The sequence below is a fragment of the Diadema setosum genome, chromosome 20, assembly GCF_964275005.1.
Source record: "Diadema setosum chromosome 20, eeDiaSeto1, whole genome shotgun sequence".
NCBI lineage: Eukaryota > Metazoa > Echinodermata > Echinoidea > Diadematoida > Diadematidae > Diadema > Diadema setosum.
The window spans coordinates 1837599-1981777 of NC_092704.1; the positions used below are offsets into that span (position 1 = coordinate 1837599).

General features: G+C 38.0%; 2 protein-coding genes across 2 annotated transcripts; both read right to left on the reverse strand.

Moving 5' to 3' along the window:
- Nucleotides 1–11770: 11770 nt before the first annotated feature.
- LOC140243823 (uncharacterized) lies at nucleotides 11771–91119 on the reverse strand. The gene is made up of 27 exons (XM_072323491.1): nucleotides 91085–91119; nucleotides 90565–90711; nucleotides 89893–90141; nucleotides 87517–87564; nucleotides 86079–86135; nucleotides 85392–85490; nucleotides 84346–84501; nucleotides 78244–78384; nucleotides 77531–77762; nucleotides 65232–65356; nucleotides 51066–51194; nucleotides 40979–41158; nucleotides 39145–39351; nucleotides 37239–37331; nucleotides 35876–35977; nucleotides 31352–35230; nucleotides 30714–30901; nucleotides 28304–28503; nucleotides 27163–27293; nucleotides 26146–26364; nucleotides 25275–25379; nucleotides 24351–24438; nucleotides 23728–23792; nucleotides 23036–23083; nucleotides 22226–22315; nucleotides 17226–17281; nucleotides 11771–13170 (listed from the first exon to the last, which is right to left on the reverse strand). Exons 3-27 carry the CDS (start codon nucleotides 90088–90090, stop codon nucleotides 12870–12872), a joined length of 7137 nt encoding a protein of 2378 aa, XP_072179592.1. The 5' UTR covers nucleotides 90091–90141; nucleotides 90565–90711; nucleotides 91085–91119; the 3' UTR covers nucleotides 11771–12869.
- A 23135-nt stretch (nucleotides 91120–114254) lies between these two features.
- Nucleotides 114255–116048, reverse strand: LOC140243990 (uncharacterized). The gene has a single exon (XM_072323649.1). The coding sequence runs from the start codon at nucleotides 116046–116048 to the stop codon at nucleotides 114255–114257; it is 1794 nt and encodes a 597-aa protein (XP_072179750.1).
- Between the last annotated feature and the right edge of the window lie 28131 nt (nucleotides 116049–144179).

The following is a 144179-nucleotide window of genomic DNA, read 5'->3' on the forward strand; positions in this document are numbered from 1 at the left end:
TATATATATATATATATATATATATATATATATATATATATATATATGATTTATATTTCAATAAGCAATTAAAATGAAATAATTAAATGTGTTCAACTGAACTGCTATCGACGGTGATTTTTGTGGAGTAACGTCGGGCCGACTCGGTCAAGTCAATTAAATTCAGTAGTTTGTTTATTTCCATCATCAAAAAGAAAAAGAAAACATGATTCAAAACGGTACAAGTTGTCGATTTATCTTTCATTCATCTAATAAGGACAGTTTTTTTTTTTCAAATACAATATGAAGTATATGCACGAATGATGTCATATAAAAGAAACAACGTACACTTTGTCATGGTAAAAAAAAAAAAGTAAGTAATCATAACGACGGAAAAAAGTGTTCCACTAAAAAGCCAAACGTTGAAGACGTGGAACACTGGCAACAAAACAACGACAGCACCAATTCGCTATACCAATAAAATACAATAATTATTTGTATTAAATTCATCTATATACCATTGTATATTTTGCTCATTGATATTTGACGCTGATACTGTGACTGTAATCAATACTTACTATGATTTTAGAATGCAAACATATGAAATATATAACATGACAAACTTATGGCACAGACACTATTTGGCCGTGCATGCCAGGAAAATGTGACCTGGTAAGTCAACCTGGTATAAGTCGACAAAGATGGCGAGGTAGACGACAAAAAAAAAAATCTTTCCCGGATGCGTTTTTTTTTTTAAGACGGCACAGATTGGGGCATGGCGCGTGTTAAACCTATGGGAAAAACGTTGGGTTATGGTTTTTGGTTATGGTTATGGTTGGGGTTAGGGTTAGGGTTAGGGTTAGGGTTTGATGGTTAGGGTTAGGATTAGGATTAGGGTTAGGTTTAGGGATAGGGTCCCCGATAGATTTTTAGTTTCCCCAATCTGTGCCGTCTAAAAAAACACGCTTCCTGGATGGATACTACACAACATCACGTGTTGATTCTTTTGTACAGGTTGAAATTCGCAGGTTGAAATTCGCATGTATAAGTCGAAGTTTTCTTTTTCGTTTTTTTTTTCTTCGTTTTCTGTTTGTTTCTTTGGATTTGACTGGTTAGAAGTTGACTGTATTTATACACTACATTCGAACCTATAACTTGCTTAAAGGGAAAATCCAGTCCGTAAATTAAAAAAAAGAGTAAAATCTTATGAGTTCAAAGGTAAAAATTTGACTGAAATCAAATGAGAAATAAGGAAGTTATGAAATTCTGAATCTTTGCTAATTTCTGCAGAACAGTTCTTGTACAGTGTTGATATGCACATGAGTGAGCTGACCATGTCATAACCTCACAATTTTCCATTGATTTTGTACAAGAATGCATATGATGAAAATTTAATGTTTCTATCAGTAAGTCTGAAAAACGATAATAAATGAATAATGATAACTTCAGAATAGTGATCAGTTTGATATACCAGCATTAATTGCGCTTTAATGACAAACTGGAAATTTCAAAATTTTATAAACAAACTATTATATGGCGACTTGTGAGGGAATGACATGCTCACCATGCCGTTTGCATAATCATTCATATTGACCGTTCAAGAACTGTTTCCTGATAAATTAGCAAAACTTCAAAATGTCATTACTTCCTTATTTTTCACCCGATTTCGATCAAAATTTTATTGTAGATCTCGTAATATTTTACTCTTTCTGATCAGACTAACTTATATTTGGACTGGATTTCCCCTTTAAAGGGTTCGTATAGTTTTGGTTGAGACCTAATTTCAGGTTCCTAACATTTTTTTTTTTTTTTGGTGAGATAATGAGAAACAACTCATGAAATATGAAAGAGCGTGTAATTCCATGAGGAATTCAACGTTTATTTGATGAAAATTGGTTTTGAAATGGCCGAGACATCTAAAACAGAGTGATTCTAATAAAGTGTGGGACCCACATTTTATTACGATCGCTTTGTTTTACTTTGTTTTTGGATGTTTCAATCATTCCAAACCCAATTTTCATCAAATAAACTTTGAATTTTTCTTAAAATGATACGCTCTGTACTATTTCATAAGTGTTTTCTTAAGGTATCTCGCAAAAAAAGTTAAAAGCCCAATTCTCATCTCCACCAATACTGTTCAATCCCTTTAAGGCCTATAGAGGCCATCATGAATTATTTTATCAGCCGCTTTCTCGTATTAATCTTCCCTTATGCGGCCAATATAGTAAGCCAGATCCGTTGTATAGCTTTTATACGTTTACATAAGGCAGGGTCAAACATTTTCATAGAGTGCATGGAGATTCAAGAGAGTTAACTATGGGTTTAAACCACTGACGCCATCATTATGAGCAATATTTCTTTTCTCAATAATCTTGATCTGTGTATTTATGTATCAATCCTTATATTCTTTTTATTGATCCATCTCGTTTCGATATCTATAGGCCTACCCATTGACGTGTATGTACCTAAATCTATCCATCTTTGCTGCATCTATATATCTGTTGCGTATATGTCTTACAAGATAATGATTAACAACGCATCGACTAACAACTAACAGAATTGGTTCACTTTATGCTTATATTTATTCAACAATATTATCTACTCTCTTTATCGCGATCCACCAATTCACGCATCTACCTTTCTCTGTCTGTAGGCATAGTATACATCGGTCTACTTATCTCCTTCTATATACATACCCATCTAAATTTATGTATCATATATCTCTTTTTATCAACCTCTAGTTAAGAGTACCTATATACTAGGGCCTACATGTTTTACAAGAGATGCCATGGTTCATCCATCGTAAAGACCAGTTTCGTACACCTCCACTGTGCATCAGTCACGTCAACAACTTACATGCACCACCCTGATCTGATGTATTTCTGTATACAACTCGTGCAGCTCTGAACTGCAAAAAGGAAGCCATACTCCCCGTTCTGCGCCCCAAGCGTATTTGTATGGTAGGCCTATTACCTACCTTTCGAAATGCTTGATGGAACTCGCAATTGGTATCTTCCTCTGTTGGTGTATGACAGTTTGTGTGAAACTGCAGAATGAGGCACAACAGCTGCAGTATCGTTGTCAGAGTTAGTATATATGGGATCGACTTTTGTATGTAGACAGTAGAAGCAGGGAGGTAGGAGCAGGGAGGTGACCTCCCTGGTAGAAGTTACAGTGAATAATGCGCCCGGATATGCGTGTACATCTCCTCAGTACAGTATATATAATACAGGCTGTGTGTCTCTTCGATCCCGCTTTCACTTCACGCGTTGTCTGTACGCACACACACACAATCATACCCACACACGCATACTCTACTTCTCTGTATTTCCGTGCCATGAAGCGTATAGAAATCATTAACGTAAGAATACAGGGTTTCAAGGTCGAATCCTGCTATATCTGCTAGCAGTGTACAGATCAGTGATGGACAGAAATCATGCTGAATATTCTGTATCACCGGTGATGCAAGATCTTCGCGAGAATTGAAAACAGTGAAGTTATTATGAATACGAGGGAATCAATCGAAGACAGTCCAAATTGTATAGACTACACGCTGCTGTTATGACGGGTTTATCTTGATAGAAATGATATGCGGCATTCTTTACTGTCAGCATTCGTCTCACAGTACATGTAATACTTTTATATCTGCTTTCAAAAGGAACGAGATATCTCACAGGTATACTGTGGGACACGTTTTGTTCTGATAGAAAATGCTTAGCGTTAAGATCCTATGCATATATTTTCCCATCTACGAAACTATATAACAAGAGCGCTATGATACCACTACCACATCAAAATAAAAACACAAATCAGTTTAAAGGACAAGTTCACCTTCATAGACATGTGGGTTGAGTGAATGCAGCAATATTAGTAGAACACATCAGTGAGAGTTTGAGCAAAATCGGACAATCCGTTAAAAAGGTATGAATTTTTGAAGTTTCTGCTCAGTCACGGCTGGATGAAAATACTACTATATAGCTTGTGATGTCACATGAGTACAACGATATAAAGAAAGAATAAAGAAAATTCAACATATTTCCATTTTTCTTGCATAACAAAAGAACACTCGACTTCTCTCTTTCAGAAGGCAGGGGAATGATATTACCCTTAACATACCTCAGTAGCAAGTCGAAGAAATGTGCGCTTTATTCAAAAAGTAAAGTTTTGTGAAATTCTCTTTTTATTTCCCTTATATAGTTGTACGCATGTGACATCATACACTCTAGTAGTCTTCTCTTCCAGCAGTGACTGCGCAGATACGTAAAATATTCGTAACTTTTGAACGGATTGTCCAATTTTCCTCAAACTTTCACTGATGTGTTCTACTAATATTGCTGCATTTTCTCAATCCTTATGTATATGAAGGTGGACTTGTCCTTTCATACTTATGTTCCTTACAAGTAAGAATCATCAGCTCATCGTCGCCCGTGGACCTAGTCTTATGTAGAAAGGTTGGGCTTCAGACGACTTTATACTGTGGTTGAATAAAACGCGCGCAGACACACACACAAATGGTCAGTTACACACAGATAATAATTATGATATTATACCAACTGCGAATTCTATCAAGCATTGAAAGGTAGATATCATAGGGCGTGGAAAGGGACACGGCTTATATTCAAGCTGTGACGTAATCATTCAAATAACTTTATTCACAGACGTTTATAGCTACTGCACATCTTGCTATTTGCTCATGTAGGCCTACCTGTCCGTGTATGTTTGAAATGCCTAAGAAGAGAAATCGTATCAAACATTCCCCAACAACAAAAAATGGATTCTGATTGTTTTTTTTGATAGAAGTCATGTTTCATTGTATTTTAATAGCGTGTGATCTCACTGACTTACACAAAACTTTTAATCACAAAAGATGTAAACTTCTGTCAACACGTACAATGACGTCACATTACTCCGAACGTAAAATATATGTCATTATCAACTTTTACCAAGAAATGTCATCAAGGTGCGTCACAACTTTACGTCATTCTCTCTTTGTCTCTCTCTCTCTCTCTCTCTCTCTCTCTCTCTCTCTCATGACAACTTACGTCACAGAGTCTCCCAATTTCTCTTCCGCCTTTGCACACACACACACACACACACACACAAGCACACACACTCCCTTTTCAGTCAACTTTTCATTTTCTTCTTTAGAATCGCTCTGGGTCTTTTTTTTTTTTTTTTTTTTTTCAGGCGTCGATAGACGGACACATTGTTTGTGCTTATAATAGGACCGTAAGATGCATTGATCGGCTGGGTCCAGTGGCGGACTCAGCCCCCAAAGTGAAACCAGATACAGGACTGGCGAGAGTGGGGTAAATCTCCATCGATCTTCAATCGGACTAACGGTCTTCGTCATATCACATCATGATATCAAACTTACGTTTTGAAAAAGTTACGCAATAAAATAAATCAGCCACGATAACGACAATACTTGCACATTGGTAATGTTTTTCATGTTGTATATGATATTGATATTTGATATGTAATATTATCCTTTTCAAGGATTTGTTTTTCCCCCTAAATTTACGACAGAATCACATCATACTAGTATGGTCTATAAATACATTTAATAAGTGTTAAAAGAGCTGTTCGTTTAAGTAGGGCTAGTCATAAATCATAGATATACATGACGATACCTACATTAAAAAATATATTTCATTATAGTGAAAATACAACAGTCCATGTTAACCAGTTTTGTCGAAGTATATATTTTTCCTTTTTTCATCGCTTATCTCTATAGTTGTTAGTTGTAGTTGTGCGTGAATATGAGTGTGTGTGGGGTGTGTGTGTGTATGAGGATTGTATGAGCGTGAATTGTTAGTAGGGTTGATTTATAATCGAGTCATCTATGTTGGAGAGAGATTATTTGCAGTATAAATTGACAAATGGATTAGTTTGTGTTTTGAATTGCATTTGTACGGTGTTTGTTCATGTTACACCCAGAATGGGTTGATTTATTAATGATTTGAATGAAATCAATAAATATCAAGGAAAAAAAAATGTCCGTCGTAGGAATCAGGGTTCCTCTGTAATGTAATAATTATGTGTTTGTGTGTGTGTGTGTGTGTGGGGGGGGGGGGGGGTATGTATCTGTCTTGGTATTTTTTTTTTTTGTGTGTGTTTCTGAAGACGCGAGTAATTACTCTTCATGGATTTGAAGAGCCGTCCATAGTGACGAGCTACAAGGCTTCGAACTTTTCCTTTGAATGAATGAATCGTGATTGGGAGGAATGGAAGATATATAAAATCAGAATGATGGAAACAATACATACAAACCTCTATATAGGGCCTACAATATACAATATATATACCCTCAAACAATATCATACTATTAAACCTCTAACCAGCTTTGAGAACAACATTGACTCGTGACACTATACCGTATGTCCCCCCCCCCCCCCAAAAAAAAAAAAAAAAAAAGAATAATTACAACGGGACCCTCCGCAATGATAACTTGAAAAATGGTTAATCAATCCAAATAAAATTTCAGGGTATGAAACTATAACTTATTACCCACGTCTTGCAGAAAACCCCATCCGATTTGCTTCAGTGGTCAAAGAGAAATGATTATTTTTCTAGAGCATGTTAGGAATCCCTTCCCTCTAAGTTATGTCCATTGTGTTCACACATTAATATGTAGTTTCAAGCATAAGATGTCAAGAGCATCCAATCGCGAAACTTGGAAGAATCACATCCACGACATGCTTCACAACAATTCACATTTGTCTGTGACCACTTAACCAAATGGAATGGGGTTTTCGCAAAAAATAGGTAAGATGTAATATTCTTAGACCCTGAAATAGCATTCAGACATTTTAATCATATTGGAAGTTATCAATGCAAAAATCCGATTGTAATTTTTTGGGAGGACAATTGCTCGCCCTCCTGAAAATTGTATAGCTGGAAAGGTGATCCGCTGTGTGTTCTTTTTACTGCCCTGCTCCAACGGACATGAAAACACACACCTCTCCACATACACTATGCAGTTGCACTCTTGATTCTATCCATCTCTCTTACACACACACAAACACATATAATCATAATAAACACAAAAATATTGATCTCTCTAGTTACACACACACACACCAAGACAAATTAATGCATGTCGAAATTTAATGTTCCGTGACGCAAAGAACAAACAACCCAACACATCTCATGCAGGCCAATACAGTATAGATGACTTTGAGTCTTTTGAAATCGAATCTCTTCAACTTGTCAATGAACTTTTACATTGTATGTCGAAGTTTTGTGACTTTTCAGTGTCGTGTTTCTTCTTCTTCTTCTTCTCTCTCTTGTCTATTTTCCTTTCTTTGTTTTCCTTCCTTCGATGTGCATGGAGACATTAATCATTTGTGTGTGTGTGTGTGTGTGTGTGTGTGATATGCGCTATACAAATGGGTTTGTATTTACTTCATACATCCATCCCTTGGTTAGAAACCGAGATATTCATGGTCCATGAGGGGTTGAAAAACCTCTAGACTTTTGCAAAGTTTACAAAGTTGCAAAACTTTGCTCTTTTGTAACTGGTCCATGCGATTCCTTAGTGAGTGATATTTTCGATTTCCCATATCACACTCATTCCATGGATATTTTGGAATGTTTTGGCAATGAAAATGCTTGTGTCAAAAACATTTTTCTTGCTATAATGCCCCAACACATTTCCATCAAGTATACTCTCACATACAGTACAAGACCAACTTTATCAATGACAGCACTCATACATTTGTCCGTTTTGTTACTGTTTTATTAAGTTGTTATACATTACGAAAATGTTCAATCAATTTTATCAGTACATGTAACATACACATGGCTCTATTGTCCACCTACATGTATGTAAATTGCAAATGTCAATGTAAAAGTCAAATAGCGTCAAGTCTCTTCACAAGGACAGAAATGTAAAATATTTGTTAACCTTACACCCCATCATACATTGACATCATAACACGTACCACTCACCTCATATACTGTATCTCACCATATTCACAAGATTCCAAACCACCTTTAATCTTGACACATCTGAGTCTGACATAAGCTTGTCTACATTCCCACCACGAAGTGAAAAACTCAATGAATGGAATTTCCGGCAGACCTCGAATTGATGAAGCGGCAGAGTGACATTTTTTCATTGAAGTCGCAATATAAGTCTTTACTCCCATCACCTTTTATGCAACTCACTCATGCACTACAGTATAGTGAGCGCAACAACTTCATGCAGGCAAATTCTATGGAATGTACATAGTAGCTTAGTAAATGTACATAAATGTAATACATTTTATATATTATCATTTCTTCACAAGCACAAAAGGTCAATGTAAGTACATACATGTGGTAACCTCATTTGTTTTGAAGATGATTACAGTGTCCTTCATCTGTTAGCTACATGAACAGTTTTCAAAGTAGAATCTCCACGAAATGTACCACACACACCTGTCACAAGGTTAAACAGCATGTAATAAAAACATGTCTTACTTCTTTCTCTTCTGATTTTGGAATTTTGACGGAGGAGTCTTGTCAGATTTGCGATGTGCTTCTTAATGTTGCATCTACTACTGTACTTGACACTCAGGCTTGACATACTCTAAAAGATGACTAGGTGCAATCCAAACACTTCCATCTACCTGCAACCTTTTTAGTTTTTTCAACTAATATATTACCTAACTCCCTCTGTAAGCTTTTTGCTTTGTTTTGTTTTGCTTTTGTTTCCCTTTATAACTACTGTTTTTAAAAATTCATCATTATATTTCCCATAACATAACTGGAAATACTATCTGTTGACATTTGACCTTTAACCTCTTGAGTGAGACTAGTAAGTGTAATGCATGGAAGCTCTCAATTTAATGTGATCTATAAACTTTTTTTTCCTTTCTTTCATGAACAGGAAAGAATTTTCCCAGGAGTTTTACAAATTGGCAAAAATTGGCTGGGAAATCAAATGCTATAAAAATGCTACTTTAGTGCTTTCATTTGAGCGATATGTATATGATATAAATGAAAAATTTTCACTCATAATCTTCCATACAATAGCTTTGGAAATACAGGCAATATTACAGTACAGCTTAAATCACTGATTCTAAAGAAACTTGTGATATAAAATTTCATAAATTCTACAATAAACTACACAGGAAAAAAAATTGCACCAATCATGATAAAATATAAATCTGAAGTATGCACAAAGTCCCCATAAGAAAAAGTGTGTGTAAATCATACTCTAGTATGTAGAAATCATCTTTCTAAAATACTAATAAAACACTAATACCACTGACTACTCTGATCAAACACAAATCAACATTTTCAAGATGATGATGTAGAGATATATACATATTTCACAACATTCAGGCACGATCAGCTAAAAAATACAACAAAATCACTACAAGCAGTTATTATTATTATTGTTAGAATGAAGACTGAATACACCCACCGCTTCAAAAAAAAAAAAAAAAAAGACATTTCTTGCAGATTCGAGATCAGCATCCTAGAGATCACTGCTGAATACAAGGTTTCTATAGAATTCTTACAGTTCTAGACTTCATTTCAACCATTACAAATATTTGATCAGGAAAAAATCATACATGACCAGAAAAAAAAAAAGAAGTCATACTGAAGACAGGATTCACTTAAAAACTTTGATAACATGCACTCCTAAAGATAGCATAGAAGATCTGTGTCCCTAGTTGGAATGAATCAATGTAAGAAAGAGATAATACATCAACTCTCACTTATCAGTCATGAAATGGTGTGCAGTCACTTAGAATACATACTATTCAAAGATCACCTCCTACCTCTGAACAGAGGAGAAAAATGTTAGGGGAAAAAATAAGAAGCCATAGATGATATTTTGCTGTACAGTGTAGCACACTTCTGCCAAATTACCCTTCTCTAAAATCAAATATGAAGCACCAACATGTTGTTGACTGCACATCAGTTATAAGGAAGCTATCATATATGCCAGAATCTAACAGCTCCAAAATATCCTCTTCTGCATGTCATTGCAACAAACCAAAAGTATGAGGATTGTTACCACACAACAGTCATAGACTTCCATTGATTTTCATGAACTTTGAGAATGTAAAACAGGCGACACATAGTGTTTTCTTCAGCCAAACAAGAGCAATCAAGATTGTATGTGCCCTTCTACCAATGTACAAGTTTTGTTTGCTGTTGTTGGTTTGAACTGGTTTGAGACATGCTCAGCTCAGTAGCCATAGATACTCATGCATATCAACCCCACCCCCCCCCCCAAAAAAAAAAGAAAAAAAAAAAAAAACAGACACACACAAAAAAATGGCTACAAGTGTATTGCAATTCCCTGTACAGCCCATACATGAGATAGTTTGACTGAGAATCCCACAAATCACTGCTTGAGAGATGAGCACGGAACCCATTCAACGAATATTCTAGTCATAGGATCTACTAATGCAGCATATCAGTTTAATTGTCAACCAACTAAAGTATGATGTTTGCGCATGAGCAGTGAATGACCACTGGTATCGTGGTGCTAGAATTACTGTTGTGCAAACAAGCAACAAAAAAAGAATGACCATTTGAGGAAGATGCCTTGAAGCCGACAACCCACCATGGATTTTCCTTGACAAGACATCATTTTCAATGGTTCTTCCTTTAGTACTAAACTGATATTGACCAGAAAAAGATTAAGGAAACGAACGAAGGAAACGAATAACGAACGAACGAAGGAAACGAATACTAAACAAATACTAACTAGGCATCTGATCTTAGAAGTCTGTAATTCCCAATCCAGTACATAAAAAAAAAAAAAAAAAAGTTTTGGAAAGGGAAGTTAGGGAGAAAATAAATCACATCTATTAAAACCATCTTGAAAAAGCAATATTACCAGTTGTTTTAAGTGATTGGGGAGACTGAATACATATATAAGCTACCGCAGGATCACAAACCACTTACTGAAATGTTAGTTATTGACAAATTGTGCAGCCATCAGTTTTGAGCGATCAGATTTGAGCCACTGATCATTACAGTGACAGTGGCAAATGTCATCACTGTGGAGTTGGCAGATAAAACCATGAGTGTAGTAACTAGGTCTGTAAATTTCACCTCCCACTGAGTGAATTCCAAACCCTCTTTGCAAAAAAAAAAAAAATATATATATATATATATATATGATGGACTATAAGAATTTAAATCAAGGTTTGCTAATGAATTCATCTCAGAGAAAAGTTGCTTGGTTTAATTTTTTTTTTTTTTTTTAACAGGAATTCAAACAAGCCATGTACAGACAAGTCCCTGGAATGTACATTTACAAAACAGAAATATTCCAATATACAAATCTGTTAAATTAAAATATCAGTCTTGGTTACTGATTGTAATAGAGCAAAGTCTCTGTGCTTTAAAAAAAAAAGTTACTGTCAGATTAGAACGCTTCCACCAGTTCACAAAACAGCGATATATCTTAAATTTACGACATGATATTTACATCAGTACCTGAATTCTGGTTACATTTATTGTCTTGGAATTTCTTCTTTTTTTTCAAACACCTTTGGCACTTTACTCAATGACAAATTAACAACCTAAATGAATGTATAAACCACTGCATAAATGAGTCTTTGCAATATGAGAGACACGTACAAAACACTGACCAAGACAGGAAACAAAGGAGAGACCTTGGCCCCATTTCATAAAAACTTGATACGATAGGAACTCTTGCTGGAATGGCAATTGTCATGGTAATGACAAGAATCCAGCTTCCCGATTGATTGTTGCTATGGGAAGTTGCCATTCCAGCAAGAGTTGCTATCATATCAACTTTTATGAAATGGGGCCGAGCTGATGGGATTATGTAAGGCTCCACATAAGTGGTGGAAAAGTGGCCTGGTGGCCCGGTGGCCCAATGATGCCAAAAATTGATGTCACCAAATTCACAAAATGGTTGTCTTTTAGTGGCCAAATTGGGCAACTACGATTCAAGATGGGTATTTATATCTGCTTTTATTTCAGACCACTGCGTTTCTTTTTCGAGCGACAAAAATTTCTTATTCAAAGATTTTAGCGGCCCTAATAAGCCACCAGTGAAAAAAGTTTTGTGTCGAGCCCTGGGTTATAAATTGGAAAGTGAATGGCCTGCTCTGTAGATCATACCTCTCAATTTCATAACTTATCATCACTTTACTAATAGTAATTCATTACAGGTTATATATTTCAGGCCCCCCCTTCCCCTGCTGAACTAAATACACATTATAGTGTTTGCCCATCATTCATGACGGCATAAAACGTTTACAGTGCTTGACAAACAACATGGAATTATCTTGTCAGAATAAACCAAACTTTAACAGATTTAATTTCAACATAAAAGGAAACTGGTGCTGTCTTCACATTTCACTTAGACGAATTCACAAACTGCCATGAAAAGGACATGATGTAAAAGGATGGATATGAGCATTATTTGAATACATGAACTGCTTCCACCTTTTCAGCAGATTACTGATAAATCCAGGTAATACTATCAGGAGTGTGAGCCAAATATACAAAACAAAATGCATATGAAAATGGACTCTTGTTTGACAAGTTCTCCTCCAACCAGACTATAATGACTGATAGAAATGAACTGATAAATATCTGCAGCAATATTAACATTACACATACAAGCATCAAACTTTTGATATGCAAGTTTGCCTTTGTATCTGGATGGACGCTAATAAAGTAGAGAGACGGAAAGGCATCACACTTTGGACCAAACATTACCAAACATCAAAGGACATTGCCTCTAGGGCATAAAGATACCAACAAAACAAGGGTACAGAGCAAATGCATACAGTCTTCTACACTAGCCAGGGTAATGCATAATATGGAAGGAGAAGGCAATCCAGAGGTTGTTGAGATGGGGCCTTGGGGCAGGGCGGCGCATCAGCGAGTTTTCTCTTCTCCTACAGAAAGTTGTCCGAGTGGAGCCTGAACTCCTCCTCTTCGAAGTTGGAGTTGTCGCTCAGCTGCGAGTAGCGCCGCATCTCTTCGATCAGCATGATGTGCTCGCGGCAGCTGTAGTATGACATCAGGTCGCCGGCGGGGAAGCCCGCGCTGTTCCGCCACACCCCGCCATTTCGCCGTGACGACCGCTTCCGCCTGAGGACCACTGCTCCGTCGTTTCCCTTGCACCCCGCCTCTTCCCCGTCCTCTCCTTCCGGTCCCTCAGGGAAGTCCCCATCATCAGTGGGTACCCAGGCGCCCCTAGGAGGCCAAACAAGAATTCAGTTGAGTAAGCAATGCTCAGCAAAGCAAGACATTCAAGCTATGTAGCCGTTATGTAGCCGAGACTCTTCATTTCATAGTATCAGCATCATATATCAATGAGTAAATGTACAATAATATAAGAATTTAATATGAATATATTCTATTGGTATAACAAATTGGTGCTGTTGTTTTGTTTTGTTTTGATCCAGTGTTCTACGTCTTACAAGCTTGCCTTTTTAGTGGAACACTGTTTTCCATCTTATGATTATTTACTATTTTTGTTGCCATGACAAAGTGCATTGTTTCTTTTTCTACGACATCATTCGTGCATATACTTTATATCCTATTTGAAAAAAAAAAAAAATGCCCTTATCAGACGAATGAAAGACAAATCGAAAACTTGTACCACTTTGGATCATGTTCCCTTTTTCTTTTTTTGATGATGGAAATAAATAAACTTTTGAATTGAATTGAATTTTCAAACCTTATGTCTTTACCGGATTTAACATCTAATCTGGTATCACTTTAACATTTCACACAGATGAATGAGAGCACACCTCTAACTGTCCCTAAATTTCCCCTTAACCCGATGAAGACTACTTCAGTGTACACTCGGGCAGACGTCTCTGGGAAATGCTTTTTACAGCAGAATCAGCTCATCCTTATCAGATAATGTTAGAGAGAATCGTATTACATGAAAAGAAAAAAAAAAAAGATTCAAACAGTGCCCAACCAATTATGTTGGCCACTACAGAAACATGAAGGTTTTTCAAAGAAATGAATGGGCATTCTATTTTTTGCTTTGATTGCAATTGAGGCTGATACATTTAAAAACATGGTGAGTGGTCCTGCACACTTTTGCTTTCCTGTTATGAGTTGTTCGTCTGTGTATTACAGATTTTTAAAACTAACTTTGAGCAGAAAATAAATGAATTTACGTTCACTGTGACAACAAAAGTGCATCCTAATTATAGCATATTAGAGTACTAACTAAAGCATGTCATTAAAATCTAGGAATGATATGATGAAAATTTTCCGAAATGATGACATTTTCAATGAGGGCAAACAAATATGTCTATACAATGCAGCAGACCACTTATAACATGTATACTTTGGTTTAACCTCGAATATATCCTTTCGATTTGAGAGTGGGATATTCTACTTGCCATCAGAGGCAGAATCAAACTCACAAAATTCTATGACTTGAGCTAACATTTGAATACAAACAAGTAGTCATCACATTCATTGCACAGACTACTGTGAAACAAGAGAAGTTTAAGAGGTTTACACGGCATACACACGAACTTGAAATCCGAGAAAATTACATTCTCAGCAAGAAATGACAAAATGCAATATTCAAGCTCAACTCCATCAATCACAAGGCAACTGAATAAATGAATTTTAAAGATTGCTTGCGTGCAAAGATGCAAAAATGAAAGCTTTGGAAATTGGAAATTCTCAGAAGTATAAGGATATATTATACAGATACACTGTATGTAGAGTTTTCTGGAAGGCATACAGAAGAGTTATTTTACTAGTCAGGCAAAATGCATTATCACCAATACAAACAAACAGTGTCAACAGAAACAAACACATCAATACAGAATTGAAAACTAACCATGCCCAAACTGTTTCAAGAATTCTGATGGCAGGTATGAGGTTTACTGCATTCAGTCGGCATGGCAACCACAGCAGGAACAGATGGGAGAGAAAGAGAAGAGGGGAAGAAATCAGATGGGGGAAGGAAATGAGGAATTGAATGAATGGTGAATGAAATAAAAGTTGACCAAATAATGCACAATAAAGCAAAATCAAATAATATGTCTCAAATAAAAACATCAATACATGACTGTAAATACAGAAACAGGAACAACAGAAATATAAAGTTTCATATTTAAATACAACCTTACTACCCAGTAGATGCTTCATGAATTTAAACATTTGCAAACAACAAAAACAACACTTCTAAAATGAAGAGTTTGATTGCAAAACAGGCTAGGTGACACTAAGAAAAAAAAAAGTTCGCTGACCATCACCTTGAGCAAAATGAAACCTTTCCAATAATACCTCACTTATCGCACAGCAATAAATATTCTTGAAGTTGCGATAAAAATTTCATATTCTCTTATTATTTTCTTTGATTTTTAGCATGTTTAATTGCAATTATCTCAAATTGACTAGAAAGGAGTTAACTTGTTTTGCGATGAAACTCTTCAAATGGTGATATAGATTTGATTCCATTTCCAATGATAAGCTGAGAGCTATCATGTGACCAGTCCTATTATTTAAGTTAAGAGCAAATCACTTTTCACCGGATGTTATACTTGTGATCAGTACAAATAACTGCTGATGTACATTGCCAGTTAGTATAAATTGCTTGTTTTAGTGAGCAGTTCAGTAAGTTTGGAGTTGGTGCTGGTGCTGGCATGGATATCTTACAAAAATGGTTGCTGTGGAGTTTAAATTGTGTCACCATTTTATAAAACAAATAATGCACATTACTCAGTCAGGCATTGGTGAAATCATCCACCCTCCAGAGCTTTTGAACATTTTAAAACACACTCAGATTTGAGTTTGCCTTGAGTGTGTCAGATCATTGCAAAATTATAAGTAGATGGATGATTGGTACTATGGGCCTACTCAACAATGTGCATGATTTGTACAATAACCTGTAAAAAGTAACTTCACAGCCCAGCTACCCACTCGAAAACCTAAACAAAAATTGATGGCTATGCAATCTCTTAATAACACTGAAGTAGTGTCATTGATTCTATCTATACTTCATCTGTGGAAAACAGGTTCTTCTAATAATCAAAATGCCTAATGATCTGTATGAGTATTTTTCCCCATTTAAAAGTAAGCACTGCTTAGAATGTGAGCATCTTGGCAAATTCCATCCCAGCATCCCAGATACAAGGAAGAACTTTTACTGGAAATTCTACAGATTTAAAAGTTAGAAATTGTGGCTGCATGTGCAAGGATGATAATGGACTAAAAAAGTATAGAAAAAAAAATATGTGTAGAAATGGTTTGGAGTAAATCAAGCAGATTTTGTCAAGAAGACAAACATTCCACAGATGTACAGAGGAAGAATGATAAAATAAGTACCGCTATCAAATGACTGGCAAGTGATAACTGGTAAGTGAATGATTTGTGTTGAGATATTCATGCAGGATGAGATTCATGACACATTCTTCTTTGTACACATGCAGATTTTAACCCCTCCTTCACGTCTCTTTCCCTTGTCCCTAGCTTTACAGGTTATCAACAGTCCACAGGCAAAAGACCAAAGACTAGAAAATATAATGTAATTACCCCTTGGGTCTTGGATTTAAGATTAGCAAGTCTCTGCTCACCAGGGCTTGTAATTATTTGGTAATGTCAAATGTGTGTAATCTGAGCAACTAGTGACACTGACAGTGTTGAATGTTTAAAAATGTGCGACCTTGAGAATGTGTGACACCGGCAATGTTTGGCCTTGGAATGCGTGACATTGATGTGTGATTTTGAGACTGCACAATAACTGACTGTGACCTTGAGAGGGGGAAACAACTTCCCTCCCGGTGTGTGACCTTGAGGTTGTCGACTGCATCGCATGTGACCTTGAGAATGTAAAATTGAGACTGTATGACCTTGAGTTTGTGACTGTGGGCTTTTTTGTGACTTAGACACTGTGACATTGAGAATGTGTGACCCTGAGACTGTGACAATCAGCACATACGTACGACCTTGTGACAGCGTATTTGTGTGTGACCATGACATCATAACAATGAGAATGTGTGACCTTGAGCATAAGTGACCCTGATCATGTGCGGGACTACGATACTGAGAATATGTGAATTTTAGCCTGCAACAGAGAATAATTCGGCCTTGAGACTGTGACTTTTGAGAATGTATGACCTTGTGATATCAGAGTGGTTGATTAGAGATGACTTTACAACTCTCAATGTGGCCGGCTAGCACAGAGCTGGCCCATTCTGCATCAGTGCTCTCATGCAGGTGACTGTGTAGCATTCACAGCTTGCAAAGGCATGCAGCAAGCCAAGACTTACAGGTCGTAATTATTGGACAGCCGCTGGCTGACTGTACTACACATGTGATCGGGGATCTGGTGGTTTGCAGCATAGGTGATGACAAGGATACATATGTCAGGACGGATGCTGATTTCAATTCATCCAGGTTAAACAGATTGAAGAGGTTATCAGGCTAATCAAATGTTGGTGACTGATACATCATATGATACACATAAATACTTCACATGCTGATTAAGTTGTAAATTCAAAATTAGGCCCCTCTCAGATTATTTCATGAAATTTTCCACAAACACTGGAGAGAATGAGTTAAGATCAGAAGCATGAGATTCACAAAATGACTGCCCAAAACTCCCATCATGATGCTTGAAACAAGAAAGACACCTCCCTAGTGGGCTGGGAAACAATCACACTCCCACCCACAATAATGGCACACAAAACCACTGTGTCCAACAAAAGAAAACAATGTCTCAACTAGAAAAGCACTCTGAGAGCGCAGACCTCCGCCAAGCATGCAGCTCATTTCCACCACTGATCTTGTTCTTCCATAGAGATATCAGTGATTTCCACCCATATGTATTTATAGGATTGTGTGCTGATTTTCCAATATAGAAGCCTTTGTTACGTCATAAACCCTCAGCTGCACGGCGCGCCTCGCCCTAGCAGAAACTAGAGCACGCACTTCAGTGCGCGCATGCAAACCTAAAATACACGCAGCCTGAACTCCCAAGTTCATTGACCCTATCTGTGAAAATATCAAAAATCCTTTATAAATTCCAATAAAAGTGTCAGATCACTACCAAAATGTAATCATTTGTTACTTGTATCATTCCTAACCTTTCCTGCAAGTTTCATCCAAATCCGTTAACTACTTTTTGAGTTATTTTGCACACAGACAAACTAACTAACTAACTAACAAACACACAAACACACAAACCAACGGTAACAAAAACATAACCTCCTCCTCGGCGAAGGTAATAAGAGGCTTAATATTTGAAATATGATGCTGATGCTTTACATTGACAGAGAGGAAATAAAAGCCATAGGTAATATGTATTTGTGTGACAACTTGTACTAGCACAATTTCATGGCATGGCAAATATACACAGACCCACAAGACCCAGTAACACAATGATATCGAAGAAATGCTAAAAAATTGTCAAGATTTGACTTCAGATAGATGGTACACAAGACAAGGATTATCAACCTGAGAAGGAGTAAAACCAAGCATCACACACACCAAGGGAATGTAGAATCAAATGTCCGCACTAAATGGATTACGTCATACACATATCAGTGACAACAATAGTAAACTCGTACTGCCAGGCCATACATGTCCTTGAAACAGACCCGTATTATTACTTTACGATACCTCATGCATGTTTACACCCAAGGTTTCGTGACACTGGTGAATGCACATATATACCAGCACAGATCATTTTATTACGACAAAGGGATATCCTTTTACTGAACGCTACTAAAGTGGAACAGAATCTGGTTGATGCCCGATATACGTAGTTTATAAACTGGTGCCCTTACATTCCACTTGCTTTAAAAAAAGAAAAGGAATGTATCACCATGGCTTCTTCACACCACTTTATATGCTTCATGCTGGGGCCCGTCTCATAAAACTTGTCATCAGTGACAAGTTGTCATAGATGTGACAAGCTACAGAAATCCTTGCATCTGATTGGCTGAGAGCAAATTTGTCATAGAAATGTAGCAGTTGTCACTGACGACAAGTTTTATGAAACGGGCCACTGGTAAACTAGTCCCTACGATATGGCATACAAGTTCTTAAGCTTTTCCTGCTTTACTATCCCAATCCTCATTTCCTCTTTTTCTTTCTTCTTTTTTTTTTTTTATTAGAAGCTACAGTAGCTGTAAATCAAAGATTCATGAACTGCCTTTAAGTTTTTACAAAACTAGAGAAAATTTCCATGAAATTATGAGTCAGATTGAAGAGGAATTATCATGCTTGAGTACATTTGGTCTATTCATTGTGTGAGACTTTCAAAAGGTGACAGAATTGTGACAAGTGTCAATCTAATCACTGCTTTCAATGAAATCCTACATTCTGCCTATGAGTTTATATGATGCATAGAACATATTTCTTCATGCAAATTTGAAATGGCAAATATTTGGCTGAGAATGAGCATAACTAACTGAATGATGCAAGTTTGGCACAACCTTTGTGAACAATGCTATAATACCTCATTTGTTTGCTCAGATTGCTGACAAATTCAAATGACAAGAAAACAAAAAAATCAGTGAGCAGAAATTAGTATTGCATGGAAAAAGTCAGTTCACATCAAAACAAATGCACACATCACTGCAGAAAAACATAAATGAACAAATAATTGATGAAAACTGGGAACTGTTCTCTAAATGATACAGGATGAGTCGATAACATTGCACAAGTGAGGAAGGGAAGTGTGTACTTATATCATTGCAAGGCATGTCATGTGTACACCAATATTTCTTGTGATCATTTCGCAACATGCATGCACACATTCACACCGACAGAATGTCAAAATTTTGAAGATGACTTTAAACGCTACAAATCCTTTCCAATGTCAAACTGGCCTACAACTAACCACTGAATTCATGATCACTTTGAAATAACTGCACCCTGCACTATGCCAAAGATGTTTCTGAATTGTGTATTAGTCTGTCAGCTGTTTCTTTGCAACAAGCAACTATTAACAGCAATGTATGCATGCCTGACAGAGTATATCCCACTGTATATAAGGCAGCAATAGAATGTTTTATTTGTGCCCCTACAGAAGAAATCCTTCTATATTGCATAATTTCCTGCAATGGAAAATATCTGAAGTACTGAATGCTGTATTGTATTGTAATGTTGCAATTGTATGTGTTCAATTTGAAGTGTTCAGTTATCTATTGAGTTTGGTTTGCCAGGCAAATCAGTACACTGAAACTACAGGGGGAAAATGTACATGCACACATTTAAAAACCACAGTGATTATGAACTGGACTTGGGGAATCATGAATTGATAAAAATGAGTTAGATTTCCATGAGTGTAGAAAAGAGAGCAAACGACATCCAAAGCTGTCTGGTTATAGAAACACCAATGTAAACATCAATCATTGATGTGTAATACTGGAGTGAGAGAAGCTCTGGAAGCTGAGGGTGCCCCAAATGATTTCAATGATAAATTTGCACAGAAAACCCAAGGAAAACTGGTAAATATCTGAACGTTATGATGAAGATGGAGAGATATGTATGCTGTCCAGTGGCAAAAGATCACTTACAGTGGATTCTATTTCTCATCAACCTATATGGATATGGAATCCACATCGACTACTAGCCTAGAGCCAGGTGGCTTACGGGGCGCTGGCGAAAACTGAGAGAGCAAAATAAAAGGTCGGGGAAAGATGATGGTGAGTTGGAGCAGCAGGATTAGGTCTACTTTCCGAGATTTTAGTGAGATAACCTGCTTGAGTTTATTCTGGTTATCTTTATTTTTCAGCATCTCATGTGTTGGATGTGGTAAAATGTCACAGCAACGTGGCATCACATGAATTAAACATGATGGACATGCTTGATTGGTGCATATATTACCATTTTGGCTCCAAATGGAGGAAGTACGTAGCAAAACAATATGTGATTAGCATGATGATAATTACAAATGTGAATGCAGTTTTACAAAGCTGTGTTTGTAAGCTTGAGCCCTTGTGTTAACACAATTAAATGCATCTTTGCTGGTGACATAATCCTGGCTAAATGGGTACAGTAGGTAGAGTAGTAGTGTAACGGCTTTTGATACAGAAACACAATACTCAGATTTTCAACACCACAAACACAGGTAGCTTTCACTTGTAAAAATGTTATCTTTGTACATGCACCAATACAAAGTTTCAAGCCCATCTATGATATAAGCATCATGAGTAAATGAAATATACAATGAAAACAGCTTCATGAACAAATTGGGCAAAGCCTTAAATGTTTAAATCAGATATTCAGACATATCATGACCATTTTCTTTCTGATCTAATTGGTCATAAGACTTGAATGTATGGCACATCACAACACTTTGATACAGCTCACGTGTCACTGACAAATCCACCATGACAATGGACTAAGGGTGTTATAGACATGGTTGTGCAGAACATTAACTGGGTAGCTGGTTGGAAGTACAAGCAGTATGCCACTCAGCAGAGCAAACAAAATAAAGGCTTGTGAAAAAGGGCAGGAAGACCACAACTTACATTATGAATTAAAAAAACAAAAATTATTTACTACTCTACATGACCTGCGACAGGGAGATGTTAGAAAAATGCACACTATTGCAAACAGTGGTGTATATATTTTTACATTTTGTTAGTGTTGTTTTTATTATTTTTGGGGGGTGAAGGTGCGAAATAAGTATACTGTACATTTTACAAGTCATTTCTTGTGGGTTCTTTAATGACAAAGCTATCACCTATTTGTGTCCACTGACATGTACAGCGTATCTTATAGCCAGATGTGAAATGATAAAAAATATGTACATGCAAAACAATTACTTTCTTTTCCTAATGAAGATTTGGAAGCTTGTGGGTCAAAAGCCATGAAATATACACCATAAAGGAAGAATTAAATGTTCAGTGATCCAATTCAAAAGCACATCTGGGTGGCTGGCTACAAGTTTAAATTAAAAAAAAAGAAGTTTAAAACCTATGTCTTTAGTTCGTCTAAAAAAAAACACTAAAAAAGAAACATAAAACAAAAAAATATACTACGCAAAACTAAGACCCGGATTCACTCTGATTTGTTATGTTTTGTTTTTATTTATTTATTTTGTATTTTTTGCTTTGCTTTGCTGCATTTTCTCTTTGTTTGAATTAGACTTTTGTGTGTTTGCTTGGGGTGGGGGTTAGGGGTAGGAGTAGGGGTGGGGTGGTAGAGGGACACATAGATCTTGTTGACATTTCCAATCATGACAGGTTGCCTCAGACATATCCTTCTTGTGTCAGGGGAGGTCATGAGGTCAGAGGTCAAAGGTCAGTGTACTTACCATTCCCTGCTTCTGCTCTTCTTTGGCTATAATGTTGTCTGTCTGCTCCCTGGAAAACTTGAGCACTGCTGCTATTACTTTAGCCATCGTCTGGAATGGATATAAAAGGAATATCAGTCTGCATTATATCTGGACTTTTAATTTTAACTTTCCCTAATCTCTGACTTACAGATGAGTAAACTGGGAGCATGATATAATGTGAAATGTTCAAGTTTCATCCTGTTAACCGAAAGCAAAACTTAAAGGGGAAGGCTAGTAACTGATCAATGGGAATCAGTGGAAATGCTGGGAGATGATTGTTCTAATCCTTATGGGATTCATTCAAGAGTTCATTGTATATCTATTGTTGTGTGAAAATGATTTGCTTCAGAACGGTCTCATATTCAAGTAATGTGCAGATTAATGCTCCGTCACTGACCAGGGACGCTATTACCTGGAAGCATTAAACTGCACATTACTTGAATATGAGACCATTCTGAAGCAAATCATTTTCACATAACAATAGATATACAATGAACACTTGAATGAATCTCATAAGGATTGGAACAATCATCTCCCAGCATTTCCACTGATTCCCACTGATCAGTTACTAGCCTTCCCCTTTAAATTGGCCATCGCCTTGAGGGGAAAAAGAAAACACTGTGTCTGAATTTTTTAAAGACTTTCAAAATCATAAAATGTTCTTCCTATCTCTTGATGAAATAAAAAATTCTTCAAAATCTAAAAATATGATTAAATGGGGGAAAAATACAATTGATTGGGAAAAACCCCAAAGGTTATTGATCTCTGCCTCTCTGGATGACAGCTTACCTTTGTTTCCCTGCCCATCATGTATTCATACAAGACTTTCTTCAGGTACTGTGGATGTAAAAGCAAACGTGGAGGTGTTAAACTTAACGCTGAGATAACATCACATCATCTGTATTGTAATTAATTTATGAGATGAATAATAGAAAATAAATAAATAAATCTATCATACAACGTATCACAATATTTTTCTCCCATCTACTCATAAAGGGTAAATGCTTGGATGCACTTTAATGTCATATTTTTTTAGCACACAGTCTTGGTTAACTCGTTGAGGATGGTTTGATTTTGCTACAATACGCATTTCCCATAGACACCTGCCCAAGTATACTTGGAACTTGTCCTCAACTGCTTAAAATATAAAATTGACTCATGTCTTTTTTTCCCAGAATGATTATGAATATCACCATACATTTCGTTTTATTACTTGAACTATCACGTCACAACAATTTCAGTTACTTTCTTCACTTTTTTCAATTGATACTGTCTTAAATCAACTCCCTTGCATTTACTTGCCATCATATACAGTATATTTTCTGTATACTAAAATGTACATTGCCAGTACTAAGACAAAAGTATGTGAAACTAATTGAATAACACTTACTGGTGATTTTTTTCTTAATTCAATCAAAGTTTTATTCTCTAAAATGTTGATTTTGGACTGAATTCTTGCAGAAGATGACTGGAAGCCTCACCTCTATTTCTGTAGGTTCGGCAAGAATCGGTCCCTGCTTCCCAAGGCTGTTTGCTCCTCCCGCTGCTACGAAAAGATGAAAACAAAAACGAGACAGAAATAACAAAAACACTGTAACAGAAAAAGTTACAACAATATTACAAAAATGATAATGACAATCACATACAGTATTCTATCACAACCCCAATTCTTCTTCCACTGTAATCATCAATCATATCAATAATTTTCATTGTGGAAACAACCTGAGTGTGTGTGTGTGTGTTTGTTTGTTTGTTTTTAGTGCAAATAGCAGTAACAACAGTTATAATGACAATAATAGATACTATTACTACTCAATTCCCCTCCTACTGTAATGACTATTAGCATTGTGATCATTTTTATCATGATCTCTACATGGTAATATCAATGATACTCAACTGGCTATTGATCTGCAGCTGTGTTCTTCTAAGCGGCAGTGAACTAATTTCACTGGCTCATCTGGGGAATCTCCTCAAAAGAAACCACATCTTCCTCTTGCTTCTAAAGTCATACAATTATACGCCCCTACCCCCAAACAACAGACACTGATTATGATCCTGACCTCATGACACCGTGCAAAAGGTCAAAGGTCAAAGTGTGTGTTACCTCCTCTTAAGGCAGTCAGCTCCACCTCCGTCCTCTTCTCCTTCAGCTTCATCTCAGCTAGGAGCCCTCTCAGCTGCTGCAACTCAGCCTGGTGTGGGTAGACAGACAAACAGGCAGACAAATAGTTAAACAGACACTCTACATCCAGAACTTTACACAGTGCCTTTGTTTTCACAAAATGTGGGAGTTGATCAATACATGCCAAAATTAACAACTAATGAAAATATTGCCTCCTGTGACACATATCCATAAAATCGCTATTTTCTCTTGAAAAGGGAAAACACTTATATCACATTCTGGCAATGTGGTTCTCCAGAGTGAATTCAACCACTCGCAAAATTGTCTGACAAACCTCAATGCACAAAATATTATATTCCTGAAATAAATGATAGATATATATATATATATATATATATATATAGAGAGAGAGAGAGAGAGAGAGAGAGAGAGATAGATAGATAGATAGATAGAAAGATAGATAGATAGACAGATAGATAGATAGATACATATATACATAGATAGATAGATAGATAGACAGACTGAGAAAGAGAAAAAAAAAACAATCCCTGATGAAATCATATGCTAGGAATTACTCCTTTGCAAAATGTAGGATCTCCAAAAAGGACTTCATCATCAATGCTTATAAGTATTATACTTTCAAACCACAATTTTACTACGGATGAGAACATCTCATAACAAGTCAAAGAATAGTGCCCATCCCTGAATAGCTTGATCTATTCAATTTCCAACTCCTTGATGACTGCCTAAAACTTGCCATTAACAGCTGGTCAAATGACATCATCAGAAGCCATAAATGTGTATGACTACAATGTATTCATGAATCCACCAGCAAAACAGAAATGAAAATCTTCTCTGCGCCTGTGTTATAAGAAAAAATAGTCTTTTTTCACCAACATGACTTACCTGTAATGCCACATTCTGCATCTCCAGATCATGACTGGAGACACCCTCACCCTCACTGTTTGGAACAACAGGGTCTAGGTAGTGTAGACTAGTCGGGAAACTCGCCTGGAGATGACAGACAGAGGGCGCACACACAGAATATTAGCATAATCAGAAGTGGTATTCATACCAAAGAGATTACAAACTAGTAGGTACTAGAGTGCTAACTCACAATACAGCCTGTACAATTTTACAGAGTCTGCCCTCTATAGTTTATCAGTATGTAAACTCTTTCATTCAGACAGACTTCTCATGATACCGTAGACTGATGTGCATTTAGCCAATAAGGTGAGGTGCTCAACAATATCTTATTGTGTGGAAGAATGCCACGCAGTTTCTCAGTCACAAAACTTTTGACTAACTTATTGTTTTAAATTAACACATTATTGCATATCTACAGATTTTTACATTTTAATCAAAGAATGGAAAAGCAGTCAATAAATAGGAAACATACAAAATAAGAATGAATGCAGAGACATTGATAGAAAACACTGTCTCTATGGACAATAGAATATTTGCACAAATGTAAACATTCAGGCTTAGATGACATTGATCAAAGACACCTTTAGACCATGAACTACTACCTGAGACCATCAACCACATCAAAAGACCATGAACCACACCCACAGTCGAAGAACCACACCCTACAACCATTAACCACAACCCAAATACTGTGAACCACACCCCATGACCATGAACCACAACCCAAGCCCAAGAATCACACCCTACAACCATGAACCACACCCACAGGCTGTGAACCACACCCCAAGATCATGAGCCACACCCCAAGACTGTGAACCCCAAGACCCCAAGAACCATGACCCACACCCACCTGCTGCATAAGTTTGATCTCCTCCTGATGTTTGGCCTTCAGGTCCTCCATGGCCCTTTGGAGGCGGGCCTCAAGGTCGGACAGCTCGTTCTGGTGCTGGCTCTCCTGGTGCTCCAGCCGGAACTCGATCTCGTTGATCTCGGCTTGGTGCTCGACGTTGGCTGCCGACAGCTGCTTCTCAAAGTCTGTCCTCATTCCATCAATCTTGTCTGATTTCTCCTGGTGGACAAAGGGAGAAGGTGAAGCTCCACAGCACTTTTGAGTATGATTCTTTTATATCTTTTTTACATTGAATCACTTACATACTGGTAAAAGAGATACCAAAGGGAACAGTACACTGTGCAATGCTATTCTCATGGTCGAACATCCAGGTATTTAGTGATGGCTTGAGTGAAAACACACTGAAGACTGACATACTTTTTATGCTAAAGTATACTACTTTACTGGTAACTGCCATTTGGCTTTAGAAGTAAAATCACATTCAGTTCCCTGTCTTGATTCTTGAAGGTCTTGTTCATGCAGTCAGGTTATTACAAGAGTCTAATGACTTCATGTAGATACTACCTCCAAGCCTAAGTGGCAAGATCTATGCAGGATGGCTGAGATGTCTGAGTAAGAGTTAATGATCGACATTAAGGGACTTACACTCAATTTGTGCATACAAGAGTCGGCATATCTACATCTAAAGATATCAAAAAACCAAACAGCCAGTCTGTATGCACTTTGTATACACCATACCAGGAGCTTGTTGCAAAAACAAAAAAATCAAAAAAATAAATAAATAAATGAAATAAAAAAAAAACCTTAGAAAACCCAGGTTGATTTTTAACAGAGTTTTTCACATGTGTCAGTGGCGGAATCAAACTAACATGAGTTTTCAGTTTTTACAAGGGTTTTTTTTTTGCATCAGGCCCCAGGAATACATCTTGCCCTTCAGAATACTAATCATTTGACTCTTGCCTCCCTCTATCTCAAATCATATTTATAATGTTTTCAAAGTAGAGTGCATTGGCTTACCTTGAGTTGCGCCTCATACTTCTCACTAATCGTCTCCAGCTCCTTTGATTGTTCATCTAATTGGATCTGAAGCTCGTGGGTGATCTGTTTGTGTTCTCTCTCCATTCTGTCCTCCACTGACTGTCCTTTGACTGAGTACAAGACAACAACAAGAACAACATCAACAGCTTGGACACATCAACATCAACATTTCATCAACAGTTCTAGGAAAGAGCCATTTCCATGTGTCACTGTCAAGAGGAAGGAGTGAGGTGGTACGGGCATGTGGTGAGGAAGGATGCTGATCATATTCTGAGGAAAGTGCTAGAATTTAACCCGTTGAGGTCCGACTGATTTTGCTATAACAAGCATTTCCCATAGACACCTGCTCGGGTATTCTCGGGACTCGTCTTCAACGGGTTAAAGTGAATGAGCCACGAAAGGGAGGATGAACTAAGAAAATGATGAAGAGACAGGTGAAGGAGGAGCTTGGGAAGGTTGACCTGAGGAAGAGGGATGCTACAAATCAGGTGTTTTGCCTGATCTAAATATATATTAAAAGTGTAAGTAATTCATAACCAATCACTAATCACACACATTGTGGTTCAATATGCAGCCTCATTACATAAGATATTTTGGCAGGAATCTATTTGTTTCCTTGAGGTCAAACTCTACTGCAACTATAATACGTATGTTATATGTCCCTCTGCGCCTCAAGATGGGCCACTAGATCGATGGCACATTACAAATGTTGTTGTTGATGTTGTTGTTATTGCTATTGTTGTTATTGTTATTATTATAATTATTATAATTATTATTATTATTATTATTATTATATTATTATTATTATTATTATTGTTATTATTACTATGATTATTATCATTATTAATGTTATTATTATTATTATTATTATTATGATCATCATCATCATCATCATCATCATCATCATCATCATCATCATCATCATTATTATTACTGCATCTATCATCATTCATCTACACTTGTAACTGCCAGACCGATACCCAATTACTATCTTTTGTAATTTCCCGGTCATAATTATCAAAATTTTGCATCTCAAGCACCACTTTAATTTCAAATATATCTGTGAACATGAGTCTAAAAGCAGGAAATTGATGTTGAGAAGAGCCTGAATTCTCCTTACCGACCACAGCCTTCATGTTGTCCTCCATTTCTCTCTCTTTCTCCATCATCTTATTGTTCATCTCACGTAGGATCTTCTTGAGATTGGAGTTGAGCTCCTCATCCTTCACCTTCATCTTCTCCTCACACTCCCGCTGGATGACAGCCAAACTCTTCTCATGCTCCATCGTCAACGTCTCCATCTCGGCCTTGTGGTCCTCTCTGCCAGGGGGAGATTTGGAGGCCATTAACTAAGGTGCTACTTTAAGCACTTGCCGGGTGAAAATCAAAGTCGGGCAAGTGTTTTGGAACAATGAAAAAAATACTTGCCAGAATTAGGTGAGTAAAAGTTTGAAGCCACCTCATCCCCCCCCCCCCACAAACCAACAATTACATTTTGTGTAATTTTTTTTACATAGTGGTCTAATCAAGATACCATAAAAAATTGCAGCATTCCTGTCCAGTGATGACAGCACATCATTTTAAACAAAACTTTAAAATTTCATAACTTCTCAGCAGCTGGTCCATATTTCAGCACACTTCACTGATGTGTTTTACATTTCTGCATTCACTGAATGCACATCAACATTTGGAGTAAATTCCCCTTAAATATCATAAAGTGAGACCTCCCTACAAACTACATGATACTTGTTATCAGACACAGCTAAAAATCTTATCAGTAATTGTAATTTCTCAAGGGCATTGAGTCATGTGATTTTTTCGTCGCACATTTACAGTGTCCAAAAAGAAACATACTTCAGGAGCCAAACAGATAATTGGATCTTCCTCTTACATGCTTTTCCCGTTTAATCTATGCTGTAAAAGCTGCCAAATGTAATCATCCATATGAAATACAATATTTCATAGCAGAAAGGGCGAAAAAGATTTACAATCATCCTGGAGCTGATGCCCACAGAGACAACAAAATTCACATATTAAGTAGTCTCAAACATTCATCTCAGCACAAAAACCTGACACCTATTCATAAAACTGACATTACTTGATAATGGACAAACACACTCTGGTACAGTCCAACTTATCATTACTACAGCAGGGTTGTGATCAATGGCAGCAAAAGTATTCAACATCAAAAAGAAAAGCTAAACATGGCACATCTTGTTATATAATATCAGAGGAACTTGCTAGTTTTCTTGATCGAAAAACTTTGCAGTCCTTCGTGCTCATGACATAACTTAACACCTTACTTTGTGTCTGCTGTGGTACAGAGGCTAACTACTTTATAATGTTGTTTCCAGTGTACAGAGCTAAGAACTTCTCAGTAACTGGTGCAACCAAGTATGTACATGCAGGTGTGTATATGTACCTTTTTTCATACCGTCTGCTGAGAACTAGAGGAGCTTTATCACATTTTTTTTTTCTGGGGGGGGGGGGGTGGTCTTGAGTGACTGGATTCATGGATTCATGTTGTAGAGCTCAATCTCCTTTACATTATGGTGTCTTTTTTAAAGGACAAGTTCACCTTCATAAACATAAGGATTGAGAGAATGCAGCAATATTAGTAGAACACATCAGTGAAAGTTTGAGGAAAATTGGACAATCGATGCAAAAGTTAGAAATTTTTTAAAATTTGGAACTGCTGGATGAGGAGACTACTACAGCTTGTGATGTCATATGCGCACAACAGTATAAAGAAAATGTAATGAAAATTCAACATATTTTCACTTTTTTTCGCATAATAAAAGAGCACTTGACTTGCCTCTTTCTAAAGGCAAGGGGAATAATATTACCCATAACATATGTCAGTAACAAGTCAAGGGAATTTGTACTTTTTTTCAAAAGATGAAATTTTGTGAAATTCTCTTTATATTTTCCTTATATTGTTGTACTCATGTGACATCATACGCTGCAGTAGTCTTCTCATCCAACGGTGCCTGCACAAAAAAATTCATAATTTTTGAATGGATTGTCTGATTTTCCTCAAACTTTCAATGACGTATTCTACTAATATTGCTACATTCTCTCAATCCTTATGTTTAATAAGGTGAACTTGTCCTTTGAATTATTTTCATTTTCAGTATAATGTTTAAAAATCAAAACCACAAGGACACTATTTTACCCTATATTTGGAACAATGCTTACAAATCTACCCACATTTGATTGAATAAACTTTTTATTTCATGAAAATTGTTTCGTTTTCATTTTCGCTCAAATTTTAGAACGCAATGGCGTCCTTCACGCTCTCAGCTGAGGATACATTGTACAATTGTTTGATATTTACTGTATATAATGTACATATTTGTATTCACTTCACTGAACTATCCAAAGATGCCTTTTCACCTGCTTGTTCATTTGATTATGGTTTCTTTGTAATATTTTGCATTATTCGTATGTAGAAAACAAATACTGAACAAAGCTGAGGGAATTGTCAACATGATACCACCTCTCAGCCCTGAATAGAGACTAGCTCTCACCTGAGTTCTTCCATCTTTCTCCTCTCACTCTCCAGTTCCTTCTTCATCTCCTCCACCTCGCCGCTCCTCCTCTCTAGCTCCTCCTTGTGTTGGACCTCGGCTCCCTGGAGGGACTCCCTCACCGCTGTGATCTGAGACTCCACCTGCTGGGTCACCTCCTTCTGCACTCTGTCTCTCTCCTCTACCACCTGTTGCAGATACCGTCATTTCATGGGTAAGAGATGGGCTCACTTTTAAAGAATACGGGCAACTCCCATTAAATTGAAGTCCTTGGGACCAGTAGTTTACTTTTGCTTTATCAAAATTTTGTTAAAACTCATAGGAATTTTGCACCACAGACTTTAATGAGAATAATTCTGGGACCTGAATTCTCACTTTGTTGTTATGAAATTACTAACACTGTCCCTATGATAATGCACAGGCTCATCCACAAATGTTGCAGTTGACTCGGATTGTATGCATGCATAATTTTTTTTTTTTTAATCCTGTAATATCAATATGCTTCCTCAAAAAGACACTTGACCAATGTAGTGAGTCATGCACTTTAGAATGAAATATCATATCAAACATGAACATCCTTTCTTCAGGAATAACCGAAAGACTCTTGTCGAAGGCAAAGAAAGTGTGGTGTATCTTACCTTCATTTCTGCTGAAGCTTTCTCCTTTTCTACAGATGCCCTGAGTTCAGTTAGTTCCTCTGTCAGACTTGAAATAGCCTCTTCATGAGTCATCTCCTGGGCTGCTAGCTGCCTCTCAAGGCTCTCCACTTTAGCGGTTGCCTCCCTCAGCTCCCCCTCTCGTTTCTTGAAGGTCTCGTTCATGTCTGCCTCCTTCTGAGCAATGGTTTCATTCATCTCCTGCTGCCTGTTGGCAAGATCCTGGGAGAACTGGTTCTTGATCTGCACCAGCTTGGCCTCCGCCTTCTTCTTCAACTCGGCCAGCTTGGTCTTATTGTCCGAAGCGGCAGTGTCCCGCAGAGCCTCCATCTCCGACTCGAGTTCCTGGATCCTGGTGTCTCCCTGGGCCACGGCATCCTCCCTCAGCTTCAGGATCCGCTCCACCTCCCGCTTCTCCTCCTCCACATCATTGACCTTCTTCTTGGAGGAAGTGGTCAAGTCTTGGATCTCCTTCTCCATGAGTTTGATCTGCTCTTCGGAGGCCTTCAGCTTGACCTGGAGGTCAAGGTTGCTGTCCACCAGTTCGTTTGCTTTTGACTTGTATTCTGCCAGAGCAGCCATTTCTTCCTGCAGAGTTGCACTCTCCTGCTTTGCTGACTGTAAAGTTTCATCAAACTGTTTCTGCATAGATTCGATCATCTCAAAATGCTGCTGCTCAAGCTCCTCCAAGTGTTGCTTGTGCTCTTTCTCCTTGCTGGCTATTTCTGCTGAATGCTGCTTCTCCAGATTTTCAATTATGCCAGTGTTACTCTTCTCATTCTCCGTCAGATTAGTGATTTGCTTGGTGAAGTTTTCTTCAAGGTCCTTTGTTCTCTTCTCATTCTCTGTTTTGAGTGTTTCCAGCTGAGATTCATGAGATGCCTGTATTCTTTCTACCTCTGACTTTGAATATTCTTCCAGTTTGGAGACATTTGCCTGGAGTTCTGCAATCAGTTTCTCTGAGTCTTGCAATTTCTCTTCTTGCTCCATCTTCTCCCGGCTGACACGGTCCACTTCTTCTGTCCACTGCTGTTTCATGGAGCTCAGTTCACCTGAGGATCTCTCTTGTAGTGACTCCAACTCTTTTCTTAACTTTTCCACTTCTTCTTTCAGAGTTGCTGTGACTTTGGCAATTTTCGCTTTGGCTTGTTCCTTGAGTTCTTTGAGCCTTTGAGCTGACTGTTCCTGCAGTTCCTTCTGTTTCTGCTCCATCCCCTCTCTCAAGCTGTCCATTTCCTTCTCCTTCTCCCCTAAATCCTCCTTCAGTCTATCCAGCTGTTCTTGGTGTGTCGATTGCAGTCTTGATGTCACCTCCTCGATGCCAACGTCCTTCTCCTTGAGGAGACCAGAAAGCTGATCCTGGAATGATGTTTCCTTCTCCTCGAGTTTGTTCTCAAAGTCACTTTTCAAGGCTTCAATCTCTTCTCGATGCTTTGCTTGCTGAGCTTCCATGAGTTGTTCTAGTTCATCACTCTTCTTCTTTGCCTCCGTGTCTTTCTCACCTAATCTCTGCTCAAAGTCACTCTCTTGCTGTTCGATCCTATTCCTGAAATCCTCAGTCTCTCTGCTATGATTTGCCTTTGCTTCTTCAATCTGAGCTTTAAGGTCTCTGATTTCATCATCTTTTGCTTTATACCCATCTTCCATCTCTTTCCTCATGCCTGAAAGTTTTTGTTTGACTTTTCCCTGGAACTCCAGCATTTGTGCCTTGTGTGTCTCCTTCACAGATTTCTCTTTTTCAGTGAATTCTTCCGTCAGAGTCTTCAGTTCAGAGTCCTTTTGTGCCACAGCCTCTGTGAGTTCTTTTTGTAGTGACTCAAGAAGGACATTCTGCTTCTCGTTCTGTGTGTTCAGATTCCTCACCTGATCCGCGACCTGCTCCTCAATCTTCACCCTCTCCTGGAGGTCACTCTTGAGCTTCCCAATCTCTTCATCCTTTTCCGATATTGAGGACTGAAGAGTCTCAACCTCAGTTGTTCTCTCCTCCCTCTGTCTGTCCAACTCTTCTGTCTTCTGCTGGAAGGATTCCACCACTTCTTGCATGGTTTTCAGTTCATCATGGAGTGAGAGAATTTCCTTGTTCTTGGCACTCACTTCTGTCTCCAAGCATTGCGTCTTCTCAAGGAGCATTGCATCTTTTTCAGAGACCTGCTTCTGTAAACTCTCCACTTCCTTTGAAACTGTTTCCATCTCATTCTGTGTTTCGCTCTTTGCATTCTCAATTAAGGCAAGTAATTCATTTTCTCGCAATTTCAGTCCTTGGATTTCTGCTTCCAGCTCTTTGATTGTTGCTAAGTTGTGACTGATATCTTTCTCTTTGCTCTCAAGAAGGGACATGGAATTTTCATGTGATTGTTTCAGCTCTTCTAGTTTGGATGTCAGTTCAGTTTCTTTTGTTTCCATATCTGAAGTTAAGGTTGAATTCTTGTCTTGCATTTCCTGTAATGAGCTGGACAATGAATGCTCCTTGTCTCTCAAGCTGGTGATGTCTTGCTCAAGGTGACTGATGGTGTCATTGGCTTCTTGGAGCTTCTTACCCAGCTCCTGTGCTACCTCACCCACTGAACTTTGGGTCTGGGCTTCCCAGGCCTCTACTCTCCTAGCAACATCCTTTTCGTGGTTCTCTCTTTCCACACGCAATCTCTCCTCAAAATCAGTACTCTGCTTGGCAAGTGCTTCCTCATGTTCACGTTCCCGAGAGGCAAAAGATTCTCCAAGTGTTCTCAACTTATTTTCCAGATTCATGTGTGATTCTGACATCTTTGTCAATTGCACTTCAACATCTGAATGAGATTTCCTTGATTCTTCAAGTTCTTTGGTGAGGGCATCTATGGCATTATTGGCAGTTGTTAATTCTTCCACCTTCTGCTGCAGGTGAAGTTCTCCAGAGTTCCTCATCTCCTCAAACTCCTTCTGCTGATTCTCCAGCAGCGTTCTGGACTGGGCGAGCTCTGCCTGTAAAGAAGACACTGCGGATTCACCCTTGGACACTTCCTCCTGCACCTTGGCCACATTGTCCGTAATCTCTTTCTGCAGCTCGGCGGCATTCTTGGTCAACTCCGCCACATTTTCCTTGAGTTTCTCGATGGCAGTGTCTTTCTCCGCTCCAAGACGCTCCAGCTCCTTGATGTCCTCAGTGCACTTCTTGTTGCTGTCAGTGAGCTCCTGGATGTTCTGTCTCAACTGTCCAACAAGCTCCTCGTGTCTCTGGCGCTCTTGCTGGATCATCTCATTGGCTGAATTTAAGTCTCCCTCTAGTTTATTCTTCAGGGAGTCCATGGCAGTCTGTAGCTCCCTCTCCCGAAGCTGAAGATCCTGGACAGCCTTCTCCTTGACACCAAGCGATTCGTTGGCCTCCTGGAGCTTCTTGCCAAGCTCTGCGGACAGCTCATTGACAGAACTGTTCTTCTGAACCTCCAGGGCCTCAAGTCTCCTACTCAACTCACGTTCATGGTTCTCCTCCTGGAATTTCAGCTTTTGTTCGTACTCACTGACTTTGTTTTCATGTTCGACAACCTTTGCTCCCATTTCCCGGGACAGTGCTTCAGTTCTCTGCTTGGCCTCTTCAATCTCCTGCTTCAGCGCTGTGATTTCTGTCTCCTTCGCCTCCTTCAGCTGTCTCTCCTCCTCAATACATTTGTTCTGTTCTGCAACTTTGCTGTCCATCTCTTGGCCTTTGTGGAGAAGTTTCTCCTCGAGGTCCTGGTTCTTTTGCTTGACAGTGTCAAAGTCCTCTGCCAGCTTCTGCATTTCTGTGTTTTTCTGACCAATGGCTGCTGCATGGTTTTCCATCTCCTTAGACAATCTGGAGTCCAGGTCCTCAATCTTTGCTTCCATTTCCTGCTTTTGGGCCTGGAGATCCTGTGATAAGAGATCATATTTTGACTTTGAGGTGAAATGCAAATTCCCATTCAAGAAACTCTAATTCAGCAATATATCATAGGTACTTTAATTGGCACTCAATTTCAGATGTACACATGAAAACTCCATCAATTAATACACAATGGCACCTAATTCCAATTCAAATGTCAAGATCTAAATTGAACATCTTTCATCATGCTAAAGTTTTCAACAAAGCATGGATGAAATGATGCTTCATTTTTGTTGAAGGCAGAAAAAGATAAAACATTTCAGTTGTGAAATTTCTATAATGGCAGCATTCTGTACAAGATGTTGCAGTGAAACAGAAAAACTGAGAGATATATATCCAATCACTTATGATGACACATCTGCAGCAGAGTACTGCTCCCTGAACTCTTTAAATGCTGTACACAAAATCCTTGTGTACAGCATATCAATGCAAATCGCATTCGAAAAAAAAAAAGAAACATTCAAGAGGGGAAATTTGAACTTATCATGACACTCAAAAAGGCAAGCATGTAACATCGGCATGCAAGGAGCTCACTCCTTTTTTTTTTTTTTTTTTTTTTTTTTTTTTTTAAGAGAAAATATGTGATATGAATGAATTTGTTCCATACATAGGAATATGAAGTGCTGTAAATTTACCTGAATTTTTTGCTTCATGGCTTGAGCTTTGGCCACTAGACTCTGGAGTTGGTCCACCTTTTCCTGCACTACCTTGTCATGATTCTGCTTCAGGTCATTCAGCTGCTCAAACAATTACAGACAAACAAACACACAAATAGAAAAACAGACAAACATTACTTGCATGTTCAGCTATAGGCCTACAGGCGGCTCCCATTATAATGAAGTCGTCATGACCAGCAGTTTTCTTTCATTATAGTAAAATTTCATTATAGCTAAACAAATAAATTACATTAAGATATATACAGAAAATAATTCCAAAGTCCATTTCTTTAAAAACTTTTTTAATAGTCATAAAGTTTTGTTATAGCCTGGTACGTTATAATGTGAGTGCACTGCAATCAGCTGATGTTTTTGGTGTTAAGGACTGTACTCTGCAGAAATAGATTGGTCAAATTAGCCAAGAAGGAAACACTAGAAATAACATTAGATCATGACATAATTTGCAACAAAATATCAGATGAAAAACCCCAATGGGAGGCCAAAAGTGTGTGCATGCATCTAGCCATGTCATATCATAACCACACTTTATCGCCCTTAATTATCGCTGCTTGAATCCGAATAGGGAAGTGCGACTGAATTGAAACAAGGCTGCACATATTGAGCTCATCACCCTCCCATGAACATGAGCCAGAAAACTGAACAGAAATAGCTCTCAATTATGGCATTTCAATTTCCTTTTCTCACCAGAAGTGATAAATCATCTTGTATTTCACATTTCCTTTTACATGAATGTTCATGCCTCAAAAACTATTGGGAAAAAAGTCTAGTTATATTATATAAGAAATTTTCTTTTAGTTTTGAACTCAAAAGGCCACATAGCCCACAACCTGGTAAATATCACACTAGTGTGAGGTGATATGAAAAACCTTGACATAATCAAGGATCCAATTATGGCATCTCAATATCATACTCTCACCAAAAATGACAAATCATCATGCATTTAAGATTTTCTATTTCATTAGCATGTATGTTGATGGCTCACTGGCTAAAGGGGAGGGGGGAAGATTGGGGAAAATCTTCAGTGATAAGAGATTTTCCTGTTTGTTTCCAGGCCACATGGCCCACAACATGATAAATATTGCACCTTTGTGAGGTGATATGGAAAACCTTGACATGAAAATATTCTATGATGTGGAGAGTGAGGGCTAAAATCTGAAGCCTGCACACACATTACCTGCTATAGATAAAGAGTTCTCTATGGACATCCAAAAGTTGTATTTACCTGTAACAGTTTCATCAACACAGGTAAATACAACTTTTGGATGTGCCTAGATAACCCTTTATCTATATTTATCAACCATTTTCAAATATCACACATTACCTGCTGTTTATAAAGCTTTTCTGCCTCCACATTGGCAGACTCAAGAGCTTCTTCATGCTGCTGTCTCAATTCATCCACATAATTTCGGTGTTCCTGTGGTGGAATTCAAAGTGGAGCAATACACTTAATGCCTTTTAACAAAAATGTATATTACTATATATGTTTAATGTTTCACACGAGTCATTGACAGATTGGGGAAAGTTTCATTCACAAAGACAGGCAAAAATAAACAGAAAAAATGTTGCTCGTAATGATTTTAAAACAACTTTGAAAACTTATGGCTGTTGTTGCTACTACTATTACTCTGGAAAACAGTAAGCCCTTGCGGTTTGTTGCATGACCAGTGGCAGTCAGTGAGACACTACTGAAAGTCGGAATTTTTGCTGATTTCACACAACTAGAAACCAGCGTGAAAAGAAAACCATGCAAATATTCTATCTTGTCATATGTTTCACTAATCAACGTCTTGATTCTGAGGGAATTAAAAATGCACAAAATTCATCTTATCCTGCCAACAGAAAGAAAAAAAAAAATGTTCACACAAATTCAGCCACTTTTACAGTATCAACCTGAAACAAACCATCCCTGCTACTACTACTACCGCTACTTTTCAGTTATGTATTAAAGGCAACTTGGGTTCTTCATGTTTCAGTACAACACATCTGCACAGTGTCTCTGCCATACAAATTTAAATTTTTATCACTGGTGCTACTGTTACTAGAATGCTACTACTTCAACTACTACTTCTGCTACTGCTTTTTAACCCTATTCCCACTGGGGGGGGGGCATTTTTGCCCCCCCCCCCTCGACGTTTCGCGTGATTATTCCGCAACGCGTGAAGCTCTCACTGCAACATTTTATGACTTTTTTCTTTTAAGTATCAAGACTTTTGAGACCAAATTTGTCGCTCCCGGGCATACCGTTCTGAAGCCACGCCCCTGTGAAAAAAATTCGTCGACCCCAAAATTGCTCAAAAACATGATTTTGTGTACAAATCCAATGTAAATTGTGTTTTTGCAATTAATTCATATAAAAATAAATGTTTTTATTTTCAATGGCTGATAATGATTTATTTTAGCCTGATTATGCTTTAAAAAGTTTCTGCGACAAATTTTGATGAAAAAAAAAACAACAAAAACAAAAAGTAAAAAAACAAAGAAATACATAGGAAATTCAATAAACAATAAAATACATAAGAAATAATTATGAAGCTGAATTTTTGCTTCAATGTTATTGTTGAGGATATTGAAAAAGAATATGTTCACCAAAAATGAGAAGTCTTGGAGCTTTATTTTTTGATTTATAGGCAAAAGAAATTATTTCTGCATAAATTAGCATAAATTAATTAATATAAAATACATAAATTAAAATTTGAAAAATCTAACTATACAGTCTTGTAGATTACATTGGCCTCTACCTTAGTGCAAATTTTCGTGAAGTTCGCACGATCCACAACCAAGATCTGAAGGGGGGCCAAAAAGCCCCCCCCCCCCCCCCCCCCCCGTGGTTTCAAGTCCCTCAAAAAACCTGGGGTATTAGGGTTAATACCACTGCTTACTACTATTATTACAATTTTACCATTTTACCAATACTATCACTACTACTACTAATACCACTCCCTTCTACTACTACCACCACCACCACCACTACTACTGCTAATACAAGAACTACTACTACTACTACTAATGCTACTACTACTACTACTATTACTACTACTACTACTACTACTACTACCGCTACTACTACCATCACCACCATTACTGCTACTAAACCAACAACAAAAACTTCTACTGCTACAACTACCACCACCACCACCACCACTACTACTACTTCTACTACTACCACTACTACTACTACTATCAAATCTACTTGTATAGCTATTCAAACAAGGTGGTTCTACTGGTACCTGACTAAGTTCTTGGATCCTGGTAGTGGTCTCCTCCTCCTGTCTCCTAGCCAGCTCCTGGGTGCTCTCATTCTGCTGTGCTCTCAGCTTGGCCACGGCCGCCTTGCTCCTAGCAGCGATCTCCTCCACCTTATCCCTCAGCTCCTTGGTGTCTGCCTGGTAGCGCTCCTGCAGCCGCTGGAAGGCGGCGTCCTGCTCCAGCTTCTCCTGCAAAGGAGGAGAGAGAGAAATGTGACAAGGTCAGAGGGAGTGCATCTTCCCTGTCACATCTCACTGGCTGGTTCCCAGTACTAAGGGCAGAGTATGATGATATGCAATTATGTCTGCATGTAGAAAACAATCATCTATCATCAACTTATAATCAATTAAGAGCTGATCAAAACTGCCATGTGGGCTGCAGAGGATGCATTTATAGCAACATTTTCTGGCTAGTTTCTAGCTTTACCTTTGCTTATAAATGGCAGTCATGATAAAAACCATGGCTTTGAAATGCACAGAAAGGGGTGATTCAAAATCATGTTTCTCCAGCAACACAGTTTTGAAAATCTTTTAAACGCACTGCAGATTTAAAACACAGTTTAAATGACATCACAGTTGCATGCACCCTGTTAAATCTATGTGAGTAGTTGCCAAGGGAAAAGCTATATAAGATGTGCCATGGCACAGTTCACGCGAGCCAGAAACACACTTAGGAAAAACTCTTATAAATGCTCCTCTGTCAAACCATGTTTCAAAATCGTGTTTCTCGGTACATAGAATCTTATTAATGCAGTCCAAGAAGCATCTATTACCTCAATATCAGCTCCACTATGTCTTTTTGTGAAAGCAAACATCTTGCAAGTTGAGCATAATTTGAATTGAGGGTAACATTCTGTACTCCAATATAGAAGTTGTATCAAGTGTTATTGGGGTTAATACAACAAAATCATTGCTTGAAAACATGGTACTAGTACCTCATTAACCTACGGATTGAATTCTGTGAAATCCGCACTTGAGTGCTGAAAACCAATTACCAGATTTGTCTTGAGCTGAAGGTGATTAGCTATTAATCACTACCATTAAGATCTCTGTCCTATTTTTCAGAGGAGAGAATATATCTGTTCGATAAGTAAACTTCACAATCTGTTAGACTCTGAAGTCGCTGTGAGTGGATCATAAGACTATAGGTTATGGTGCTGAAGCAAAAGGTAGTACACATAAACTTTAATAGCACACCACGGTATCAAAGGTTTGAGAGAGGATATGCGATGTTAAAGGACAAGTCCACCTTCATATACATGTGCATTGAGTGAATGCAGCAATATTTGTTGAACACATCAGTGAAAGTTTGGGGAAAATCAGACAATCTGTTTAAAAGTTGTGAATTTTTAAAGTATCTGCATAGTCACTGCTGGATGAGAAGACTACTAGAGTGTATGATGTCACATGCGTACAACGATACAAGGAAAATATAAGAGAATTTCACAAAATTTTACTTTTTGGAAAAGGTGCACATTTCTCCGACTTGTCACTGACGTATATTAAGGGTAATATTATTCCCCCTTGCCTTCTGAAAGAGGGAAGTCAAGTGTTCTTTTAGTATGCAAGAAACGTGAAAATATCTTTAATTTTCCTTATACTTTCTTTATATCGTTGTACTCATGTGACATCACAAGCTGTAGTAGTCTTCGCATCGGGCAGTGACTAAGCAGAAACTTCAAAAATTCATGACTTTTAAACGGATTGTCCGATTTTCCTCAAACGCCTGCTGATGTGTTCTATTTAGCATTCACTCAATCCACATGTCTATGAAGGTGAACTTGTCCTTTAATGGTGAAGATGTGAATGGACTGACTGATTTCATGGAGTCAATGACCCTCTGAAGCTCGTCCTTCTGGTTGTCCTGGGCGCTGACAGCAGCCATCTTCTGGAGTTCTCTCTCCTCAATGGCCATCATCATCTCTCCTTCTTTCTCCTTCAGGATTCGTTGGTGCTCCTCGACATGTCGCTGCAGGGTCAGCTCGTGTTCTCTGTCCTGCAGCCATAAAGAGTCATTTCAAAAGAATACCAACATTTATCATCTTCAAGAACACCTCAAAAGCTACCCAAAGCTACTCAAATTGCTACCCAATTGGATGACTTCTCATCACAAAACAGTCAGTGTTAAAACAGTTAATGTACCAACTACATGACAATCTCTTAGAAGTGTTTAAATGAATCACAGTTTCTGATTGGTTGAAATCAGGGACATAAATGCAAATACCTGCAGTCTCATAGTACCCTAACTGTCCCATAACATCAAATTTCCCCATAGCACTAAACTGTCCTCCTTTTGGTAAGTACCATGTACAGTGTATGCAGTATACATGCACAGACCAGTGTGCACATGTAATATAAATGCTTTGCTTTCATAGCATGAGAGGAGACCATTGTCTGATGTGATTATTCAAAGTAAAAGTTCTTGTATTAAGAACAGATACATGAACATCATACAGACAGCTTTTATTGGATATTGTTGAGATATTACTACCCCCCCCCCCCCCCCCCCCTCTAAACTTCATGCCATGATCCTTGGGGAAAGCTTCTTTGGGACATCTTTTGGCGTAGTGATCCCTCGGGCAAGGAAAATCAACAATGCCTGAAATGTAGTCCAAATCTGTATAATATTGCCTACTCAGCAAATGTCATCAAGCAGTTTTGGATAGTGCATGATGACATCACCAACCATTTACACTTCTCTCACAGGATCTTCATCACACTCATAATTTGCCATTAACCTTGTCCTGAGAAAGGATTGTTGCTACATTGCATGTGACCTGTACTCAGGCCTTGACCTGGGGCATGACTGTTCATGTCCAAGTGGTTTATAAAACAAATAATGAATGGATTTTATTCTTGAAATGGACTGAGACATTTTATTCAGTGAAAGATAAGATCCTCTATTCTACTCATCTTCGGCTTGTTACATCAAGAATCTCATCTTTCATCTTATGAAAAATTGTAATTTCATCTTATGAAAAATGTTAATTTTTCACAAGGTGGTAAACACATCACTTCGTGGACAAAAACCATTCTTTATGGACAAAACCATACACACAAAAGATGTGAGTGTATAATGACAAGTTTTAGGGCAAATCCAGAGCCTTCAGTTTACAGAATACTCACTTCCATATATTGATGAATGTAACTACACATACACAGAGCTATCAACTGTTTAGGAATGGCTTTAACATTCTAATCCCTAGTCTGTTTTGGGGCAGGGCATAAGTTGGGGTGAGGGATGGAAATAGTTTTCCCCTTTGATGCAGCAGGCAGAGGAGACATGATATACCCCGAAGCCTCAAAGTCTTGTCTGCAAATAATCAACATCAGGCAAGTTGACCTCAGATTGTAGTTATACTCAGCTACGACTGTACGTGTACTTTCTTACTGTGGCCAGAACAAGTACAAGCCTTCCTAATGGGTTTAATAGATTCAGCTTAATAAAGGCCAGACTGAATGGCTAAATATAAACTGCAATGCCATTTTGTGGGAGTTTTGTTGGTGTTGTTGTTGATGTTTGTTTGTTTCTTGCTTCAATTTCAGACTTGCCAAGTTCAGGATGAACTTCACTGAATACTACCCTTGCCCATTTTGGCGGAAATGAATCTATTCCAGACCGAGATAATGTAGGGCAGGAAAATTGCTGGCAGGGTGGGGGGAACTATGGCATTTTGTGGGCCACGATAAGCAGCTACATCCCCTCCTTAAGGAGACTCTTTAGTGAAAAATATCTAACATGACAGGAACGGAATAAAAGCAGCACAAGGATGAAACTCTTGTCGTTGGCCAAAAAATGGAACAGTTATCATGAATGTCGAAGCAACTGGAAATGTCACTCAGGCATCTAACATTGTATCATAATGAGATGTCTGTCCCTGCTCTCTGGTTATTCTTGTTGGTTGCTATGAGCTACTGATATGGCCATGGGGACATCTATCATAGTGACTTGCAGCCTGTGTTATTTTGTTGTTGTTGTTGTTGTTGTTGTTGTTGTTGTTGTTGTTGTTGTTGTTGTTGCTTTGTTCATTCCTCATAGGCTATTGGTCACTTATGATTTATACATGTACATATTTATATAATATATAACATATAATATATCATACATTATATATGTTATATAATATATAAAAAACAATATATAATTTTATATGATATATAATATATAAGATAAGAATTGTATTGGTCACATGACTGCATGCAGAGACTTAATACACATTTTGTGCATGAAGTCGAGGCTAATTTCAGAGATGCATCACAGACACAGTATGTTGTATCTTCTCAGACAAAGGAAGTAAAAGTCTTGTGGTGAATCACATGAATTCAACAATCATCAGTGTCTTTGTGTCTAAAGCAGACAAGGGGCCTAGAAATGTCACAGTTGCACAACCAAGACAGAGCTCTATTTTGAGATGATCACATGGTGCAACAAGGGAAGATGTGCTGAAATTAAGACGGTCATATCTTCTGCTCACATGTGTTTGACAAGATACGTTTGACCTTGGTACGTTTCACATACGTCTAATCTGATATGTTTGACACAAAATGTTTGACCTAATATGTTTGATCTGCCTGATATAATGTATGTTTGACCTGATTAGCCCATTGAGGACAGACTGATTTTGCTAAAACATGCATTTCCCATAGACACCTGCCCAAGTATTCTCGGGACTTGTCAACGGGTTAATATGTTAAAACTAACACTTTTCCTCTGATGCATTTCTTTTCCAACACTTCTACTGTTCTATGACAACATTCTTGTCAAAGTAGATTCCTTTATTTTAACTAAGTATGCCATACATTTAACTCTACTATAGAACATTAATTTGGAAAGGTAAAAGCATGAGAGGGCAAAAAAGAAAAAAAAAAGCTGCTGCTGATTTTTGCCATAAATTGCTACAATAAATATATGGCTGCCCTTTGAAAACAAAAATGTATTGGATGATGAATATAGGGCATTCCATTTAATAACCAAATACCCTTCTTTCCTTTTTCTCCCTTGTTTCGAGACTAGTTAATTTAATGCCCATGAGTTTGATCAGTCGATTCAAACTTGGCGTATCATTAAATATAGGATACAAGATTGGCACATTACGGAGTTAATGAGATATCCAAAAAAGTGCTAATAATAAAAGGCGACATGCCACAACTTTATTAGGATCTCTTTGTTTCACCTTGTTTTTGGAAATCTCAGCCATTTCAAAACCGATTTTCATCGAATAAACTTTTGATACCCCTTAGAACTGCATGCTCTTTGACATCTCATAGAGTGGTTTCTGAATATCTCGCAAAACGTTAAAAGCTAAATCCTCACCTTGAACAGAACTGTACTTGTATGTTCCCAGACATCTGTTAACGGTGAATTTCTATTTCATAATTACTTGATGACAGACAAATCTCCGTAAACATTTAATAAGCATTACTAATTACATGCGCCATGGTACAGGCATCACTTGCTGTAGTTCATATTCTCCTATATTTATATTCTGTTTAAACATATTTAGCAGTGGTTTTATTTGAGTGAATTTTGTAAGCAGCCCAGTATTCTCAAAATCAAATACATGCCGATGTATTGCCTCCAATAACATATGCACCAATATACATTTATTCCCTGCTGGGAAACTGTTGCTTCTTTAAATGGGATGATTTTTTATCATTCCACCAATGAGGTCTTTGTTCACCATTAAACTACTAGCTGAACTATCTTGCAAGCATGTACTAATTTGCAAAATATTCGGCTAAAAAATACAAAATATTAAAGTACATGTATACATGTATTATAAAACATTAAATAATAAGAATGTGGCATATACAAGTATAAAAGCTTATATGTGCAGGGCCAAGGCGAGTTGCTTAACTCACCAAGGTGCCTTGTTTCGGCCAAAAAGGCGACAAGGTGACTTTAACAGATCGCCAAGGTGCCTTGTTTAGATGAGAATGTGAAAAAGCGACAAAGTCTCCAAAGGCACTTTGATTAAAACAAGAAGACGGGAAGGCGACTTGTACAAAGTCGCCAAGGCGCTATGTTCAAGACGAACAAGGCGCATTGGCGAGTTTAAACAAGTCGCCTTCACGCCCTGTCGTCTTAAACAAAGTGCCTTGGCGACTTTGTACAAGTTGCCTTCTTGCCTTCTTGTCCTAAACAAGGCGCCTGATAGTGAGTTTATATAAGTTGCCTTGTTGCCTTTTTGGCTGAAACAACGCGCCTTGGTGAGTTAAACAACACGCCTTGGCGCTGCACGTACAAGCTTCCGTATAGTATTTGATCATCTTGATGTTGATTTTTTAATCTGTATCAACAGACCATGTGCTGGAATGAAAGCTTGTTTGCCATGTGTAACCTTTCACATGACAAGCGTAAGTGGGCGGGAAATGGCGCGGCAATATGCAGACTTTATCAAGAACTGGCAGACGGGATTGCGGGGGGAATATGAAGAGTAAATAAGACCTTTAGGGGAGGAAGAGGTGCAAGCTTCGTGTGGGAAGGTGTTAATGACTATGTCATGTCTGTCAAATGGAGTGGGGTGAAAAGAGGCTAATAGATGGAGGAACGCCATGTGGTCTGTGTGCAAGTCTGAAAACACCACGTGACCGAGTGTAAACAACACTGCAAAAACTGATACCCCATTCACACTTGACTAGTAACCTGTACAGTAGGCCCAAGATGTAATTAGTTGATAGATAAACGCTAACAACATGACTCGTATAAACACACATCTCCATGTACGTGTGAACATGATTTGCTGTCCTCAGCATACCAGCCTGCTATGTGTACTACTCTACTGGTTTTTGTGGTTTTAGATACTGTCACTAAATGCAAGTTAAAATCAGCAGTGGTGATGCAGCTGAAAAAAATGAAGCGCAATATCTCGTGGTGCAGTCTTCATCATGGAGAGGCATAGCAGGAGATATGGATCACAGTCCCATCTATTGCTATTTTGGGAAGCTCCTCATGTTTGGTTTCCCTTTTTCCCTAACAATCTAAAGAGGGTGCCAGTCACGGAGGAAGCCGGCGGTACCAGCGGGGCGTCTGGGGGACACAGGGGAGATGGCTGGGGTCACGGCGAGGAGGTCACAAGACTGTTACATCATGAGGCTCTAGCTCAGAAAGACAGTGCTAGTGTAAACTAGAATAATGATGATAACTAGACATGACAACAGAGCACAAAACTTTGTCCAAACTATACTCAACATTATTCACACAATGCATATTCAGAATGAGATGAAGGTCTGTAAATGAACATCAGTACACACTTGAATATTTTCTGAATGTTAACATAAAGCAGCTATAATCACTCTGCGGTTCATTCAACATTTTGACGTTAACCCTTGGTTATGTGAACAAAAACACTAGCATTTATATGCTGCTGATGCCTGCCCATGTTGCATTGGTACACCTGTACATTGCTCTCATACTTATTACCTCTGCCAGTGAGGGAGGTTAATGTTTTCATCGCCATTAGTTTGTTTCAGTGGTTGCTTGTTTGCTTGTCTATAACTCAAAAAGTTGAGAGTGGATTTGGATGAACTTGCAGGAAAGGTTGGTAATGACACAAGGAACAGATGATTAAATTTTGGTAGTGATCTGGGAATTTTTAAGGATTTCTTAGGGATTTTAAATCTTTTTGCAAATATGGTCAATGAACTTGGGAGTTCAAGCTGCGCGTATTTGAGGTTTGTTTGTTCATTTTCCATCTGTGAAGATGGCTGGATAGCCCATATTCAGCTATGTTAAGCTGGTCTTCCATGGGGTCCAGTTGGATGTGAGGTGGGACCACTTCATACCGGGTTAAACACCCTGCTCTTTGCGATGGATGAATGAAGCGGGTTCTTTTACATGCATGAGTTGTTACTCTCTCATACACGGGACCTCCATTTTATGTCCTATCCGAGGGACAGTAGGTGATGCATGTACACGCTCTCAAGCGCATGCTCTGCTCGGGCAAGGCACCAACCAGCTGGAAGCTGATGACGTATTACAAAAGGCTTCCATGTATTGGAAAATTGGACGATTTTCAGCATGCGTGTATGGGTGGAAACGAGCTACTTGGCAGAGGTTTGCGCTCTCAGAACGCTCTTTTTAGTTTCTCAACTAATTGGAGGGCAAAATTTGGTGAGTTGTTAAGTTCACAAATTTTGTTGACTCACAAAATTCATGAAAACAAAATCCCGTGCAAAATATTCACTATCTACAGTCCATCCTTCAAGCTGACTATCATGTTCTAGAGTAGTAGTCTGATGGGGTAAGCATGTCGTCTTTAAATTGGGAGTGAAATACAATATGAGTGCATATTTTGAACCCATTGAGGACGAGTCCCGATTATACTTGGCAGTTGTCTATGGGAAATGCATGTTACAGCAAAATCAGCCCGTCCTCAGCGAGTTTTAAAACCCATTGAGGACAGGCTGATTTTGCTATTTTAGAAGATGAATTTTACACTGAAATACTCACACTGTGCAAATATCCTAAATATTTTGTATTTTGACTTCTTAAGCGTCATTAATACTGGTTACTAATCTACATAAAATCTCTTAAAATATCTGTTACATTTAAAGCAATTTAGTAAACATGTGATCACCCCCCCCCCCCCCACCCGCCCTTCTCCCTGAATCACAGACAGTCAGAACCATGAGAACACCTACCATTGCTGAGGAAATACTTGGTTGACCAATATTGCAGCAGGAATCAGAAACGGAGGAAATTGATCATAATGCTGTGTTATTTTTAGGGGAGTTTTCTGAACTTGGGTCAAACAGGCTCCTTTCTCCCAGTCATGACACAACTATTTCTACCCTCGGAACTCGGGGGGGGGGGGGGGGGGGGGCTAGAAGTTTCCGGATTCTATGAGGTGCCAGTGGGCCCAGCATGCCATGTGGGTTATCCTTGTGACTATGGCTATGCATGTCACGATGGCTGTAGACATCGCTGGCAAATCTTCCCAGAATTGACTGAATTTCATCTCTAAGCAGAAATTTTATACAGCCTAATATTTGACCTCACTGGTACACAAAAAGCAGGATTTGCTGGTGAAAAGTAAAGATTGTGTAATTTTATTCCTTCAGTACTTTCAACTCCTCTCTAACATGCAGGCTGCACTCAAAGCTAGATAAATTTTCTGGTTTTTTTTTTCAAGAACTAAATAGAGGTCGTACAACTGATATGTTGTACAATATAATTACATGTTCATGATTAGACTTTATTAAATGCCATATTTTTATTGATTTTTTTATTTTTTATTTTTTATTTTCGATAAATCTTCTTAAAAATGTACATTATATGTATTAGTAGCACAGGAGCTTTAATATACTAAAAGTTTTATATGACCCATAAAACTTAAAATTTGGTTGCTGCCTTCAACTCACACTGCAAAGATACATACTGCAAGAGAAATCTTTAAGGGTAAAAAATATTCTAAACTTTATGACTATTATAAGAGTGAACAAAAACTATCATGAAATGTAAAAGAGAAATTGAATCAGGCAGATATTGCTTTACAAACTAAACTGACAAAAAACAATTAGAAAAGCAGTAAATCTATGGAAAATCTGTTATTGTGTTAAAAATCAGTTGGAACAAGTCTGATACACATGGATTTTCTCGGCAATCTCATCTCCTTGTCAGCCAACTCCAGTGAATGTCGTAAGAGTAAATTTTTCACTAAATTTCGGATATGCTGCATTAGACAAGGCCAAACGTTGTACAGTATGTAGTAATTCTCACTTCCACAGCAACTTCACACACCATCCTCAGCCCTACACATTTGACACCGATTTTTCAGCATGCCCTCACTTGGCAGTTAACGAGCCGCACTATTACCCCTCCTCGCCAGATGTTGGATCCAGAAGGGTGCGCTTCCTCCCCCCTGGGGTGTGAATACCGACATGTGACCCGGTATCACTCGGCACAGGCTACCAATCTGCCTACACAGCCATTAGATGATGGATTTCTCTGTACGTTAACTCATGTACAGACAGATTCTCAGGTTACAACAGCACAATTAACCTGCTTCTCCTAACATGTGACAGTTCCTAATACTAATCACAGAGCACATTACAATTTTGTACGTCTTTGTATGCAATGAAATTTAAAGGAGCCCTGTGTTGCTTCTAAAAAGAGAACTAATGTTCTAATGAACTAATGAACTAATGCTGGTTATGTAAGAGCGCCACGAGCATCATTCTTGATGGATTTCAGTGCATTATAAGAGGCCTCTATCAATTAATTAATTAATTAATGTGACTTTCTGGTAAATCATGAATTTTTCCGGATCACGCAGATAACAGAATGTCACACAAAGCTGAAATTAAACTTGTTTTCAGGGAGTTGTAGGCCAAATGTGACGTAGGATGTTAAAGTACTATCAATCAAGCACATCTTTCTCCTGTTCTACAGTACCTTTGGATATCTAGTTTCAATACTGTTACCAATTAAGAGTTACTGCACACATTTCTTATAAGTATGGACAGAAAAGACTGATGGTCATCAAACAAACTTTTTTTTTTCAGTTTGGATCTTCTCAAAGCTCTCTCACGATGAAGTCCAAAGTTCTTTGTGACCCGGAGTGGGATATTAGGTAGCAGGACACACTTCTCACACAACCAGGCTCAATGTGGACTACGTGATCCCACAATGAACTGTCTAAATTTGGCCCACCTCATCAACTTCCTGTCAGCATTAGGCAGGGAGGTGAGTACTCAATATTGAATGTTGTATGTTGATGTGGGATGAGCTGTTGCTTAACACAACAGAAAGTAAATCCTCCTTCACAGACCCCTCACAGTGACTCCAAAGTCAGGGTTCATATCCCTTAAAGTCTTTGTATGGCACATTAAAAAACATACAGTACACTTAATATGCTACACTTTACTTCTATGATGGTACAAGTGGAAAAGAAAACAAATACCCCCGAATGTTATCATTAGTCAAGAAATTCACCTAGAAACACCAGAATTATGCCAACAGACTGATAAAAACAACATCTTTCATGAATGATAAAAAAGAGAAAGTTAGTGCAGGATTTCTGCCACACACTTTTGTCTTTACTTGCATTTTCACGCAAAAGTTGTCTTCAGCAAAAGCCTGAAACTTGCTTCACGATTTTTTTAGTCCAAGCAATCCACAACAGATGAGACTTTCCATGTGGTAAATTTTCAAATACGAAATTTATCTTATCGTCTTTTATGTCCCCTATAACTTACTGAATGTCAGTCCCATCTTCCACAGACTTTAAAAGGACTGGCTGACTACGTATTTCTGGCCAAACAGCCTCTGGCTTACTACTGTTCGGGGGCGATGCCAACCTGTTGCTAATTTTGGATTTCTCGTGACGGCCTTATGTCTCGGGAAAATGTCAGAGGTGATAAGAAATTGCCTCATAGAAGATTGTGGGGAGAGAAAATCGAGGCCTTTTCAACAAATGCATGTCATACCTGACATTAAAGACAGTGGAAACCTCCAGGACAAGACAATAGATTAGTCTCTTGATCAAGTCTTTTACTACTGTATTATGATACTCCATTCCTCTGCCTATCATTTTATGAAGTTCTCACCAAAACAAGAAAACAAGAAACAACAATCTAGAGGCAAAATGATGCAATATTTGATCGCTACAACAGTTTCCAAACAACAAGACTTGAGACTAAGTAACTATGGCCATGGCAAAAGAAGATATCTTACTTTCATTTAATAGTGTCCTGATGTTTAGCCCAGGTTTTAATGTTGTCTTATCATTCCTCAATTAGAAATGAAACAAATCCACTCGAAGAAGCCCTTTGTTATAATGTACATGAGCTTGAGGAATATGTCATCATTGGTTAGACTAACATGGATTTTCTCTAAATTGGAACTAAACATATCTGGCCATATAGCCTCTGGCGTACTACTGTTCGGGGGCTGGACTTACCTTGGAACTAAGCGAGTCCTGGAACTCTTTCTGCTTGGCCTGGACCACCCCCTCCCAGTGCTGGTTCCTCTCCTGAATGGCTGCTTCCTTCTCCTTCAACATCTCTTCCTTCAGCTCATCTTTCTCTTTCTGAAAATTATAAAAAAATTGCATAAAAATGTTGCAAATCAGAGACTCAAAGCCTATTAAGCATCCCTTCAACAGGATATTCTTCCGCCTTGACCCTCCTCTGGCAAACTGGAGACTGGCGATTGCTTAACCCACATGCAGACAATAATGTTTCAATGATTTGATCTGATAAACTGTATTACACTCCCTGGATAACTGATGGAAATTTACACAACACAATTTCGAGGTTGACCTTTATCAACTTTCCCATGTTTGAAATGTGTTGCAATACCCACTATCTAAATGTGTTTGCAAACACCTTTCGGATCGCTTTTCTGGAGTTGCTGCATTCATCAAGCTGTTGTGAGTCGATTGGGAGGAGTTATCACTGTGCAGCTGCATTGTGCATTTTGACCCGAGGAGCAGAGACGTGTAGGATTGTAGTTGACAGTGGTTGGTGTAGGCAGGTTCATGCCATAAACATGTTTCAAAAGGACTTTGCATATAGATATATATCAACTCTACAGAAATGTGTTTCTGGCTCAAACATGTTTGTGATTGCACTTTTTTCGGCATTTCAGAAGCACATTTCTAATCCCATGATAAAAAAAAAAAGCTTTGCATTAAACTGCCCAAAACTCCCTGAAAGTTGTTTGGGAACCTTAATTCTGTGCCAGAAGTGAGTTGATAAACACAGGCTATGACATGCAACAGTTGCACAAAGGCTTTCAGTCTGCAGGTTTCAGAGATGACCACCTGCCCCCGATGGGCAAGGGGGACTCTATCATCGTGGACACCACAAAGCCCCAGCTGAAAGATGACCAGTGCTTGGTGACACACAACTCTCCTTTATCCATCTTAATCTAACCCAAAGTTCACTTTGCTGTCAGAAATATCACAGGATGTCTTCACCTCTGGGATCAACCTTCTATTATAGGAAGATGATAAAGTCTTCTTCACGGTATGGAAGGATTCATGACTTCCCACTAACCCTCTGTGTGCTAAGTGTGCTGATTGGTACAGAAAATCCCATAGCATTGTACACACTGTCCAATGTCCCTGACTCAGAAAGGGTTAATATCATTTGAGACTCACAAAATGGCATTCTGTAGATATTATTTCCCCCTGTCCAAACTAATGTCCCTACAGTGTCTAGTACCAATGCAAATTTTGTTTTGAAAAACAAAATTGACATGAGCATAATGACAATTCTAGCACTTCAAAAATCAATTTCACTTCAAATTATTCTACCTCTGAAATCCTCTATCAGTTATGGAAGCTGGCTGATGCAGCAACATCCCTGAAATAAACATCACTGAGAAATTTTAGAGGCAAGTAATGGTGCCAAGGACTGAAGCTATTAAACATTAAAGAGCTCGGGAAGTGATGCCTTCAGAGGAAACTCCTTGTTTACAGCTACACTTGTAATTGATTGATTAACACATTTGCCCCAACATAAAAACCTGTGTTTACACATCATTAATTGGATAGGTGTCAAACATAATAGAATGGTAACTGTTATGAAACTACAATCCTGGCATGGCAATGGAGGAGAAAACAGTAAATTTCTCTTGATTTCCTCATCTTTGTCTACTTTCTATATCAAATTGTAACATACCTGTTCCTTTGCTTTTTTCTTTGGCATGAATATGTTAGATTTGACTTTGAATCAAATGCTTTGGTATGGGTATGTTTAACTTTTGGAGTCAATATTGACAGTTTTAAGGCAAAGTACCCTGAGTAAAGCTTCCCTATTTGGTAAAATAGGGCTAAATTATTACATGTCTAAGTGCGATCTAGGTGAACCAGATGGTAAGTAATTCAAAACTGCATTGCTATCTTTCATTCAATGAAAGGAAAGTTCACACCACTGCAACATCTGCATAAAAATACTTGCATATTTACAAAGGAAACAGTACTATATGACTGAAATGTGCATCTAGTACTACTGTATTGTGTTAAACTGACATACAGTTTTTGAAAAGGAAATAATGCTGCAAGAATGTTCTGATGTAATTATGCATGAAAAATGACCATGTTTGCAGTGACATGAATTTTGGTTATTTCATATTATCATTACTATAATGATAATAATAATAATAATAATAATAATAATAATAACAATAATAATAATAATAATAATAATTATTATTATTATTATTATTATTATTATTATTATTATTATTATTATTATTATTATTATTATTGCAATTAAAGCAATTGAAAAACACATTCTCTGTGAATCTTGTCATACAAATAGTTACTAGAGAGCTCTAGTAACTATTTGTATGACAAGATTTACAGAAAATGTGTTTACATTCTGTATGCTGCTTGAACCTAAAGACAGTACATTTTTAGTACCAGGGTGTAGCTGGCAGCTCAAACAAATATAGACACAATATCCTGAAGTTAAAATGATGACTAATTGAGCTGACACATTACAATGTCATTTGACTTCCTGTTCTATAAATACTCACATGTGAGAAGATTACGCATCATCTAAAAATGTTTTGGTAACCAAAGAACTGAATTCAGTGTTTAAACTAATGAAGTTTAAGGAAAATTTTGCTTCCAAGGGACAGAATAATCCCTGTTTCATCATGCAGTTCTGCACCCTGAATTTCACTGCATGTACGGTAATATATTTTTGTATAACTATTACAAATGTAGATAGAGCTTGTCATAATGTACATTACAAGGAATGTAAATCTCCAACAAGCCAGAGAGAATTCACATAAGTTTTGAGAGAGAGGAGCAGAAACCTTGATCTTATAAAATGTGTTGCCAATATGAGAATCAGTTGTAATTTAAGTAATTCAAAGATTTCTGAAAATGTTGCAACCAAATAAAAAAAAAATGAACAAAGGGGTCAAATGAAAGATGTTGTCATGATATCTTATGGAACTCCATCAATAAATATATAATAAATAGATCTACTGCACCAAAGAACAGAGGTGTTGTTTCTACAACTTGTGAGATTTGTGTCATTGGAAGTGCAGTCATCAGAAAGGGGTTGTGCAGAAAAGTGTTGTATGTGTGAGAGAGACGAGGAAGGTAGGGGAGGGGTACTGGAAGATAAAGGATAAAGATTAGATGAGACAAGAAGGACAAGAGGAAGTTAAGGGTGGGGAGGAGCAGGGAGGGGTGTGTGAAGGGTGCAAAAAGGGGTAAAGAGGGGGTAAAGTTTGGTGCAGTAAGGGGTAAGGAGGAGTAAAGGATGGGTGCAAAAGGGGAGTAAGGAAGGGTGTAGGAGAGGGTCAACATGGGGTAAGGAGGGGTGTAGGAAGGGTGTAGAAAGGGGGTAAGGATGTGTGCAGGAGGGGTGTAAGAAGGGAGCAGTAATGGTGTGAGGGGTGAAGGAAAGGTGCAAACGGGGAATAAGAAGGGGAGTAAGAAGGTTGCAAGGGGGGGGGGGGGGTAAGGAAGGTGTAGCTAGGAAGGGTACAGTAAGGGGAAAAGCAGGATTATAAGAATGGTGCGATATAGAGGTAAGATGAGGGGAGGATCAAAATATGGTGAAGGGGGAGGAGCAGAAAGGAAAGGAAAAGAATGAAGATTTTGAGGGGCAAAACAGGAGTGGGAGAAGGGGCAAAAGAAACAGTTTGGTGAATCACGTGTAGGAAAAGGGTGGGGAAGGTTAGGGAGGGGTGTAGATGGGTTTGGAAGGGGTAACTTAGTACAAAGGGGAGGGGATAAGGTAAAGCAGGGGGTAGAGAAGGGTATAGGGAGAAGATACTGCGAGAGGAAATACAGAAGAGGGTGTAGAAAGGTGGAAATAGAATGAAAGGAGGGAGGGTAGGGTGGAGATCATTATCCTTCTTGTCAGATAGCCATGATGTAAAGATATCTTTATAAATCTTAAGCTGCCTCTGAGCAAATGAGAACCTGGCATTGACTTTAATTCCCTTCATCCGTGTGTCAGATAATAGAGGCTTACAATCAGCTGTGTGGACAGTCCCTTTCATGCTCAGTGGTGGACATGGTTTAATCATATCAATCATACTCATGCCTTGTTCGTTGAATATGTTACCTTTATTAACAGCTGTAACAGTGCATATTACACATTTCACGTGGAGCTGCACATTTTGATAATTGTGTAGTGGTGAAACATTTTTCCCTGTTTACTCAAATGAATTCATGGGGGATACCACAAGGGATGTAAATGCACCAGAGAGCTGGATATCTGACATTGAATGTTCTTGTCCATACTATGACTTAAGGTGATCGCGTCTCATGGTTTACTGAAGTAACTATTGACTCTTAGTCTTATCTTTTATATTTGAGGTTTTGGTAAGAAATTACTAACATTTTCTAGATCTTCAAAGGGAAAATATATGGTATAAATAATTCATCAAGTAATGTACATAAGTGCTTACAACATCTAAGCAGAAGTACAAATTAGGAGTACGTACATACACTGTACAGTGTCAACTAAATTATATTTGTTTGTATTTATGTGTTTACTGTTGTTAGACTTTTTTTTTTTTTTTTTGGGGGGGGGGGGTATACCAGAAACTTTGGCATTTCAAGAAATATTATCTTTGATTCAATAGTTAAATCAACCCTGTAGTAGTGATCTGTGTTAAAGAGACTAAATTTTTTGCCAGATTCAAATAATTATTATTATGAAGAAAATTTTTATTTTCCTATCAGACGTAGTTACTACACAAATAAATAGCTTGAATGATATAAGATTTCATATGTTTCTTTGTCTGATACATGTAGCTCCTGCAAATATGACACCCCACCCCCCCCAAAAAAAAAAAACCACCTTTTAAATAAACTACACACATGACTTTTTTCATCTAAGGTAATTATTTAAAGCTAACATCACATGAACATTTCTCTATCATTTAATGCAAAAATCTTGTTCTGTCTTGCACACCATTACTGTATATGTGTATTCTGTGATGGCCTCCTGGTAAAGTTTTATCTGAACAAGCTGTCTAGACATCATCTTCTGAGAAAGAAGAACAAATCCTTCTGGAACCATTTTTGAAGTACAGCAGGCAGTATGAACTAAAGAGTGGTGATAAGGTAATTAAAGACATAATTTATCATTCGCAGATGAAACAAAAACCCAGCATTAGTGCTTCAAAATAATTCTAAAATGTGAGTGAGGGGTAGAAACAACAAGTGTAAAAATTTGAACCAGTATAATCGATGTTAAGTTTTGTTAAATATACAAAGTGTGAACAATAGTTATAAAAATGTTTCCAGACTAAACCATCTGCAGTTTATTGAGAAAGAATACAGATCTCCTTTATGATTTAGGCTTTATCACAAAAATTTTATATGACGGGATATTTTGCAGTACAACACACCTCCACATCTATGCATTAAATGTCATATATCTTGAAAAATTTTAAAATCACTGTTCCCAAGGGTAAACAGGACCTTTAAAAAAAAAAAAAAAAATGTACACATTGTGAGATGATTCTCATGACACAACAGCAACCAAAAGAAAGGCAAATTCTTTGACTGACCTTCCTGTAGGAGCAAGCCAGACAGTCACTTCCAGTAGTGACTGGGCAAGGATCGTGGCAATCTACAGAGGTCCCATCCTTCGTAATCCATAAAGATTCCATGATTACTGAACCCACAGTACTGAGGCATACGCTTTAAATTCTCACGATACAAGACTGGATCACATACACATCACAACGGCATTAACGATTGAAAAGTACATGACACAGCAAAGCTAAAACCGCTCTTAAGTTGCGTGGACAGTTAAACGGAATGTGTGGACGATGAAAAGGATGTCAGAAAACTGATCACAGCAGCTGTCCACGTATTCCGCTGATTCACTCCAACATAAAACAAACCCCAAAACAAAAAGTCCTTCGATTGACAGTCTCACATTAGCTTCTCTTTGTCATACTTTGCGTCATCACATCCATCTGCATCTACAGAATGAGGTGTAAGAGTGCAGATCCAAATAAGAGTGGGTTAACAAACACAATGATACACACCACACATCTGCTCAGTAAGAATTCCTGCCGAAGTTTGCTGCTATAATTTCAAGCCCTGGAATTTGGCGGTGCTGGAAGACAGTTGTCTTTTGCGGAGCGCTGTCAACACGCTAACTGACAGAACCACAACGATTCACTTCCTCAGTTGGTAAGCCGGGAGAGCAGAGCTGACGTAAAGACGGGCAACTCTTTGTTGGCAGGAATTTGAGAGCACCCCTTCATGCCGTCAGCTGATCCTCAAAACAAAGTCAGAGAGCTATACACACTTCCCCCACCACGCACAAGACGCCCTGACGTAAAGACCCGCAACAATCACATGCGTCAAGTCGGGACGTGAGTCGTCACTGCCCCTGCCAGGGCCAGACAGTTGTCAAACACAAGCTACAAACCTGTAGATGTAAATTCTCATGCGTCGTCCGTCAGCAAATGGAGGGAACTGGCCAAAGCAAGAGGAATAGTGGATTACCAGGAGGGGTTTTTGAGGGAAGATTCCGACCAGATCTAGAGATAAACTCATCAAGATTGATATAACTTGGTGATTAACCAGATTCACCAAATGGAATTACAGTGGCTTTGTTCTCTTACTGACGTAATCCCATGGTTCCTTTTTTATCGTCTTAGTCACTTCTTAGACCAAGAAAGCAATAGGGTCTAATCTCGTTTGGCTCTGAGGTTTCTTTGGTCTGTAATCAACTGCTAATCTTGAAGATCTTTCATGAAGGTGAATCTTCCAATCTGTAATGACTCCTGATACTTGAATGTACAATTTGTATCTAGGGATAAGGTTCGAGAACAGGAATATTAAAAAAAAAAAAAAAAAATCCTTGCTCTGTCCTCCTATCTTCCTCAGAGTAAAAGTTTTTTAGCTGAAGTTATTGCCCTCTACACTAAAAAACAAACAAACAAACAAAATTAAAGATATAACTACTCAACTAAACGCTGCATATCATTGCTACAACTTGTATGGATATTGATCTGAGTCAAGCGAGCCTTTCAATTACGTAGTCTTCTCACATTACCGGGTATTTTAAACAGTTCAGTTTGTCAGTTTGTAAAAATGGTACAGACAAACCAGTTGGTGGTAACAACAATCCACATTCATATTCATATGATGACATCACAAGCAATGGCATAGACTATCATGCGGTTGAGTCTAGCGTGATACGGAGAAAGGGGGTGTGAGAGTGAAGTGAGATTATGACAGCCCAAGGCGTAAAGTTTCTAACATGAGGTAGCCATCCGGCCAACACCCTCCGTGTAAGAAGTCGTCTGCTAATTGACAGTGTCCTGTCAATGGGACCTTCACCTCTGATTTGTCATAGAAATTAACAAACAAGCTGCTGGATTAAAGAATAAACATGCACTCAAACAAATCGAAATTTGAAATTAAAGCGACCTTATCAGTGACTAGAGAAATCTGTCAGAATTTAGCAGTCATACGGGATTTAAATTTACAGCACTAATGTATTAAGCTCTCACCATTGAAAAGATTATACACATACCCCCTGCATATGTTCTGTACCAAGATTAAATTGAACAAGAAATGAGATTAAGAGTGGTTCCTGAAATTGGGTCTTTCTAGTGCACATTTCACTCTAAAGAAGTGACAAGAAGGAGCAAGTCTCTGTGAACATTGCTCAAAACTGGAATCCTCTATGTTTCTTTTCCTGAATCTATTTTTCATGTTCTACAACAATGCTGAGGTCATAATAGATTTTCTGTTCAAGATCCAAAAAGTGATTTAAACATGAAGGTTAGTATTTGCGTATCATCACACAGGGATATTTCAGAGATGGTGATTCATTGTACGTTCAATACAGAGTATCATAGTTATCATTCACTGTCTAAAACTAGGATGTGTTGGATAACTTCCAGGCTAAATTTATATGTCATGCTCAGGGCTTTGGCAAAAGAGCAAAGACAACAGTCTGACATCATTAGCTTTGTAGCCTAAACCTCACTCTGCCGGAAACTGTTCCCCAAAAACATGTTTTGCGAATTAACCAAATACATTTCTGCTTCCCCTTTCTTCCTCAGAGCACATAAAAAACAATACTGCATGGATGCTAATTCTTAGAAAATTATTGAAGTCCCAAATAAATGATACAACTTTATCTCATAATTTCAATCATTCATTGCTGGTAGTGTAGCAAAAAAAAAAACAACAACAACAACAAAAAAACCTTGGTCTCTTTTTTTTTTTTAAACTTTATTCTGGCCACAGATCATTGTTAATTTCAGTTGCAAAACCATTAAAAACCTCAACCCATATCTAAAATAAATCTGTAGCAACGCATTTAACAAAATGAGAGCTTATGCTTCTGCCTAAAATTTGTCAAATGTTGTATACTGAGTAGTACATAGTAGAAGAGATTAAAAACAAAGTGATTATTAACCAGCTTTACAAGAAACGTTCAGCAATCTTCAGCAAATACTCTAGCTGACATTTTTGAACGTCAAGGCAGACATCAGACATTTACTTTACCATCAAACGCAGATGAAAGTTACTGTTATTAATTTCGAAATATAACAGCAAATATCCGACATTTATTATAGCATCGTATGAAGCAGAATATTACTGCTATTCACTTCCGAACGTAAAAGCAATCATCTGACAGTTATTTTAGCATCATCCGGAGCCAAATGTTATTGCTATTTACTTTTGAAAGTAAATGCAAACATCCGACATTTATTTAATCATCGTAGGGAGTTGAATATTATTGTTATTCATTTCCGAACGTCAAAGGGATCATTCGACATTTATTTTAGCATCTTCCGGAACTGAATGTTATTGCTATTTACTTTCGAACATGAAAGCGAACATCCGGCATTTATTTTATCATCGTACGGAGTTGAATATTATTTTAATTCATTTCCGAACGTCAAAGCAAATATCCGACATTTATTTTTGCATCTTCCGGAGCTGAATGTTATTGCTATTTACATTCGAACATTATAAAAGCAAACATCAGACATAATCATCGTACGGAGTTGAATATTATTGTTATTCGTTTCCGAAAGTCAAAGGGATCATTCGACATTTACTTTAGCATCTTCCGGAGCTGAATTTTAGTGCTATTTACTTTCGAACGCAAAAGCAAACATTCGGCATTTATTTTATCATCGTACGGAGTTGAATATTATTAGTATTCATTTCCGAACGTCAAAGCAAACATTCGACATTTATTTCAGCATCTTCCGGAGCCGAATGTTATCCTTATCCATTTCCGAACGCAAAATCAAATATCTGACATTAATTTTAGCTCCCCATACGGAGCTGAATATTACCGTTATTCATTTCCAAAAGTATAAGCAGACATCCGACGTTTATTTAAGTATCATACGAAGTCGAATATTACCGTTATTAATTTCCAAAATTAAAAGCAAACAACTGACATTCATTTTAGCATCTTACGGAGCTGAATGTTATCCTTATTCATTTCCGAACGTGAAAGCAAGCATCCGCTATTTATTCTAGCATCTAACTGAGCCGATTGATACCGTTAATCATTTCCAAATGTAAAAGCAACAATCTGTTATTTATTTTAGCGTCGTACGGAGCAGAATATTACCGTTATTCATTTCCAAATTTGAAAGCAAATATCTGACATTTATTCTATTATCGAACGGAGCCGAATGTTATTGCTGTCCACTTCCGAAAGTGAAATGAATCATCTGACAATTATTTCAGCATTGTACGGATCCGAATGTTACTGTTTTTCATTTTTGAACGTCAAGGCAGACATCAGACATTTACTTTACCATCAAACGCAGCTGAATATTACTGTTATTGATTTCGAAATATAATACCAAATATCTGACATTTATTAAATCATCGTATGAAGCAGAATATTACTGCTACTCACTTCCGAACGTAAAAGCAATCATCTGACAGTTATTTTAGCATCTTCCGGAGCCGAATGTTATTGCTATTTACTTCTGAAAGTAAAAGCAAACATCCAACATTTATTTAATCATCGTACGGAGTTGAATATTATTGTTATTCATTTCCGGACGTCAAAGGGATCATTCGACATTTATTTTAGCATCTTCCGGAGCTGAATTTTAGTGCTATTTACTTTCGAACGCAAAAGCAAACATTCGGCATTTATTTTATCATCGTACGGAGTTGAATATTATTAGTATTCATTTCCGAACGTCAAAGCAAACATTCGACATTTATTTCAGCATCTTCCGGAGCCGAATGTTATCCTTATCCATTTCCGAACGCAAAATCAAATATCTGACATTAATTTTAGCTCCCCATACGGAGCTGAATATTATCGTTATTCATTTCCAAAAGTATAAGCAGACATCCGACGTTTATTTAAGTATCATACGAAGTCGAATATTACCGTTATTAATTTCCAAAATTAAAAGCAAACAACTGACATTCATTTTAGCATCTTACGGAGCTGAATGTTATCCTTATTCATTTCCGAACGTGAAAGCAAGCATCCGCTATTTATTCTAGCATCTAACTGAGCCGATTGATACCGTTAATCATTTCCAAATGTAAAAGCAACAATCTGTTATTTATTTTAGCGTCGTACGGAGCAGAATATTACCGTTATTCATTTCCAAATTTGAAAGCAAATATCTGACATTTATTCTATTATCGAACGGAGCCGAATGTTATTGCTGTCCACTTCCGAAAGTGAAATGAATCATCTGACAATTATTTCAGCATCGTACGGATCCGAATGTTACTGTTTTTCATTTTTGAACGTCAAGGCAGACATCAGACATTTACTTTACCATCAAACGCAGCTGAATATTACTGTTATTGATTTCGAAATATAATACCAAATATCTGACATTTATTAAATCATCGTATGAAGCAGAATATTACTGCTATTCACTTCCGAACGTAAAAGCAATCATCTGACAGTTATTTTAGCATCTTCCGGAGCCGAATGTTATTGCTATTTACTTCTGAAAGTAAAAGCAAACATCCAACATTTATTTAATCATCGTACGGAGTTGAATATTATTGTTATTCATTTCCGGACGTCAAAGGGATCATTCGACATTTACTTTAGCATCTTCCGGAGCTGAATTTTAGTGCTATTTACTTTCGAACGCAAAAGCAAACATTCGGCATTTATTTTATCATCGTACGGAGTTGAATATTATTAGTATTCATTTCCGAACGTCAAAGCAAACATTCGACATTTATTTCAGCATCTTCCGGAGCCGAATGTTATCCTTATCCATTTCCGAACGCAAAATCAAATATCTGACATTAATTTTAGCTCCCCATACGGAGCTGAATATTACCGTTATTCATTTCCAAAAGTATAAGCAGACATTTGACGTTTATTTAAGTATCATACCGAGTCGAATATTACCGTTATTAATTTCCAAAATTAAAAGCAAACATCTGACATTTATTTTAGCATCTTACGGAGCCGATTGTTACCGCTGTCCATTTCCAAAAGTAAAGGCAATCATCCAACTTCTTTTTTTTTTTTTTGGTGGCCCGACGTGCGTTTTTTATGGCCACGGGCTACCGGGCCACCGTTAGGGTGGGATTTCACGGAGCACGCGAACGATTTGGAACGACGCGAATGACAAAATCCAACATTCGGAAAAGTTTTTCTCCGAATGCGTTCCGACAATGAAGCCGAAAACTATTCTTGCGCAATTTGTGCGAAGTTTCCACAACGTTTGTGCGAATGTCGTGTGTATCATTGCTTAAGTACAGCATGTTACGTTCACGAAGAACAGGAGACGGAAATGCGAACGAAAAATTTTCAATAATCATGGGATAAAATGTAACCCAAGGAGAGGTGGAAGCTGTCTTGAGTTGATTTTTTTTCTTTCCTCTATTTCTCCTTTCTTTTTCTCTCATTTTTCTATCCTGTGCTTGCCTACATTTTTTTTCCCTAGGACCTATCTCCACTACAAGTAGTAAAGCATTTGATTTTTTTTTTTTGCATTTCCTCCAACACATAATCTCTATAGTTTAAAGAAAATTTTGCATACTTTAGATTAATATTAAGTGTATTCTGCGATTTTTTTGTATATCAAACATTTCTTTCTCTTTGCTAGTCTTTAATTTCTTTTGTTACTGTAGTTGTTAATAGTTGTTTGATGTTTAGATGTATGCTACGACTTTTATTTGTAGAAAACGTATAGGTAATACATCCCCCAAACGTGCGCTAAACGTTCGCGAGAATAATCTCAAAAGGTATGCGAACAGATTGCGATTACGTCGTAAAATGATCGGAAAAACTTCGCAGATTTCGCGTAACATACGCGAGACATTCTCCAAAGTTTCGGAGTCTGTTTGGGGTTTCACGAACATTTTGCGAACATCGCGCGTGTCTTGCGAAGATCTTGCGCATATGACGAGGCTTTAAAGACACTTTCGAGAACAATTCACGAGCAAATCACGACCAAGAGTGTGGAAAAGGTTCGCAAAAAATTTCAAACTTTTTTGAAATTCTCGCCGAAGTAAAAACGACATTCGCGAACAATTGACGACGCTTCCGAACCCTCACGTTCGTTTGGCGATCTTTTGCAGACTAAAATACGAATGCTGGATTTTGCCATTCGCGTCCTTCGCAAATCGTTCGCGTGCTCCGTGAAATCCCACCCTTAGTGTCGAGCCCTGTATTAGATGACTGACGCTTCGATCATGCACGCAATTTAAAATAATGCCGATCACATCATCAGCAGCGCTCATGTCACGTATGTACATATGTGTACACAAAGGCACCACAGCACCTTACATCACTGCCAGTCGATTGTCATACACACAAGTACACGTGCACATGCCCATGAGAGACGCAATTAGACACCAATCTGCGTGGAGTTTGTTACGAAAACGGTCTTAATACGAGAAACCACAAATTTGACAAACTATTCTTCCTTTGTTGATAAGAGAAATCAAATATCATTTTAACAAATATCTTGAAAAAATGATTTTCCCTGACTTTCCAGAAGAAATAGATGGATTCCCTGACTTTCCCTGACTTTTTGCTTCTGGAAAAAGTATTTTGAAATTCCCTGACTTTCCAGAAATTCCATGACGCGTACGAGCCCTGCCCAAATGAGTTGATCTACTATCAAACCAGAAATCTACAGCAGAGGAAAATCCCTCATTTTGCTGACAGAGGACAGGGAAATCAACCTAGGTAGATGTACCTATTGATATCAATCATGAAATGCAAAGTGATAGGATTCTCTCAAGTGACCATGCAATTACACTTCCCCACAAGCCGATATTAAAGTATCCAGAATGGAAAAGCTACCATGTATTAAGTCTTTGTGTGTTGTATGATTACACATTACAGCCTTATTGAAATATTCAACCCACTGCAATGCATACTCAGCAAGTGGTATAAAAGTTACACTGATTCATATTAAAGTGAAGAAGACTGCACACAGCTAAAGTAACAAACAGAAAACTAGACAAATGCAAGGATTCTTATGATTTTATTTCAATTAAAATATTTTTAATTCCGCAGTATTCCTTAACAACAATAAGGTCATTGACTTTACTGAGGCTGACCCTGCGAGAAGTAAATACAAAAAATACAAACCAACACAGCCACTGACCAGAAATACGTAATATGACAGAACAAGAGCGAAGAAAATGGGATTCCATTCAGATATTTCTTTGCATGTTTTTATTCATATCATACATTTTTGGTCAGTTTCTGCCATTTGTTTGACTTTAGTATACAAACAAAAAGCCGAATCACGTCAGTGATCCCTAGCATTTATCCCAAAGTTGATTTCTAAAACATGTATATCAGGTCTGTAATATAGCTTCTGACTACCAGAGCACTGAAAATCATATGGTTTCAGTGACAAGTAGCATACTAGGGCTTTCCACAGCTCAGTCGGTAATAGCACTGGTCTAGCAATCCGGAGGTCTCTAGTTCATATCCCAATGGAATACCATTTTCTGTGCTCATTTTCATTCTGGTCAGAAGTAAATACAATACACTGATCTATCGTTTTCGATAGCAAGAGTGATATAACAAATCACAAGGATGGAGCAAGTTAGGTGGCACAAAGGGTCTAGGACTGGGATGGGGCTGGAGGAAAAAGACCAAGGACAGTGCTTCCCTACCTGCATGAGGTTGATGACAGCCTGTTTTCCCCTGGAGAGTTCCTGGGCCAGACTTTGTTTCTCCTGGTCACTCCTAGCTTCTGACTCCTTCAGCTGCTTCTTCAGTTCCTTCTTCAGCTCATCAACTAGACAATGGAGGATAGAGCATGGGAAAGATTTAAACAACATGATAAAACCATCAACCTGACCCTAACTACACGTAGGTACTATTTCACACACTTTTTACTGTCATTTACTAATACTACAGTGTAGAATATCAATAGACACGCTGGTTGTGACAATAACAGACACAATTTGTATCTGAGACAGAAATTTATGTAATTCATTATAAACTACATACTGACTTATAAATTCATGTTACTAAAATACAGTAGCTGAATGAAGAAAAACAAAGTGAAAACAAACAAAGAACACAAACAAAAACAAAAAGTATAAAAAGTACAAGAAAAAAGTCATTGAAAACTGCCATTTCCAACAGATAAAGACACACTAAATGAATGATCTTGAAAGTTTTTTACAGAATCCTTGCTATGGAAGATGAAACTATAGACTGCATTTAAAATATGTAAAATTCTTTCAGGAAACTAAAGGAAGTCTAGCTCCTTTTGAACACAGAAACAAAAATGATGCCAACAATACAAAGACTGCAATCTTTGTACACTCACTGGAATGTTAAACACTATAAAGTGTAAATCAAAGTTAACACTATCTGATAATAGCATTAACTGTCCTATCTGAACATGGTACAGATTTAAGCTTCAGTGAAGAAGACAGGAATCAGGGAGAGATGAATTCTGGGAGGAAGTAATTAATGTCTGTCAGACCTCGTTCTGACTGGCTTCACAAAATGTCATGTCCAGAGAGGAACATACGTTCAAAATGTAGTCTTAAACGCCAGACCAAGATACCACAACTAGTCAGTATCTGCAAGACTTACGAGAAGGTAATTTTTTTCAAGGCAATACACTCATTTACACACCTTGTATCGTAAAACCATAGTCATTATGACAAGTTCCGCTACTCTCAAATGTCATTTACACAGATATTCAGGAGTACACGTACATAATGTGATTTGTCTCTGTTGGTCTAGTTTACATGTGTGTTTCAAAGGGGCATGAGTCAGCCCTCTTGATAGTCATATCACAGTGCACAAAACCTTCATAAGAAAAATCAGTTAATGTGTAAGGCGGCCACACAGCCCTGTTAACAACTGGTGCATGGTATTGCTCCACTATTCAGGATAAAACAAACAAACAAAACAGGAAAAAAAAATGGGCTCTACAATAAAGTTTACTTGGATGGATTCTTGTAGCAGGAATATTCCTTCTAAGGATTGACAGTAAATGACAGGAAAATCACAAACAAATCTTGAACAAACTCACAGAAATTGAAGGAAAAAAACTTCAAAGAATTTTAATACAACTCTTTCTGGAGAAATCCCAAGGCAACACATACTGTTATTCACTGTCACAAAGCAGCAGTGTAAAGAAAATCACAAGAGCTTTGTGTCGGCTTCCCCTACAAGGAGGGTCTGACTTTAATATGGACCGCTGACATTCAGAGAAGCCTCAATCATAGACCGTGTCAGTCTCTGACATCTGTCACTGTATCTCTCTACAGGGAAGACTTTCACTAATCACCAGTAACTGAAGGACCCGCCTACCATGAGCCACATCAATTACCCATTATTAGATTAGCAGGATTTATCATCCATCGCCTACGTACAACACCTCATCAAGGTCCCTGCATGCTCCTCTGGAATTCAATTGTGTTTACATGTAAAAAGAATGCTGCATTATTTCAGCGTTATCTTAATTTTCTCAAATTTTGTGGGTCAACTGATAATCGCAAAATCAACAAATCACAAAAATATTGCCTCCCATAACTCAAATGCGTAGTTTATCATCTCCAAGGCAGAAAACTATTTACTTTCCCCTTGAAAAAGGAATAAAACTTACTGTCATTTCATAGCTGCAGTTCTTGACTGCAAATTCAATCACTCACAAGATTGTCTTCAGTCCCAACTCATGAAATGTTTACCATGGCTATAAAACATATGGCACATACAGAGTACAATGTACTAGTACAAATGTACTCCCTACAGCAGCAAATCAGGGACCTATTTTGTGTGCAGTAATTGCAACAAAAACATCTGAAATTACCATGGCAACAACAAGGTAACAGCCAATCAACTACAAGCTTTTCCCTGATTGCTGTGATATTTACAATTACTCTCAGAGTTTACTGAAATGTTACCTCTAGAGAATGTTTGCAAATTTATGCATCATACACTTTTTTACATCACATCCCTCAAGACTGATAGGACTATGTTGTTTGTCTATCTATCTATCTATCTATCTATCTATCTATCTATCTATTTATCTATCTACAATGTATCTATCTATCTATCAATTTACATATGTATGTATGTATGTATGTATGTCTGTATGTATCTATTCATTTATCTATTTATTTAATTATCTATAGATATCTATCTATCTTTCTGAGATCTGCATCTTGAGTTTTAATCTTTTCTCTTGATCCCTCTCTCTTAGATACAATGTAAATAGCAGGTACAAGAGCATACACTTTTGGCAAGCATATTTTAATACTCTTCCATACAGTTGCCTCTCAGCTTAAGCAATCCTGCCCTTCTTATACAGTATTCTACACAATTTTCTTTAAACCATTTCTTCAAACTAGAAAACCCTTTTCTTACCCCTCTGCCTGTGTTGATTCTGTCACTGCCAATTTATCTCACCGATCCATCCTTAATTCATGCTTATTTCCACCCTCCACACAATTCCATCTGCTCGGATGCTCAGTTCCGATGCAAATTCAATTTTAAGATGGCCCCATTTCAACTTCAGTCATACAACACACCACAAATTTATTTCGCCCAGTACTGTGAACCTTCTCAATGGCAAGAAACTACAAATCTTATTCGAAACACTTAAGAACTTGTACATTACATGTGAAAGTGTGGCTCAGTTCAACTGAAAGATACCACTTTAAGCTAAACGGTGCATATGTAAGACCAAACTGTTTTGCCCACTAAACCTAAGGTTAGATTCATTATATAAGTTTTGCAACTTGAAGATGGATAAATAGGATGATGACACAGGAGAAGCAGCTACTTATGGACACAGTAACAATGCTCCTCTATTTTTTTTTTTTTTTTTACAAATTCTAGTCAGGTAATACAGCAATACACAGTAAAGTCTCGTCTTAACAGGCCCCAAAACGAAGGGTAGCCTCGGGCGAAGATTCTTCCCTGGGAAGATCAGCGAGCTTTCGCAGGCACAACGTAGCCGGTAGTTGAGCGTGCCATGTGCAAAATGTGCTTCTGCGCATGATCCAATCCGAGAAACGTCCCGTCCTATGGTAAACGAGTATGGTACTCGGCCAAAATAGCGTTCGGTCCCGATGCTGGGCAGGAGTGAGCCAGCCAGCCAGCCAGCCAGCCAGCCAGCCAATCAGCCAGCCAATCAGCGATCATATCCCCACACCTCGGGGTAGCCTCGTGCGAAATCTTACCCTGCGTTCGACCAGGGTAGACACGGGGTAGCCTCGGGCGAACCGCTGGAGGCTGCCACTGTCACGTAAATCATGTGGTTGCCTAATATTACTCCACGCGACGAGTTTGGTTTACATTGCTGATTTTAATATTTTGGTTCATGTTTTCTTTATTTACTTATTGTGAAAATTATGAAAAAAAGTATTTACATAGCAAATATATTTTTTAGAAAAAAATGTAAAATTGTATGGATTTTTTTTAAATAAAAAGAAGTATTTTTTATCGCAGGTGGCACATCTCTACGCATATTGTGCGCAGCATGCACACAGTACAGTGCCGATCATGCAATGTAGTGCTCACAGTCACACATAAACATCATGTACCGGTACATGACTCATTGTAGCTTCAAGCTATCATCAGTAGGGGAATACCACATTGTCTGTGACTTTTCTTCTGTATGAAGTTTGTTGTATACTTCTATAAAGGGTACATGTATTTATTATGATGAAATTTAGGAATTCATTGCAATTTAAAGGTGCAAAAATATGGAATTAATCATTGAAATATAATCTTAGGTGCATTATGAGTTTAAATATTCTTTAAGTTGAGATTGAAACAATATCTCTTTGAATCTTATGATTAATTATGTTTTATCAAGGTATTGGAGCATTATACATTCATGACGCTCTGTTTTGTGTTGTATTTATGTATGTTCTGTTTCTTTTTATGTGTATTTTTGTCTTTCATTAAGTATCCAGTGTTATTATGTAACTGTTATTATGTAACAGTTTTGTATTTTTATGCCAATCTGTTTTTTCTTTAATGTACTCATAGGGAATCACAATCCTCAAGTTTTTTCGTGGTTTCCTCGACATTTGACTATTGTGCAAAATATTGGCTGTACTGCTTTCATGAAATCAATAAATTAAATTGAATTGAATTATATTAATTTGGCAACTTTATCTACGGCCAACTGGAGTTTGGAGGAGGAGAGGGCCCTGCTGCAGATAAGGGAGGAGGAGGAGATTGAAGCACAAATGGATGGCACATCGAGGAACATGCAGATACCAAGCAATGGCTGACAAACTTAGGGATCTCGGTTTCATGATATCCTGTGTGCAGGTGAGAAATAAGCTAAAATATCTACGCGCTAAGTGACTGAAGGTGGTCTACAATAACAATTGGAGTGGGCAAGACAAAAAGGTGGCCCCACACCACGAACTGTATCAGGCGAGATGGGGGTATCGCCCATCAACAAACCCAATGGACGTAATTTCAGGACGTCTTTGGCGTCATCCACATCTAGTAAGTTAAGTGGTACTACAACTTCCACCATACCTATTCCAGCAAATCAGACGACAATACTCACTCTTCCTTTTGAAAGGAGGATAGAGAAGGTTCTCAAGGAGCTATATACTGCCACCATCAACTACTAAAAGCTGAGGAGGAGATTGGGACTGGGTTAAGGCTGGAAGACTCTGGCAGAGCAACTGCCAGTGGGTATGCAGAGCTAGAAAAGCAGGAAAATGTTGAAAGATACATTTCCTCTTCTTATTGTTCAAGAATCAGTTCATTACTACTCAATTTATATGCATTCAGTATACTACTTTAACAAGAAATTTGCCATAGGCAAGAGATATCAGGCTTTACAAAGATTATGTACTGTATGTTTTAGTACCTTTTACTTCTTATATTTTTCTATTTCATTTACGGTTTTTGCGAGAAAGAAGCGGCCCACAAAAAGTAAGCTTCAGGAATCCATGCAGGCTGTCTCTTCAGGGATTACCAAAAACTTCAGAACATACAGTATCTCTTCCATCTTACAGAGAACTTCTATCTCTCCTTGTTCTTCAACTTTCATATTACAATATACCATCCCTCTGCACCTCAGAATAGGCCACTAGATCAATGGCACAATACACATGCTGTGCTTATTATAATCATTACTATTATTATCATGACTATTACTGTTGTTGTCACTGTTGTTGTTAGTGTTGTTGTTGTTTTTATTATTATTATTATTATCATTGTTATTATTATCATCATTATTAACATATCCATAAAGGTTGAGACAAGAGGAAAAGGAGCTCCAAGCCAATACGCCAATGACAGCATGCATGGGGAGAGGAAATTGAAGAGAGACACAATGATGTGCAAGTGGCATTAACCTATTGTCTATGGCAACCGGGAGCCCCCTGTTTAGAAGCAACGGGAATTCAAGTAACCTACAGTAAGAAGCAAGGAGTTAATTTATGAACTTAATGCTGGACAGAACCAAGTTATGGGGACATTTTGCATTTTGAATAATGGGACCTCCCTTCCAAGGCCTATCTCCCATGCCATTTTCTGGTCCAAATCAGCCACCACATCCAAGCTCTGTACTACTGTAGATGGGGAAGGGAAAAACATCAACCAGGAACCACATCACGCTGGATCATTTAATGCATCATCTTGCCTGTATCAACCAGTGTTGCACCTGCAGAGAACCTTAGAGCCACCAGCATCTCCCCCAGCAACCTCACATATCAATTCCTCATCCTCAACATTCACAGTCACAGCAGGCCAGGTTTGAACCTTATGCACAGAAGCAAACTTGGCAACACATGCATTTTCCAGGAAAATGGCAATAGTTACTCTCGCAGCATTATCGACAGTACTGTCACCACATCGCTTTTAAATAGCAAGATCATTTCCTGCAGTTGCAAACCTAATAAGCCCCGTCTTAACAGGCCACAAAACGCAGGGTAACCTCGGGTGAAGAATCTTTCCCTAAGAAGATTATGTTTGTTAAAGACGCAACACAGTTGACAGCTTCGGGACAGCCTCGGGGTAGCTGCGGGGCAGCCTCGGGCGAAATCTTGACCAGAGTAGACGCAAGGTAGCCATCGGTGAACCACCTGAGGCTACCCCACGATGGTGTCTGTTAAGATACTCGCAAGGTGAATCTTCCCCTGAGGCATCACATGACCAGCGCCAAGACCGGGGACCAGAACTGCGCCACACAAATCAACCTTAAGAACTCTCCCTATGTATTAGCACAACCAGACACCGCACAGCGTGTATTGGGCTGTGTGTATAGTACCTATGTATGCAGTCGTCACACTCGTCAAGTACTGTGGGTTGAGCAGTACCGTAATAGACGTGCTTTGATTAAACATGTGGCTGATTTCATGACTTGTAATCTCTTTATTTCTTTTTGAAAGATCCTTAAGAAAAGTGAAATAAAAGGTGCTTTCACAGTGAACATATTTTAAGGAAAAACAGTAGGCCTAATACATTGAAACGCCTCTGTAGATACTAAGTCCCACATGCCTTTGACAGTAAATACTTGCACATTAGTACGCAATCACACGCTAGTGCAATGACAATGATGTCAAATGCTTCATTTTCAGCGTATCTGTAATGTGATTGGCCAAGGAGAGGGTATCCTCCCCGGAGAAGGCTCTCAAGCAATGCCTGTTAAAATGGGACACTCGGCATTCATTCCATGTTTAATGGAATCTGTGGAATGTAATCTTCAGCGGCTAACACCCAGGAGCGCCTGGGAGAAGGTCTGTTAAAAGTGTTTATTTGTGTTTATCATACACATACACTTCATTACCTCTGCCAAGGGGGGAGGTTATGTTTTCGTTACCGTTGGTTTGTTTGTTTGTTAGTTAGTTAGTTAGTTAGTTCGTTCGTTTGTCCGTGTGCAAAATAACTCAAAAAGTAGTTAATGGATTGGGATGAAACTTGCAGGAAAGGTTGAGAATGACACAAGCAACAAACGATTAACTTTTGGTAGAGATCAGATAATTTTGGGCGAATTTATGAAGGATTTTTGATATTTTGGCAGGTAGGGTCAATGAACTTCACTTGCAAGTTAAGGCTGCGCGTATTTGAGGTTTGCATGCGCGCACTAAAGTGCGTGCTCTAGTTTCTGCTAGGGCGAGGCGCACTGTGCAGCTGAGGGTTTATGACGTAACAAAGACTTCTATATTGGGAAATTGGGCGGCTTTCAGCACATAATGCAGTACGTATAGGTGGAAATCACTGATCTCTGTGGAAGAACAAGATCAGTGCGGGTGGAAATGGGCAGCATGCTTGGCGGAGGTCTGCACTCTCAGAGTGCTTCTCTAGTTTTAAGATAAAATTAACTCCTAAGATGTCCAGGCTGGTGTGTGTCCTTGTTGTCAACTTTTCTATCATCTTTGAATATACTCCTAATTCAATCTTTGGACAAACTGGTCTTTTTAAACTGCAAGGATGCAACATGAAACAAAGCAGCATAACTCCCTCCCCCCTTAAAGGTGCATGGTCCCTGTGTTTTAGTCAAATGCGTACGCGGGCGCACGGCACAAGCTTCCTATAGAGACCTACGCTATTGACTCCTCCTTAGCGCTTACGCTTTGGCCCACTTTCCCGAGTCCGAAGAAGTCCTATTCACTGTAGCCAGTGGTCAGATCACAGTTCGGCTCATGATTCGGCTGAGGGGGATGACAGCTTTAGCAAACTTCTTTTGTGATGTCATCATAACAAGCACATATGCACGCACCCTGGCATTACTACAGACTGCGCGATGCACAGAGAAGACAACAAAGGCAACGTTACTTAGCAACACCTACGCACTTTACTCTTGATGACAGCTAAACTTCGGTAATCTTCGTATCAATAGTAACGGTGATCGGCAGTATCATCAACAGTGCCCTCTACACTATCGGGACTATCTACCTTTAACTTCTTCTCATTCCTCCCCCACCCCCCACCCCTCAGACAGACAAAGATGAGGCAAAAAAAAAAAGCAAAAAAAAACCCAACAACAATGTCATGCATTATTCCGTGACCACATTACCTTGATTACACAAAGCAATTTCCCTAGAGACTCGAGATTACAAATTTTGTGGGGTAAGAGACTGACGTAGAAAAGGAGCCAAGTCCCATCCACAGCTGTCGGTGCGGTGACAGATAGCAGGTGACCAGCCTCAGAATAGTGTGTTAAGGATTAACTCTATTACGACTCAATGTGACTGGACAACAAATGCTGTGGCCAAGGATGGGGTAGCTGGCTTTCCTTCTACCTAATAGGCTAAGTTTCAGGCTCTCAATAGCCCCAGTCACAAAGGAAATAAATTCCCAAAGTCTACTTGTCCATTCACCCTGGCGGTACAACTTCTCTAACTTTCAGTTCTTAATAAACTCTCAAAGTTTGCGTCACTGGTGCGTACGGGCAAGAAAGAAGAAAAAATGTGTTTTCTGATTGCTTTGGAGGAACTGCAGACAAGAAGTGGACTTGTCATGCGACAAACTTCGTGAAATTTCAGCTGCATTGCATTCAGACTGCAAAAACTTTGAGAAGATTTGCACGGGTTCAGGAAAATCCCCTAGGGTAAGTTGGAAGTTTTGCAAGAGGTTTTGCACAAAGTTTTTGGGGAAGCTTGCGTTCAGATTGGCCAAACGTCAAGAGCTGAGACTTTACAACTTGATCTTTGAGAAGTTGTTTCATATTTTGGGGTTTATTTGTTTGTTTTGTGTGGGATTGCAAGGTCATATTCTTGAGTCAGCTCATTTTCTAAAACAAAAAATAAAAAATATCTTGGGGCAGGCTCATCTATGGCTTACATGGCACAATCAAACAATAGAGATGAACAGAGTAGATTGGATTGGAAGAGGGACAACTTACAAAGCAAATGATGGACACTAACAAACTTTACAGGACCAGAGGAAGACAGAAAAGGGAAAAAAAATACTAACTAAGGAATCACAGGAATTATGAATTTTCCCTCTTGAGTTTGGCACCACTGGCCTGTAATTCACATGGTAAATTCATAATTTCTTCACAATCTTTAAGAAGCAATTAAAGGAAAACCAAAAGCCATCATCATCACTATAGACAGATGAACCAGAAGGCAGCCAAAGTACAATACACTCAGTAACGGACGTGAGCTTACAAGAAGGCAGACCGTGTGATGGGGAAAGAGTGACTAGGGGTGCGTTTTGGGTGGGTGGGGGACAAGGAAAGGTGATGAATTATGTAATGGCTTTAGCACACGGAAATTACTACCCCACCCAATGTAAATTTTAAATACCACTTCCTCCTTTATCATAAGGCATCATCATTAGGGAAGGATTGGGAATAGACATCCTATCTATTACTTCAAAATTCAAACATACATGTATCACATTTCTTAAAGATTAATGTCTTGAGTTGTAAGATGCAAGTCTATTGAGCTGTAATTTCATTTACATATACAAAATGTAGGTGTTATTTAGCCCATTTCCACATTTACACTTTCTTGTTTTATTGACTTGGTAAGACAGCAAAAGAAGTACAATGATTTAACATATCCATTGAAATTTGAATGGTCAGTTGTCATGTCTATTCATTTGGGGAAAGTTACAAAACTGCAACTATTTGCAAATCTACTCTGACATCTAATCCCTTTTTAAAGTTTATTTCTTTCCCTTTTCCTCGCTCATTTGCATGAAGAAATATGGAGAAATAAAACTGAAAAAAAAAAAAGAAAAGAGTTTTTTAATTGTTTCCTTTCTGGAAGCTACGGGTACTGTAATAGTAAACAGATAAATTTCCTTGGCAGTGGGATGCACCTTAGGTATTCAACTTCAAATCTGGAGGACATAATATCATTCTAAATAACATGGTGAAATACTAGTATCAAACTCACATTAGGAATTAACGGACACAATCACAATATTTTGCTAAAATTGCGATCAGTCAATTGCCCTGCACAACTACATCCATACAAAACAAAGCAAAAACACAATTATACATGTGCCTCAAGCTACTGCAGAAAAAAAAACCCAAAAGACTTAAAACTCTACCTTTGGCCTCTGACCACTGACCCTTACCATACCCACAGGAATTAGAAGTCAAGTAAAAAAAAGAAAAAAAAAAGAAAAAAAAAAAGAAGTAGCAGTTCTAATTTGTTTGCTTGTTTATGTGTTTACTTTGTTTCTTTAAATCTTACAGCCATGTGAATTACCCAAATACAACTTTTGTAGTCAATGGAATTAATGGCTTATGATTCATTATAAAGGCAAAACTTTACAAAACACTGTTGGGATGATGATTCAAGACAAGAGACTGCAAACCACTGCTACAAGATGCCTGTGTCTAAATCCCGTCTCATACACATTTATTTCTAAAACTACCATGCTCAAATTTCCCTTGTCTTCCTCCGCTGCCACAAGTCTTATTTAACCTTCTTTCTTTCATGCTAAACATCATGTAAATTAGTCCCTTGGGTGAATCACAGTACTGGGGGATAGTGTTGCACAATTTCTAGACCCTATTTCTTTCATATTCTCTGCAACAGAAAGAGATATAAAACACAGCAGCTATCTGACCCTGATCTGACCACAGAGGAACGAGAACTGATTTGATTAAAACCACTGCAAGAGTGCACACATAGGCCCATGACTCAACCCATAGGTCACCTAAGCTGTCCATGTATTTCCACCCATGCAACTGCCACTATGGAGAGCATGACGAAGGGATCTCTGAAGAGAGCCCTCTATTGTCATCTGACGGAAAAGAGTGTAACCTATTATTCCTCTTACAGCTATGCCTTTTGAATAGCAAAGAATGACTATTTGTGGTGTGGAGATGAGAAAGTTTTTAGAAAGTGTGGTAGATTGAAAAAAATCAACAGATACTTTGCCTATGTACATTGACCAAATACTGCATAGACACTAGCCTAAACTCTGTAGAAGAAAAGTTACCAATAATTAAGTATAACATCAAAGTTTAACCCTAAAGGAGCCAGGCTTTTTTGGCTATGGTCAGACGGGGTGGGGGGGGGGGGTGGGTAGATTCCGCCCCCCGAGATCTCGGCCATCGGTGGTGCGATCGCGATAAAATTTTGCATGCGTGAGACCCACGTCATAATCTACAAGATTGTGTCATAAGAGTTTTTGAAACAATCATTTTCTAATTCTAATTAATTAATTATGCAAATAAAGCTCAAGATCAAATTTTAGCCTAATTAAAAGCATTGAGAGTCTAATTTTTGATCTGTGTATCTGTTTCAGCATATTCAACAATTGTACATCACAAAAAGTTCCAAAACTCATTTCAATTCTTATGTATTTTATTGTTTTCAGAATTTCTTATGTATTTCTTTGTTTTTCAACTTTTGTTTTTTCTTTGTTTTTTCATTGGAAATTGTCACTGACCATTCTCTACCATAATTAGCACAAAATTAACAAATGAAAGTGATTAATTGTAAAAGTAATCAGGTTTTTATAACTTTCATGACAGAGCACTTTCCATAGGAAATGTACACAAAATCACAAAATTGTGCCCGTTTTGGAGCGACATTCCGTTACAAAAATGGGTGTGGCTTCGCAAAAGTATGCGTGGACGTTGCGAATTTGGTCTCAAAAGTTGCGCGAGACTTGAACAAATGAAGTCAAGAAGCCTCGCGACGAGGCCTTCCCGCGTTACAGAATTATAGCGCGAAACGTCGAGGGGGGCGGATTCCGCCCCCATGAGAAAACATCCACAATGTCATATAAATGCATTAATTAATAAAGGTATTTGCAGCAAATATATAAACCTTGATATCATATCCACATCAAATTCCATGACTTTAACAAGGAGCTGGCTCATTACTACACCCTGGGTGTAATAATGGCATAAAATAAACTCTAATTAAGATTGCATCCTAACGTTAGTGGTATCATGTACAAAGAGGTCACAAAAGACTAATGAAGAGCACTATATTTCACTAACAAAGCCAGAAAAAAAAAGGAAGAAATAGGGAGAAAAATAAGGAAAACTCACTCTGTTTTTTGCTCTTCTCTGCTTCCACCTTGAGGGTCTCCGCCTCGGTGCCAGCTGAGGCAGCCTTGGCTCTCAGCTCCGTGATCTGTTGGTCCCTGCTCTCCAGCTCAGCATGCATCATCTGTTTGGTCTCAGCGATGGCCAGGGCCTTCTCCTCTGGGGCCTGGTCCAGGAGGTCCTTGGCCTTACTCAGCTGCTCAGCAAATTTGGCCTGCTCCACTCGCTGCTGCTCCTGATCATTGGTCACACAACCAAGGCAGAGGGTAACAAAATCAATGAGGAATTGAAAATTTTGTGTTCAACTGATATTTCACTGATGAAATCTTTAGGCTTTACATCTTGTTACACTCTTTTTGGGTAATCTTTGAAAGAGGAAAATCCAAATCTTTCTTCATTGTCAAATATTCATTTTTTTTGATATAGCAAAAACAAAAACAAAAAAAGAAGTTCTAAGGAAAGCAAAGAACTTGGTGCATTACTGCATTACTGACAGTCATATTGATTATGGTACATACATCCTGACTAAGACTTTACTAATTTTCTGAGTGTAACAATTCACGGCAGATACACAGATTTCTCTTTGACCTTTGTTTGCACCTATTGAGTAATCATATAATAATCACAAAAATATACATGTACTAGTATTCATATTTGTAAAACTACTCAATAATGATGATGTTTTTGAAATCATATCTCCCATATGGCATGCTTACCTTGAGTTGTTCAAGTTCCTTAGTCTTCTCCTCCAGCTGTTTCATCGAGGAATCCTTCTCACTGACCAGCTGTGCAGTTCTCTCCTTGTTCTTCCCTATTGTCTCCTTGCACTTACCCAATAGAGCCTCCAATCGTTTCACCTATGGGTGAATCAAAAGATGCACATATAAACACTAGAAAAGCACTCGGAGAGCACAGACCTCCACCAGGCCAGCAACTCATTTCCATCCTTACACGCATGTAATTTTCTGAAATAGAAGCATTCTGTATACGTCATTGCACGGCGCCTTGCCCGAGCAGAACAGTACACGCTTTAGTGCACGCATGTAAACCTCCAGTACGCACAGCTTGAACCCCAAGTTCGTTGACCTTATATGCCAAAAGATGAAAAATCCTTCAAAAAATCCATACAAATTCCCGGGTCACTACGAAAATCAAATAAAGTGTTCCTTCTGTCGATATCGACGTTTTATGCAAATTTCATTTTAATCTGTACCAAACTTATTGAGTTATTTTTGCCAACAGACAAACCAACACTGATGATCACTTAACATCCTCCTTCCTTGGCGGAGGTAATAATGGGTTTCACAAACGTAAATGATAGAGTCTTGAAACAACATGGATCCCAACCTTGTAAACAGCACTGCAGTATTCTGAGGGCTGAAAAGACACATTTGGTTGCAAAACAGTGTATTTACCTTTCCCAAAATAGATATGTGTAATAACACAATTTGGAAAAAAAATATATTTTCCATAAAATCTGCAGTATTTGGGCAAAAATAATAAAAAATAATGCAAAAAAGTAACAGCTGACATCTCTGAAACAAACTTAGAGTACCAGTAGCCAGGGCTGCACACTGGCGCCGGTCCGACGGTCAAAGACCGGTAAAAGTCACTGTCGGACCGGTAACTTTTCAGGAAATCCACAAGTTACCGGTCCGACATGACCAGTAAAAAAAAAAAAAAAAAAAAAAAAAAAAAACATTGGTGGGGTCAGTAGAACAAAAAAGAGCAGCCCCGATCAGGGAGAAACAGAATGCAAGATATCGCACTGTTCAACAAGTTTTACGCAAGTTTTCGTTTATGTCTACCGGTGCAATTTGTACAGTAAACGGGATTAGTTTTGAGCACTAGCAGTCGACCAGTTATCGGAGTCGCGCTAGCTTGCGCATTTGGCGCTGCTCACGCACTGCATGCAATGCAATACATGCAAAGCATGTATACAGTGTAACTGCTTTTCGATTGCTTGCGATCGGCGGTCATGCCAGACAAGAAGCATTGATAGAAGCGCACGCATTTCTGGGTCATTTTACTCATGATTTTTAACGCAAGATCGATCCGATCCCGGCTTCGCTGCAGCGTGGCAGTTATGTTAGAACTAATATACTAGTGTCGATTTTTAGAAAAAGTAAAAACACATTCGATATTCAGCGATACAGTAAATGGATCTGATTGCGTTTATTTTCATTTTTACACAGTCATTTCACAAATGAATATTTTCATTCGCTCAGAATGGTCTCATAATGAAGATAGGCGCAAAAAAGGATCACGAAATCGGCCCTTCCGTGAACTTTTTAAGAACGCATGCACAAAATGTGAAGAGATAATACTAGGGAGAAAAAAAAATCATGAAATCATGGCAGTCCCGCTTACATATTTGAGGTAGAAATCGTCCCAAAAAGGATCATGAATACGACCGGCCGTGTCGTATCTTTCAGAAGCTTATGATGTACGAAATGCGAAGAGATTATAGAGGAGAAAAAAAAATAAAGGAAACAGTTTGGTGAGTGCATCATAAAAGATTACAGCCGAATAACAATTCATGAAATCAACGCAATCCCGTTGAAATTTGAGGAAATAATAGGCGCAAAAAGGATCTTGAATTCAGTCCTGCATGCCGTGTTGTTCATCAAAAACGCATGCACAAATGCGACGAGATTGTCGGGAGAAGAATAAAAAACACATTTTTACCCTTCTGGTGCTTGCATTACAAAAGATTACATCCGAAGTAATTCATGAAATCGCCACAATCCCGCTGATATTTGCAGGTAGAAATAGGCGCAAAAGGATCGTGAATGTGAACGCATGTACGAAATGGGAAAAGATTAGCGGGAGAAAAATAAAGGACACATTTTCACCCCTTTTGGCGACTGCATCATATAGATTACAGCCGAATAGTAATTCATGAAAATTTGGCAATCCCGTTGGAATTTGAGTAAACAATAATAGGCGCAAAAAGAATATCGAATTCGGCCCTTCATGCAAAGTACGATTTTGAAAACGCATGCACAAATGCGAAGAAATTATCGGGAGAAAAATAAACAACGTATTTTCAACCCTTCTGGTGAATGTATCACAAAAGATAACAGCCGAAATAATTAATGACATATCGCAATCCCGCTGATATTTGATGTAGAAAAAGGCGCTAAAAGGATCGTGAATTCGGCCGTGACGTATAGGCATGTACGCAATGCGAAGTGATTATTGGGTGAAAAATACAGGACACATTTTCAACCCCTTTTGGCCCGTGCATCATAAAGATTAGAGCCGAATAATAATTCATAAAATCATCGCGATCCCGTTGAAGTTTGAGGAAACGATAGGCGCAAAAGAATCATGATTTTTGGCCGTGTCGTGTATCTTTTAAGAACGCATTTACGAAATGCGAAGAGTTTATCTGGGAAAAATAAAGGACACATTTTCAACCCATTTTGGCGCGTGTATCATAAAAGATTGCATCCGAAGTTATACATGTAATCATCGCAATCCCGCTGATATTTGAGGTAGAAATAGGCGCAAAAAGGATCGTGAATTCGGCCGTGTCGTATACCTTTCAAGAATGCATGTACGGAAGGCGAAGAGATTATGGGGAGAAAAATAAAGAACGCATTTTCAACCATTCTATTAGTTGGTGCGCGCATCACAAAAGATTACATCTGAAGTAATTCATGAAATTGCCACAATTCGGTTGATATTCAATGTAGAAATAGGCGATAAAAGGATCGTGAATTCGGCCGTGTCGTATACGCAAGTACGAAATGCGAAGAGATTATTGGGAGAAAAAAAGAGGACACATTTTCAACCCCTTTTGGCCCGTGCATCATAAAGATTACAGCCGAATAATAATTCATGAAATCATCGCAATCCCGTTGAAGTTTTGAGGAAACAATAGGCGCAAAAAGAATCATGATTTTTGGCCGTGTCGTATATCTTTTAAGAACGCATTTACGAAATGCGAAGAGTTTATCCGGGAAAAATAAAGGACACATTTTCAACCTATTTTGGCGCGTTATCATAAAAGATGACAGCCGAAGTCATTCATAAAATCATCGCAGTCCCGCTGATATTTGAGGTAGAAATAGGCGCAAAAAGGATCGTGAATTCCGCCGTGTCGTATACCTTTCAAGAACACATGTACGGAATGCGAAGAGATTATGGGGAGAAAAATAAAGATCGCATTTTCAACCATTCTAGCCGGTGCGTGCATCACAAAAAGTTACATCCGAAGTAATTCATGAAATCGCCACAATTCCGCTGATATTTGAGGTAGAAATAGGCGCAAAAGTATCATGAATTCGGCTGTGTGGAACATCTTTAAGAACGCACTTACGAAATTCGAAGAGTTTATCGGGAAAAAGTAAAGGGCACATTTTCAACCCATTTTGGCGCGTGCATCATAAAAGATTACAGCCGAAGTAATTTATGAAATCCTCACAATCCCGCTGATTGTTTGAGGTAGAAATAGGCGCAAAAAGTATCATGAATTCGGCCATGTGGTGCATCAAAGAACGCACTTACGAAATTCGAGGAGTTTATCGGGAAAAAATAAAGACACATTTTCAACCTCTTTTGGCGCTTGCACCAGAAAATATTACAGCCGAAGTAATTTATGAAATCGTCACAATCCCGCTAATATTTGAGGTGGAAATAGGCGCAAAAGGTATCATGAATTCGGCCATGTGGTGCATCTTTTTAAGAACGCACTTACGAAATTCGAAGAGTTTATCGGGAAAAAATAAAGGACACATCTTCAACCCATTTCGGCCCGTTATCATAAAAGATTACAGCCGAAGTAATTTATGAAATCGTCACAATCCCGCTGATTATTTGAGGTAGAAATAGGCGCAAAAAGTATCATGAATTCGGCCATGTGGTGCATCTTTTTAAGAACGCACTTACGAAATTCGAAGAGTTTATCGGGAAAAAATAAAGGACACATCTTCAACCCATTTCGGCCCGTTATCATAAAAGATTACAGCCGAAGTAATTTATGAAATCGTCACAATCCCGCTGATTATTTGAGGTAGAAATAGGCGCAAAAAGTATCATGAATTCGGCCATGTGGTGCATCTTTTTAAGAACGCACTTACGAAATTCGAAGAGTTTATCGGGAAAAAATAAAGGACACATTTTCAACCTCTTTTGGCGCTTGCATCAGAAAAAGTATTACAGCCGAAGTAATTTATGAAATCGTCACAATCCCGCTAATATTTGAGGTGGAAATAGGCGCAAAAAGTATCATGAATTCGGCCATGTGGTGCATCTTTTTAAGAACGCACTTACGAAATTCGAAGAGTTTATCGGGAAAAATGAAGGACACATTTTCAACCCATTTTGGCGCGTTATCATAAAAGATTACAGCCGAAGTAATTTATGAAATCGTCACAATCCCGCTAATATTTGAGGTGGAAATGGGCGCAAAAAGGATTGAAAATTCGGCCCTGCATGTCGTGTGCCTTTCAAGAACGCATGCACAAATGCGAATAGATTATCGGGCGAAAAATAAAGAACTCCTTGGAGCGCGTACATCAGAAAATTTCACAGCTAAAATAATTCATTAAATCGTCGCAATCCAACTGACCACCAAGAGCAGGTTACGCAGCAAGTTCGTGCGCCGATGTTTAGAAAAAGTCACAAACGCATTTGATACAATCTAATTTTGTTCATTATCGTTTTACACTGTAATTCACAAACAAACATTCTAGTTTTTCCTATCTTTTTTTTTTTTATTTCTTGTGCAATAGATAATGCAAGTTTAAAAAAAAATATTAATCTGTAAAATGTACATGGGTAGGGGGGGGGGGGTACGTCCATAAAAAAACAAGAAAATAAGTTTATTTTTTAGGTTGTCGTTGTTGACCGGTAAATTTTCTGTTCAGACCGGTAAAAAATGTTAAAACGGGGCATTTACCGGTCCGACAGAGACAGGTTGGACCGGCAGAAAAATGGGTTAGTGTGCAGCCCTGCAGTAGCATATGAAAACAGAGAGGTAGCAATGTTAGGTTCTTAAGGTCCTGAAACTAATTCACCAAAGAACTAGTAGAAGTAGAGTGTTGTGAGATAACATGACTCCTCTCGGCAATGAAGCACGATATTGTGCCCTTTAAAGAGACTGTACAGTACTGGCTGAGGTGGGGATTCATGTTTTGAACATTCCTAAGTGAGATAATGGGAAATCTCTTATGAAATATGAAAGAGCATGTAATTTTAAGGAGGATTCAACGTTTATTTGATGAAAATTGGTTTTCAAATGGCCGAGATATCCCCAAAAGTGATAATAATAAAAGGCAACAGGCCACGCCTTTTATTAGGATCTCTTTGTTTCAACTTGTTTTTGGATATCTCAGCCATTTCAAAACCAATTTTCATCAAATAAACATTTGATACCCCTTAAAATTGCATGCTCTTTGACATCTCATAGAGTGGTTTCTGAATATCTCACAAAACGTTAAAAGCTAAATCCTCAACTCGACCAGAACCGTACACACCCTTTAAACTGAACATACAGTGGTATCTTATCTTATTTCTTTTCTTTCACTCTCTATGTATGAGGTTAATGTTTTCTGGCAGTTCCGAGTGACCGGTTGTATCCCTGCTGGTCCATATTTTGGACTCATTTTCAGTATATACATATTGCATAGCTTCTAATCTGGTCTCTGCAGGAGGGGATATAAAACATCTTTCAGATATTATGTACTGTGCATCTCACACTCATATCGACTTTTGCATTCAAAGGAATCCTTTGCACAAAATTCCATGGACAAAAACATTAGACCCAGTGAAATCTTGTCTGGGTGTGAAGAATACGTGTAGATTGTCACCTTCTCTTTCAGATTGTTGACTGTTTCAGCCGAGGGGGCGTCGCCATCAGCTGCCACCGGGGTGGAGGGCGTGGCCGGGGTGGAGGGTGTGGCCGGGCTGGCCTTGTCAGCTGCATCCGTCTCATCAGTACTGTGACCTTGCTTCAGTAACTTGACCTGCCAAGATATCAAAGGGAGCGATTACCTTTAATAAATCATGACAACATCCATACCTTTTCCTCATGTGCATTGTCAATGGCATCATCATTATCCCATAGAAAATTTCTCAACAGAGATGAATTTGTATTTCATAAACCGAATATACGCAACTCTCATTGTACTGAAGGCCTCAGGACTGGCAGTTTTCTTTTGCTATATCTAAATTTCCATAAACCAAACAGATAAAGTCATAAACAGAAATACATTGTAACAAAATGTTGTTATAAATGTGTTTGTTATCATAGGAGTGTACTGTACCTTTATATCAAACTTTCAACTGTTTGTTTGTGTGTGCGTTTGCTGTTTGTTTTGCTTCTCTGTCCTATAAATTTGAAAACTTTTTGGATTCTGTACAGTTTCATTGAATATTGGGTACTGTGAGCACTCTGGCAAGTAATTATGCTATAATGACGTCCATAATGGGAGAACAGCTATTTGATGTTCCATTGGATAGCATGCTTATAAACATTATAACATGCAGCTCAAAAATGTATATAGACACTTCAGGAATATCAAATTATTATTATTATTATTATTATTACTATTATTTATAGTGCGCTTTTCCCACAAGGCCCAAAGCGCTTACAATCAATTCAACACATGTACGACAGTATGTGTAATTGGATAAATTGGAAATTGGAAAAAGGAAGTTCATGATCAAATCCATTTCCAAATGCTACAGAAACAGCTCACCCAACATCAATTTAGACACATGCCATCTAAATACAAAATTCTTTAAATGTCAAAAATCTTTACATGTAGCTCAGTATAATTTCAGGGTGCATCCTAAAGAGAGCCACTACACTATTTACAGACAAAAGAAGAGGTTGATGGAACATGAAGCAGACCTGAGTTTGTAGTACTTTAACCATCTCCTCCTTCTCTTCCAGGGCAAGACGAAAAGTCTCCTCCATGTGAGCCTTGGCTTGCCGATCCAGCTCAGCCGCCTGGTGAAGGTGATGAGGTATACAATGTACACATGGTCAAAAATGTGCTTGTAAGCAAGGTATAATCTTTGCAAGGCCTTCTACGGTTGCTACAATCACTTTCCAAATGCTACACTGGCATACACTCTGGAATTAATTCAATTTGTACGAGCAACTGTGCGCTTCACAGAAAACTATCAATGAAATGGCCCTTCTGTTACATCACTGAAATGAATTTTTTTTTAAAACATAAACATATCATTACAAGGAGAGAGTACATACAATCACACTCAAAAAAATAGAGGAAAAATACAGAAAAGTATACAATATATAATGTCAGTCTGATATATGTGCATTACTGATTTAAATATCATAATATTACAATACACTATCACTAGTAAAACTTGAATTTTTGTCCTCATTCAGCATAGATTATCACATTCTAGGAATACTGGAAGTGATTCTATGTGCAATGTTCAAGACTGCGCTTTGCATGAATGCATGAATGAATTCTAGATATTTTGTCAGTTTGCATAAAAACATGGCATTGCAAAGTGATCTTGGGCAGATTACAAATGGGTTAAATGCCATGCTGGATGAAATTCTCACCTCTTTCAGCTCTGAAATTCTCCTGAGAGCTTTGTCTTGGGTTTGAGTCATAATATTCTGCAATGACATGTGGATGTAGGAAGCAAGTCTAAGCGTAATGATTGCAATAGGATAACAAAGACTAATTGTACTGCACGAGTGTACATTTTTGCATGAGTAATTTTTTTACACTTTGCCGGATAACATAAATTTAGAATGTTTCTTGGGCTGGTTTCATGTTACATGAAATGCACATGACTGTACACAACGCAAAAATTTCCACTTTTACAGCACATGATAGATTCTTAGTATAGTAAGACTTCTTCTGAGATAATCCAAACTGAAAGATCTTTTGATAATTTATTATGATATTTCATGTTTCTCCAATTTTTCATGGCCATCAGCAGATATAAGTCATAATGAAACAAATTTCTCAGAGATGGCTAGGAACCCATATTAAGACAGTGTGAAATACTAATTTGCAGATGTGAAGTAATCCTTTACTTGTTTACATCAAACACAAGGTTATGAACTGAAAAATTGATATCACTGTGACCTCAAATACCTTGCAGCAGAACGGAAAATATTTGTTACACTGTACAAGTTGATACTTTGGAATGATGTGGAATACTCAGGCCTTCCACTGTGTTTACTTCTAAAGTTCAAATGCTGAGCTAGCCATCCCAGAGTATATGAAGTGTTCAAAGTCTGCCATTCTGGAAATATTTGCTTATCAACTTTATGTTTGCTTGTTTAAACACCAATAGCAATGTCATGAGCAAAAATCAACACTGTCTGTGTGGAATGTAATATCATAAACCAAATCTTAGAATAAAAAGATAACTATACAAATGTATATAGGCCTACATCAGCATGGAGCGCAAGTGATCTGAGAGATAACTTCTTTTCATTTGAATATCTTCTAGAAAACAATTCTGAAATATCTTTAATGTGATGCATATGTGATAGATCATACCTTATCAATGAGCTTTACATAGCAAATGTCCAAAATCACATGAAAAATCAGAATAAACAACGTCATATGATTCAGTTTCATTTCAACTTTGATTCAATTGTTTTGCAAATGACTGCTGACAATCTTGAAATGGATTGGAATGTGCACTGAAACAACAAATAACTCAACCCAGATCTTTTTTCACATCCTCTCCATTTCTTCAAATTTCTCTCAACAATTTGCAGCAATTTTCAGACAAGGTTCTGCCATGCTGAAATTTTTCTCTCGATAATTTACATCAATCATCTGAAAAAATTCTGTGCTGTACAACCTGAATGCCACTACGGAATTCTTGTGTGTGGCAGGTAGATTTAGAATGTTAATTTTGTTGATACCAGTGAGCAAATGAAAGGTATACTGTGTGTTGTTTCTTGTAGATGAAGGTTTAATCAATGCATATCAACTTAGCTCAGAAGGAGAAATTAAAATTACCATCTCACTCACCTTTATCTTTTCATTTTCCTTTAACAGATCTTTGTAAGCACCAGAAACCTAATTCAGACCAAACAGAAGAAAAGATGACAATCACAAACCTGATTTCAAAGAGACATGAAAATATTCCATCTTTACTGCTTTCAATTAACCCCTTGAGGACTAGCTGATTTTGCTAAAACACACACTTCCCATAGACACCTGCCCGAGTATACTCAGGACTAGTCTTCAACAGGTTGATGGAACAACACAAAGGCTTTACAATGCACTACTACTCCCACAGAAATAAAGCAATTTCAAAAAAGAATGAATGATGGCATACGAGGTTTACATTCAATGACAAAGTAGAACTTCTATGTGTTGCCTTTTTTCCCCTCCTCCTTTAATAATTGGTGCAGTTCTTTTAATTTTGTGTATTGCTGAATATAAATTGCAATTCTAAATTGTAATAAGTCTTTTGCAGGGTACTACGTGCAAGTACAGGGCAATGAACAATTACTTCGAATCTACCTGATATGCCTCCAGGTACACTTGTAACATCCTTTAAGTTTGCATATTCTTTAAACCTTTAATCTTCCTTTATAGACCGATTCGGGTTCGTTGAGGGCAGCAGACAATTTGTGGCACTGGGCGCAGCCATGAGCTCATTTTGCGGTGTCTTAGCTGACCCCCCCCCCCCTTTCCCCCACCCCACGGGCAACATGTTTATCGTGCACTTGTAACAAAGGTTCGCGCACTAAGCAAGCATCCGCGCACTCAGTACGAGACGCCTATTGGCTAAAACAATCATGCATCAGTTTTTCATTCCGTGCGCGTGCTAATGTAGGGAGAGGGGTGGGGGAGTGGGAGGGGGGGTCGGCTGAGACACCGCAGTAATGGTGCTGCCCATGCCAAAAATACACATGGCACGGCACAGAATTGGTCTATATACCAAAGAAGACCATGAAAAAACTAGAAATGTCGCTTTGGTGACTGGTATGCCTCCGCCATAATGCATGATTTTCCCAATAGGTCTAGATAGTACATATGGACACTGTGTGATTACATTTTCACAAAATTGGCAAAATATTGGAATGACAAGTTTGTCACAAATGTGTTGAATGTTCACCTTCCTTGACGTAGGTTTAATTGGATGAATAGGAGAGCATGTATCTAGGGATTTAACGACTTTAACTTGACTTTGACCCATTCATACATTTAGGCATTGAGTAATTTTCAAGGTACAGGTGTGGAGAAAAAGTGCAATTTCTGAATTGAATAGTAAATTGTTACCATTTTCATCTGGCCCTTGACCCTAAAATTCATAAGATAATTACTTTCAGGTAGAACATGCATAATATGTACGAAGTTTCAAGGTAACTTGAGCCACTTCCGAGATATGGAGGAAACAGTTAGTTCAGCACTTTCACTTGATCTTTGACCTTTTGACCTTTGAGGCAAAAAGAGAAAAAAAAAAACTTTCCTGAGAATTTCTATTAGGTTACACACGCATACACCAAGTGTAAAAAAATAACCCTCCTGGCATTGCATAAATATGAGGGTAATAGTAACATTTTGAAGTCTTGCACTTGACCTTTGACCCCTGACCTTTGACCCCATGAACCCTACATTCTCTAGATAATCACTTCCAGTCAGTACATGTATATACTATGTTCCATGAAGATACCTTGAACAATTTTCCAAGGTACAGAGAAAAAAAAAACAGTTTTAATATTTTTACTTGACCTTTTGACCTTTGACCTTTGACCTCATGACCCAAACTGTCACCAGAGAATCTTAATTGGGTAATACATGTATACACTAAGTTTCAAGAAAATCTCTTCAGGCATTCAATAGATGTGGTGGAAATAGTGAAATTTTATGTATTTGACCCTGACCTTTTGACCTTTGACCTTTGACCTCATGACCCAAACTTTCACCAGAGAATCTTAATTGGGTAAAACATGTATACACTAAGTTTCAAGAAAATCTCTTCAGGCATTCAATAGATATGGTGGAAATAGTGAAATTTTATGTATTTGACCTTGACCTTTTGACCTTTGACCTTGAGCATGTGCACCCAAAAGTTGATAGGCACAACTTCACCCCCTAATACACATACATGCCTTGTCCACAAAATTCATTACGGACGGACGGAAGGACGGACGGACGGAAGGACGGACGGACGGAAGGACGGACGGACGGATGGACGGACGGACAACCCGAAAACATAATGCCTCTGGCACCACTTCGTGGCGGAGGCATAAAAAAATCATCTCTTTTCTCATCCAACAACACTAACTACATTTATAAGCATATGTGATGTGTGATGTGCAAATTACACGGTCAAAATTTCAAAAATCCTTGGACCTTCAAATATTGACATAAGCAATACTCCGCTCATCTCACCTCTTTATATCGTCTCTTGTATTTCACCATGTTCCTCTCCAGGTTCTTGTATCTCTGGAAGAGCTCTTCTTTTCTCACCGTATCCAGACTGATGCCCGAATCCTCCATCTCACTCTCCGTGTCAGAGGGGGCCTCGTAGGTGTTGGTTGGAGGCTGGTACTGGGGGAACAGGGGGCTTTCCCCCAGTGCCCCGCCCATTGGGGCAGGGGGTTTCCCCTGACCCGACCTGGGTGGAGTTGCTGCATTCTCCTGGAATAAGACACAAGTACAGTATTGAATGGCTGACAAATTTCTTCACTCATACATTATGCAGTTGAATGTGTTTTCATGTTTGCACACGAGAATCTCTAAGCCTTGTTCAATCATTACGACATGATGAAAACAAATAAATCTAATTAAAACTGGATTATGTGACAGTCATTAACTTTTACATATCTGTAATCTCATATTTACATGAAAACAGCAGTATTCTTCACATCAAAATCTGCTATAGAAAACCAAATGAGCACTGAATTAATAAATCTTTTAATAGCACATGTAATTTGATTAAAAAAAAATAACATCAAGTCAAATTTATGGATGAAAATTTCACCCACACATGTATATTACAAGGATGGTCCATTGTTGAGCTACATTCCAGCCACTCATGAGATGCTAATAATTATGACCTACCAGTACTGCAGTCTGCTTGACAATGGCTTGCTCTGCTTCTGGGGCTGATGTATTGAGCTGGCCTGGGGCAGCCGCGGCAGGGGTGGCACTCTGAGTAGGGGTGGAGGGAGCAGACTCTGCTGCTTTTGTCTTCTTCTCGGTTGGGGTCTGAGCAATGGGATCAGAGAGAGGCCAGAAGGTGAATAGAAGGGGGAATAGACAAGCGCAAAGTGGAGAGAGGTTCTCATGGTGAGATCATGTTGCTAATCAATTATGTGTGTTTGCACTATTACAAAACATCTGCAGAAGAAAATATTGACACATGCAATCAAAACTAGGGAAATTAAATTGAATTACATTCAAATCAACACAGAGTTGTAAATGAGTTATTAATAAAAGATTCAGCAGGTTATCCCAAATGGTCTTGACAAGGAGTATACAGTATCTACAGTTGGCATTCTTTTGAGTAACTAAACTGTTCCCAAATGTTTGATTAGGCTGACCATGTCATTCTGATTCAGGCATCAGATTTGTGCCGTACCTGAGGCCTTCTTGAGTTCAAGGAGTCCCTGTCAGGCTTGGAGTCTGTCGTGGTCACTGGGGTGGGGGCAGGGGGGGATCTAGTACTGACGTTACCCCCACCACCAGGCGACTTTCCCTGTGAGTTTCAGAAAAAGGACACACTCAATTAGGCTAATTGTACCTATAGATACAATGCCAGCACATACAGAAAATACAAAATAAGTCTACAATGTCATCCTTTCTTTCAGTATGGAAGTATCTTCTCAAGTCTTCACACTGAGCAGTTAGCAGAGACATCTAGTTATTGTTTGTTTTTTAAGTGACCATCCAAGCAGAAACTAATTTGAATGAAGATTTATTTTAAATGATATACTGCTCAACTGACAACTCACTAGATCTAAACTAAACTTGAAAAGTTATAAAAAACCTGTACCAAGGTCCCACCTCCCCCATCCGTGATGTGTAGAACACCTATAGATCTAGTTTATAGTTGGACATACTACTTATCGGCCACTTTTTGATTAAATACCTTGTAACTTAGAAAATATCCCTCAGTTTCACCATAATTTCATTTCACTCAAGGCAGGAAATACCAAAGATTCATATCCTGGGATCAGACTGTAGTGTTGACTTGTACTGGCAATATACATACGTGTGCGGAATTCTCGGCGACAAATGCAAGTGACATTTTTATTACGATGTGCACCAGTGCAAGCTCATCTTATTCCATATCGACTGCCCGTTCTCCCATTGATAAAGCACTTAACACGCCTATACATTATAGAATAGACTGCTGATGGATTTTTACTTGCATCCTCAGATTTGCACATTTACACAACTCAGTTTCTTCTTCTTCTACTAGTAGGACCATGTCACTGTCCAACACCCACCCCTAAGTACACCAGAAGTAGGGGCTAACTGGACAGGGGGTGCGCTGGTGTTTATAGTGCAGAGAGAGAAGCTTAGAAACTAGTGGGAGTTTAGGGTTGGGTTAGGGTATTACTTTGCCATAACATTGATGATTGATCTGGGTGTCCTGAAGTCAGTCCTACTCCGGAGTCTATAGTTAGGGGGGTACATATGGAACTCTTTCCGCTTTGTTCTTGGATGTAAAGGAAGAGGGTTGTTGTTTTGTAACTGTTAGATGTTTGTTGAACTTTGTCTTTAATGTAAGTTGTAACAGTATAGACTAGCTTAATCACGTTAATGGTCTACACAACTAGCTAGATCTCATAACGTTAGAACTCCTCTATGTAACATGTGTTAGATGTTAGGCGGTTGAGTCGACGTTGGTAGATGTTATCTTAGACTTACCATTAAATTAAGTTTGAAATTATATTTCTCAGAGGTATCTAATGTCACAGATACTCTTAAGGGCTTTTTACACTTGTGTTTCTTAACCCCGGACTTTCTCTGACCCAGGACTATCGTTAGTCCCGTACCAATTTTTTCAGCTTTTTACACTCGCCAATTAGTCCCGTACTATCTCTTGTCCGGGGCTAAGGAGAAAACTGACCTTTTTACACTCGTCTTTCTTAGCCCCGGACTTTCCAAACCACATGAATATTCATAATTACGCTGTGTACTGTACACGTACACGCACGCACCGGCAGCACTTGATTACCTCGTTTCTGATTGGTCAGTGAGGGTCGCACTTCGTCTCCGTCGCTTAGCCCAGGATTATTTTTTCGTTCTGTTTACACTCACTTGCTTGGCACCGCAATTGCGGTGCTAGCACCGCAATTGCGGTGCTAACCCCTGCTATTTTGCAGGGCCAGATAGTACCGTACTATCGGTGGGGCTAGCCCACTTTGGCAAAAACGAGTGTAAACAGAAAGTGGGCTAAGGATAGTCCCGTACTATCGGTGGGGCTAAGGCCCCCCCTTAGCCCCACCGATAGTCCGGGGCTAAGCAAAAATTTACAAGTGTAAAAAGCCCTTTATAATTCTGCCCCTAAACTCCAGGATTACCCCGAATTCAATGCCACACGACGGTGCCATACGGCGACTGGAAACTGCGAGCTGCGTATGGTATACGGTATACAACATCCGCGAGCTCCTGTGCCTGTGGCTCCACCACACACGGCACGGCAGTACTATAGGCAGCACGCAGCCAAGAGCGCTGCCGGAGATCTTGGGTAGGTGGGCGTAACGAAGTACCCGCTCCACAGCGAGAAGAAATTACGCCGGACTGGGACAAAAACATGGCAATCTGGCACTACTTACCTGATTGACTCCTTTTGATGAATCGGACGGACGAAGCGGAGACTTCGCTTCCTTGTCCTCGATTTGCTTTTTCATCTTCTTAAACATGGTGGCAGATTTTTATACACACTACTCGCACGAGAAAAGCTTCGTCAAAAGTTACACGTAGATGTGTAGGTCGCCATGTTAAACATACAGAGTGGTAGCCGATTTTGAAAGACTGCATTACAGTAGGCATTGTGGAGAAAGCCGATGCTTGCGGCATCAAAAAGGATACCAGTCTCAGTGCCGCGTTAATACGATACATTTTGTACAGTATTTTTGCTATGGGACCCCCCCCCCCCCCAAAAAAAGAAAAATCACGATGCATAGGCCCTATTTCTGTACAGCGCACACAATATGCCTATTCGTATTATCAACATGTTCCTATTTAAGGCACAAAAGAAACACTAAAATTCAACTGTTTTATACATAAGCCCATGCAGGCCTAAAGCAAACATGGAAAAAAATTAATTATGTTACAACTTCCATTTGGGGGGGGGGGGGGGGGGAAACAGTCGATCGAAGGGGAAGGTAGGGGAGTCGATCGAATATCACCAGACGTATTTTTTTTTTCTTCTTCTTTTTCTCGTGGCTCTGAATTCATTACTCAGAGGATGAAATTTCCACCAAAAATAGCACAAGTTACTCGCAAAGTCCGGACAATTTCGAATTCGGCAAAATTACGAAAATTATTCACTCCGTTTGGAAAATAGACTTCAAATAAACCTCTCTTAAAAAATGCCTTTTTTCGGGACGTAAAGTCGCATTAGGCCTATAAAAATTCCGGACACGATTTTCGTAATGGAATAATCGACATCTTTTTCGCATCTTGTCCTTTCACCAGAATCACAATTCATAATAGAATCGGCAAATGAGGCTTAAATTTCGTATTTTATGGTAAAATGTCTTGCATGAACATTTCGAACACTTCACGCAATAAAATCCTGTGATTAGACCGAAATCGACATCTTCTCCTAAACTAGCGTTTGTTTGTTTTGTTTTGTTTTGTTTTGTTTTTACATTTTTGTCGGTCCATACAACGCTCTGTGAGGCTAGTCTACGAGATAAATAGGTGGGTTCGATGGATGCAGTTAATAAGTAAAGGTTTGAGAAAAAAAAAATCGGCTGATTTGTTCTGGATGTTTTCACTATTTGAAGTTTTGAATAAACGGTGCCGTCGTCGTTGGGTATATAGCCTAATGAGGTGACAGAATTATACGATGTAACATAGGGAACGATAAATCTATGAAGAGCTTTCCACATAATATATTTGAAGAGTTTGCTTGCAAAAACCGATAAGTCCATATTTGCCAAATGGAGATATTTGCGATTAAAGGTCAAGAAAAATAGAGAGAATAATAAGAAATTTTTTGCTTCTTTTGACCATAACTTCAAAAATGTACCTTTATATGTAGTGACCAATATATCACTTAAAAGGTATTATTTTGTACTTTCTGACAGAGACCGTACTTCAAAATCTTCAAAAATGGACTTATCGGTTTTTGCAAACAAACTCTTCATTTTGATATCTATGACTTTCTAACAATAAAAATGCTCGTATAGTTATCTAAATCATGCGCAGTGCCCTTCACTTTCCCATCATTTTATGAGAAGAATCCAACGTTTTGTTACTGTAAAACGAGGAATGTTCCCGTGCATGTTTTTTTTTTTTCGCGAATTTCGCGAGAGCCAAAATTCGCGAAATTGAAATGCACGCGGAGGCTCTTGTCTACATGCATTGAATGCTGGAGACACATCGCGAACATTTCATGCCGTGAAAGAGGCCGTTGGCTCCAATTCGCGCCAAGATCTATGCCCGTATACGTTGTTGTTATCGTTGTTGGTGGTGGTGGTGTTGGCATTGTTGTTGTTGTTGTTGTCGTCGTTGCTGTTGTTGTTGTTGTTGTTGTTGTTGTCGTTGTCGTTGTTGTTGTTGTTGTTGTTGTAATAAACTTTAGTTAATTCAACTACACATATGAGACTCTCTACTCCCAGTACAGCAATATTGTGTGCAGGGGCGGATCCAGGAATTCTGTAAAGGGGGGGGGGGGGGGCTGGGACAAATAACATTTCTGGTGCCACTTCCGGGTTTCATTTCATTTTTTTTCTTTTTACTTCTTTTGTTTTTAACGATAAATAAAGGGGGCGTGCGCCTCTTGCGCCCCCTCTGCATGGATCCGCCACTGGTATGGATAGTCAAGAGAGAGGGTCTCCAAGGGCCTATCTCACTGGAGGACACTTCGCTAAGACTGCCAAAAATGACTTGCGCCGTCACCAAAAATGCGACGTCCGAAACGTCTTTAAAAACAAGGCGACAACACCTTTCTCCAGCAGGAAGACGGAGACGAAGCGTCATCGCGGCGTCTCCGAGACCTTTTCCAATATATGTCGCGCAGACGTCTCCAACATCAGCTACAGACTGGAAAGGTGTCAAGAAAAAAAAAATCGAATATCACCACTATGAAAATTAATCCTAAATAACATTTTTTTTTTGTTTTGTTATGTCAATGCATGGCATACTATACAGTGGGAAACGTTGAAATCCGGTCAAATTTTCATATCGGAGTGATAATTTTCAAGATTTTGAATAATTTAACACCTATTTACCTACACGAAAATATGTCTTATTCCCCCAAACCCTACCAATTTTGGCACCGTAGCCTTAGCCTTCCAAAACCTCGGACAAACTTTTGTAAACATGTATTATACAGGGGAGCGCGGGGAGCCAAACTAGCCTTCCGCATGCTGTCCGTAACTGCACGCCACTGAATGATTTTAATGACTCCCAGTTACTCCAAAACTGCTTCCGTCTGAAAACAGCTATTGATATTCAGAAATATGATTAGGTGCTAGGGAAGTCTTAATTTAGTAAGTAGAGATAGTTTGCTTTGTGAGGATGAGTTTTAATGCATACTTCTGTCTGAGCCCTATGTTAATTGATTTTATAGCTGTTTGTGTATAAGTACAGACGATTAGAAAATATCAGCAGAGAAACACTTTGGTTAGCACGTAAGACAAACATCGGTACGGGGCTTGAACTATACGTTGGCGAGCAGGACTTTCATGCTGAGGCGACTACCAACACGAGCCGAGGGACGAACGTCGCTATGTGAGCCACACCTGCTGAGCCACATCTACCGAGCCACGCTTGCTGAGCCACAACCCGCTGACCCACATCTACCGAGCCCGACGCTGGCGCAGTACCGACTACCAAAAAGGGGGGGGGGGGGGGGGGGGGAGGGGGGGGGGGCGACATGAACCCGGTACCCAGAGCAGTATAGCCCAAAAGTTACGTGTTCATTTATACTTTGTTTTGTGTTTGATATTTTGATATCAAATCTTCGACTTTGTAAACAAACCCAAAACTTGACTATTATTATTTAAAACATTGATTTAACTGTACTTGATTTGTTTCGACTTGAATGATTACGTGTCAAAGTAGCAGGGTAAACAACAAAAAAAGGTTGCTTATGTGACATAAATAAATAAATATATATATATATATATATATACAGGCCCGTAGCCAGGGGGGGTGCGTCGGGTGCGTACGCACCCCCCCAAATTCTGAAAGGTCCACTTTTTCATAATAACGGTTTTTAGCAATTCTCAAGATAACAATCCAAATAAGTATAAAGACACATTATATGCTACGTAAATGTGGAAGAGTACGTTTAACAATGTTAAAAATAATTGTACGAAACCCTTTTGTTGTATGAACCATGGGATCGTCCCCATGCACACAAACACAAATGTTATGTATCAATTTGTGCGAGCTATTACCATGATTACATATTGAAAATTTTCGGTCATCTGCGAAGCCGCGCTTCCGCGCGAACGCTACAACACGCAAAACGGGTCAAAAATCGACGCATTTTTCCACAAAATCTGCCATAACTTTTAAACTGTTTAAGAAGCAAACTTGGGGCGCCCGGATTCTGAAAGTGGACACTTTAGGGATTATTTATGTGTATATATCTTTATTGTAACATTTGTAGCAGTGACGCAAATTAGATCAGAAAAGTACCTTATGAGTAGAATTGTCTATGGCGAACAGTCCAAATTTGACGAATTTGAGCATATTTTGCCGTCTTGCAATTCTTCCAGACGGGATATCTCGAGAACGGAAGATCGCACAAACTTGGGGCGCACGGTTTCAGAAAGTAGAGGTTCTGCCCATTTTTGTGACATAAGAGTCTTGTCCATTGGTTGAGCAGTCCTGACGCAAATTTGCAGTAAAGCTGGACTACCCATTCACAATTGCTGTCATAGGGAACGTGTACAATCCATACAGAACTATCACGTGACGAGACTACCAACGAAAATTTGAGCCGTTGACCTTCACTGTCTGCCGTTGTCAGCAGTGTGAATTCCTGTGATTTCAAGCTTTTGTTTCTCGCCAAATATCATTTTCAACGCAATATCCAGATACAGTTGTATGTGAGACATAGGCGCCGGAAGTTGGGGGGCAGGGGGGGGGGGGGGGGGGCAAAACGCATTTTTGCCCCCCCCCCCCCCCCCCAAAAAAAAAAGCCCCCCCCCAAAAAAAAAAAAGAAAATAATAATGATAATGATAATAAAAATAAATGAATAAACAAAGAAAATAAAATAAATATGTATATATATGAATAAAAGGGAAAAAATATGGCTACAAACGGCAGCTTTTGGACTGTAAAATGTCAAAATTTTCAAGCTCGCTCGCTTCGCTCGCTCGCATCCAGCAGTTGAGCCCGGTGCGCCTCCCCCTTAATTTCTAAAGCGAAAAACATAGCTACGACGGCAGTTGTTGAACTCTAGAATGTCGAAATTTTCAAGCTCGCTCGCTTCGCTCGCTCGCATTGAATCATTATGCCATTCTCCTAATGTTGCTGACAGTAATTGCCAGTAGTTGCGCCCGATGCCCCCACCCCTTAATTTCCAAAGCGAAAGATAAATATAGCTACAAACGGGAGTTTGGGACTGTAAACTTAGTCAAAATTTTCAAGCTCGCTCGCTTCTCTCGCTCGCATTGAATCGTTATGCCACTCTCCTAATGTTGCTGCCAGTAATTGCCAGCAGTTGCGTCCGATGCCCCCCCCCCTTAATTTCCAAAGCGAAAGATATAGCTACAAACGGGAGTTTTTGGACTGTAAAATGTCAAAATTCTCAAGCTCGCTCGCTTTGCTCGCTCGCATTGAATCGTTATGCCATCCTCCTAATGTTGCTGTCAGTAATTGCCAGCAGTTGCGCCCGATGTGCCGCCCCATTAATTTCCAAAGTGAAAGATAAAGCTACAAACGGGTGTTTTGGGACTGTAGAATGTCAAAATTTTCAAGCTTGCTCGCTTCGCTCGCTCGCGTTGAATCGTTATGCCATTCTCCTAATGTTGCTGCCAATAATTGCCAGCAGTTGCGCCCGATGCGCCCCCATTTATTTCAAAGCGAAATATGTAGCTACAATTAAAACTCCAGTTTTGGAACTGTATAGAATATCAAAATTTTCAAGCTCGCTCGCATTTTATTGTTATGCCATTCACCTTATGTTGCTGACAGTATATAATTTGTCGATCGTTTCACACCGTCATTCCATAATCCATGTAAGGAAAACTTACAATGTTCCTCAATGACTGCGTTGTTGAATGTATCACATTCCGTAATGTATTGTAGTCCCATTATTGCTCACGCACACACGCACAAGCATACAGACCGTCAAAATTACTTTATGGTTCCCCCCATATTTCGACCCACCGTACGCCACTTTACATATATATATATATATATATATATATATATATATATATATATAATAGATGTGTGTGCATGTGTGTGTGTGTGTGTGTGTGTGTATGTGTATATTGTGTAACATATGCATGGTCTAATCTTGAGCCCCCTCCAATGTTTGCCCCCCCCCCCCCCCCCCAATCCAAAACTGCTTCCGGCGCGCCTGATGTGAGACATTATCTAGATACGTAGCAGCCTTATTGACAACATAACTGTTAAGTTTGGGAGCAAAAACGACCAAATACATTCCACATTCCATCTCATTTTTCGATGATGGCTGTAGTCGGACTGGTGCATTTCCTTCGGAGGTGGTAATAATGTAAGTATAGTTGCAACGGTCACCTTGCCACCTGCTGTCTGCAATCGGGCGCTTATATACTTCTTCCAATGGCTAACGGATGTTTAATTTTTGAATTTCACTGACCTCCAAATTTCACAAAGAAAACCTTCTTAGCATGATGGTTAATATGACATTTGACTGATATTGGAGATGTTTGCGAATCGGATCTACTACCTTTAATATTATTAAATCTAAAATGATTATTTGAACGTTCGGAAATGCTAGAAATATCCTACCACAAGGAGGCAAAATATAAATGGTTCACATTTACAATTCATTTTGTTTTAAAAATTTTCTTATTTATTTTCGTTTTTGACAAACTCGCATACCAACGGCTGATATACTGTATAGTAAAGTGAATGTTTCATCTTCCAAACAGCATCCAATAAGATGGAAAACTCCAACTGAAAGGTGGACACCGTGACCATACTCGCTAAAGAAAACGCGTAATAGGGGTCGTTTTTTCTCACGGATTAGATGGAAAGTGTGATGTACGAGCGTATATAATCAAAGGGTATCAAAAAGGCCGAAATTTGGGAAAATGGTATATTGATCAATCATGATGAAGTACTTCTTTAGGGTGCAGGAAACATTTAAGAAATACTTGTTTTTAAGGCCTGAAAAAACCATATGATCATTACTCGTTTAGGGGCCATTTTGAAAATCCATGTATGAGCATGGTGTCCACCTTTTAATTGTCGCTACCCCTCCCGGGACAGTATCAAAGGACCGTTTTGTTAATTAACGCAATCCCCCCTTCCTTTAAAAATCCTGGCTTCAGGCCTGCTAACGCGGGTACAAATAGAAAAAATAAAAGTTAAAACAACACCAGGAAAATCACTATTCTCAATTTTGCGGCGCGCTACGCGCGCAGAGTCTCGAACACAATTAAACTTTGCAATTTCCTGGCAAAATGAGTTTTTACTATTTCCTAGATGAAATACCGTAACGCGATTGCATGCAACAGACAAAAATACAAATTTCCTCGAGACTTTAAAACGTCATTAAAACAGTCAAAATTCACAATTTGCGGCGCGCTTCGCGCGCAAATTCTTATACAACTTTTGTAGTTCGGTCGTCCAAAGAATATATATATATATATATATATATTTATATATATATATATATATAATATATATATATATATATATAATTGTGTGTGTGTGTGTGTCATCATTGGTATTGGTACCGAAGGTCCGCTTTTTTAGTGACCGCACCCCCCCTTGAAAAATCCTGGCTACGGGCCTGATATATATATATATATATATTACACATCACGAACGAAAATGAATGTGATTATACCTCCTTGTAGTGTAGCCAGCCACCTGTTCAGTTTACTACAAACATCTCTCTTTTTTCTTTCAATCTGTATGTCTGTCTGTCTGTCTCTCTTTTTCAAGAATTCATTATTAACTTTTCTATTGTCATTTATTCTAATCTTTTCCTCTTTTTTTTTTTGTCTATGGGATGTTGAATTCATTTTTTTTTTCGTCACTTTCCTCTGTGACCATTTCTTCTCGTTGTCTATTATTCAGATGCCACTATACTCGAGTTAAGTTTATTCAACCTATCTCAGCCTCGTATATGTCCGAGTCTGTTAGCTCCTCTCCTTGCATAAAATTCTTGTCTCCAGTTTTTACTTTTTTAACGATAACAAATCGTTAAAGTAAGGTATAACATGCTTATCGAAGTGTGTATATTTCATGTTGTTTTGTTTTAAAAAAAAACCCCAAACGTTTGACATGTTAGCCTTGATAACCTGAAGCAAGGTTTAATATTCTCGGACAATCCGTTCAAAAGTTATGAATTTTTGAAGTTTCTGCTGAGTGACCACTGGATGAGAAGACTACTATGGCCTGTGATGTCACAATGAGTACAACGATATAACAAAAGAAAAACGAAAATTCAACATATTTCCATTTTTCTTGCATAACGAAAAATCATTCGACTTCTCTCTTTCAGAAGGCAAGGGGAATAATATTACCCTCAACATACGCCAGTAACAAGTTGAAGAAATGTGAACTTTATTCAAAAAGTAAAATTTTGTGAAATTCTCTTTTTATTTTCATCATCGTTGTACGCATGTGAAATCATACACTGTAGTAGTCTTCTTATCCAGTAGTAACTGCGCAGATACTTAAAAATTCATAACTTTTGAACGGATTGTCCTATTTTCCTCAAACTTTCAATAATGTGTTCTAGTAATATTGCTGCATTCTATGAAGGTGGACTTGTCCTTTAACAACAACAACAACAAAAAACAATAATAAATAAACAAAGGCAGCAAGTGTAAAACATCACGTAAATTAGTAACAGGGGCATCTGACATAGTCGCACCCCGAGGGGCTTCCCTAATAAACCCCTACCTTTGACCCCCCCCCGCCATCACCAAAAACAAAAGCAAATACAAAACAATGCGTAAACATAATCATTGTCATCCTTTGAAAAACATGTGTTTCAGAATCGACTGCCAAGATGGCGCTATTCAAGAAAACTTCACAGGTGTTTGGGGGGGGGGGGGCAAGATAGAAGAGAGAAAAGAAGAGAAGAGAAGAAGTAGACGAAGTTGAAATAAGGAGAGAAAGAATGAAAGGAAACAGGATTAGGTAGAAAGAGAAGAAAGAGGGAACATAAAGAGTCATTTTCTTTCAAGAATGTTCTACTGGATGACACGTGGTATAGGTATACATGTACACGTTGTACAAGGACATGTATTTATAATAGTGCCCTTTTTGTAGAAAAGAAATGTAAGAAATTTTGTGAAGTCTGACACCAACACTTACCTTATACTTCCTCAGTTGTGAAATTTCAAGATGTTATTACTTCCTTATTTCTTATCAAGTTTTGATCATCTTTTCATTGTTTTGCAGGGATCTTTTTTTCTCTTTCTTACGAACCTGTATTGATAAAATTTTGGAGTGGACATCGTCTTTAAAGCTTCTGAGTCGTAAGGGTAGGTCAACTTCTTACCACGCGCATGTCTAGCGTATAGCTCAATCTCACACAATGAATAAATACAAAGTTTATAATACATGCAGCTGATTCAATACCTAAATCAAAGGAGTCCATGACACTTTACGAAAAAGTAAACATACACATTTTTATTATCACAGAAATTCTATCCATGTAAAAGAATAAGATACGGTATGCTAGGTTAGGGGGCTCCACCCTGAATTTTTTCCCGTCGTAGGGGGTACGGAGGAGGGGTAAAGGTGGAGGGGAAATATTATTGCTGCTTGTCCCCCACCACCAACACTACCCCCAACAATCCATCCCACGTCGCGGTACCCCCCCCCCCAAAAAAAAAAAAAAAAAAACAAACAAACAAACAAAACAAAACAAAAACAAAAACAAAAAAAAACACACACACACGCACACACTTTTTTATTCTTTATTCGAATTTCGTTCAATTGCATATCACAAAATTCACTTTCACAGAAAACAAAAACAAAACATTATGCAAAAATTAAGTGCATTATACACAACATTGTATGAAATAATGTCAATCTTACACTATTATAAAGACAAAATACACACACACACACACACACACACTTGAATAATGTATTTTATGCAATACTCTCTGCATCCACAATATTTCTCACCAAGTGGTAAGCCCTTGTCACATATTCCCCTACGTTACGGACGCTCGCAGGTATCGACAGGGTTGCAAGAAAGCGCAACTGTCCTTAACTGATCCGTAGTAAAACACAAAATTACAACGCCAGGCCTGCGAAATTTTGAAATTTTTCATCACGACGAATGCAAACTTACGCAAGAGATCTTAAATACACGTTACTATCCTAAAGTGCACAAAAAAGCAAAGCAAAAAAAAAACAACAACAACAAAAAACAAACAAACAAACAAACAAACAAACAAACAAACTTTTGGTTTTTTTTTTCCTACGCAACGTTGCACGCAGAGCAGAGCATTATGTGACTGGGATACAAATGATTGTCAAAGCATTGTTCTTCAGTGACCACTGACGCGTGGATGAGCCTGCTCAAATATGAAATGGTATCCGCGACAGTTGACAGAATCATCATCTCTTTATACATTAAAATACAATATTCATGCAATATTCAATTCAACTCAAATGAATTTTATTTCCAGTACCATATTTTTGTTGATAAAAGTTCAAGTGTAAAAAGTATAATGTATCATAGAAATATATATATATTTTTATTCACAATCACGTAAAATTATTTTGTACCTCAGTGAGTACTTGAGCCTCCTAAAGGTGACTTTCTCGGACTTCGTCGTAGATGGCGGTATGACGCTTGACGTCAGAGAGAATGGGATCATAATTATACATATGTGGATTGTCCCGAGTCTCTGTTCATTGTGTTAGGGTTTAAATTGCTGATGTGAATTGCCTCCCTTATACATCTTTATGGGCGATGATCTTCTCTGGCACGAGTACTGCTCTCGTTCAATTAGATGGAATGGCTATTGATAGCATTATGATCACCACTGGCTGTCTATCGTTCGATCTCGTGCTCAATACAACATCTTTCCAATTTGATGGAATGATCTATCGACAGAAGTTTGGTAAAGCCATGGACAGCCCGGTATTGTCTAATTTCTATTATATTATACTATATTATTCATGCCAGAGAAGACCACCGCCCATCAAGATGGATAAGGGAGGTATTTCACATGTATATGATGATCCCACTCTCTCACGGCCAGCGTCATACCGCCATCTACTACGCAGTCTGAAGAAGCCACTAGGCGAAGGCGAAAGTACTCACTGATCTACATAATAATATTTACGTAAATGTGAAATGAGAACACATTTCTACGAAATCACCAATCAGATGAACCTTATCCAGGAGTACAACGTATTATAACAACATAATACATTCTTACACATGTGAAACTAATGTTTGAAATAATTGTGTTTTTGGAACAGAGAGGCCCACGTAAAAGGCAAGCTTGTGAAGACGTGGTCCACCCAGAAAATCAAAAAATCATATCAAAATAAAAAAAGATACAAAAATAAAATATACAGGAACAAAAGCACAAACACAGGCACAAGACGCTCACAGTAAGCAAAGACGTAGGACACGCAGCAAGAGACGATGGGAAGGGGAAGTTAGAGAGACAAGGAAGGGAATTAAAAGAAAGAAAGAAAGAATGAATGAATGAATGAATGAGTTAATTAATTAATTAATTAATGAGTGAAGGAAGGAAGAAAGGAAGGAAGGACTACTAAGAGGTAGCAGCTTACGTCGTCCTCAGCACATGATGGGCTATTGCCATACACTACCCATTTGGCTTAAACAAAGTAATCAACATAAAAGAATAAAGGCATAATGAGATTTAAAATAATAGGTGTTCAAATGTTATCTAAATACCAACCAAAACTGTCTCTAATCAATATTGGTTCCTAAAGCTCGGTTCTGTATAAAACAAAAAGTATTCCGGGCGAAGATGATGTAGAGCGTAAGTAAATGAAATTCATTGGATTTTCTGGTCGGATACATACGAAAATTTACATGTCTACAAACCACATCACTAAATACTTTATGATACTATTTTTTTCCTCTAAAATCAAACATAAAGTGTCCTAATTGATGTGAATTCAACTCCTCAACATTTAGATTTTTTTACTATTCAAAAGCAATTCGTCTCTGTGGCTACATGAACCTTATAAGTCATTCTTTTTTTTTTTTTTTTTTTTTTTGCATTTCCAATACGTAATCAAGGAAAATTAGATACTAGTACAATGCATTAACGTAACATATTTGTAATAATTGTTCTTTTTTTCTCCAAATAACAAAGTACATGTGATCACGAGTAACAACAAAGCATTTAAGGTATATCTATACGCATAATAGAAGGATGGGAGTGGAAATAGAGGGTCCTCGGAAAATACATAAGACAACGAATAATGAATTAATGAAACTACAAACACATATATAAAAAACAAAATCAAGGAAACCAATGTCAACTGACATAAAATTAGAAACAAAAGAAGAAAAAAAGGGAAAAAAGGGAAAAAAGAAACTACAAGACGTACCATCATGGACACAAGAAGACTGGATTTCTTGATGTAAGAAAAATTAGAAGACGCACACTGGATTGATATTGAGAAGAATCGGGTACAAAAGAATGCAGAAGAGCGGACATATAAAAAGGAGAGAATAGACACAGTGAAGCAGTACCTCCATTAGGGCGCCAATCACCAACCACGTGACAGGGAGGCGCCACGCTTCAGACTGCATATGAGGAGTTTATTTGCAAAAGGGGTTAGATCCACTTTTAGTACTTAAGAGAAAAATTGGTTTGTTTGTGAGAATTTGTACACAAGTGTATGGAAAATCAAAATTTAATTTTGCTATAATTTCTGTTCAAATGTTTGTCTGGATTTGAAATGTTCACTGTACCTAACTCAAATGGAGTTCTGTGCAGTGATGCTAATAACTCAATTTTCGCCAAAAATGGATCTAACCCCTTTTGCAAATGAGCTCTTCATATACGATGAAACACAATCATCACCTGTGTATTACCATGGACTTACACGGTGTAGGTCCATGGTATTACACTTGGGCGTCACAAATAGCATACATACAGCTTGCTTACACAGTACAACACAGTCATGGGCAGTCCAAGTCATGGGGAAATTACTAACTGACATCACAAGGAATTTACACAGTGTAATACGGTCATGGGCATTTCAATTCATGAGCCAATCACAAAACTGTAAATCACACGGAATTTACATCATTCCTACATATAGGGGAAAGAACATAATCAAATGTGCACAAAAATTAGTTTTAGAATATTGAATAAACTATGATTGAATTGAATTGAACGCTTTTAAAAATCTTAACTCATTTAGAGCTTTTTAACATTATTTTTGTAAAAAATCTGTCTCCTACCACCAAAATAAGGTTTCAAATGCATTTGAAGGAATAAAAAACAATACAAAAAAGGGGAAAAAAAAGCAAACAAGCCTGAACTATAAAAGCATGGGGAAATGTAGACAATTTACACAAATGTTGGCAGAGACAAAATATTAGTAAGTCAGTTTTTAGCTTTGAATACAAAGCGATCGTTGCGTTCACCACACCATCTGAGTACAAAATTAGTGTCAATGTGTGTATGAAAAAAAAAAGAACGCTTCATGACGTGCATGACTTGCGATATTAAGGGGTGACTCATTCAGTTTGATGAACAACAGCACAGATATAGTAACCAAATGAACTTATCTTAGCAAGTATATACATTGTATGATTCGCAAAAGGACCTTTTTTGACATTACGTCAGAAGCAGAGCATCTTGTGACTGGGATGCAGTTTATTGTCAATACATTGTTCTACAACGATGTGTGAATGAGACAAAAGCATTATCTCTTCATACATAAAAATACAATTCATTTTTCATGTAACATTCAGTTCAATTCAAATGAAATTTTGTTTCCAATAAGACATTTTGTTGATAAGAGGTCAAGGGGAAAAAGTAAAATGTATTATGTTCTTCTTTCACGATCATGTAAAATTACTCTGTACCTCAGTGAGTACTTTCGCCTTCTACTCAAGTGGCTTCGTCAGACTGCGTCGTAGATGGCGGTATGACGCTGGTCGTGAGAGAATGGGATCATAATGTGAGAGCACATTATTAGTCCAAGTCTCTGTTCATTGTGTTTGCGGTTCTCCTGATGTGAATTACCTCCCTTGTCCATCTACATTGGGCGATGATCTTCTCTGGCAAGAAGACGTCTCTCGTTCCACTGGATGGAATGGTTGTTGATGGCAACATGATCCCAATGGCTGACTATTGCTGGATCTCGTGCTCAATACAACATAATTATTTCCAATTTGCTGGAATGACCTATCGACAGAAGTTTGGTGCAGCCATGGGCAGCCGGTATCACCTATTTTAAGTCATATTATACTATTATTCTTGCCAGAGAAGATGATCGCCATTCAAGATGGAAAAGGGGAGGCAATTCACACCAGAAAAACAGTTAACACAATGAACAGAGACCCGGGCCAATAATGTTCTCTCACACGTAGTGATCCCACTCTCCCAGGTCTAGCGTCATACCGCCATCTACGACGCAGTCTGAAGAAGCCACCAGTCGGAGGCGTATAAAAATTATAATCATAATGATAAAATACAAAATAATTTTACGTGATTGTGAAAGAATAACACATTTCTACAAAATCACCTATCAGATGAACCTCATCCAAGTGTCCAATGTATCAAAATAACATATACATACTGATACATGTGAAACTAATGTTTGAAGTAATTGTGGTGCTGGAAAAGCGAGGCCTACGTATAAAGGCAAAATTGTACAAAAACATTTAATGTTTGCCATTCAGAAAATCGAACTAGCAATACAAAAAATGAAATATACAGGAACAAAGGCACAAATACAGGCAAAGGACGCTCACATTAAACAAAGACGTAGGACAAACAGCATGAGACAATGGGAAGGGGAAGTTAGAGGGAGAAGGGAAGGAAAAGAATGAATGAATGAATGAATGAAGGAAGGAAGGAAGGAAGGAAGGAAGGAAGGAAAGAAGGAAAGAAATAAGGAAGGAAGGACTAAGAGGTAGCAGCTTAGGGCGTCCTCAGCACATGCAGGGCTATTGCCAGACACTATCCATAGGCTTCAACAAAGTAATTAACATTCAAGAAAATATGCGTAATGAGATGAATAATAATTTTTTCAAATGTTATCTAAAAAACAACCAAAACGGTCTCTAATCATCTCTGAAATACAGGACGACTTGGTGCATCTTTGACCTCATCACTTAGCTGGTTCCAAATATTTGGTCATGTATAAACAAAAGTATTCTGGGCAAAGATGATGCCGAGTAAAAGTAAATGAAATTCATTGGATCATACATATGAACACTCACAATGTCTACAAACCACGTCACTCAATTCAATTCAATTCAATTTTTTATTTTCCACTCATGGGGTGGAACACCCTCGTCAGCCAAAGGCTGGTTTTCAGAGGGGTCCACACATACAGGTTAAAAATACAAACATTATACATACAGTATGACAAGTATCACTAAATACTTCATGCAACTATTTCTTTTTCTCTAAAATTAAACAGTGTCCTAAGTGTCCTAATTGATATGAATCTAACTCTTTGACATTTAGAATTTTACTATTTTAAAGGAATTCGTCTCTGTGGCCACATGGTCCTTTTAAGTCATTTTTTTTTGCATTTCCATTAAGCAATCAAGGAAAATTATATACATTGCATTAACGTAACATATTCGTAATGATGAAAAAAAAAATGAATACATGTGACTACGAGTAACAACAAATTTTTTTTTTAAAGGTATATATGCATAATACAAGGATGGGTATAAAGAATGCGTAATACAACGATACAATAGAGGGTCCTACTAAAACGCAAAACATGTACGGTTTGGGACCCTCAGAAAATACATAAGAGGACGAATAATGACTTAATGAACCTACAAACACATATAGAAAACAAAACGAAGGAAAACCAATGACATAAAATCAAATTAGGAAGAAGAAAAAAACAAAGAAAAAAGAAGAAAAAAGGGAAAAAAAGAAACAACAACACGCACCATCGTTGATATAAACAGACTGGATTTCATGATGTAAAAGTAATGATAAGACGCACACTGAATTGATATCAAGTGAATTAAGAACTAAAGTAGGGAAATGTAGGCCTAACCATATTTGGCATAGAAAATTATTATAAAGTCAGCTTTACAAAGCGGCCGTTTGGTTCACCACACCATGTGAGTACAAAATTAGTCTCACTCTGTGTATAAAAAAGAAGACTTCATGACTTGCGATATTAGGGAGAGCCTCGTTCACTTTGAATGAAGAACAGCACATGTTTGATAATCAAATGAACTTAATCTTAGCAAGCGGTATATACATTGCATGATTTGCAAAGATCTTTGCTTGATCCAGTTTCACTTGCAAAATTTCAGTTGTTACCTTATTCACTTATCCATCGCTAGCCCTGTAATTCACTTTACAGAGCAATACGAACATCGACTCAACTGCCATTATGGTTCTGTACTCACCCACACTGCAGTTATCAGGTTTCCGATTGTGTTCACATTGCATTTACCGACCACATCTTCACATCATTTACTACAGGTGCGTTCATATCATCATACATCATTGTGTTCATGCGTTATGCGTCATTATTTCGGTTAACCTCCTCCGCTATTTACGTCATCCACAAAGTCACAAATCAAGTGTCAGAATCTCTCACTTCCAGTACGCTAACCCTGTGTCTGTGTGTGGAACGTTCGTGGAGGATGCGGGATTTCAAAGCTGAGATGGAACGCACTCTCCCTGTTCCAACTCAAAGTGTCGCGAGGAACACGGGTTCAGCGGTCACTGGCGTCCATAGGCTCTCCGTGGCAAGGTGCGGGTCAACACAGTCACGCTGCTGTGAATTCTTTTGCCTTGGAGTAAACTCGACCTCTGCACCTATCATCTGAATACAACATATACCAATAGACTACCTTCTAGGTTAAAAAAAAAAAAATGTTGCTTAAGCGTGACAAACTTAAAAGCATGACATCAGAGTGAAAAGTTGGGACCTGCGTTATTGTCCCAGTTTATATGTTCACACAATGGAATGTTGCAGTAAACGTTTAATACAACGCCGAATACATCTATTTATTGAAATTTACTTCTTCATTAGCAAAAGCTGTACACAGCCACAATATGCATCATCACTTGTTTACTGAGACTCTCCATCGAGAGCCGTAACGACCTCAAACGCCACGACAAATTTGGAGAACCAAGGAGGTACACATCTAAACTTACCGATGAACGGTGTAAAATAAGCTGAAATGTCACTTCGCCCTGCATGTCTACTGCACAAAATTTCCCAGAGGCTACATACAGAGGTGCGGCTCCTGGCCGTCAACGAAAATGTGCCTTAAAACATCATCCCAAATGGCGTCTGGGGGTGGCGGGTGTCCTTCCTGGGACTGAGCTAGCACATTATTGTGCGCTCTCGACGAGGTCTAAATTAAACCCTCCAGTAAATTACACACTCTGCTAAGACACTCATTTCTATGGCATATTCTAGGCATTTAAAACAAAGGAGACTTGGAACAACATCTACAGGACACTCCCGCACTGGAACCATTTTCTGTGTGTCCCTACTCATACCTAATTATTGACATACAAAATAGTGTAAGTCTCAGTCATCGATGCCACACATATAGCATTGCCACTTGGTCTACACCTTATTTTTTTTATATACTTCATTTCATTTCATACATGCATGTTCACATTCATGTTTTTTTTTTTTTTTTTCATTTCCAATCAAACACAGGTAATACACTTTGACATGATTACATATATTGGAACATAATAATACATATTTGTTCTTAAAAGAACTTCATGGAAATGAAAATTAAGGGGCTGCTAAAAAGCGAAATTGTAGATAGCAGTCCCCTCACTTACGTTACATTACTACAATACATTAATTATATATGACTTTATAACACAATACCACGATACATGTACCGTACAAGCTAATCATTGAAAGTATACAGATTCCATTCAATCGAATCGGATGGTTACATGAAGTATACGCTTTCACATGTATACACATACACATACACATACACACACACATACACACACACACACCTTTTCTCTCCTTCACTTTATCTCTCTCGCTGTCTCACTCACTCACTCTCTCTGCCTCTCTCTGCACATAAACAAAACATGATGATTTGTCTAAATGAATGACCGATATAACAGCATTAACGCAATATACATGAATGGGGTATGAAATGCATTTTCAATGTGACAGTAACAAATACAATTTTGCAATCAATATTGATGAGTATTTCCCCAAGTAGGTTATAGTTCAGATATGATGGCAATATGAGACTGTAATATGAATTAAGTAAGACATGGGTGGGGAAGACATACTTCAACTTCATTTCTAACATGAAAGAGTATGAATTTTAATAATGATCACCATAGTAAATACTAGGTGTTTCAAAAAACATTTTCCACTTTTGATCTTTAATAGTTCAAAAACTATTCATCCGATAAAACTGTCATTGATATCAGTAATAGCTCAATAGTGTACTGTACAATTTTGTTAGAGGTGATTTGAATGTGAAAGCATAAATCAATTTCATTAATCTAAGATTGATTTTGAAGTAAGGTTTCAGATTCTGGTCAAATTTTAATTTTCTCTCTAGTAGCTGTCTCACTCATTTTTTTTTTCTAACTCTCTGTCTCCCTCTCTCGGCATATAAACATGATGCTTTGTCTAAATGCGTGACCGATATAACACCATTAAGGTAATATACATGAAGTGGATATGACATGCATTTTCAATGTGACAGTAACAAATACAATTTAGCAATCAAATATTGATAAGCAAGTGTACCATAGTTCCGATATGATGGAAATATAAGACTGTAATATGAATTAAGTAAAGCATGGGTGGGGAAGGAAAACATTAACTTAATTTCTAACATGTAGACGTAGGAATTCCTAATGATGATCACCATAGTAAATACAACTATAGTGATGATAATATAATACGAATGAGTATAAAGTAACAGATAATATGCACAAAATGCGTCCGACAAACAAGTGTGAGTAAATCTTCTGAGAAGGAATAAGAGGAGACTCTGTGACGTTGTCCTAAAAAGTGCAGGACCTCCAGCTTCTTCAATGCGTTAATTCGAAAATCGAACATAGTATATGCGCATGTACTGACTGGCGGTGATTATCTTGGGAATTTTGGATTCAGGTTCAAAGGTCATGGTTCAAAGGTCAAGGGTAACACTTCAAAGTTTTACTATTTCCCTCATATTCATGCAAAGCCTGGAGGGTCATTTTCTTTTTAAAGTTGATGGATTAATGTTCAACCCAATAGAGTTCTTTGGAAAGTTTTTTTATTTTTAAAAGGTCAAAGGTCAAAAATCAAGTGGTCAAATATCAAGTGAAAGTGCTGAACTTTACTTCTTCCTCCATATCTTGGAATTGGCTTAAGTTATCTTGAAATTAGTACATATTTATGCATGTTCTGCCTGACAATTATTCTCTTATAAATTTTAGGGTCAAAGGTCAAGGGTCAAAGTCCAGATGTAAATGGTACCAGAAGTTTACTATTCAATGAAGAAATTGTACCTTTTTTCCGTACCGTGAAAATTACTCAATGCATAAACTTGTGAAAGGGTCAAAGTCAAGTAAAAGTTATAAAATCCCCAAATACATGCTCTCTCATTCATCCCATTAAACCTAGGTCAAGGAAAGTGAACATTCAACACATTTGTGACAATTTTGTGAAAATTTAATCACACATTGTCCACATGTACTACAGACCTATTAAGAGAATCATGCATTATGGCGGAGGCATACCAGTCGCCATAGCGACATTTCTAGTTTTTTGTTTGTTTGTTTGTTTGTTTGTTTGTTTGTTTTTTTTGCTCAAACGCAATGACGTCCTCGTCTTAAATCCTAATGCAGTATATCTGTTATCTTATCACAATTTTGAAGTTGTCAGCCAGGAGTAAGAGCAAGTTTTACACTTTCAGAGCAGGAAAATCTGATTCTTGCTAGTGTTCTAAACATCATCAAATTGTGAGGTGCTGGCACCATCAGTTCATTAATTTGCGTATTCATAAGCAACCAAAACCGTTTGGCAATTTGGCAAAAATTACGTAAACTTCTCAATTCCGTGACTTCCCTAATTTTCATCCGATTTTGATCAAATTTTCACTGCTGAGCTTCTAAAATATCACTCTTTCTGTTCAGGTGACTTTTAATTGGTTCGAAATTGGTTCAAGCTGGTAGGACTTCTTTCGCCCTTTGACAGGTTTGATCTCAATACAATACTGTCCATTTTCCCGAGGTGAGAATAATAATGTCATGTTTACTGCTGGCAGGAAATTATACATCCGCACGGCAGGTGAGTCAATCGGACTTTGAAATATCCTGACATGAGAACTAATACTATAATGGAGTGGAGTATTCACGTGATAGTTTCATCAGCACCAGATCCCAGTGCAGATGTGACCTGAATATACAAATACCTAAAGCAGAAAAGCCATCTGGTGACAAAAGGAATATGCTCAGATAAAGCCCAGAAGATTCATTCGTGAAGTTAGAAACCTTCACTTAAACCTCAGTCCCGAGAAAAAAAGTTTTATTACACATTGAGAGTCAACAGTTTCGCCGGTGAGAAATATGACGTATTTCGTCTACGGGTACTTAACTGTGAAATTGGTTACTTGTATACACTGTCTAGAAATACAAACAAAATACAAGCTGTAGACATATACTACTGTATAATTTTCGAATGTCATTCTAGAAGTGAAACATAAAGAATGGTTAAGATACCTTTATTTTCGCTGTCCCGAAATCTGAAAAGAAAGAATGACCCACTGTAAACATTTTTTTTTTGTCTTGACTGTCATGCCTGTGTCTTTACATGCAGGTCAGACTGTCTGCTAACACCAGTCCTGTCTGCTAACACCAGTCCTGTCTATGTACATGTATACTCTTTCTACCTCGATGTCAATGTAGGGATATGGACTGTTGTGATACATTACAGCTAATGCGGACCACACGGCAACGAATTAAGACCCAAGACCCATGATTCACATAAAAAGCTCACTTAATCTATATACAAAATCATCTCAAGAAGGATCTACTCTTGAACTTCTAGGAGAGTATTCACGTGCTATGTGTGACAAAATGCCATCTATAAATTGAAATCATCAGTTGGTCGAGAGAGCAAAAATTAAATTATGCTCCAATTCCTCTTCTTGATATTTTTTTTTTGTCCCATCGATTGAAATATCCTCTGAACTCCTCAACTTTGAGGATTATCAGGCTAATGTTTGCAATAATAACTTTTTCTTGTAGATCGTGATGTTTCTTCCATCACACCAAATGAATTTGCCATCACACGTGAGAATGAGCCTTGAAGATTGAACATGGAGGACTCTTTCACCTCCTGTTTTCAATCCCTCCCACAGGGGCAGGGTTAATTCTCTTACTCCCGCCTCGCCGTCGTAAGACATACGGTCAATAAAACATACATTGCTCTCTTTTTCGTAGCATACTACATACGGGTCATCGGTTAAAGGATCGATTGCTGCATTCCAGATTGTATCACTATGTTTTATCTCGATCTGATCACCATTACGATCGATTACCAACAATGTGTCATCAAATGGCGCACGACGAGCTATGATCTTCTCGCACTTCATAATTCCACGCATCCTGATCTTATTCTCAGAATTACATGTGATCACAGTTTCAATCTTTCCACTTTTCGGATCGATAACGTAGATATTAGACTGACCCGCCTCACAAGCAAGGACCATACCATTCACATCGACTGCAACTTCTACACTGGCGTTGAATGTTTGCCTGTGTCCTGGCATGTCCAGGTGTCTGAGGAGTTGCCACTGCCTGTCGTACAGTGAGATGCCCTTGCTCAACACTGGTCCTGAACAGCCGCGCCACCGCAGATTGCCACACACTATCGTGTTGTAATCCAGTTGTGTACATGAAACGATACGTGCTCCACTGTCGTTCTGTGCCGCTTTCATCGTCTTTTTGGTTCGGACATTTGTCACATATGTTTCCACCTTGTTAGCAGTGTTGTCTGAAAGGACCACCTCTTCGTCGTTGATACACCCAGCTATCATTGGGAGTTTTACATCCTCTGGAATTTCAATTGAGTCGCTGAGTTCCCACTTCCAGCCACACCTGCAATCTACTCTCCCCTTGTAACCCTTGCCTTGATCATTTTTCAAAAATCTGACAGTTTTCACTGTGCTTAAGATGCCTTCAGGGTTCTCCTCCTCCTTCCTCTCATCAGCTGACCCAACGGCCAGATTCAGTGACCTCACGAGATCTTTCCGTCCCTCGATCAGTCGTCTGTTACTGAGGAGAGGGGCTTCAATGTCACTCAAAACTTGTCTCATGGCGAGCTGACTCTCCTTAATTTTAAGGTGACAATGTTTGAATTTTCTGATATACTCATTACATATGTCTGTAAGTGAGATCGATAGTTCTTCTTGTGCTTTGGCTATCATCTCTTTCTTTGCTCTTGATCTATTACGGCTTTGTAGCAATCGCTGTTCTTTTTTCTCATTAACTCTAGAAATTTCTTCTTCTGCTTTCTGTTTTATCATGTCTTCCTCTCGCCTCAAGTTGGCGTCCCCGAGACGCAGCTCCTCTTCGAAGAACAATTCTATTTCTCTTTCCACTGACATCAAGTGATTGGTCGCATCAGCTTCATGTTGCTTGGCATGCTGTTCACATTTTCCCAGTTCAGCCATCTTATCGTTTGCCATGACAACCAGGTCTCTCAGAGCATTTTTTCGCTCAGTGACAATGTCATCCAGATCGTGTAGGACACATGGCTGTTGGTGATGGACGGTTGCACAGGAGTGGCAGATTCCAAGGTCGTGCGAATCGCAATAGAATTTGATGGCTTTCTCGTGTTTTGCACAAAACCATTTCTTGTCGTCGTTTCCAGTCTTGATTGCGAAGTCTTTTTTTTCTACGCATTCATCACATAGCATTTGTTTTTCCTTTACGATGTACATCGCCCCATATTTTTTTCCACAGTCGATACATTTCTTGTCCTTCTTGAAGTTTGCAGCCATGGTAACATCGAAGTGATCCGAGTCGTCCGTCGATACTAAAGGAAAAACCACAAAAATCACAATCAAAATGGCCTCTTTTTTGTTTTGATTATGCATGAATTGAAATATTATTCAAAGTGTGAAAGACGAATAAACATATCAATGAAAGACTATAGTATAGGTTTTCCCATCCATTTTCGCACTGTTGTCATTCAATTTCAAAGATTTATTATTCAATTTCGTCCCGAAAAGCGCGTGAAATGCAAATCTTAACTTCAATTTCGTCAATTGTCATAGCATTCAAAATCGTCAATTGTCATTCAAATTCATCCCTCCCGCTGACGAATTGCAGAATGTGAAGATCAAATTCGTTTTTGTTCACCAAATTTCATGAATTTTTCATTCAAGTTAGCAACATGATGTCGATTCTTTATTTTGAGGGTGAACCAACTTTAAGCCCAAATATTTTTTACTTTCTCTCGTAAATTGTATCGTTACACATTCATTATTCCCTAACCTGGAAAAGCAGCAAACATAGTTAAGTTATCCTTTCTTTGACATTAATCAGGCTACAAATCTAGACTTAAAATTTTATCTTTAATCATGTTTTCCTAGAAATCATTTGTCGGTGTTTTCGTACGTACGGTACGTCTGCTTGTATCAGCGTGTACTCGGATGGCTTGTGTGTGTGTCGTATCTGTGGTTCTGTGTGTGTGTGTGTGTGTGTGTGTGTGTGTGCGTGGGGGGCACTTGTGTGTATGTTTTTTTTTTTTTTTTTTTGATGGTGGTGGTTGCGCGCGCCCGGTGGCTGCCCGCCAGCAGAGCTCTTAATTCTTCGCTTATTTCTCCTGTTGTAAGTTTTTCATTGAGTGTGTATTGTATCATGGGCGTAAATCCCGGGGGGGGGGATGGGGGGGATATATCCCCCCCCCCCCTGAAATGGAGGAGGGGGGGATGGCCTGTACAATCATCCCCCCCTGAATTTTGAGGAAAAAAATGGAGGAAGCAGAAATCTGATTGTAACAATTTTGACATAATTATTGCATGACGTTTGAACGCCGGCCTTCAGACAGGTAACATAGCTGAAAAGTATTGTATCTTGTAGGAAAATGTATACATAATTTTCTCAAGCGCTCGCTCGCTTCGCTCGCTCGCGAAGAAAGTAATATCGACATACAGTCACTGTAAGGTATGGCTCAGACGTTGACAACGTCAAATAGTATAGGCCTACATGTAAACATGCTATATGACGCGAGTAACTGGGGACCATCTGCAAAATATGTACGAAAACAAACAAACAAACAAACAATAACAAAAACTATATCGTCATAATTGAACCCCCTCCATTTCCTGAATCATTTCTGAGAAACGACAGTGACTGATTACTCAGTCAGGATACATCTATGGGCATTCCCAGGGAAGATCAGGGGCGTCAAATCTATCTCGGCGGGGGGGGGGGGGGGGGGGCAAAGGGGCATTTGCCCCGCCCCTTTGGAAGTGTTTAGGCAGACAAATCATTTATCCCCCAAGCAATTCCCGAGATGAGGACAAATCTCGAACTTTCTTAATGGAAAATTGTCCAAATATCCCGAGAACTATGCACCAGATCGTTGTATTGCAATCATAAGCATGCAAAAGCTCCGCTATACAGGATCCCTTTCGATAAACTTTGTACACTTTTTATTTGACATTGACGTATATATCCCTAATTCATCAAAGAATGTGCAGCAGATCTTTCACTTAACAAAAGCACCCTCATATGCAGAGGCGTCGATCGGGAGGGGGGGGGATGGTTCTCCCATAAAAGTGGGACAAACAAAAGCGAAAAATATAGCTACAAACGGCAGTTTTTGGAGTGTAAAATATCAAAATTTTAAAGCTCGCTCGCTCCTTTCGCTCGCATTCAACCATAATGCCATTCTCCTGATGTTGCTGCCAGTGACTGACAGCAGTTTTCGGCCGGTGCGCCCCCCTCAATTTCCAAAGCGAAAAATATAGCTACGAACGGTAGTTTTGGGACTGTAAAATGTGAAAATTTTGAAGCTCGCTCGCTTCGCTCGCTCGCATTATAAACTAGAGATTGTAATTTGTCATCACTGACAAATTAAGGTGATCCGATTTTTTTTTATCAATGATTCGAGTCATGATCGCAATAGGCATGACCATACAATTTTCATCTGTGTTTAGAGACATTGGCCGTGTGATGTTTGCATTCTCATTTAGCAAAGGGAGTCATATCTGCCATGTTTGGTACCAAATTCTGTATAGGCCCCCTACACTATAACGAAGAAACAGCAACAAATACATATGACCTTTGACCCACCTTTGCACTCCCAAGATTGCATCTGATGAAATAGTGGGTATTTTGTGAAATGATTCTCGCGACATCGTCTATACGTGTGAAAAATATGGGAAAGATAGGACAGGTATTCACCAAGATACAAGATGAAACATTTATGACCTTTGACCCTTATTTACATACCCAAGATGTTGTCCGATCTAGTAGTTGTTATTTTATGAAATAATGTACGTGACATGAACTAAACATGTGCAAAATATGGGGGTGATAGGGCGTGTTTATCTTGAGTTATTGCAAAGAAAGTTGCAGAGAGAAAGAAATATCTCAATACAGCGAAGATAAGCTTTAATTTCAACCAAGTTTTTTATAGTGATCCCGACATCGTATGAAAAAACGAAATGAAATTTACCGATAGCGCAAAGTCTCAGCTACAACATATTAAAATCTGGGAGAAATTCACGGAAGGGTAAGTGAGCTAGTGCTCGATAAAGACAACTATGTCAATTTTCACATTAAAAAAATTCTCTCCCATAGAGATAACACGTCATAACGAAGATACAAAGGGAAGTACATATGACCTTTGACCTCAATTTGCACAGACAAGATGGCATCTGAGTAAAAAGTGGTTATCTTGTGAAATGATCCTTGTAACATGGTCTTTGCGTGTGCAAAATATGGGAATGATAGGACATGTATTCACTAAGATACAGCATGAAACACCTATGACCTTTGACCCTAATTTACATATCCAAGATGGTGTCTGATCAAGTGCTTGTTATTTTATGAAATAATTGACGTGACATGAACTAAAAATGTGCAAAATATGGAAGTGATAGAGGCCGTCTTTCTTGAGTTATTGCACAGAAAGTTGCAGAAAGAACGAAATATCTCAATACATCGAAGATAAGCCTGAATTTCAACCAAAATTTTCGACGTGATTCCGACATCGTATGAAAAAACAAAGGGCACATTACGGTAGCGTAAAGTCTCAGCTACAACATATTAAAATCTGGGAGAAATTTACCGAAGGGTAAGTGAGCTAGTGCTCGATAAAGATAGTCATGTCAATTTTCATTTCCAGAAAAACTGCACTCCCATAGAGATAACACGTAAACTGGTCAAATTTGACAAGATTACTTTCAATCCATTTTTACGAAGTGATACCGTTATCCAATCAAAATGTTGTAATTTTATGTTTGAAAGAACATTAAATAAGCTACATCATACTGAAATCTGGGTGAAAATTGACAGAAGACTCGTGAGATACGCCCGAATGAACTTGAAATATGATGACGTCATTTTGAAAATTTACTTTTTTTACTTTATTAAGAAATTTGATATCTTTTAATCATTTTGTCAGCATTGCCACCCCATGAAATGACATGTACAACTCATCAGCTTTCAAAATGTGTACAGAAAATGGGGGGTCACCGTCCATCCTGACGAGTAAAATCGGATTTAAAATTGTCATTTTTTTGGCATAGTTGCACTGTATATCGCCATTGACGCGCGCGCGGAATTTCAACTTTGACGGGCCCGTATGACGTCATATTGCGTCGGATTGACTTGAAACTTGGTAGACATATTCCTTGACATTTCAGGCAGCCGATAAGTGTGAAAAACCGGGAAATTTCTATTGCATATGAGCTGTGCGTGCGTATATGCGCGCGCGCGTACGCGTCCGTCCAAATTTTTCAATTTTTCAAAAAATGCTCCAAATGGTCTGAAACGTGTGCAAAAAAAATTTGAGCTCGATTTGAGCATACAAATATTTCAACGCGCGCGTACGCGCACGTTTTAAGGTATAGATGAATTTTGAGAATATGAGTAGAATGCACTTGACCTGAAATATATGTGACGTAAATTTCATTGAAAAAATCCATTCCATTAATGAGATATGATTGAGAATGTGTTTTCATATAATGACGTCATAGTGACGTCACGGTCGACTGATCACCATGATTTTAGTTCGATTGCCGTCTTTGGGAGACGATACATATATGGTATAAGTTTGACATTGAAAGGCAATGCACTTTCTGAGCTAACCTCTGCACAAATTTTGTCCAGAAACAAAGAAAGAACTAGAGATTGTAATTTGTCATCACTGACAAATTAAGGTGATCCGATTTTTTTTTATCAATGATTCGAGTCCTGATCGCAATAGGCATGACCATACAAGTTTCATCTGTGTTTAGAGACATTGGCCGTGTGATGTTTGCATTCTCATTTAGCAAAGGGAGTCATATCTGCCATGTTAGGTACCAAATTCTGTATACACTATAACGAAGAAACAGCAACAAGTACATATGACCTTTGACCCACCTTTGCACTCCCAAGATTGCATCTGATGAAATAGTGGTTATTTTGTGAAATGATTCTCGCGACATCGTCTATACGTGTGAAAAATATGGGAAAGGTAGGACAGGAATTCACTAAGATACACGATGAAACATTTATGACCTTTGACCCTAATTTAAATACCCAAGATGTTGTCCGATCTAGTAGTTGTTATTTTATGAAATAATGTACGAGACATGAACTAAACATGTGCAAAATATGGGGGTGATAGGGCGTGTTTTTCTTGAGTTATTGCAAAGAAAGTTGCAGAAAGAAAGAAATATCTCAATACATCGAAGATAAGCTTTAATTTCAACCAAGTTTTTATCGTAATCCCGACATCGTATGAAAAGACGAAGTAAACAAAACGATAGCGCAAAGTCTCAGCTACAACATATTAAAATCTGGGAGAAATTCACCGAAGCATAAGTGAGCTAGTGCTCGATAAAGACAGTCATGTCAATTTTCACATTAAAAAAAATTCCCTCCCATAGAGATAACACGTCATAACGAAGATACAAAAAGAAGTACATATGACCTTTGACCTCAATTTGTACAGACAAGATGGCATCTGAGTAAAAAGTAGTTATTTTGTGAAATGATCCTTGTAACATGGTCTTTGCGTGTGCAAAATATGGGAAAGATAGGACATGTATTCACTAAGATACAGGGTGAAACACTTATGACCTTTGACCCTAATTTACATACCCAAGATGGTGTCCGATCAAGTAGTTGTTATTTTATGAAATAATTCACGTCACATGAACTAAACATGTGCAAAATATGAAAGTGATAGAGGCCGTTTTTCTTGAGTTATTGCAAAGAAAGTTGCAGAAAGAAAGAAATACTTCAATACATGGAAGATAAGCTTTAATTTCAACCAAGTGTTTTGACGTGATGCAGACATCGTATGAAAAAACGAAGGGCACACTTACGATAGCCCTACGTCTCAGCTACAACATATTAAAATCTTAGAGAGATTCACCGAAGCATAAGCGAGCTAGTGCTCGATAAAGATAGTCATGTCAATTTTCATTTCCATAAAAACTGCACTCCCATAGAGTTAACACGTAAACTGGTCAAATTTGACAAGATTACATTCAATCCATTTTTACGAGGTGATACCGTCATCTAATCAAAATACCGTTATTACGTTAATGAAAGAGCATTTACTAAGCTACAACATACTGAAATCTTGGTGAAAATTGACAAAGGATTAGTGAAATACGCTGGAATGAACTTGAAATTTGATGACGTCATTTTGAAAATTTACTTTTTTTACTTTATTAAGAAATTTAATATCTTTTAATCATTTTGTCAGCATTGCCACCCCATGAAATGACATGTACAACTCATCAGCTTTCAAAATATGTACAGAAAATGGGGGGTCACCGTCCATCCTGACGAGTAAAATCGGATTTAAAATTGGCAGTTTTTTGGCATAGTTGCACTGTATATCGCCATTGACGCGCGCGCGGAATTTCAACTTTGACGGGCCCGTATGACGTCATATTGAGTAGGATCGACTTGAAACTTGGTAGAAATATTCCTTGACATTTCAGTCATCCGATAAGTGTAAAAAAACGGGAAATTTCTATTGCATATGAGCTGTGCGTGCGTATATGTGCGCGCGCGTACGCGTCCGTCCAATTTTTTCAATTTTTCAAAAAATGCTCCAAATGATCTGAAACGTGTGCAAAAAAAATTTGAGCTCGATTGGAGCATGTCAATATTTTAACGTGCGCGTACGCGCACGGTTTAAGTGTAAACTGAAATTTGAGAAAATGTGTAGAGTGCGCTTGATTTGAACTATATGTGACGTAAATTTCATAGAAAAATTCCATTCCATTAATGAGATATTAATGAAAATGTGCTTTCATATAATGACGTCATAGTGACGTCACGGTCCATTGATCACAATGATTTTACAAAATCTGTCGTCTTTGTGACATGATACATATATGGTATAATTTTGAAATTGATAGGCAGAGGACTTTCTGAGTTAATCTCTGCACAACTTTTGTCCAGAAATAAAGAATCAGTACAGATACAGAAGGTGATCCGAAGGATACTCGGATCACCTAACTAGAGATTGTAATTTGTCATTACTGACAAATTAAGGTGATCCGATTTTTTTTTAATCAATGATTCAAGTCCTGATCGCAATAGGCATGAACATACAGGTTTCATCTGTGTTTAGAGACATTGGCCGTGTGATGTCTGGATTCTCATTTAGAAAAGGGAGTCATATCTGTCATCTTTGGTACCAAATTCTGTATACACTAGATAACGAAGATACAGCAACAAATACATAATTTAGGCATGACCATACAGGTTTCATCTGTGTTTAGGGACATTCGCCGTGTGATATTTGGAATCTCATTTAGAAAAGCGAGTCAGACCTGCCATCTTTGGTACCAAATTCCGTATACACTGTAACGAAGATACAGAATGAAGTATATTTGACCATTGACCCCACTTTGCACAGCCAGGATGGCATCTAAGCAAAAAGTGGTTATTTCGTAAAATGATTCTTGTAACATGGTCTTTGCGTGTGCAAAATATGGAAGAGATAGGACATGTATTCACTAAGATACAGAATGAAACATTTATGACCTTTGACCCTAATTTACATACCCAAGATGGTGTCTGATCAAGAAGTTGTTATTTTATGAAATAATGTACGTGACATGAACTAAACATGTGCAAAATTTGAGGGTGATAGACGCTGTTTTTCTTGAGTTATTGCAAAGAAAGTTGCAGAAAGAAAAGAAACATCTCAATACATTGAAGATAAGTTTTAAATTCAACCACGTTTTTTTAACGTGATCCCGACATCGTATGAAAAAGACGAAGGGTAAAATACGATAGCCCAAAGTCTCAGCTACAACATATTAAGATCTGGGAGAAATTCACCGAAGCATAAGTGAGCTATTGCTCGAAAAAGATAGTCATGTCAAATTTCATTTGCAGAAAAACTGCACTCCCATAGAGATAACACGTCATAATGAAGATACAGAAAGAAGAATATATGACCTTTGACCGCACTTTGCACAGACATGGTGGCATCTGAGCAAAAAGTGGTTATTTTGTGAGATGATTCTTGTAACATGGTCTTTGCGTGTGCAAAATATGGGAGAGATAGGACATGTATTCACCAAGATACAGGATGAAACATTTATGACCTTTGACCCTAATTTACATACCCAAGATGGTGTCCGATCAAGTAATTGTTATCTTATGAAATAATGTACGTGACATGAACAAAACATGTGCAAAATATGGGATTAATAGCCATTGTTGTTGTTCATCTATTGCACAGAAAGTAGTAGAAAGAAAGAAAAATAAAGAAAAAATTATGTTATTTTTATAGAAATTTGAAGAAGCATGAAAAAAATCAGAAAAAGATAAAGTTAGGAAAGGAGATTAAGACTAACTAAAGAAAATGAAGAAAAAATAGTGTTTAAAAAAATTTAAAAACAACTGGCAGGGGAGAGCATCGAACCAGGGACCTTAGGATTACGAGTCGGATGCGCTATGCAATGACCTATTTCATGCTCCATAGGCCCTGTGTATTAAGCAAAATGACGCTGCATCGAAGCCACATGCAATTTTCAACCAAGTTTTTCGACGTGATGCCGGCCTCGTATGAAAAAATGGAGGGCACACTTACGATAGCTCAAAGTCTCAGCTACAACATACTAAAATCTGGGAGAAATTCACCGAAGCATAAGTGAGCTAGTGCTCGAAAAAGATAGTCATGTCAATTTTCACTGCCAGAAAAACTGCTCTCCCATAGAGATAACACGTAAACTGGTCAAATTTTACAAGGATACTTTCAATCCATTTTTACGAGGTGATGACGTTATCCAATCAAAATGTTGTTTTTACATTAATGAAAGAACATTTCATAAGCTACAACATACTGAAATCTGGGTGAAAATTGGCGAAATTCAAGTGAGATACGCTCGAGTGAATGTGAAATTTGATGACGTCATTTTGAAAATTTACTTTTTTTACTTTATTAAGAAATTTGATATCTTTTAATCATTTTGTCAGCATAGCCAGCCCATGAAATGACATGTACAACTCATCAGCTTTCAAAATATGTAAAGAAAATGGGGGGTCACCGTCCATCCTGATGAGTAAAATCAGATTTAAAATCATCGGTTTTTTGGCATAGTTGCACTGTATATCGCCATTGACGCGCGCGCGGAATTTCAACTTTGACGGGCCCGTATGACGTCATATTGAGTCGGATTGACTTGAAACTTCGTAGAAATATTTCTTGACATTTCAGACATCCGATCCGTGTGAAAAAACTGAAAATTTCTATTGCATATGAGCTGTGCGTGCGTATATGCGCGCGCGCGTACGCGTCCGTCCGATTTTTTCAATTTTTCAAAAAATGCTCCAAATGGTCTGAAACGTGTGCAAAAAAAATTTGAGCTCGATTTGAGCATACAAATATTTCAACGCGCGCGTACGCGCACGTATCAAGAGAAAATGTGAATTTTGAGAATATGAGTAAAATGCGCATAACTTGAAATATATGTGACGTAAATTTCATTGAAAAACTTCATTCCATTAATGAGATATGATTGAGAATGTGTTTTCATATAATGACGTCATAGTGACGTCACGGTCGACTGATTACTTTGATTTTAGTTCGATTGCCGTCTTTGGGACACGATACATACATGGTATAAGTTTGAACTTGATAGACATAGCACTTTCTGAGCTAACCTCTGCACAACTTTTGGGGAGAAATAAAGAAAGAAGAAGAAGAAGAAGAAGAAAGAATCCGTACAGATACAATAGGTGATCCGAGAGGATACTCGGATCACCTAACTAGAGATTGTAATTTGTCATCACTGACAAACTAGAGATTGTAATTTGTCATCACTGACAAATTAAGGTGATCCGATTTTTTTTTTTTACTCAATGATTCAAGTCCTGATCGCAATAGGCATGACCATGCAGGTTTCTTCTGTGTTCAGAGACATTGGCCGTGTGATGTTTGGATTCTCATTTAGAAAAGGGAGTCGTATCTGCCATCTTTGGTACCAACTCTGTATACACTATAACGAAGATACAGCAACAAGTACATATGACCTTTGACCCCACTTTGCACAACCTAAATGGCATCTGAGCAAAAAGTGGTTATTTTGTGAAATGATTCTTGTAACATGATCTTTGCGTGTGCAAAATATGGGAAAGATAAGACATGTATTCACCAAGATTCAGGATGAAACATTTGTGACCTTTGACCCTAATTTACATACCCAAGATGTTGTCCGATCAAGTAGTTGTTATTTTATGAAATAATCTACGTGACATGAACTAAACATGTGCAAAATATGGGGGTGATCTATGGGGCTGTTTTTCTTGAGTTATGCAAAGAAAGTTGCAGAAACATAGAAATATCTCAGCACATCGAAGATAAGCTTTAATTTCAACCAAGTATTTTAACATGATCCCGACATCATATGAAAAAAGCAAAGGGCACGTAACGATAGCGCAAAGTCTGAGTTACAACATATTAAAATCTGAGAAAAATTCACCGAAGGGTAAGTGAGCTAGTGCTCGATAAAGACAATCGTGTCAATATTAACATCTAGAAAAATTCCCTCCCATAGAGATAACACGTCATAACGAAGATACAGAAAAAAAGTACATATGACCTTTCACCCCACTTTGCACAGACAAGATGGCATCTGAGCAAAAAGTGGTTATTTAGTGAAATGATTCTTGTAACATGGTCTTTACGTGTGCAAAATATGGGAAAGATAGGACATGTATTCACCAAGATACAGGATGATACATTTATGACCTTTGACCCTAATTTACATACCCAAGATGGCGTCTGATCAAGTAGTTGTTATTTTGTGAAATAATGTTCGTGACATGAACTAAACATGTGCAAAATATGGTGGTGATAGGGTATGTTTTTCTTGAGTTATTGCACATAAAGTTGTAAAAAGAAAGAAATATTACAATACATCGAAGATAAGCTTTAATTTCAACCAATTTTTTTGACGTGATCCCGACAACGTATGAAAAAATAAATGGCACACTTACGATAGCCCTATGTCTCAGCTACAACATATCAAAATCTTAGAGAAATTCACCGAAGCATAAGTGAGCTAGTGCTCGATAAAGATAGTCATGTCAATTTTCATTTCCCTAAAAATTGCACTCCCATAGAGATTACACGTAAACTGGTCAAATTTGACAAGGTTACCTTCAATCCATTTTTTCGAGGTGATGTCGTCATCTAATCAAAATTGTGTAATTACATTTATGAAAGAGCATTTCATAAGCTACAACATATTGAAATTTAGGTGAAAATTGGCAAAGGATAAGTGAGATACGCTCGAGCAAACTTGAAATTTGATGACGTCATTTTGAAAATTTACTTTTTTTACTTTATTAAGAAATTTGATATCTTTTAATCATTTTGTCAGCATAGCCAGCCCATGAAATGACATGTACAACTCATCAGCTTTCAGAATATGTCAAGAAAATGGGGGGTCACCGTCCATCCTGACGAGTAAAATCCGATTTAAAATTGGCGGTTTTTTGGCATAGTTGCACTGTGTATCCCCATTGACGCACGCGCGGAATTTTGAATTTGAGGGGCCCGTATGACGTCATATTGAATCGGATCGACTTGAAACTTGGCATAAATATTCCTTGACATTTCGGACATCCGATCCATGTGAAAAAATTGAAAATTTCTATTCCATATGAGCTGTGCGTGCGAATATGTGCGCGCGCGTACGCGTCCGTCCAATTTTTTCAATTTTTCAAAAAATGCTCCAAATGGTCTGAAACGTGTGCAAAAAAATTTTGAGCTCGATTTGAGCATACAAATATTTCAACGCGCGCGTACGCGCACGTTTTGAGATAAAAATGAATTTTGAGAATATGAGTAGAATTCGCATGACTTGAAATATATGTGACGTAAATTTCATTGAAATATTCTGTTCCATTAATGAGATATGCATGAAAATGTGTTTTCATATAATGACGTCATAGTGACGTCACGGTCGACTGATCACTCTGATTTTACTTGCGCTGTCGTCTTTGCGACATGATACATATATGGTATAAGTTTGACATTGAGAGGCAATACACTTTCTGAGCTAACCTCTGCACAACTTTTGAGGAGAAATAAAGAAACAAAGAAAGAAGAAAGATTCAGTACAGATACAGAAGGTGATCCGAGAGGATACTCGGATCACCTAATTAAGGTGATCCGATTTTTTTTAATCAATGATACGAGTCCTGATACTGCAAAGTCTCAGCTACAACATATTAAAATCTGAGAGAAATTCAAAGAAGCATAAGTAAGATAGTGCTCGATAAAGAGAGTCATATCAATTTTCACATCTAAAAAATTCCCTCCCATAGAGATAACACGTCATAGCGAAGATAGAAAAAGAAGTACATATGACCTTTGACCCCACTTTGCACAGACAAGATGGCATCTGAGAAAAATGTTGTTATTTTATGAAATGATCCCTGTAACATGGTCTTTACGTGTGCAAAATATTGGAAAGATAGGACATGTATTCACCAAGATACAGGATGAAACATGTATGACCTTTGACCCTGATTTACATACCCAAGATGGCGTCTGATCAAGTAGTTGTTATTTTATGAAAAAATGTTTGTGACATGAACTGAACATGTGCAAAATATGGTGGTGATAGGGTATGTTTTTCTTGAGTTATTGCACAGAAAGTTGCAGAAAGAAAGAAATATTTCAATACATCGAAGATAAGCTTTAATTTCAACCAAGTTTTTTCTCGTGATCCCGACAACGTATGAAAAAACAAAGGGCACACTTACGATAGCCCTATGTCTCAGCTACAACATATTAAAATCTTAGAGAAATTCACCGAAGCATAAGTGAGCTAGTGCTCGATAAAGATAGTCATGTCAATTTTCATTTCCATAAAAATTGCACTCCCATAGAGATTACACGTAAACTCGTCAAATTTGACAAGGTTACCTTCAATCCATTTTTTCGAGGTGATGTCAATATCTAATAAAAATTGTGTATTTACAATTATGAAAGAACATTTTATAAGCTACAACATATTGCAATTTGGGTGAAAATTGGCAAAGGATAAGTGAGATACGCTCGAGTAAACTTGAAATTTGATGACGTCATTTTGAAAATTTACTTTTTTTACTTTATTAAGAAATTTGATATCTTTTAATCATTTTGTCAGCATAGCCAGCCCATGAAATGACATGTACAACTCATCAGCTTTCAGAATATGTCAAGAAAACGGGGGGTCACCGTCCATCCTGACGAGTAAAATCCGATTTAAAATTGGCGGTTTTTTTGGCATAGTTGCACTGTATATCGCCATTGACGCGCGCGCGGAATTTCAACGTTGACGGGCCCGTATGACGTCATATTGAGTCGGATTGACTTGAAACGTGGTAGAAATATTCCTTGTCATTTCAGCCATCCGATCAAAGTGAAGAAACGGGAAATTTCTATTGCATATGAGCTGTGCGTGCGTATATGCGCGCGCGCGTACGCGTCCGTCCAATTTTTGCAATTTTTCAAAAAATGCTCAAAATGGTCTGAAACGTGTGCAAAAAAAATTTGAGCTCGATTTGAGCATACAAATATTTCAACGCGCGCGTACGCGCGCGTTTTGAGATTAAAATGAATTTTGAGAATATGAGTAGAATTCACTTGATTTATAATATATGTGACGTAAATTTCATTGAAATATTCCATTCCATTAATGAGATATGCATGAAAATGTGTTTTCATATAATGACGTCATAGTGACGTCACGGTCGACTGATCACTATGATTTTATAAGATCTGTCGTCTTTGCGACATGATACATATATGGTATAATTTTGAAATTGATAGGCTGGGGACTTTCTGAGCTAACCTCTGCACAACTTTTGTCCAGAAATAAACAATCAGTACAGATACAGAAGGTGATCCGAAGGATATTCGGATCACCTAACTAGAGATTGTAATTTGTCATCACTGACAAATTAAGGTGATCCGATTTTTTTTCATCAATGATTCGAGTCCTGATCGCAATAGGCATGACCATACAAGTTTCATCTGTGTTTAGAGACATTGGCCGTGTGATGTTTGCATTCTCATTTAGCAAAGGGAGTCATATCTGCCATGTTAGGTACCAAATTCTGTGTACACTATAACGAAGAAACAGCAACAAGTACATATGACCTTTGACCCACCTTTGCACTCCCAAGATTGCATCTGATGAAATAGTGGTTATTTTGTGAAATGATTCTCGCGACATCGTCTATACGTGTGAAAAATATGGGAAAGGTAGGACAGGTATTCACTAAGATACACGATGAAACATTTATGACCTTTGACCCTAATTTACCTACCCAAGATGTTGTCCGATCTAGTAGTTGTTATTTTATGAAATAATGTGCGAGACATAAACTAAACATGTGCAAAATATGGGGGTGATAGGGCGTGTTTTTCTTGAGTTATTGCAAAGAAAGTTGCAGAAAGAAAGAAATATCTCAATACATAGAAGATAAGCTTTAATTTCAACCAAGTTTTTATCGTAATCCCGACATCGTATGAAAAGACGAAGTAAACAAAACGATAGCGCAAAGTCTCAGCTACAACATATTAAAATCTGGGAGAAATTCACCGAAGCATAAGTGAGCTAGTGCTCGATAAAGACAATCATGTCAATTTTCACATTAAAAAAAATTCCCTCCCATAGAGATAACACGTCATAACGAAGATACAAAAAGAAGTACATATGACCTTTGACCTCAATTTGTACAGACAAGATGGCATCTGAGTAAAAAGTAGTTATTATGTGAAATGATCCTTGTAACATGGTCTTTGCGTGTGCAAAATATGGGAAAGATAGGACATGTATTCACTAAGATACGGGGTGAAACACTTATGACCTTTGACCCTAATTTACATACCCAAGATGGTGTCCGATCAAGTAGTTGTTATTTTATGAAATAATTCACGTCACATGAACTAAACGTGTGCAAAATATGGAAGTGATAGAGGCCGTTTTTCTTGAGTTATTGCAAAGAAAGTTGCAGAAAGAAAGAAATACTTCAATACATCGAAGATAAGCTTTAATTTCAACCAAGTGTTTTGACGTGATGCAGACATAGTATGAAAAAACGAAGGGCACACTTACGATAGCCCTACGTCTCAGCTACAACATATTAAAATCTTAGAGAGATTCACCGAAGCATAAGCGAGCTAGTGCTCGATAAAGATAGTCATGTCAATTTTCATTTCCATAAAAACTGCACTCCCATAGAGTTAACACGTAAACTGGTCAAATTTGACAAGATTACATTCAATCCATTTTTACGAGGTGATGCCGTCATCTAATCAAAATACCCTTATTACGTTAATGAAAGAGCATTTAATAAGCTACAACATACTGAAATCTTGGTGAAAATTGACAAAGGATTAGTGAAATACGCTCGAATGAACTTGAAATTTGATGACGTCATTTTGAAAATTTACTTTTTTTACTTTATTAAGAAATTTGATATCTTTTAATCATTTTGTCAGCATTGCCACCCCATGAAATGACATGTACAACTCATCAGCTTTCAAAATATGTACAGAAAATGGGGGGTCACCGTCCATCCTGACGAGTAAAATCGGATTCAAAATTGGCAGTTTTTTGGCATAGTTGCACTGTATATCGCCATTGACGCGCGCGCGGAATTTCAACTTTGACGGGCCCGTATGACGTCATATTGAGTCAGATCGACTTGAAACTTGGTAGAAATATTCCTTGACATTTTAGTTATCCGATAAGTGTAAAAAAACGGGAAATTTCTATTGCATATGAGCTGTGCGTGCGTATATGTGCGCGCGCGTACGCGTCCGTCCAATTTTTTCAATTTTTCAAAAAATGCTCCAAATGATCTGAAACGTGTGCAAAAAAAATTTGAGCTCGATTGGAGCATGTCAACATTTTAACGTGCGCGTACGCGCACGGTTTAAGTGTAAACTGAAATTTGAGAAAATGTGTAGAGTGCGCTTGATTTGAACTATATGTGACGTAAATTTCATAGAAAAATTCCATTCCATTAATGAGATATTAATGAAAATGTGCTTTCATATAATGACGTCATAGTGACGTCACGGTCCATTGATCACAATGATTTTACAAAATCTGTCGTCTTTGTGACATGATACATATATGGTATAATTTTGAAATTGATAGGCAGAGGACTTTCTGAGTTAATCTCTGCACAACTTTTGTCCAGAAATAAAGAATCAGTACAGATACAGAAGGTGATCCGAAGGATACTCGGATCACCTAACTAGACTCGGAATTTGTCAAGACTGACAAATTAGGTGATCCGATCTCTTCGAAAATCAATGATTTGAGTCCTCATCCCAATATTCATGACCATACAGGTTTCATCTGTGTTGACGGGACATTGGCCGTGTGATGTTTGGATTCTCATTTAGAAAAGGGAGTGAGACCTGCCATCTTTGGTACCGAATTCCGTATACACTTACGGATATACAGAATGAAGTATATTTGACCTTTGACCTCACTTTGCACACCCAAGATGGCGTCTAAGCAAAAAGTGATTATTTTATGAAATGATTCTGGTAACATGGTTTTTGCGTGTGCAAAATATGGGAAAGATAGGACATGTATTCACCAAGATACAGGATGAAACATTTATGACCTTTGACCCTAATTTACATACCCAAGATGGTGTCCGATCAAGTAGTTGTTATTTTATGAAATAATGTACGTGACATGTACTAAACATGTGCAAAATATGGGTTTGGTAGCCATTGTTGTTGTTCATCTATTGCACAGAAAGTAGTAGAAAGAAAGAAAAATAAAGAAAAAATTATTTTATTTTATAGAAATTTGAAGGAGAAGCATAAAAAATCAGAAAAAGATAAAGTAAGGAAAGGGAGATAAAGATTAACTAAAGAAAAAGAAGAAAAAAAGTGTTTAAAAAAATTTAAAAAAAATATTGGCAGGGGGTGGGGCTCGAACCAGGGACCTTAGGATTACGAGTCGGATGCGCTACGCAATGACCTATTTCATTCTCCGTAGGCCCTGTGTATTAAGCAAAATGACGCTGCATCGAAGCATCGTGCCATTTTCAACCAAGTTTTTCGACGTGATGCCGACGTCATATGAAAAAATGGAGGGCACACTTACGATAGCCCAAAGTCTCAGCTATAACATACTAAAATTTGGGAGAAATTCACCGAAGCATAAGTGAGCTAGTGCTCGATAAAGATAGTCATGTCAATTTTCACTGCCAGAAAAACTGCTCTCCCATAGAGATAACACGTAAACTGGTCAAATTTGACAATATTACATTCAATCCATTTTTACGAGGTGATGCCGTCATCCAATCAAAATGTTGTTATTATATTAATGAAAGATCATTTAAAACGCTACAACATACTGAAATTTGGGTGTAAATTGGCAAAGGATAAGTGAGATACGCTCAAGTGAACTTGAAATTTGATGACGTCATTTTGAAAATTTACTTTTTTTATTTTATTAAGAAATTTGATATCTTTTAATCATTTTGCCAGCATCGCCAACCCATGAAATAACATGTCCAACTCATCAGCTTTCAGAATATGTAAAGAAAATGGGGGGTTACCGTCCATCCTGACGAGTAAAATCGGATTTAAAATTGGCGTTTTTTTGGCATCGTTGCAGTGTATATCGCCATTGACGCGCGCGCGGAATTTTAACTTTGACGGGCCCTATGACGTCATATTGAGTTGGATTGACTTGAAACTTGGTAGAAATATTCCTCGACATTTTAGGCATCCGATAAGTGTAAAAGAACGGGAAATTTCCGTTGCATATGAGCTGTGTGGGCGAATATGTGCGCGCGCGTACGCGTCCGTCCAATTTTTTCAATTTTTCAAAAAATGCTCCAAATGGTCTGAAACGTGTGCAAAAAAAATTTGAGCTCGATTTGAGCATACAAATATTTCAACGCGCGCGTACGCTCACGTTTTAAGAGAAAATATGAATTTTGAGAATATGAGTAAAATGCGCATAATTTGAAATGTATGTGACGTAAATTTCATTGAAGAATTCTATTCTATTAATGAGATATGATTGAAAATGTGTTTTCATATAATAACGTCATAGTGACGTCACGGTCGACTGATCACTATGATTTTACTTGATCTGTCGTCTTTGGGACATCATACATATATGGTATAAGTTTGACATTGAAAGGTAATGCACTTTCTGAGCTAACCGCTGCACAAATTTTGCCCAGAAATAAAGAAGAACAAAAAAAATATGAAGAACTAGAGATTGTAATTTGTCATTACTGACAAATTAAGGTGATCCGATTTTTTTTTAATCAATAATTCGAGTCCTGATCGCAATAGACATGACCATACAGGTTTTATCTGTGTTTAGAGACATTGGCCGTGTGATGGTTGGATTCTCATTTAGAAAAAAGGGAGTCAGGTCTCCCATCTTTGGTGCCATATTCCGTATACACTATAACTAAGATACAGAATGAAGTATATCGTTTGATTATTGACTCCACTTTGCAGAGCCAAGATGGCATTTGGGAAAAAAGTGGTTACTTTGTGAAATGATCCTGGTAACGTGGTCTTTGTGTGTGCAAAATATTGGAAAGATAGGACATGTATTCACCAAGATACAGGATGATACATTTATGACCTTTGACCTTAATTTACCTCCCCAAGATTGTGTTCGATCAAGTAGTTGTTACCTTATGAAATAATGTGCGTCACATGAACTAAACATGTGCTAAATATGGGGGTACTAGGGAATGTCTTTCATGTGTTATTGCAAAGAAATTGGCAAAAAGAAAGAAATATGAAAATACATCGAAGCTAAGCTTTAATTTAAGCGAAGTTTTTTTTTTGTTTTTGTTTTTTTTTGTTTTTTATTGTTCCATATTCCACATTTCAAGAAATACATAAAACATAAACATCACAATACAAAAGCCTGGATGAATTGTCAAGTACAGCTTATAAGACAATAAAACATGTGAAATATGAGGAATCTACATAGAAGCATTGCTTGTAGGGTGTAGATTCCCAGATGCGGATGTGAGATTATTTCTTACTTGGTATATGTAATTAAAGGAATGACAATTTGTGAATTGGAGAAATATAATCGCCAAAAAGTAAAAAGAAAAAGAAAAAAACAAAGAAAACAATGTCCGCGGCACAAGACTTCTTGAGAGTTGCGTGATCACCCGAGCGAGGTACAAGTCGGATGCAGTGTACAATAGCAGAGATACCAAATGTGTACAAAGGAAGTTCAGGAGATAATACAGAAATCACGAGCGAGGCACATGTTACATAATCGATAATGTCAGTAATGTGAAGCATGATCAGAGAATGTCGAGGAGGATTGAAGAATAGCTATAGATATGAATTCAGAAAAACTAGTTTAAGTTTATGCTTAAATGAATAAAGAGACTGGGATTGGATTATTTCTCTATCCAACTCATTCCAAAATTTAGGTCCTGTAGTGGTTATTGTTTTTAAAGCAGATACGGTCCGTACAGGAGAAAGATGAAAAGAATCTTTTTGTCTAGTAGGGTAAGAATGAACTTCAGTATTTTTGACGAACATCGAAGAAAACACATCAGGGAGACCACCTGAGTTTAACTGATACATAAATGACCCGATATTGAAATGATATAAATCCAGGATTTTAAGTGTTCTACTGGAAAAGAATAAGACATTAGTGTGTTCCAAAAATGTGGCGAAGTTAGTTATCCGTATAGCTCTTTTCTGTATCAGTAATAAAGAATTGAGTCTAGTTGTACAGCAGTTTCCCCATGCCAGGATTCCATAACCTATATAAGGCAAAAATAGAGTAGAATACAATGAATGGAGAACATGTTTAGGAAAATACTGTTTTAGTGATAAACTTATACATAACACCTACATTTTTGGATAGTAATTTACGCAATGAATCAACATGAACTTTCCATGTCAACTTACAATCAATATAAAGACCAAGGAATTTTATATATTCCACCTGGTTCAATTCCACGTCGTTAACAACCAACTTACCCGGTAAAATATTGATTATATTGCTAAAAACCATAAATTTTGTCTTGGTCAAATTCAATGACAATTTATTAGCCTTAATCCACTTAGATACTGATTTTAATTCAGTATTAATGGTATTCAGTAAAACATGAGGGTTTCGATTTGAATAAAAAATGCTGGTGTCATCGGCAAAAAGTAGAAAATAGAGCAGAGAGGACGAACTGCGAAAGTCATTCATATAAAGAATAAACAATAAAGGACCTAAAAGGGATCCTTGCGGTACCCCACAAGTTATAGGCTGTGAGCTGGACACATGGCCATTCAAACTAACAAATTGAGTTCTTCCAGTAAGGTAACTTCTAAACCACTCCAAGGCCCTTCCACGAATCCCATAGTGATGTAATTTGTACAATAATATTTCATGGTTGATTGTGTCAAAGGCCTTGGAGTAGTCAAGAAAGATACCTACTGTGTGACACTTGGCATCGATCGCTTTGATAATTTTCTCTAGCATGAGTAAAATAGCATGAATTGTGGAATGCTTTTTACGAAATCCAAATTGATTATCATCTATTACATTACAGTCGTTTAAGAATCGGAATACACGTGTGTACACAATCTTTTCAAGTAATTTAGAAAAAGAAGTTAATAACGATATTGGTCGATAATTTCCCAGTTCGTCCTCTCGGCCCTTTTTATATATCGGGATAACTTTAGTGATTTTCATCCTAGTAGGCACTACACCGTTCAGTAATGACAAATTAAATATATGGGCGAGGGGTACAACAATCTCACTATACAACATATTTCAGGAGATAATTAGAAATTCCATCATAACCAGTACTTTTTTTGGCTTTAAGATTATTTACAATGTCAACAATTTCGGATTCTAATACAGGCATAAAAAACAAAGATTGATTATTGCGATGACTTAAATACGTAGAAAACGGTATGTCCGTTTCCGGAATAACATCAGCTAAATTAGATCCAACCTTCACAAAATATGAGTTAAACGCTTCAGAGATTTCATTATCATCTCTTAACTCGATGTCATTTAAACAAATCTTATGGATATCCGATTTATTTCGTTTCTTCTGAAGAACATCATTAATGACTTTCCACGTGGATTTAATGTCCTTCTCATGGAGAAGAAACAGTGAAGAAAAATATTTCTTTTTTGCCTCACGCAACACAGAAGTGATTTCGACGTCGTATGAAAAAATGGAGGAGATATTACCAATAACGCAAAGTCTCAGCTAAAACATATCAAAATCTGGGAGAAATTCACCGTAGGATAATAATAATAATAATAATAATTGCATTTATATGGCGCTTCATACTGACGTTTCTAAGCGCACTTTGCTACTCATACAAATAGATTAGAAAACACAATAACATTAACAAAATCAGCGTTAACAGTAACAAAAGAAGAAGAAAGAAAAGACAAATACATGTGATACAATGGTACAATAATTGATAACTGTGTGCGCCTCCAGGAGAAAAAAAAAATTACAACTGATTAAACAGGTGAGTTTTAAGAAGAATTTTAAATGATTCGACAGATGAGGCATTCTGAATATACAGAGGGAGTTTATTCCAAAGAGTGGGAGCAATGGAAGAGAAGGCTCGGTCACCATAACGGGTTTTTGTACGTGGGCCATGAAGTAATTGGAGAGAGGAAGATGAACGGAGGGGTCTGGCAGAAGAGGAGGAGCGGAGAGAGACTAGGTTTTGAAGATATATGGGTGCAAGATTACGTGTGATTTTGTACGTCAGAAGTAGGATCTTGAAAGTAATACGGGAATGGACTGGAAGCCAATGTAGTGAGCGGAGAACAGGAGATATATGGTCATGTCTCCTACTAAGGGAGACTAATCTAGCGGCTGAATTTTGGATACGTTGGAGAGGGGATATGTGAGAAAGAGGGAGGCCGGCAAGGAGGGAGTTGCAGTAGTCCAGATAGGAGGAGACGAAGGCATGGACGAGCCGCTCAGCTGATGATTGATCAAGCAGACGCCTGATCTTCCCTATTTTGAAAATACCCCAAGATGCAGACTTACAAATGTTTGTGATATGGTGTTTAAGAGTTAAGTGTTTGTCCAAAGTAAAGCCAAGGTCTCTAAGCCAAGGATAAGTGAGATAGTGCTCGATAAAGACAGTCATGTTAATTTTCATTTCAAGAAAAACTGCACTCCTATAGAGATAACTCGCAAATGGGTCAAATTTGACAAGGTTACCTTCCATCTATTTTTACCAGGTGAAGACTTCATCCAGCGAAATATTTGATTGATTAAAACTGATAGAGTATTAAATTAGCTACAGCATACTGAAATCTGGGTGAAAATTGGGCAAGGATAAGTGAGATACGGTCGAGTAAACTTGAAATTTGATGACGTCATTTTGAAAATTTACTTTTTTTACTTTATTAAGAAATTTGATATCATTTAATCATTTTGTCAGCATAGCCAACCCATGAAATGACATGTACAACTCATCAGCTTTCAGAATATGTCAAGAAAATGGAGGGTCACCGTCCATCCTGACGAGTAAAACCCGATCTAAAATTGGCGGTTTTTTGGCATAGTTGCACTGTGTATCCCCATTGACGCACGCGCGGAATTTTGAATTTGATGGGCCCGTATGACGTCATATTGAGTCGGATCGACTTGAAACTTGGTAGAAATATTCCTTGACATTTTGGACATCCGATCCGTGTGAAAAAAACTGAAAATTTCTATTGCATATGAGCTGTGTGTGCAAATATGTGCGGGCGCGTACGCGTCCGTCCAATTTTTTCAATTTTTCAAAAAATGCTCCAAATGGTCTGAAACGTGTGCAAAAAAATTTTGAGCTCGATTTGAGCATACAAATATTTCAACGCACGCGTACGCGCGCGTTTTGAGATAAAAATGAGTTCTGAGAATATGAGTAGGATCCACTTGACTTAAAATATATGTGACGTAAATTTCATTGAAGAATTCCATTTTATTAATGAGATATGCATGAAAATGTGTTTTCATGTAATGACGTCATAGTGACGTCACGGTCGACTGATCACTATGATTTTACTTGCGCTGTCGTCTTTGCGACATGATACATATATGGTATAAGTTTGACAATGATAGGCAATGCACTTTCTGAGCTAACCTCTGCACAACTTTTGCGGAGAAATAACAAAGAATCAGTACAGATACAGAAGGTGATCCGAAGGATACTCGGATCACCTAATGAAGCTAAGCTTTGATTATTTTAGCCGAGTTTTTCGACGTGCTTTTGATGTCGTATGAAAAAAAGGAGGACTTACTACGATAGCGCAAAGTCTTAGCTACAACATATTAAAATCTGGGAGAAATTTACCGAAGGGTGAGTGAGCTAGTGCTCGATAAAGACAATCATGTCAATTTTCACATCTAGAAAAATTCCCTCCCATAGAGATAACACGTCATAACGAAGATACAGAAAGAAGTACATATGACCTTTGACCCCACTTTGCACACCCAAGATGGCATCTGAGCAAAAAGTGGTTATTTTTTTTTAAATGATCCTTGTAACATGGTCTTTACGTGTGCAAAATATAGGAAAGATAGGACTGGTATTCACCAAGGTACAGGATGAAACATTTGTGACCCTTGACCCTAATTTACATACCCAAGATGGCGTCTGATCAAGTAGTTGTTATTTTATGAAATAATGTACGTGACATGAACTAAGCATGTGCAAAATATGGTGGTGATAGGGTATGTTTTTCTTGAGTTATTGCGAAGAAAGTTGCAGAAAGAAAGAAATATTTCAATACATCGAAGATAAGCTTTAATTTTAACCAAGTTTTTTGACGTGATCCCGACATGGTATGAAAAAACGAAGGGCACATTACCGATAGCTCAAGGTCTCAGCTACAACATATTAAAATCTGGGAGAAATTCACCGAAGCATAAGAGAGCTAGTGCTCGATAGAAATAGTCATGTCAATTTTTATTTCCAGAAAAACTGCACTCCCATAGAGATAACACGTAAACTGGTCAAATTCGACAAGGTTACTTTCAATCCATTTTTACGAGGTCATGCTGTCATTTAATCGAAATTGTGTTATTATATAACTGATAGAGTATTAAATTAGCTACAGCATACTGAAATCTGGGTGAAAATTGGGCAAGGATAAGTGAGATACGGTCGAGTAAACTTGAAATTTGATGACGTCATTTTGAAAATTTACTTTTTTTACTTTATTAAGAAATTTGATATCATTTAATCATTTTGTCAGCATAGCCAACCCATGAAATGACATGTACAACTCATCAGCTTTCAGAATATGTCAAGAAAATGGAGGGTCACCGTCCATCCTGACGAGTAAAACCCGATCTAAAATTGGCGGTTTTTTGGCATAGTTGCACTGTGTATCCCCATTGACGCACGCGCGGAATTTTGAATTTGATGGGCCCGTATGACGTCATATTGAGTCGGATCGACTTGAAACTTGGTAGAAATATTCCTTGACATTTTGGACATCCGATCCGTGTGAAAAAAACTGAAAATTTCTATTGCATATGAGCTGTGTGTGCAAATATGTGCGGGCGCGTACGCGTCCGTCCAATTTTTTCAATTTTTCAAAAAATGCTCCAAATGGTCTGAAACGTGTGCAAAAAAATTTTGAGCTCGATTTGAGCATACAAATATTTCAACGCACGCGTACGCGCGCGTTTTGAGATAAAAATGAGTTCTGAGAATATGAGTAGGATCCACTTGACTTAAAATATATGTGACGTAAATTTCATTGAAGAATTCCATTTTATTAATGAGATATGCATGAAAATGTGTTTTCATGTAATGACGTCATAGTGACGTCACGGTCGACTGATCACTATGATTTTACTTGCGCTGTCGTCTTTGCGACATGATACATATATGGTATAAGTTTGACAATGATAGGCAATGCACTTTCTGAGCTAACCTCTGCACAACTTTTGCGGAGAAATAACAAAGAATCAGTACAGATACAGAAGGTGATCCGAAGGATACTCGGATCACCTAATGAAGCTAAGCTTTGATTATTTTAGCCGAGTTTTTCGACGTGCTTTTGATGTCGTATGAAAAAAAGGAGGACTTACTACGATAGCGCAAAGTCTTAGCTACAACATATTAAAATCTGGGAGAAATTTACCGAAGGGTGAGTGAGCTAGTGCTCGATAAAGACAATCATGTCAATTTTCACATCTAGAAAAATTCCCTCCCATAGAGATAACACGTCATAACGAAGATACAGAAAGAAGTACATATGACCTTTGACCCCACTTTGCACACCCAAGATGGCATCTGAGCAAAAAGTGGTTATTTTTTTTTAAATGATCCTTGTAACATGGTCTTTACGTGTGCAAAATATAGGAAAGATAGGACTGGTATTCACCAAGGTACAGGATGAAACATTTGTGACCCTTGACCCTAATTTACATACCCAAGATGGCGTCTGATCAAGTAGTTGTTATTTTATGAAATAATGTACGTGACATGAACTAAGCATGTGCAAAATATGGTGGTGATAGGGTATGTTTTTCTTGAGTTATTGCGAAGAAAGTTGCAGAAAGAAAGAAATATTTCAATACATCGAAGATAAGCTTTAATTTTAACCAAGTTTTTTGACGTGATCCCGACATGGTATGAAAAAACGAAGGGCACATTACCGATAGCTCAAGGTCTCAGCTACAACATATTAAAATCTGGGAGAAATTCACCGAAGCATAAGAGAGCTAGTGCTCGATAGAAATAGTCATGTCAATTTTTATTTCCAGAAAAACTGCACTCCCATAGAGATAACACGTAAACTGGTCAAATTCGACAAGGTTACTTTCAATCCATTTTTACGAGGTCATGCTGTCATTTAATCGAAATTGTGTTATTATATAACTGATAGAGTATTAAATTAGCTACAGCATACTGAAATCTGGGTGAAAATTGGGCAAGGATAAGTGAGATACGGTCGAGTAAACTTGAAATTTGATGACGTCATTTTGAAAATTTACTTTTTTTACTTTATTAAGAAATTTGATATCATTTAATCATTTTGTCAGCATAGCCAACCCATGAAATGACATGTACAACTCATCAGCTTTCAGAATATGTCAAGAAAATGGAGGGTCACCGTCCATCCTGACGAGTAAAACCCGATCTAAAATTGGCGGTTTTTTGGCATAGTTGCACTGTGTATCCCCATTGACGCACGCGCGGAATTTTGAATTTGATGGGCCCGTATGACGTCATATTGAGTCGGATCGACTTGAAACTTGGTAGAAATATTCCTTGACATTTTGGACATCCGATCCGTGTGAAAAAAACTGAAAATTTCTATTGCATATGAGCTGTGTGTGCAAATATGTGCGGGCGCGTACGCGTCCGTCCAATTTTTTCAATTTTTCAAAAAATGCTCCAAATGGTCTGAAACGTGTGCAAAAAAATTTTGAGCTCGATTTGAGCATACAAATATTTCAACGCACGCGTACGCGCGCGTTTTGAGATAAAAATGAGTTCTGAGAATATGAGTAGGATCCACCTGACTTAAAATATATGTGACGTAAATTTCATTGAAGAATTCCATTTTATTAATGAGATATGCATGAAAATGTGTTTTCATGTAATGACGTCATAGTGACGTCACGGTCGACTGATCACTATGATTTTACTTGCGCTGTCGTCTTTGCGACATGATACATATATGGTATAAGTTTGACAATGATAGGCAATGCACTTTCTGAGCTAACCTCTGCACAACTTTTGCGGAGAAATAACAAAGAATCAGTACAGATACAGAAGGTGATCCGAAGGATACTCGGATCACCTAATGAAGCTAAGCTTTGATTATTTTAGCCGAGTTTTTCGACGTGCTTTTGATGTCGTATGAAAAAAAGGAGGACTTACTACGATAGCGCAAAGTCTTAGCTACAACATATTAAAATCTGGGAGAAATTTACCGAAGGGTGAGTGAGCTAGTGCTCGATAAAGACAATCATGTCAATTTTCACATCTAGAAAAATTCCCTCCCATAGAGATAACACGTCATAACGAAGATACAGAAAGAAGTACATATGACCTTTGACCCCACTTTGCACACCCAAGATGGCATCTGAGCAAAAAGTGGTTATTTTTAGGTGATCCGAGTATCCTTCGGATCACCTTCTGTATCTGTACTGATTCTTTGTTATTTCTCCCCAAAAGTTGTGCATCGATTAGCTCAGAAAGTCCTCTTCCTATCAATTTCAAACTTATACCATATATGTATCGTCTCCCAAAGACGGCAATCGAACTAAAATCAAAGTGATCAGTCGACCGTGACGTCACTATGACGTCATTATATGAAAACACATTTTCAATCATATCTCATTAATGGAATGGAATTTTTTAATGAAATTTACGTCATATATATTTCAAGTCAAGCGCATTCTACTCATATTCTCAAAATTCATATTTTCTCTTAAAACGTGCGCGTACGCGCGCGTTGAAATATTTGTATGCTCAAATCGAGCTCAAATTTTTTTTGCACACGTTTCAGACCATTTGGAGCATTTTTTGAAAAATTGAAAAAATTGGACGGACGCGTACGCGCGCGCACATATACGCACGCACAGCTCATATGCAATAGAAATTTTCCGTTTTTTTACACTTATCGGATGCCTGAAATGTCAAGGAATATTTCTACCAAGTTTCAAGTCAATCCGACTCAATATGACGTCATACGGGCCTGTCAAAGTTGAAATTACGCGCGCGCGTCAATGGCGATATACAGTGCGACGATGCCAAAAAAACGCCAATTTTAAATCCGATTTTGCTCGTCAGGATGGACGGTGACCCCCAATTTTCTTTACATATTCTGAAAGTTGATGAGTTGTACATGTTATTTCATGGGTTGGCGATGCTGGCAAAATGATTAAAAGATATCAAATTTCTCAATAAAGTAAAAAAAGTAAATTTTCAAAATGACGTCATCAAATTACAAGTTCACTCGAGCGTATCCCACTTATCCTTTGCCAATTTACATCTAGATTTCAGTATGTTGTAGCTTATTAAATGATCTTTCATTAATATAATTACAACATTTTGATTGGATGTTGGCATCACCTCGTAAAAATGGATTGAAAGTAATATTGTCAAATTTGACCAGTTTACGTGTTATCTCTATGGGAGTGCAGTTTTTCTGGCAGTGAAAATTGACATGACTATCTTTTTCGAGCACTAGCTCATTAATGCTTCGGTGAATTTCTCCCAGATTTTAGTATGTTGTAGCTGAGACTTTGGGCTATCGTGACTGTGCCCTCCATTTTTTCATACAATGTCGGCATCACGTCGAAAAACTTGGTTGAAAATGGCACGAGGCTTCGATGCAGCGTCATTTTGCTTAATACACAGGGCCTATGGAGAATGAAATAGGTCATTGCGTAGCGCATCCGACTCG

Bases quoted from the DNA above. Each gene is read 5' to 3' on its own strand.
- LOC140243823 (XM_072323491.1), bottom strand. From the start codon at position 90,090: ATGGGCGGGGCACTGGGGGAAAGCCCCCTGTTCCCCCAGTACCAGCCT. The intron at 86,136-87,516 runs GTGAGTGAGATG...ATGTCATTGCAG, and splicing joins AGGAAAATGAAAAGATAAAG to AATATTATGACTCAAACCCA. The intron at 35,978-37,238 runs GTAATGTGTGAT...TTGTTTGAGCAG, and splicing joins AAAAGCTTTATAAACAGCAG to CTGAATGACCTGAAGCAGAA.
- LOC140243990 (XM_072323649.1), bottom strand. From the start codon at position 116,048: ATGGCTGCAAACTTCAAGAAGGACAAGAAATGTATCGACTGTGGAAAA.